The 144,179-nt window shown below is 41.0% G+C and overlaps 3 protein-coding genes and 1 pseudogene across 11 annotated transcripts; 1 reads left to right on the forward strand and 3 right to left on the reverse strand.

Moving 5' to 3' along the window:
* Positions 1–228: 228 nt before the first annotated feature.
* DNASE2B (deoxyribonuclease 2 beta) lies at positions 229–15,255 on the reverse strand. Of its 3 annotated transcripts, XM_046016844.1 has the most exons (6): positions 15,135–15,255; positions 11,695–11,872; positions 8,324–8,405; positions 5,181–5,342; positions 3,636–3,833; positions 229–685 (listed from the first exon to the last, which is right to left on the reverse strand). In XM_046016844.1, exons 1-6 carry the CDS (start codon positions 15,245–15,247, stop codon positions 345–347), a joined length of 1,074 nt encoding a protein of 357 aa, XP_045872800.1. In that variant the 5' UTR covers positions 15,248–15,255; the 3' UTR covers positions 229–344. The 3 variants fall into 3 exon arrangements, with proteins under 3 accessions (XP_045872800.1, XP_045872818.1, XP_045872809.1); XM_046016862.1 differs by lacking the exon at positions 3,636–3,833 and having other exon boundaries at positions 229–673; XM_046016853.1 differs by lacking the exon at positions 3,636–3,833.
* A 726-nt stretch (positions 15,256–15,981) lies between these two features.
* Positions 15,982–48,770, forward strand: LOC123954983 (uricase). Its single transcript, XM_046026493.1, has 8 exons — positions 15,982–16,077; positions 26,081–26,299; positions 31,383–31,499; positions 31,599–31,677; positions 41,374–41,560; positions 43,595–43,718; positions 45,944–46,027; positions 48,089–48,770. Exons 1-8 carry the CDS (start codon positions 16,048–16,050, stop codon positions 48,161–48,163), a joined length of 915 nt encoding a protein of 304 aa, XP_045882449.1. The 5' UTR covers positions 15,982–16,047; the 3' UTR covers positions 48,164–48,770.
* Positions 48,771–48,889: 119 nt separating this feature from the next.
* SAMD13 (sterile alpha motif domain containing 13) lies at positions 48,890–105,453 on the reverse strand. 7 transcript variants are annotated; one of them, XM_046026507.1, is made up of 5 exons: positions 105,370–105,453; positions 100,320–100,404; positions 81,889–82,000; positions 70,694–70,756; positions 63,446–64,578 (listed from the first exon to the last, which is right to left on the reverse strand). In XM_046026507.1, exons 1-5 carry the CDS (start codon positions 105,377–105,379, stop codon positions 64,435–64,437), a joined length of 414 nt encoding a protein of 137 aa, XP_045882463.1. In that variant the 5' UTR covers positions 105,380–105,453; the 3' UTR covers positions 63,446–64,434. The 7 variants fall into 7 exon arrangements, with proteins under 7 accessions (XP_045882509.1, XP_045882501.1, XP_045882463.1 ...); XM_046026562.1 differs by having other exon boundaries at positions 100,316–100,404; positions 105,370–105,426; XM_046026528.1 differs by lacking the exon at positions 105,370–105,453 and adding an exon at positions 101,829–101,912.
* Positions 105,454–130,468: 25,015 nt separating this feature from the next.
* Positions 130,469–144,179, reverse strand: part of LOC123954424 — a 14,274-nt pseudogene continuing 563 nt past the window's right edge.

Below are 144,179 nucleotides of genomic sequence, written 5' to 3' on the forward strand. Positions count from 1 at the left end.
TCCTTCAACAAAGAATGAGAAGAGTCAGGAAATCTTTGTGAAGGAGATGCAATTAATCTAGGAGATAGTCTGTCAATCTATGAACAACAGAGAATATTTTTTCTTCCACTCCATCCATTCTCACTTTAGCAATGTATAAAAATGTATGTTTATGACATATAAATAGAAAGTAGATAAATTGCCACTAAGTGGAAGATAAAATGGTAAACATGGTAGAAAAGCATTTTATTTGATGATATGTGGAGTACAGCTACATTCACAAGGTTTTGATATATAATGAATCTTATGGAAGAAGACTCATTGTCAGCAGTGAAAATGATAGTACTTATGTCCTTTCACCAAGTTTAGTTACAGTGCTCATAATACAAAACCAGTCCTTGAAATGCATGGTAAATAAGCTGATTCTGGGTACAAATGAATCCTCCACTTCTGAAGGCTTGGTATGGGCTCCGATTTAGGTCTCCAATACAGGTCCAGCGATTTTTGGTCCTCTTTTGGGAAACACACCATTTGGCATGATCCTGGTAAGAACTGAAGTAAGACTGTCCAGATATCTTAATTGCTTTGACATTGTAGACGTGGTAAGGAAGGGAGCAGTTTGAAGGAAGCTCTTGTCTCTTCCGCTGCCAGGTTTCTGTTAGCAAGTGTGTCTTCAGATGTTGAGCCATCCAGGCTGCAAAGATGTCTAGAGTTTATAGGGAGAAAGATAGCAAGGCTAGTATTTGTACTTAGATAAGTCCCTGAAAATATCCTCAGCACTGGAACTCATCATTCACCCCTGATATGTGAATGTCATAAGCACAATAATAACAACATAATTGAGATAGTGGACAGGAGAACATTTTGTAAGTGCTAAAGTGATATGTAAATTAAAGTTATTATCCTTATTACTGAGATCACGTTGGTGTTTAAAAATGTCCTCTGTTCCACACAAATAAGAGAACAATATATGTTTTTGTACTGAAAAGATCTTCAGAAAGAATAAAGCTAGAGAAGTAACCAGGGGCCAGATTCAAGGGATCTTTGCAAATCATGCCAAAATGTTTGGGTTTTCCTGAAATCACTGGGGCTATTTATTTATTTAGAGTGAGCAAAGTGGAGGGGCAGGGGGAGAGAGAATCTTAAGCAGACTCTATTCTGAGCCCAGTGCAGGGCTCAATCCCATGACCCTGAGATCATGACCTGAGCTGAAATCAAGAGTCAGACACTTAACCAACTGAGCCACCCAGGCACCGCTCAATGGGGAAGTTTTTAAAGAAGTGTTAATGGAGAATTAGTAGAAACTGGTTTCTGATCATAAATATCAACCAAGAGGCAATCAGAGGATGAACTGTGAAAGGTGCATTAGATTGGAGATAGGGAAAACATCAGGTTGTCACAACAACTGTGACAATAAACACAGGTGGGACCGTAGCAGTGGCAGAAAGTTTGGAGAGGAAAAGATAAATGTGAGTGTTACTAAGGACCTGGAGCTGATTGAATTTGATGACTTGAGAGAGGGGTGAGGAAAAAGGAGGGATCTAGAGTCCCCAGTTGACTATGCAGAATACAAGAAAAAGAGTGGATTCGTGGGGGATAATGATGAGTTTGGCATGTTGAATTTGATGTGGTTGTGCCACCTCCAAGTAGAAATGTCCCACCCACTTTTGAATACATCTGTCAGTCCAGAGATCTGGGGTGCAGATCTAGTCTTAGGAATCACCTGAAGGCTTGCTGGAAGCGTCTAGAGTGAGTATGTAGAATGAGATAGGATAAGTAGAGAACCACGTGGCAACTCAGCCACCTAAGTAGTAGGCAGAGGAGGAGGACCTGGCAGAAGAGACTTAAGAGAAGTGGGAAGAAGACCAAGAGACTGTATACTCCCCAAAATCAGGGAGGGGGAGTGTTTCAGGAAGGAAAGTGTTTTAACAGTGCCAGATTCTGCAGAGACTATTTCTGTCCTGTTAATTTTTGGATCTCTATCTGGTGCCTAACACAGAGCTTGGCAAGTGGCAGGCATTCAGTGAATTTTATCTAATATAAAAGGAAGGAAGGAAGGAAGCAAAGAGGGAAGACAGTGAGGTCAACTAAGAGAGTCATTGGTGACTGGGGAGAGACTGGCATGTCTACCGACAGAGGCTCAAGACTGCAGTGAAGGAGCATTGATCAAGAGAAGGCTCTGAAGAGTCCTTTAAAAAGAAATCTGGAAGGAAAGAAGAAACAGATATAGGGGCTCTAGAACTGAGGGAAGGTTTTTGGGGATGTTTGTGTGCTAAGGGGACAGAGCTTATAGAGTGGGCCTGTTGAAGTAGAAGAGGGAGAACAGATCAAGTGGATGAATCAAGGTATTCTGAGGCTGGGATGGGTTCCAAGGCACAAGGGGTGCACTTTGTCTGTTGGGGTAGAAGAAAACTCATGAAAAGGAATGGAAACAGATAAGATTGTTGAGAGTAGGTGTGTTCTTTTTGTTGTTGTTGTTGTTGTTGTTGTTGTTGTTAGCTATTTTAAAAAATTGATGTATAGCTGGCACAAAGTGTTACATTAGTTTCAGGTATAAAACACAGTGATTTGACAACTCTGTTCTTCATTTCATGCGGACCACAGTGGAGCTACCATCTGTTTCCATACTATGCTATTGTATCATCGACTACATTCCCCAGGCTGCTCCTTTCATCCCTGTGACTTATTCATTCCATAACTGGAAGCCTGTACCTTCCAGTCACCTACACCCTTTTGCCCATCCCTCCACCCACTCCCCTCTGGGAATCATCAGTTTGTCCTATGTACTTATGGGTCCATTTCTGCTTTTATTTGGGGGGGGGAGGGGTTTGTTCATTTGTTTTGTTTTTAAATTCCACATATAAGTGAAATCATTATCTTCCTCTGTCTGACTTATTTCACTTAGCATAATACCCTCTAGGTCCACCCATTTTGTCACAGATGGTAAGATCTCATTCTTTTTAATGCCCGAGTAATATTCCATTGTGTATATATACCACATCTTCTTTATTCATTCATCTATTGATGAACACTTGGGTTTCTTCTATATCTTAGCTACTGTAAATAATGCTGCATTGAACAAAGGGCTGCACATATCTTTCTGAATTAGTGTTTTTGTTTTTGTTTTCTTTGAGTAAATACCCAGTAGTGGAATTATAGAATCATGTGATATTTCTATTTTTAATTTTTTGAGGAACCTCCATACTATTTTTGGTGGGGTTTGTCCTTGAAGGGGTTTCTCCTTGGTGATCTCTGTTCTCTCTGGAAGGAGAAATCAAGGCTGGAAATGAGGCGGCAGAGTCATGTAAAGGACTTGAGGGTAAAGATGGTTTTAAATAGCTACTTAGAGAATAGAAAAAGAAGGAGAGAGCTGTGTCTTGTGCCCAACAGAGGCTGCAGCCTGAGAGTTTTCACTGGCCCCTGGTTGGATGGTTGTGAGATATTGTGAGATATTTTGGCAGCTGGATCAGCAATTTTGCTATTCAAGCAGAGTAGGCAGATGTTTGAACTGATCCCATCTCCCCTTTCCCTTTACTTCCTTTTCCCTCCCTTCTCTTCTACTTCCCTACCCCTGAATAATCAGAGTATTTCCTCTATATAATCCAGAGTGAGTCCAATAGCAACGTTACATATGATTGGATCATGATCTTTCATACCATCAAGGAAAGAATCAGACTTTGCAAAATGGAGGAATTTTTGGCCCCTGGCTGACTGAAGTGCGGTGAGGTGCCGGCCAGGGATCTCTGACGAGCTGGAACCAGAGCAAAGCTGGGGCATGTGAACGAGCTCCTGGTGAAAGGTGGCGGGGATGGAACAGCTATAAATGTTTGGGTTATAGATCAAGAGCTGAGAATCTGAATCAAGAAACAGAAAGAAAAGCTGAGAATTAGGACACAGATGGAAATGCTTGTTGATATTATAGATCTTGTTTTGAGTTAAAAAAAAAACAAAGCAAAACAAAAAACAAAAACAAGAATATTCCCTTCTTGAAAACAATAGCTTTCAAATTACTCTGGGTTAAAGTAGTTGACACCTGTTGAGTACTTTCTACTTTCCAGGCATTGTCCTATGGGTTTTACATGTTTTTAATTCAATCCTAACAATAACCATATTATTAAGTAAGTTCTTTTATCATTATTTTCATTTTACAGATGAATTAATGGAGAATTTATGTTGCATGCACAGGGTTATAAAGCTCATAACTGATGGAGTTGATATTCAAATCCAGGCAGTCTGACATTGGCGGCCATCTGGTTCTTTCTCATATATGTACATATGCAAAGGTAGAGAACTACCATGAACCGTTCATCCAGCTTAAAGAATGGTTAGCTCATCAGCATGTATACTTAATCTCTGTGCGATTCATCTCCCTAATCATTACTGGAACTCAAGTAGTTAAACTGGGGCTTTGAGTGAGAGCCTCAGTAATCCTTGCCATAAGGTGGGAATTTTATGAAAAATATGTTCTAAACCTCCTATACTTAGAGGTAAATCACTCTTTACTACAATTTAGCAGCCTCCTCTGTAAAAATGAGATTGGTAAAACAGCGTTCCTCCTTCTCCTCCTCCCCCAGCATAGTTTTCCAAATCCACATCCATAGTTTTCACTTCCAAATCCAAGTATTTTTGGCCACTTGAGCTTGGGATCTCAAAGGAAGACCCCATGGCTTGGAGCTGTCAGGTTGGTGGCCTGCAGGTAACATGAAATCTGCACAGTTATTTTTTTAAATAAGATTGAGATCATGCTCTCTTTCTGACTCTCTCCCATCCCGATATTTCTAGTTCCTCTTGAAAAATATGGAGATCTGGTATCATTAGGTCTGCTTTCCTACAGAGCCACATGGCAGAGATGAGGCTTTTGAGGGGAGACTCAACACTCCAGTTTATCTCTGATCCCACTGCCCATGAAGTGTTGCTCATCTGTTTCACCCATTTTTGTTACCAGCATGGCCACTGCAGATATTTGAAAATACTACCCCTGATCAATTTCAAAGACATCACTGGCAGATCAGAAAACAAAGGTCTAGTAAGTGAAACAGCCCAAGGTCTCACCATGGCAATGTCAATATTAGAATCTAGTAGAATCCAGGTGTCAGAGTGTTAATGAATAGAGAAATAGATGAAGTAATGCATTTATTAATACATTTCCAAATCCTTTCTTTAACATTGCTATCTCTTTTTTAAACATACTCTAGTGTTACCTATTGCTTCATACTGGTTGTACTTAAAAGTTACGCAGATGCCAGTTTGCCCGTGTCTTCTTCCTGTGGGTGGATAATCATAGCCTTCTTCAGGAGTTGGAGGAAACCGGGGAATAGAATGAATCAGCCAGATTCCCTGGACTCTGTTCCACAGCAGTAAGCCTACCAAAAATACAGTTAATACAGATACATTAGAAAAGCAAAATCTCCATTGAACAATAGGGTTCAAAGCTGCAACATTTAAGCCCATTTATATTTCAGGCCAAAGTTTTATTCCATTACTAAGCACAAAGATTTATGCTTGTTTTTCAAAGATTTCAAAACCAATTTGGGCACACATCACCTAGCCCCATTACTGATAAGAAGCCACCAGGGCAGCCAGGGCAGCCACCCTATGAAGAGCTAAGAGGAATTTCATGTTCTAACCATAAGGAGAATTTGTTTTGGCAGAATGCAAATTTGCTTAATTGGAATGTGACCTTGTTAAACTATACAGTCACCTGGCAAGCTTCAGATAATGAGGCTCTGTACTGCTAAGCAGCTATTTTCAAAAGCTGGCTAAAAAAGAGTTGGAGGAGAAAAATACCAAACAGAGAAATGTACCTATAGTAATTTGTTCTAAGAAACCGATGCACCTTTAACTGTAGAAGACTAGTCAATTCCACAAGCCCAGAAACAAGAGGCAAAGAGAATTAAAAGAGAAGCCATGCCAAAACATCCCAGGTAATTGTGTTTAGTGAAGATTTGTAGAGCAAAATAACATGAAAACCGGAAAGGAAGGAAACAGAAAGATTTTCATCATCTTGTGACATGGCAAAATGAATCCTATCCAACAGGCATCTGTGACAATTTCTGTGTTTATAAATAAACTGGGATAGTTTGGGTATGCTGACTAGACTTTCCAGTTTGCATATGACCATGCAAATATAAAGCTATTCATGTTTGTCTTATTGTTAGAATGGAAATCAAGTGCCTATCTGTTATTTCTTTTGCAAAGAACACACTTTAAGAAAGAACACTATTGGTCTCTCAGTGGATATAGAATCATTCCCTGTGTCCCGGTGGAAAATGTAAGTCCAAAGTCCTTTTGCCTAACAGACCTGGATGACCTTCAGAAGCTTCCTTCTGCCCAGATGAGTGAGCTGTTTGCCTGAAATCCTAAGCCCCCGGTACCAATGCCACAGGATGTCATGCATCTGTTGGCAAAGAGAACAACCTCTCTGGACATGGGGTTCCATTCCTTTTCCAGTCTTTCTCCCAAATCCTTTTAGCAACTAACAGGGTGGAGTGAGAATGGTGGTTGAGGGTTGTTGGAGGAGAGGTTGGAGAATGTGGTGTATTATAAAAATTGCTGCATTCCTTGCTAATAGGACCATCAGGAAGGCATCTTGGCTAAATCAAAAGCTTTCAACGCTCATGACATTTGACAGCCATTACAAATTATATTCTTAATCAGAGGTTGCAAAGTAGCAGCCCAGTGGCCAAATCTAGCCTGCAGATACATATGATTATGTTCACAGAGTATTTTTAAGACTTTGAGCTCATTGCCAACATTTAAACACTGGGGGAAATTTCCACAAATACTAATTTTCAACATCTCCTGAAAAATTGCATCCCCCAAAGGCAAGCTGAGTACTATCTGTCCTTTTGACAAAGTATGCGCCCTCTATTTCTTCAGGGACCTGCTAGTTCAGCCCACCTGGCTTGCTGACATCCATTTGCCTGCCCCTGAAAGCATGAGTTTGGGACCTTCTGAAAAATACTTGTTGCCATGGGAAATTATTCATGATGCATTAAGTTGAAAAGCGGTTGAAAATAGTCATTACAATAGTTTTATAAAAATGTTTTAAAATACATACCATAGAAAAGGTAAGTAGAGAGGATTAATGTGATTATCTAATGGTCTTAGGATTACAGATTTTTTTGGCTGGCATTTTGAATTTTTATGTATATATATGGTTTATAAATAGAAAAACTATATATATAGTTTATAAATAGAAAAATAACTTTTCCTATGATAAAAACTTTAATATATATAACAAAATTACCTAATATGAAAAATTTATTTAAAAATACTTTTCAAAAATGTTTATTTCAAAAGGAACCATTCACTAAGAAGAATGAATTTTATTCTATATCTATTATACCCTAATGAACCTGACTGAGACATGTGTACACACACACACACACACACACACACACAAACACACACACTGGCTGATATTCCCAGTATTCAGTACTTGGATTTCTGCTACAAAGTGTGTATTTTTATTTTAATTTAATTTATTTATTTATTTATTTATTTGATGGCTAACATTTTTTAATAATAAAGTATTTTTAAAATCTAGATACATACATCGTTTTTTAGACATTAATACTACTGCTCACATAATAGACTACAACATAGTGTAAACATAACTTTTGTATACACTGGGAAATCAAAAAATTCATTTCACTCACTTTATTGTGATATTTGCTTTATTGCATTGGTCTGGATTTTATTATTTTTTAAAGATTTTATTTATTTATTTGAGAGACAGAGATCACAAGTAGACAGACAGGCAGAGAGAGAGAGGAAGGGAAGCAGCCTTCCCTCTGAGCAGAGAGCCCGATGCGGGGCTCGATCCCAGGACCCTGGGATCATGGCCTGAGCCGAAGACAGAGGCTTTAACCCACTGAGCCACCCAGGTGCCCCCAAAGTGTGTATTTTTAAATGTTAAGAAATAAAATGGGGACACCTGGGTGGCTCAGTGGGTTAAAGCCTCTGTCTTCGGTTAGGGCCATGATCCCAGGGTCCTGAGATCGAGCCCCACATCGGGCTCTCTGCTCAGAGGGAAGTCTGCTTCCCTTCCTCTCTCTCTCGGCCTGTCTCTCTGTCTACTTGTGATCTCTGTCTCTCAAATAAGTAAATAAAATCTTAAAAAAAAAAAAGAAATAGAATGGAATTTGTGAAAAGGAGATTTCCAAGTCATATGATATGATTATAACCTGTAATAAAGAAATAATGCATTTTGATAACTCAAAATAAACCATTAAGGAGAAAAGCTATCTTTCTGGTGTGCAACATAAGAATATTCAAGATAGAATGTTGAAGAGAATGTTGATTGCCAATAGGAAAGAGAAACTAACAGCTTTTGTCATACCTTTAGTGTGTCCATACTTTCGGCTGTAATTCACAGAGGTAGGGACCCCATCATTGTAGAGTAGATAGGCTGTGTTGTTATTCTGCAGAAACACATTAGGGTTATAAAGGTGTCACTCTTACGCTCATAAATGCTTACAACATTTCTACCAGCCACCCAGACTGCGATACAGAGCCTTCATTAATACACATGAAAAGTCATCCATTCTCCTAATAGGCAGCTTCCCCATCAATATGAATTTTGTGCCAGGCAAGACAGGGAACAGGAAGCCCATTCTCAACCACGCACGGCTTTGTCTTATGTTACAGGAACCCTACGCTTCCTGCTGTGTATCTGAGGGCAGTATTCCTATTTCTCTTGGTTGTTTTGGACCCGTGTTTCTCATTTGGCAACCAGTTTATAATAAAGAAGTACTTAGATATTTGTTCAGGAAATGAAGTCGGAACAATCAGCCAAGGTTTACACCTGGGTTTTTTTCCACTGATATTAGAGGCACAATGCGGAACTGGCTGTCAGGGTCTGGTTTCCTCTGCCTGCATTGTACTTCACCTCTTGGTTAGCGTTTTGTGTTTAATCAGGATTCCTCATTCTCTGCTCCCACTACTTCCCTGGAGGGGAGGATTTTCCTTCAATCCATTTCTCAGTGTCACTTCACCTTCTCACCTGATAGTTTCCTGCTTAGAAAAAGTGGTGAAATTGAATGTGTGGGGATATTGGATTTCCTCTGGTAAGGCAAAATATGAGTAAAATTTCTAAACAGTGGGCCAAATCTCTGAGTAAAAATGAAGCTATTATTTTTGGTGGTCTCTCTTATGTCATGTTTTAGAAATGTACTTATATTAGTTCTGTGTGGTTCCATTTCACTGGTGTCATGACGTAGTGATTCTTACTGAAGCCAGTAATGTTGATATTTTTAAAAATCTTGGGGACATAATTAAAAGCAATAAAGGACAACCCGGTTCCTCAATTTAAAAAAAAGCCTCCTCCTTTTCTCTCAGAAAATAAGTCAATAACTGAGTTGCTTACAATTGCTTCATTATTCGATGTAATCTAAAACCTTTTTTAAATGCACCGTATAGCCTGTGAAGCATTCCTGGCTACTATATTTAGGAATATCCAGGACAAGAAGCTGTCTTTTTACACTCATTTTCCACAACTGACCTACTGAGCTACTGTTGGCCTTCATATCCTCAGCCGGAGGACCCTGACAGTGATTCAATGAGCTGGTGTTGAATGTGGTCATGAGGCCATTGTGTGCCTTTGGCATACAATGTGAAGGGGCTCTGGGAAGATTCTGTGAGGAACTTTATCCTTATAATTGATGAAGTGTGTTATGCTAACCAGGAGGGTAACGGCTAGCTAAGGTTAAACAGGTTATAGCCCTAGTGAAGAAAGGCTCTCTGACAAAGGGGAAGACCATGGACCGGGGAGTAGGTAGGCCTACGCATGTGCCTCTGGACACAGGCTGGGTATTATTTTGACTACTGAATGTTGGACAAGACTAGTACAATCTCTGCCCCTAGTTAGCAGGGACTACAGACAGCAAGTACAAGCAACTCCAGTATAATTTGATAAATGTTATTATAAAGGTGAATGGAAGGTTCTTATTGACAAAGGCAAAAGAAGGGCAACAATGCCCAGTGCAACCAAGATATTGGCCCAGGTCATCTTGGCAATTGAGATTAAAAACCAGTCGGTCTCATCTCGAATTCTGCTGTTAGAACTCCCGGTTGGCAGGTGGGGGGGCTCTGTCTCACCATCACCTCTGGCACAGAATTCCAGCTTCCAAAGAACACCCCATCTCCCTTGAATGTCACCCACTATTGTTGCTCCTCTTCTTTTGGCTCTGTGTGAATCAGACATGGAAATCAGCCCCTTTACTGTCACTTTCTTTCCAGAATCCATCCCTTGAGGCCTGCGTGTGAGCAGGTTTTACTGGGGGTGCGAAACATTGAATGGTTTTACATCACCACACGGTCTTGCTCCCGGTCTCCCTCTGTGTTTCTTACGCTTTCTAATTCCTAGCTCTCATCTACTCTATTTTATTTGGCAGAGCAGTTTAGCTCTTTTGCCCTCCTGGCTCTGAGGCTAGTGTTGGGCCTCCAAAGCTCATTATTATACTCAGCCAAAGTAAGAACCATCTGTCCCAACTAAGGTGAATGACAGAGGCTCTACCATGTTGCTCTTTCATTTCTCTTCCCAGTGGGGAAGGGAAGAGGGGAAGTGCTGCTTCCTCACTGATGGGTTATGGTCCCGGCCTCCATCCCCAACCTTGGAAAGCAGAAGAAGCTGCAGGCAGTTTGACTTTACATAACAACCTGTAATTTAAAACAGGGTTGCTGCTGGGATGAAATAATTTTAAAAAGCACCTAGAACAGTGCTTGGTGAGCCTTACAAATAAATACATTCTTACCTTGTAACTTGGCTCTGAAGGCTGGTCTTAATGGCAGGTGAATTAAGTGACTATCAGCACACATTGGGACAGCTCTCTGCATGTTTTGAGTGAATACTCACATATACCTGTGTCGTAGTGCTAGGGTCTAACACAGTATTGTGGGGATTAAATTTATTGACCTATGCAAAGGCCCAGCATGCTGTAAGTGCTGAGTCATTTCACACACTGACTTCTCTATAAGTGAGTGTTGCGAATGCATACATGCATGCAACCAAATACTATTGTTTGATTTTACTTGTCACCCCTGGTTGGAATGCAGTGTCGTGTCGCCGAACAGCAGATGGTGCCTGGAACATTGGGAGACTGCCCACAGGGAGCCAGCAGCCTGCTTACCTCTGTTTCTTTGGTTAGCTCATTGCCTGATCAAGTCCAGATAGCAGGTTTAATCTGCATTTGGGCAAGCTAGTTCTGGGCCTTGTGTTAGAAACCTAGCTCTCTACCTACTATTTGGAAAATGATAAATTAAAAGGAAGACCAACTGGAAACCTTCATGAGGGCCACTGCCACTCATCCCCACCATAGCATAAGCAATCCGTTCCTCAAGGCGTATTGACTGCGGGTCTATATTGCATTATAACAGGTGGGGGCTCATTTCTATTTCTGTCAAAGGGATAAGATAGCAAGTCCCGAATGAATTGGCAGAGTTTGGCAGCCCGAAGCCTTCCATATGTAATCAGTTCACACCTTACCCAGTGATACTACTGGATATAGTGCTGAATGTGCCAATAATTTGGCATCACCATTGAGTCTGATGACATAATCCTTAAGGTCTTAGACTGATTCAGATTCTGTGCCAGCTGACTTTAAGTTGCTAAGACTGGGGGTTTTGGTAGGTTAGCGTTAAATCCCTTGGAAGGTTGAGATTCTGTGTTATGCATTTTTGTATGAATCAGATGAACGATTAACAACAGCTTACCTTGGAGGCATAGTCTTCGTATAATTGTTGTAATGTCCTTCCCAATACACTCTTGGTGGAATTCATGAGCTGCTTACTCCTCTTCCAGCTTCTGGTGGTGGAGTCTAGGTATAGGTATTCTAACCCAGTCTGTCTGCTTTCCTTGTCTTGCCTTTTAGGTAACTTATAAAAGGTAAACCTAACAAAGGAAATAATCACGAATTACTAACATCTATTGACTGCTCCCCTGGTGTGAAGCAATGAAACATAACATTTTACTTGTGTTTCCTAAGTCCAAGGAAAAGGATTTGCTCCAGCTTTCCACCTCTATTTTCACCCTTGGCTTTGGTCCTTCCCAGAGAAGGATTGTGAATCTGACTGGACATGTCCCGAGACAGTAGCCGGCCTGGCAGGAAGGGTCCCTGTAGGTGAAGCCCATGTACACATTGTACACATTGACTGCATACAATGTGTACAAAAGAAGACAGCGACTGTCTTCTGTTTCCACAGTCCATATGGCTGCACTGGGGAGAGACCAAAGCCCAGGGCTAGACAGCAAAGGCCTTGGGTGTGTTTTTCTCTTCTGCCCCAAGTGCTTGGCATGCTCACGTGTTTGTAGCTGGCTGGCTGGGTCTGAGATTTGGGTCTGGCCTGCAGAGTAGATGGCGTTTCCCTTGACCCTCTGGCTTCAGCCACATTCTTCAGCTGTTTATCCCTTCAGATTTGCTTGTTTATCAGACTGCCCTGCATTGAGGGATCGGGGCCAAGACCAGCCAATCAAGTAAGCAGTTTGCCTTCTTTACTATTATCTCCTGTTTGTATATCTTCTTAAGGTATCTCACAGGGAGGGGAGGTGGCCGGATCATGGAGCCCAGGGCTTTTCAATGGGCCTGTGCTCACATTTCAGGCCAGATCATCCTTTGTTGTGGGGGGGTGTCCTGGGCATCGCAGCCTCCCTGGCCTCTACCTACTAGATGACATAGTACTCCGCAGCTGTGCCAATCAAAAATGTTTGCAGACAATGTTGAAAGTCCCCTGAGGGCAAAGCCGCCCGGGTCTAGCCAAATACTCTCTAACGCAAAAATCCCACAATGCACTGTCAAATACTCACAAGAAAGCAAACATCCTAATGCATTCACTATTGCTGCACGCCAGTACCTCATGCTGCCCATAAAAGCGTCACATTCTACACTTGCTTCTATTCACACGCGCTTTTTCCTCGCCCCATGCATGCGTTCTTATTCTCAGGGCAGGATCCTCGCATGTGACCAGGAACGTAAGATCGTTCTTTGGTACTGGCCTGATGTTGCTCTGCCCATTGACTCTCACCATGAGTTGTAACAGTTCGAGGCTGCCTCCCTGTCTGCTCAGGCTCAGAATTCTCTCTGACGGTTATTGCTAAGTAACATGTCCATTCAGCTGTGGCAAAAATACATTTTATGTGTCATTCATGCTGTAGTGGCCCGCCACTGAAGAGCTGGAGATCTATGTCACGACACACCAGATGAGAACTTGTGCATTTAAACATTTTTCTTGGGTAACCATTTCCAGTTATATTCTGAAGACTCCTGGATCTCTTTGTAGCCCAGACCTCTACGCTGAGGTCCAGAGAAGCCTAAATGCATACATGTCCCAGAGACATCCAGCTCCATATTTTTGAAACCAAGTTTATAATATTTTGTCCAACTCTGCTCTTCTCCACAGCTGGGGAACACATCTGTATGGTCAGAGATGCCAACGGTCTGAAAGTCTTTCCTAACTCAGCTCTCTATCCTACGACCCTCAACCCATTTGTGGACAAGTTTTCTCAGAATGTACCTTCCTCTCTCATTTGACTGCCATTTCTCTAACATGGGTCCGCACATCATCTCAACCATAATATTAGTCCTGTAGGTGTTCATGACTCTAGACTGGTCTCCATGAAGCTGGCCTTCCCAGTATTGCCAGTGGACTTTCTCGAATATGAACCTGACCACTTCACATCCCTGTTCGAAGGTCTTTAGTAGCTCCCTTTGAGGGTCAAGAGCAGATTCTGCAGCCCAGAACACAAAGCCCTTCTTGAGCTGGCCGTTGCCTCTTGCTGAGCTCCCTCCTGCCATCTCTCCATGCTCTGAAGGACCAGCAACACTGAACTGCTCCACACTCTCTCCATGGCTTTCTACCTTTTTGCCCCTACTCCCTCGTGGGCCTGAAATGCCCTTGTAGCTCCCTGCTTTTTCTGACCAGCTCATCATTGTTCTTAAAACTTAGCTCAAAACAGGGATGCCTGGGTGGCTCAGTCAGTTAAGTGTCTGCCTTCTGCTTAGATCATGATCCCAGGGTCCTGGGATTAAGTCCCATGTGGGCTCCTTGCTCCAAGGGGAATATGCCTTTCTCTCTCTCTCTCTCTCTCTCATGAATAAATAAAGTCTTAAACAACAACAACTTAGCTCAAAACACGGATGCCTGGGTGGCTCAGTCAGTTAAGTGTCTGCCTTCTGCTTAGATCATGATCCCAGGGTCCTGGGATTAAGTCCCATGTGGGCTCCTTGCTCCAACGGGAATATGCCTTTCTCTCTCTCTCTCTCATGAATAAATAAAGTCTTAAACAACAACAACTTAGCTCAAAACTACTTCCTCAGAGAAGATTTTTGGGCTGACTGTTCCCTAATGGCCCCATCTGTGCCCTCACGGCATAACTGAGCTCCTGGAGGGCAAGAACCATGTTTCATTCACATCTGTATTTTCAATACTCAGCACAGGGCCCGGCATAAGCTCAGTAACTGCTTGCTGAGAGACTGAGTGAGTGTATCTGTGTTCTTTAGCTGAAGTTTACACAAAGCCTTGACGCCAACCATAATGTCAAAACCAAAGACCTTAATGAAAGAGTGAAAAGGTGATCTAAGCTTTAGAAGAATCCACAGCTATAATGTGGTGCTGTGCTTAGTCTCTCTGACACCATGAAGGAGGCCAGTGACCCAGCACCCACTCCAACAACTGCCGTGTGCTGCCTAATCAACACTGTCAACCCAACCGTGCTGCACTCCATCAAGCCCTCTTTCTCCTTCTCAGAAGGACAAGAGCAAGTTCTCCGACAGAAAGTAGTCTGCCTTCTTGCCTTTCTCCCTCTCTAAAAGGATGTTGGAAAGTTCTGTTAGGAAAGGCACAATGCAATGAGAGGAAATTGCCAACTGAGAGAGGTTGTCAGCTCTCTCCCACCTCTGTGGCCTCCAGCCTTGTCCCTCTGGGGCCAGCGATGCAGGCTCACAAGGGGCTGCTGAGCTCTTCCTCAGGAGGAAGCCCCCGCACTCAGGAGCCTGCTCCTTTTTGGATATGTGGGTCATTTACACACTTTAATTTCCTCTTTTTAAAAGGGAGAGGCAGGGTGGAAGATTCCTTTAGGACTTTACAGTGAGCCGCTTTGCCTCAGACGCTCTGGCTTTCTACCTGCATGCCCGAATCCTCCCGTTTCATTTACCTACCAATCCACAGCTTCGCCCTCCTCATTCCTGCACGATATTGTTGTTGTTTCCAGAACCCCAAACAGGCCAAAGAAGAGCAAAGCAAGGGCTGTTCTCAGAAGTCTTGCTGTCATTTTTTTTTTTTTTTAAATCTGCCACCTTTACCTCCTGCCACCATGGGAAACTTGCCCCCGAGACTGAGGGCTCTGAGTCTCAGGTCTGTCCCAGGCTGTGCGGGTGCTGATGTTGGATTGCATTTACCTCTGCCGTTAGCTGTTTGGGCATTTCCAGAACAGAGCGAACCTCACGTCATTGTGTGGTTCTGTCACAACGTGCCAGCATGACTCCGGACACTTTTGTGCTCAATTGTTGCCGGGTTTGCAAAGTCATCAGAAGTTCTGGAGAGAACGAAGGGATAGATAGTTAACTCTTTGGAGTGAACACCATGTAGTAGGAAGTTCAGTAGGCAGGGAAACTCCATCTTGATCAGTAGATGTGGAATTAAATATATGTCATGTTTTTCTTTCCCTCGTGATGCTCTAGAAGTGAAAACAAATACTTGTCGTTCACACATTAAGCAGAAATGACTAAACCTTCTGTCTTAGTCATAGTTGGGATCTATCACTTCTAACGTGCTCTGTCTTAAAGAAACATTTCCTAAAGTCTACTTCAAAGGGTTGCCTCAAAGTCAGAGCAAATTTAATTGTATTTTACCCAAGATGTTTGCATAGTGTCTCCACCTCTGGTTTTAGCCAATCAACACGGTGCTTTCGTTTCAAGAGGTCTTGGTGTCCAATTGGTTTTAATGCAATCAAGTAAATATATTGACCGCTCACCCTTCAGGTCAAATACAAAATATTAGAAAACATCTGTTTTGCCCAAACTCTTCTTTTTCACTCTTGAAACTGAATTTGAAGTTGAAGGCCAAGAGAAAATGGCCCATTACCATGATGACTATAAAAAGGTGAGACTATTCTCTTTGTGGAGGAGGGAAGGGAGCAGATAGGGATAGGAAAAGAATTTCTCTAATTGGCTCAGTTATTAAAGATGCTGTCATAAAAAGTAGTGATTTACCCTATTCCTGGAAATCATTAAGGCTCTGATCTCTCCCTCTGATTATGGGTCCAGATCAGTCACTTAGAGACCCAGATCAAACTGGAATCTTGCAAATATTCTATGGTTGGGTTGGAGTTTTTCAGGACTCAGGGTTCATGGGAAAGTGAGGGGTTGGAGCTCTATTTCTCTAAAGAAGTTTTGTGAGGGATGTCTGGACCACCTGCCCACATTTTCCTGTGCTTGCAGAAGGGGCAGAATTCCGGGCCTCACTGCAGATCTGCTAACTCAGAATTCTTCCACTTGGGTGTAGGAATCTGCATTTTTTTTTTTTTTTTTTTTTTACACAAGGGTTGAGGCAATGCTAGTACATCCTAAACTTTGAGGTTTGCTGCCCTGAGCCAGGGCTGTGCTATATCTGACAGGTTTGCAACCTATCAAATTGGTAAATAAAAAAATTTTTTCTGATCATTTCTCTGTGGGTATCATTTTGTTCTATGTATGTTTTTATTGCATTCAGAAAAAGAGTATTTCAACAACCTCAAACTTTTAATCAATTTTTAAAAACGTTCATAGCATGAAATTTATTTTTCTAAGTTAAAATAAAATAAAATTGGGGCGCCTGGGTGGCTCAGTGGATTAAGCCGCTGCCTTCGGCTCGGGTCATGATCTCAGGGTCCTGGGATCGAGCCCCACATCGGGCTCTCTGCTCCGCGCGGAGCCTGCTTCCTCCTCTCTCTCTGCCTGCCTCTCTGCCTACTTGTGATCTCTCTGTCAAATAAATAAATAAAATCTTAAAAAAAAAAATTAATTTTACCTTGTGATAGCTCTTGGTAGTATAATGGTAATAGCTGAGTACCCCAGGCTTAGGATTCATTGATGCATTTAGAGAGTATAAACAACTTGTTTTCAGTTATGAAGGTTAATGAACATTTGTTGAATAGTATGTAAGACAATTCCTATTTTCTCCTCATTCCATACTTAGCATGGGGCCTGGCCAAAAGTAAATGATCCACAAACATTAGCTAAGATCATTTTTATTACAGCCTGAACCCTTCCTGTGTTTGGGCTTGGGCACATCTGTATTAGGATGCTATTTGCTAAATCCATTTTTGTTTCAAGCTCTGGAAAAATGCTATTAGGCCACTTTCTTTCAGAGACAACTTTCAGTTAAGCTTTCTTTTTTTTTTTTTTTTTTTTTCAGTTAAGCTTTCTTACCTCCAGTTGTTGCTGACCTGATCATGCTGATTGTGCAGTCGGTGACCTTTCTTACGCATTCACTTGTTATCGAACCCTGTACTGGACATTGAGGGGCTTCAGGGATTTCAACACTATCCTAAAGACTAGATTCTAGTGAGTCCTGAATTTTGCTAAAAACAGCAAATTAATGTGAAAAGAAACTGAATTTGGCAGATGGAGAAAATGCAAACTGGATAGAATGGTTTTCACATTACCCACTTTTGAAGACCAAGTGGTAGAAGATGACAAAAATACCACAGATCCTTCACTGTACAATTACTTCTCAAAACAGTAGAAAATCCCTTCATTATAACTTAGCCAAGTCTAGTGAATGAGGTAGAGTACTTCACTTGGTCATGGGCTTCTTAGTTCATAGTTGAAAGTTTGCATTCATTTATCCAGTAATTCTGGAAAATCTCAGTCCTGCCTGATCTCCTTGAAATTGTGCCTTGTCCACATTCTCTCTGTCATATCATCCTAGTGCATTTTATGTCTCTTGCATATACTCTGTCTCCTATGTGTCTGCATTAATCCTAATTCTTTATTTGGATCTATCTTCCCGTTCTCCAATTCTCTCTTAGGCAATATTATTCTGTTACTTAATTTATCTCTTCCAAATAACTAATTTTATTTCTTCAGTTGTGTTTATTCTGTTTCTTAATGCATTTAGTATTGTGTTTCTAGAGGTTCAATTTATTTTTCCCTTCAGATTTGCTTGGTCTTTTTTATGGCCTCTTGTTTTTTGCTCAAGAGAAGAGACACTCTGTATCAAGAAGGAGATATACTCAGTTCTTTTATTTCTGTAAAAATATTAAATATGTTACTTTATATTTTATGTTTGATAATTCCAATATCCATTGTCTCTTCAGGTCACACTTCACTGTATGTTGTTTCTGCAGTTCTCTCTCATGATACCTCATTACCCTGTCTGCTTTTTTATTTTTGGCTGTGAGTCCATATTCTTTGAAGCCTTATCTGTGAAAATTTCTTGAGGTTGAGATAAAGTTGGGTTTCTCCAAACCCTGGTCTATAGGGCCTTCACTGAAATTTGGTCATCCTTTGAGGATTTCTGGAAGTCAGACTGCTGGCTTTACTTTTTCATTTTCAATAGCTTTTTGAGGTGTGATTTACATGCCAGAAAATTTATCTGTTTAAGTTTAATTTAATGGTCAAACCTTTATAGGACTGTTGATGGGCTGAGTAAAATCTAAAATATGACAGACTGAAGGAAAAAGTTGATATCCTTATTGTGGGAGGAAGGGGAGGGACTGGAATTATTCTGATGAAAACTGATGAGAAAAGCAACATGATACAGGTATTTGTGAAACAAATAATTGTTCATGAAAAATGTTAAAGGAAAACCTAAATAGAATTAATGGAAGAAGACTGGCAATTTTATTTTGTTAATTACTATTTATTATTCATAGCTTTGTGGATGCCAATCTCTTCTGGAAGCTATCCTTGATCTCCCTCAATCTGGCTTAGATATCCCAGAGTTCACTGTATTTTTTTCACTGGGAGTCATTATCACAATGTGTTCTAATTACTTGGTTATGTTTCTGAGTCTTTCTCTCAAGAGCAGGGGTCAGCAAACTGTTGTTGACCAAATATGACCCACTGCCTGTTTGTGTAAATAAAGTTTTATTGGAACACAGCAACATCCATTCATTTATGCATTATGTATAACTATTTATGCTGTAATGGCAGAGTTGAGTAGTTGCAACAGAGACTAGATGGTCTGGAAAGCCTAAAATACGAACTTTTTGATTTTTTACTGAAAGGGTTTGTTCTGTAGAGGGTACAAACTTCTGGTATATAATCTATCAGGGCAGAACAATGTTTCCTGTTTGTTATTATATCTTTTGTACTTACCATGGTGCTTATTACCTAGAAGGAGCTAAATAAATACAGACGAAGGAATGGATTGAATGAAAACGGTTTCAGATGTTTCTATTCTGGGGTTATGTGGAATTTATAATGAATTAAATCTAGACAGATAAATAAAAAGGAGTATGCAGGCAAAATCCAATTTTAAAGAACTTATAATGTAATACTGTTACGCTGAAAAAATTAATAAAAAGGGAAAAAAAAAAAAAGGCAAATGGGTGGGCGCCTGGGTGGCTCAGTGGGTTAAGCCGCTGCCTTCAGCTCAGGTCATGATCTCAGATCCTGGGATTGAGTCCCGCATCGGGCTCTCTGCTTGGCGGAGAGCCTGCTTCCCTTCCTCTCTCTCTGCCTGCCTCTCTTGTGATTTCTCTCTGTCAAATAAATAAATAAAATCATTAAAAAAAAAAAAGGCAAATGGGTATAGTGAAAACAATCAGGCAGACCTGGGTTCCCTGCCTGACCCTGCCTCTCCAAAGTCTTCTGGTTTGGGTTCCCCCACCCACCCAAAATTTAATTTGTAAGTAATCACCGTACCCAACATGGGGCTCAAACTCACAAACACTAGATCAAGAGTCACATATTCCACTGACCGAGCCAGCCAGGTGCCCCTGCAACAGCCATGTGGTTTTGACCAAACCATTTCACCTCAACACTGCCAGCTTCCTTTTCTCAAGGTGAGGCTCATGATCTGTGCTTTCACAGAGTGCTCTCAGGATTCAGGGAGAGGCTGGGTACGTAGCCTCTGGCACGTGACTAACGCTTATTAGATGCTGGTTCCTACCCTCCTTGTTTCCTGTTTCTTCTGTGCCACAGTTATGTTTTCGTCTTTGCTGATGGGCTAAAAACAGTCCTTTGGTGATATGGGTTTAATGACCACAAATAAGCCAACATCACTCCTGTTTGCGGTCACCCTTGCCCAGATGAAAGTCAGTCATTGACTCAAATGTAGTACCTGTTACTGAAGACTGGAAGCTGAATTTTCATCCTGCCCCCAAGGGCCATCAGCTTTTCAGTGTTCCCTTACTTCACAACTTAAGCATCCTAACCGTACACACAGAATCAATCAGAGTGGAGAATTGCCCTGCAATTTATTTTATTTATTTTTTTAAAGATTTTATTTATTTATTTGACAGAGAGAGAGATCACAAGTAGGCAGAGAGACAAGCAGAGAGGGGGAAGCAGGCTCCCAGCTGAGCAGAGAGCCCGATGTGGGGCTCGATCCAAGGACCCTGAGATCATGACCTGAGCCGAAGGCAGAGGCTTAACCCACTGTGCCACCCAGGCGCCCCCTTGCCCTGCAATTTAAAACCATGACTTAAGTTCTAGAGAAAGGATGGGCTGGACCAGGGTATCTCTGGGCATCGGTGAGTTCTGCCTGGTGCAGTGTAAGCAGAATAAAGCTCTTCAGTCTCAGCAGGGCTCTTTCCACAGTCCCAGTCTGCGTGGTAGCCCCGGGACTTTGGACAGCTCACTTACATGCCATTTCTTTTAAAACAGGGATACTTTCTCTTAAATGGCAGGGACTTTGGGAGGATTAGATAAGATAATGTAGAGTCCAATGAATGGAATTTTTAAAATGGCATAGAAACTTAAGTTTCTGCAGTAGCACAGACTTTTCCCTCCCTCTGTATCCTTTCTCTGCCTAAAGAATGGGTTGGCCATCCAGAGTCTCATCCCTAAAGACTCTGCCTGTAGCGGGAAAGAGCATGTCATTGTGGGGGGGGGGGGTCCCCCTGCCTTCTGTCACCTAGTAATTGTGTGACCTTGGCAGGATACCTAACCCTGCATCTCTCTTGGTCAAATGTGGATTAAAAATACAACATCGCAGGGTCCTTGTAAAGGATCACAGGGAATAATACACGCCAAGTTCCTGACCCAGACGAAACCCTCACTAAATGGTTGCTACTGTTATTTTTATTCTCAAGACTTACATATTTGGAAAGAGGTATCTTTCAATGTATGTGTTTCCGCAACATTTTCTTCCCACCGTGTTCTTGGAGGTCTCCATCAATTCTTTGTTGAGGCGGTTCCTGCCCCCAATCTAGAAGCTCCGGAGGGCCTTGTTCCAGTTCCCAGCCTTAAGGCTACTGGCACCATGGAGAGGCTGGCAAGAACATTAGCATTTCCCCTGACATTTAGTGACTGAGTTTTCTCTTCCTTTGTAATAGGCAGAAGTATGAAAATCACTGAGCACCTGTACATAGAGTCTTCATTAGCTAACAGGTCACCTTCCTTCTACCACGATTAGGCATATGACTTGTTAGACTGTTTCTGAAGCATCTGCCTGACAAATCCCTTTAGAGTCACGCTTTGAACATAACTCAGGGCATATCCCTCCTTGATAGCAAAAATAATCCACTCTACAGCCTAGAGCAACATGACATTTTCTACTAGATATCAATATTTTCCCATCTGACATTTAGTAGATCCTAGGCAGCCAAAAAAATACCAGCTGCTTCTAAGGTTATGATTCACCATTATTGTTCTTATCCTTATGTATTGTTAAGATCTGCCAAAGTGATATTAAGATTGTTCGGATGAGTACTCCTTTTTCTCATATTAGTTCAGCATCTTTTTCTGAAAACTTTTTGTTCATGAATACCCAGGGAAATAGTCAGGCAAAGGAAAAACCTGGGCACAGAACTGGAAGAACTTCTCCAGAACATTCCAAACACAGGAAGAGAGGCCTGTCTCCAACCAAACACAGTTCTTCCATCATGGCAAACTGCAATGGAGTTGATTTTTACACCTGTGTTCAGTCCTAAATAGCTAGCTTTTTTGTATTTCTCTCTGTTATGGAGGGGAGAGATGAGACCTGCAGAAGCTCTTCTAAGACTGAAGAGTAAATGTGAGTCATCTTTAAATTTACAAAAGTTTTTTTTTTAAATCTTTCTTAATATTTTCCACCTCAAATGTATCTACTGGGCCTTCCAGGGGTTAACAGACTCCAGGCTAGAAACCCCTAGACAGCCTACATCATTTTCAGTGTGGCCTGCAAATAGGACAATGCTCACTACCTCATTACAGAAGTGAAAAATAAGACTAATTTACAATCTCAGAGAGTTCTCTCCAATATTACTTGCAGGTAAGTCATGATTTCTATCCCCTTATCTTTCAAGACATGTCTAAGAAAAGGGGATTCTTCTTGTGTAGAGCCAGGTAAAAATTCATTCGGTCTGATGTTTCATCCAAAATATTTCTCTAGGAAATTGAGTTACCTCTTGTAACTTTGTTTCTGGAGGGCACACAAGCTTGAGGACAGACATCCAAAGTATGAAGGCAGAAGTAGGCCTTGTCATAGGAGCAGTCTTTCTGGATTGGTGTGCAATCTGGATATTTATCTCTAACGGTAATTGGAACCCTTTGACATAAAACTTGACATGTAGTTATTATTTATCAGTGATAATTATGACTAACATTTATTGAACCCTTACTATTTGTCAGGCCCTTTTCTGAGTGCTTTGTGTTTTTTCTCACATACTCCTCACAGCAATCCTGGGAGTTGGGCACTACTATTATTCCATTTTATAGATGGAGAAATTCGCCTCCACCTGCAGAGATAATAGGTGGCAGAACAAAGGTTCACCCCTGTGCTGCCTGATTCCAGAGCAGAGAGCCCATCCTCTCAGCCACCCGCCCACCCTCTACATGAGAGCGACCTTCCTATCTTACTGTACGGTTATCTTGGACAGGGATCTCTGCACCATACTGTGTTTTCTACACGATAGGGTTCTGGCACCTACTTCTGATTTCTCTGACTACAGACTGGGGAAGTCTTACTGAGAAGAACAGCCTCATTTCTGGTCTGGAACCGTTATCTGTTTGTCAGGTCCTGCTGAGAGACTCTCAGGCATCCCACACTGCTGCTGTTTATTCTGCACCGTCCTCAGACGGTTATGTTCTTTTTCTTTTGACTTATTACCCAATAATGTGATTACTCAGGCTTTGCTCTGGTGCCAAGCCCTGGTCGGGAGCTTGCTGAGGAAGGCTGACTGACAGCTCCGGCCCGCGTCACGTGGGAGCTCCATGATGGCCGCGCTGTGTGGCGTGCTCGGTCTTATCAGCAATGTGAGCTCTTGGCGCTGCGTTCGTGACCCTCTCTTCACCCAGTTCTGCCCTTCCCGGGCCTTTGTTCTCCGGTCAGCTGTGCCTGTGATCTCCAGGTTGTGGTGATCCGAGAGCAGATGGCGCCTTCCTCACTTTCCCAGGAAGAGGAACTTCCTGCCCCAGGTTTGGGCTGAAGAGGCAATTCTGTATTGAAATCTGTGGGGTGTCATCATTAACTATTCCGTGTCACCACACAAGAAGTGGAGGTGATGGTGCACAATTCATTCAGTCATGCCGCATTTGTTAAGCACCTATTTATGTTCTAGGCGCTGTCCTGAGCACTGGAGTTGCCATGACAACTGAGAAAGACTGGCTCCTGCTTTCATAGTTTCCCATTTTTTAACAAACCAGACACATGATGAGGCAATTGCCATATCATTTGATAAAGACTGTGATAAGGCAGTAACTCTTTCCAGAGCATACGGAAGAGAAACCTACTCTAGCCCTGAAGGACTGGGCAGATAACTGGGGGAAGAAGCTTCTGAGACCTGAAGGGTGACTAGAAGACGTTCGTCAGGTGAAGGGGTTGGTATTTGGACGGAAGGAAGGGAAAGGGTGTCCCAGGAAGAAGGCATAGCAAATTCAAAGGCCTGTAGGCAGGGTGACTATGCAGAGGCTGGGCAAGCACAATGAGCTCAGGAAAGCTGAAGCAGAGTTTGAAATAGGCTGTCACAAGACATGAAGTTGGAGAGGTGAGCCGGGTTGGGGACCCGAAGGGTGGCTATCATTGACTCTGTGTATCATGTAGGAACCACTTGCTTTTCGCAGACTGAGCTACTGTAGCTTGGGTATCGAGTGGCAGGGCATAGGACTGAGTCCCATTTGTTGAGTCCCGCTGTGTCCTGGGGCTGATGGACGATCCTGGAGACCTTTGGTTCTGACCCCTCGTCCATGCCATCCAGGACCCCCAATCCAGCCAACTGCTTCCCTGCCCGGGTGGAATCTCTCTATGGCTCCAAAGACATGTCGGAGTCTTCCTCCGACTGCTACCAGCAGTGCTCTCTACTCTAAAACCTGGTGCCTTTACTCAAAATCCCTCCTGCCATCTCCACCGCTGCTGTGCCCACAGCCAGGCCCGATGTGGCCGCTGTTGTTGGGGGTGGACCCCATGGCTCCCCAGACACTAGGAACTGAGCTGGGACTTTCACACTCCCAGCAACTCCGACCAGTAGATGGGTTATCTCCGTTTGTGCAGCTGGGGAAACTGAGGGCTCAGAGCCAACAAATTATTTGTTGCAAGCCACAAAGCTATAAATAGCAAGACAGAATTTGGGTGTGGTCTGACTCCAAAGTCCTTGCAACCACAAGCCGTGACTCCTTCCCTGTCCCTATTATCGTTTTTCTTCAGATCCTTTAAGTCTGCTCTTTGAGTTGTCTTATTGATCCTGTTCTCGAAGATGAGTCCCTTGAAAATTGGGTCAGAGGCTTCTGATGGACCTCTCCAAGAGTCGCCCCTTCAATCAGCAGCATGTCCTAGCAGGCTCCATCCCCGAGATTTAGGACTACCTCCCATCCCCCTCACTTTGATAAGGAACTTATAACAATCATTTCTGATGTCGGTTAGTACTTTACAATTCCTCCCAGGGGACCTGGTGATGCTTTACGTAAACAGAATCTGGGGCAGCCCTCAGCATATTGCCTATGTGCCTTTAGCTGGTGAGGCTCCTTCTTTAGGACACCCCACCCCAGACTCTCAGTGCATGTTGTTTCTGATTTACTTTTATTTTTGTCACTTTCTTTCACTACCATTTTAATGTTCAATTTTGACACTAAATAAAATAGGTTTTTCTGCCCCTGTGCTCCCTCCTGCCTCTCCTCTCAAACACCAGTAAAGCCCAGCAACAAATCTTCTGAATCCTAGCTGCGGAGACGGATGCATTTGCTAGTGAGAGCTCCGGCTCCAGATAAGGCTACTAATGAATCAATCACCGGGCTTTTATTAAGTGTCTCTTTGCTAAAAGCATAGCTGTTCCCACAGCCAGATGGCCCTGGCTCTGCCCTCCTGGAGGCAATCTGGACCCTGTCACTAATTACTCTTCTTCCCGGCAGCAAGTAGAAGAAGCAATTTTCAAATTGTTTTTATTGATCACAGGGCATTTTCTCCAGAATATGACTCAGTATTAAAAAAGAGGATATAGTTATCTTCAGTTAACATAGTCAAAAAAATTTTATGAAAGAATGACAGTCTACATAGTGGTTTGGAGGACAAAGTCTGGAGTCAACAGATCTGGGCAGGAATCCTCCGCTCTATCCTTCACTAGCTATGTGGAGTAGAGCAAGTCCCTTAAACTCGTTGAACCTCAGTTTCTCCCTCTGTATCATGGGAATAATATGAGTTTATAGAGCTAATACAAGGATTATGTTAGGAGGAATTAAATAAATGAAGTAAAGATTTCAGTCCAGGAGATAATGTTTTTATCATTAGTTATTATTATCAAGAAAACCATCCACCTGTCTGTCTTCAGGCTAGCTGGATATATTTTCATCTGTTTCTCGAATTTTCTTCTCCCCATTAAAGTTCCCATTTTTCTTCAAAGGTCGGGTAATAGTCTTACTTTCATGAATACACTTAACTCTCACCTTTTGTAATTATGTGATTAAATCAAGGCTTGAAGAGCTTGGAGATGACTTTTTGCTTTCATTTAGGTTTCTTCAATAAGAGGACTGTGTTTTTGTTGCAGAATGATGAGGTGGAGTTTGTCCGAACTGGCTATGGGAAGGATATGGTAAGAGTTCTCCGTATTCAGCGAGATGGAAAATACCACAGCATCAAGGAAGTGGCAACTTCAGTGCAACTTACTCTGAGCTCCAAAAAAGATTACGTGCATGGAGATAATTCAGACATCATCCCCACGGACACCATCAAGAACACAGTTCATGTTTTGGCAAAGTTTAAAGGGGTAGGTGTCATTCTTCGTAGATGCTACCTATCTTGATTGGAATTCACCGTACTATAACTTAAGGGTATCACTTGCCTAACTGCAGATTTCCCTTATTTTTAACCCTATTTTTACATTTAAGCCACTAATTTTTCCTTTCTTTTTTAAAGATTTTATTTATTTATTTATTAGACACACAGAGAGAGATCACGGGTAGGTAGAGAGGCAGGCAGAGAGAGGGGGAAGCAGTCCCCCTGCTGAGCAGAGGGCCTGATGCGGGGCTCCATCCCAGGACCCTGAGATCATGACCTGAGCCAAAGGCAGAGGCTTAACCCACTGAGCCACCCAGGTGCCCCTCTTTTTTTTTTTTTTTTATTTCTATTCTAAAATTCTCAGCCTTACAGAAAACCATTTTTTTTTTCTCCTCTTAATCTCACATCTTCTCTTTTTTGGTTCTCAACTTACTACAGCTTTTAGGAAAAGAATCTTATCTGACAAATTTACATGTTCTTTCTTAATTAGGATTATCAGCAAATCAAGGCCCAGGAGGATTTCGGAACAGAATTTTACACATTTTGTCATACATTTCTTTGATTCCTCTTGCCTATTTTTTTTCTTTTAGAATGGTATACATTTATAGCAGAAAGTACCATTTATCTTTCTGGTGTTACTATAGGAGAAAATCTTGAGTATATGATGTATTTTGAAATATATTTGCCCAACTTTTAATGCCTTCCTCATTTTCCCAACTCCATGACCACTTAGTATCTGCATATCACGGTAAGCATACTCTTCCAAAGGGTCTTGGAGCTAGTGGAATCTGCTATTTTGGCCCTTCACCTTCCACTTTCTTTAAGTGTGAGTGAAGCTGTGTTGGACTACCAGCAGATTTCTGGGGAACTCAAGATAATTTTTCTATTTGCTAAGCAGTCTAAAAGACAAGAAATGTAGACTGGAAAACTGCTTTTTCTCATACTTTTGCATGAAATCCACACTCAGCATGCATGAAATGAGCAGACTAATTGAAATATAATTTCCACAAGGCCTTCCTCCCTGCTGAACCTTTCTCTTGCTACTCAGAGTGCCCCAAAAAGCATAAACATGGCTATGGACAAAGGCATTGCTCTTCTGAAAAAATAAATTGAAAATAGGCTTTCGTCCTGAGCTATAGAGGAGGGTCAGGTAATACAGATTCTTATATTTCCCGTACTGGGTAAGAGATGCAGAAAAGTGAAGGAATGGACCTGGATATTAAAAACAATTAAAATTTATTCTTTATAGGTAGAATGACCATATATATAATCTCTTATCCAAACCAAGATACTTTTTTTCTTTTGATTTTTTTTCAGTTGAGGTATAATTGGCATACTTTATATTTGTTTCAAGTGTACCAAATAATCATTTGATATTTGTATATATGATGAAATAAATGTTTATTTCTTGAGATGAAAACTTTTTTTTTGTCCTTGCAACAATGTATTTCCATTTATTATAATATGTCTCACTTCTCTCTATATTTTGAAATCCAAACGTACAACATATTATCATATATATGTTATTTATTTATTTATTTATTTATTTTTTATATTTATTTTTATTTGTTTATTTACAGCATAACAGTGTTCATTGTTTTGGCATCACACCCAGTGCTCCATGCAGTACGTGCCCTCCCTATTACCCACCACCTGGTTCCTCAACCTCCCACTCCCCCCCACCCCCCTGCCGCCCCTTCATAACCCTCTGGTTGTTTTTCAGAGTCCATAGTCTCTCATGGTTCATCTCCCCTTCCAGTTTCCCTCAACTCCCTCTCCTCTCCATCTCCCCATGTCCTCCATGTTATTTGTTATGCTCCACAAATAAGTGAGACCATATGATACTTGACTCTCTCTGCTTGACTTATTTCGCTCAGCATAATTTCTTCCAGTCCCGTCCATGTTGCTACAAAAGTTGGGTATTCGTCCTTTCTGATGGAGGCATAATACTCCATTGTGTATATGGACCACATCTTCCTTATCCATTCATCCATTGAAGGGCATCTTGGTTCTTTCCACAGTTTGGCGACCGTAGCCATTGCTGCAATAAACATTGGGGTACACATGGCCCTTCTTTTCACTACATCTGTATCTTTGGGGTAAATACCCAGCAGTGCAATTGCAGGGTCATAGGGAAGCTCTATTTTTAATTTCTTCAGGAATCTCCACACTGTTCTCCAAAGTGGCTGCACTAACTTGCATTCCCACCAACAGTGTAAGAGGGTTCCCCTTTCTCCACATCCTCTCCAACACACGTTGTTTCCTGTCTTGCTAATTTTGGCCATTCTAACTGGTGTCAGGTGGTATCTCAATGTTGTTTTAATTTGAATCTCCCTGATGGCTAGTGATGATGAACATTTTTTCATGTGTCTGATAGCCATTTGTATGTCTTCATTGGAGAAGTGTCTGTTCATATCTTCTGCCCATTTTTTGATATGATTATCTGTTTTGTGTGTGTTGAGTTTGAGAAGTTCTTTATAGATCCTGGATATCAACCTTTTGTCTGTACTGTCATTTGCAAATATCTTCTCCCATTCCGTGGGTTGCCTCTTTGTTTTGTTGACTGTTTCCTTTGCTGTGCAGAAGCTTTTGATCTTGATGAAGTCCCAAAAGTTCATTTTTGCTTTTGTTTCCTTGGCCTTTGGAGACATATCTTGAAAGAAGTTGCTGTGGCTGATATCGAAGAGGTTACTGCCTATGTTCTCCTCTAGGATTCTGATAGATTCCTGTCTCACGTTGAGGTCTTTTATCCATTTCGAGTTTATCTTTGTGTACGGTGTAAGAGAATGGTCGAGTTTCATTCTTCTACATATCGCTGTCCAGTTTTCCCAGCACCATTTATTGAAGAGACTGTCTTTTTTCCATTGAATATTTTTTCCTGTTTTGTCGAAGATTATTTGACCATAGAGTTGAGGGTCCATATCTGGGCTCTCCACTCTGTTCCACTGGTCTATGTGTCTGTTTTTATGCCAGTACCACGCTGTCTTGGTGATCACAGCTTTGTAGTAAAGCTTGAAATCGGGTAACGTGATGCTGCCAGTTTTGTTTTTGTTTTTCAACATTTCCTTAGCAATTCGGGGTCTCTTCTGGCTCCATACAAATTTTAGGATTATTTGCTCCAGCTCTTTGAAAAATATCGGTGGAATTTTGATCGGAATGGCATTAAAAGTATAGATTGCTCTAGGCAGTATAGACATTTTAACAATGTTTATTCTTCCAATCCAAGAGCATGGAACAGTCTTCCATCTTTTTGTGTCTTCTTCAATTTCTTTCATGAGTGTTCTGTAGTTCCTCAAGTACAGGTCCTTTACTTCTTTGGTTAGGTTTATGCCCAGGTATCTTATGGTTCTTGGTGCTATAGTAAATGGAATCGATTCTCTAATTTCCCTTTCTGTATTTTCATTGTTGGTGTATAAGAAAGCCACTGATTTCTGTACATTGACTTTGTATCCTGCCACGTTACTGAATTGCTGTATGAGTTCTAGAAGTTTGGGGGTGGAGTCTTTGGGGTTTTCCATATAAAGAATCATGTCAAGATGAAAACTTTTAAGATTTATTCTCTAAGCTACTTTCAGCTAGGCAATACAGTATTATTACCTGTATTTGCTGTGTGATACATTACATCCCCATGACTTATTTATAACTGGAAGACTGTACCTTTTGACTTTCTTCACCCATTTTGCTCTTCCCCACTCCCCTGGCAAATATTAATCTGTTACCTATATCTATAAGCTTGATTTGTTTCTGTTTGCTTTTGTTTTGTTTTGTTTAGATTTCACATATAAATGAGAACATACAGTATTTGCTTGTTTCCTGACTTATTTCAATTAGCATAATGCCATCAGTTTTATCTATGATCTATGTTTTCACAAATGCAAAGATTTCATTCTTTTTTAATAGCTGAATAATATTCCATTATATATATATAAAATATATATACACCATATATAAATAGATACCATATAATTATGGTATAAATAATAAATATAAATAAATATATGTGCGTGTGTGTGTATATATATACATATTTACATATACCACATTTTTTTTTATCCATTTATCCATTGTTGGATGTGTAAATTGTTTCTATATTTTGGCTATTGTAAATAATGCTGCAATGAACATATATCTTTTTGAGTTAGTATTTTTGTTTTCTAAACTAGGACACTTCTGAGAATGAAATAAGATGCTAAATAATTATTCTGGGACAAGAGGCATTAAACAGAACTATCCTGGGGAAACCTATACAAATAGTCCACCTTAGGCAGAGCCATAAATCATCTGTACACTGTGCTAAGACCATAACACATTGTCTAGAGACTATCCTGAAGAATTTGTGTGAAAATAGGCAGCCCTTTATAGGGCAGAGAGCTAGGGATGGTCCATAAGAGACTTGTTTGCAAAGCAAGGAAGCAGAAATGGCCCTACATTAACGTTTTTCCTTGGGAAACTTGGGAGCCCATTGGCCAAAGTCATAGAGGCACGAGAGCGTTTTGGAGTATATTGTGGTACTGTAGTTGGCGTGACTGATGATTCATCTCACTGTAAGGAGAATCTAAATGTTAAGTTTCATTTTGCTCATCCATTGATTGAAACATTTCTTTCTGCAAAGCAGGTTTCTTTTAAAAACAGGATAGTCTCGGGGCGCCTGGGTGGCTCAGTGGGTTAAGCCGCTGCCTTAGGCTCAGGTCATGATCTCGGGGTCCTGGGATCGAGTCCCGCGTCGGGCTCTCTGCTCGGCGGGGAGCCTGCTTCCCTCTCTCTCTCTCTGCCTGCCTCTGTATCTACTTGTGCTCTCTCTCTGTCAAATAAATAAATAAAATCTTAAAACAAAACAAAACAAAAAAACAACAGGATAGTCTCACCAGTTAATGGTGATCTATTAAATACACTTAGGAGACCTTGTGAAAAATTGGGATAAGGACCAATTCACTTCTCCAGATTCTTTCAAAATCTCTATTTCTCTGATTCTAAAAAACATTTGAACAGGAAAGAGAACTCCATGGGTATTTAAGAATTATTTTTAAATGGGGCAGTGTTTCTGATCACTAGCATTTTGTTTCCTTTTACAGATCAAAAGCATAGAAACTTTTGCAATGAACATCTGTGAGCATTTCCTTTCTTCTTTTCACCATGTCATCCGAGCTCAAGTCTATGTGGAAGAAGTCCCTTGGAAGCGTATTGAAAAGGTTACCTCAGTTATTTGTGCACTCAGCTTAATTAAAGAAATTGGCTTTATGATATATGCTGAAATTTTACCAGAAACATTTTTTTTTTCTAATTTTCAGAATGGAGTTAAGCATGTCCATGCATTTATTCACACTCCCACTGGAACGCACTTCTGCGAGATTGAACAGATGAGGGGTGGTGAGAAAATATTTTTGATGTTTTGATTCTGCAGTAACAATTTCAGTATTTTTTTCTTCTAAACAATTCTGTTTATTAGCATCGAGGAAAACTGTAGAGAATTTTGAAGGCATTTAAATCTGAGATGGGAATGAGCATCGTGACTCTGGAATACATTGAAAAACTATCTACTTTTTATCTTAGTATAAAAATGAAATAATACACTTTGCAGCAAACCTAGGGATTGAATAAGGTAGATCATTTTTATCATCTGATTCTGAGATGAGGGAAAAAAAAAAAAGGTCCCGACTGACAAAACCCCAAATCTCTGAATTTTCTGACTAGTAGTTTTTGTACCATATCATGCTATAATTATAATAATCTTAATAGGAAATAGCTAGTAAATTGTAATCGAGTTTCCCTGGTATTTTATTTTCATAATAATAAAACCACTGATGTTATTATGACTACTATTAGAATGAACCTCATTTAAATAGCAATGATAATTATATAATTCTTTCTATTTACTAAGAAATTTAAAACTTAACTGTGGAACATAATTACAATATGGACTTTATTGGTACTGATGATTGAACTTAGCAAATATCGAAATTCCCAAATCTTGTCTTCTTGGTTGAGATAGAGTTCAATAACTGGCTATGAGTTAGATTAGAGGACCTCTAAGAACCATGGAGCCAGATGTGGTAGATAGGTCTCTATCCCAATAAAAAAATTAATTTTCATGATCATCATAAATTGAGAGTGTGGACTCTGAACTTCTTCCCTTTCTTCTCTCCCATTTCTCTTTTCTCCTTTCCTTCTCTTCCTTCCTTTTTCTGTACCTCCTTCTCTTTTTCCTCTAACTCTCTTCAGTAAGAATTGGAGGTAGCACTCATAAATGTCAGAAATATTATAAAGTTAATAAAATATAAATCCCTTCTGAATTCTATTGGATAATGCCTTCCCTTAGAAAGTTCTAGTGTATTAGCTGTTGTTTAATAATTTCCGCTATCTGTATTAAACTCCAGGCACAGCCAGGGCCTTCTCAGTGTTTAGTTAACAATTATGTAATTATTGTCCTATAAAGAAGACTGTATAACTAGTTGTTAAATTAAGTTGAAATGATAATGATTTTTTAATACCCCAAATGCATAGCCATGTGATATATTGACTTGCTGATTGAGTTATTAGTTGAAATGTAACCTACCTTTCTCCTTCCTTCCTTCTTTCCTTTCATATGTGACTTTGGGAGAGAAAGAGAAAGAAATGTTTCCCGGTTCTCCAAGCCAGTGTTTTCCTACCTAAACTACAATGAATAGCCTCATAAAATTATAAACTCTAAACTGGCATTGTCCAACAGAAATATGATGCAAGCCACACGTGTAATTTTAAAATTTTCTAGTATTCACAAAAAGAAATTAATTTTAATAATAAGAAATCAATTTTAGGGGCACCTGGGTGGCTCAGTGGGTTAAGCCTCTGCCTTCAGCTCAGGTCATGATCTCAGGGCCCTGGGATCGAGTCCCACATTGGGCTCTCTGCTCAGCGGGGAGCCTGCTTCCTCCTCTCTCTCTGCCTGTCTCTCTGCTTACTCGTAATCTCTCTCTGTCAAATAAATAAATAAATAAATCTTTAAGAAAAAAAAGAAATCAATTTTAATAATACATTTTATTTAATCCAATATATGTCCCTTAAATATGTAAAAATATCAACTAGTAACAAATTATTTCACCTTCTTTTTAAAAAGTTAAGTCTTTGAAATCCTGTGTGTATTTTTATATTTACAGGACGTCTCAGTTCACACTTCCTATATTCCAAGTGATTTTGAGGACTTTTATGTATACCAAGGCTATAAATTCAGAGGTGAATAAGACATTCCATGGCCCTAGTGAGTCTGCAGTAGATGAATGGTAGGAGATAGACTTATAAAAAGGTTTATTGCATTATTAGGGGTTAAAAACCACAATGAAGGAATCAAAGTTATGCAAGGGAGGCAAAATGGTGCAAAAACCTGACTCTTCCCAGTGTAGTCTGGAAAGCTTGATAGGATAGGAAGAAATATTCCAATTGACTTTTGAAAAATGATTCAGGATCTGCTGGGCATAGAAGGGGAAAGAAAATTACAGGTGGAAGAAACAGAATGTACATGGGCAGGACCTACGAAAGAGTGGAAGAGGGAAACTAAAATATTTTGAACATCTGCCTTATGCTGAGCACCATCCTGGACAAGTAATTTTAGTTTTAAAAGGCAAAGCATTTGAGGAATCATAGGAAGTTTAAAGGGGCTAGTTCTTAGAATGTAAGGAGCTGAGATGGAAATGAAGAGATTCGTTTAGGTTGGATTTGGAAGCCCCTCGTGTACCAAGTTAGCCAGATTGGTCTAACTTGGCGTTAGTTTTGCATGGTGATAAAACCATCTATGTTAGCCCCAGACTACAGTATATTTGAATTCATCGTCCACTACTTAATAGCTTTGTGACTCTGAGAAAGTTCCTTATACCACCTCAGTGGTTTTCACTTGTGAGATGATGATAACAGTGTTCACCTCAATGGCCCGGGAAATTAAAGGAGATAAATATTAATAAAGCATTTTAGCGCAGTACCTGGCACGTAGGAAGCACTCTTTAAATGGAAGTTACTATTATTATTTAGGATGGCAATAGAGACCCAAAAAATGTGTGTGTGTGTGTGTGTGTGTGTGTGTGTGTGTGTGTCCCCCATTCGGTAATTCTGACCACGGTTACTGTGCATTGGCTGGAGAAACAGGTGGTAGTGAGAAAGTTGGGACCTTGCTGCAGAGATGGAGAAATGATGGACTCGGATGGCGGGCAGTAAGAAGTAGAGATGGAGAGGGCATTATGTGAGGCATTTCTGAAGAGTGCCGAGTGGGTGTGAGGGGTTGGATGGGGTTAGCAGGTACGGAGAAGGAGGAGTTAATGTTGCCCTAAAGTCAGGGGCTTGCAGGAACTGACTGAGGAGAACACATATGATTAAGAGGTGTTCAGGGGGAAGCTGGTGACTTGGGGAACAAGGGATAGAGATAGATTTGGAGACCATCAACAGACTGATGGTGGGTGAAGCTGTGGGCAAGAAGGAGCCATTTCAGGAAAACATGTGAAATGAGAGTAGGAAAGTGAGAGGACGAGGGGAAATTCCCCAGTTCATGAGCTGGGCAGTCTGAAAAGTCAGACAGCAGGAAGGTCAGAGAGAGAGAGAGAAGGAAGATTGGAGAGAGTGGTGTCATGGAAGCAAAAGAAAAATACATTTCAAGGAATCAGAGACTGTATTAGGATTACAGGAACATAACACACATGTTCATACATAGTAGCTCCATACAAGAAGCTTGCTGCTTTTTGTAAAAGTCCTGTTCAGCGCACATGTGTGCGTGCATGTGGTGGGGTGATGCTCTGCTCCGGGAAGTTATTTAGGAACCCAGGTTGATGCAACCTTACTTTTTCTATTCTTACTTTTTGGAGTCACCTTGAGAGTAGATCCCCTTACCAGACAACCAGGTGAAGAAAAGAGCTTGGAGGAGCAAAAGGAGGCAAAACCCCTCAAGCATAACACCGTGCCTGAGACTAGCACACGGCACTTCTGCGGGAGAGAACCCAATCACACAGCCACACCCAGCTGCACTGGTGGCTGGGAAATGTGGTCTCGCCAGGTACCCTGGAGGAGAAGGAAATGGATTTAGGTAACAGCAAGCAGCGTTTGCCATGGGAAAGTTCAGACATTTGGATTGAAAGAAGGCTGAAGAATAATTGTGCAGTTTGGCAAATGGGTCACTGGTGACTTCCACAAGAATGTTCCAGCAGGGCCTGGAGGTGTTAGTGGAATGGCCAAGGATAGGGCTCTGCTGATCATAAGAAAAAAAAACAAAAAAACAAGCTGTTCTTTACACCCTTGTTCTTTAGAGGAATTACCAGGAGCTATCATCAGCCTGAATTCTAGTTACCTGGTTGCTGCAGAATGGAAAAACTAGTCACCATAATAAGGCCAAAGCTTTTTCTTTCTGCGGAAAGCCACAAAGCTTCACGGTACCGCAGTCACGGTGGTGTTCCCAGAAACCGCAGCTTGACTCATGTAGAGTGCAGCGTCCCTCTGAATATCATACAGGGCTGGCAGGGATCAGGGTGGGGGGAGAGGGATCTGTTGCCTCACATGCATGCAGTATGTGTGTGGACACGTATATGAGCACGGCTGTTTTCCAGTGTTGTGTACCTAAAAATGACATTTGTACTCTGTCCCTCTTTGGAGAGTAAGGATCTATGACTTCAGGTAGCAAAGGTTAATTCTTAATTTGCTTGTGATCCAAGAGCTAAAACTGCACATATGGTGAGGTAAGTCAATGAACAAAAATTGTCCTAAGAAATGCCCTTGTGTAGGCCTAACTGAAGAAAATAATCAGTATGTACCCCACCCCGCTCACCGCCATTCACGTGGCAAAGACTGTTGTTCCAAACATGTAAGGAAGACTTTTGGTGAGGGGTTAGCTAGTTGGTGAGAACTGTGCCCCCTCAAACACACGCACTCAATCACATATCCAGCCATGCAACTCCCCACGGGGACTCCTCCCGGCAGGATATGTAACTAATGGACTGGATTCTTTCTTGCCAATTGAACACACATTTATAGAAAGCCGACTGAATCTCAAGCACCATTTTAGGCCCTCAGAATTGCTGTAAAACCCCCATTACACTCTTTTCCTTTCGGATCCTTGAAAGCTACATCGCTAAGTATATTTTTACCTATCACAGAGTCTATTAGTTCCAAGGGAGAGTCTGGAAGAGAGAGGGAAATTTGTTCACCCAAAGGGAGGACCACCGTTATGTTTGTGACTTGCCGAACTCTGAAAGAAGAACTAGGCTTTGCAAGTTGTTGGTTTAGGCATTCTAAGGAACCTGGATCTTCCAAACTCTTCCTCTCATGTGTTTCCCTGAAGGACAAGCATAGCCAAGTCTTGAAGTCGCTGAGATGGTTGAGTCACTAATTTGGACTAAATTGGCCTCCAGACCTCTCCAGTATTTGAATTATAACTCACAATTCTTAAAAAGTCAAATTCCTCCCAATCTGACACTAAGTTAAAAATTCAGCTAAATCATAGCTAAGTAGAGGAATGGCAGATGGGGGAGACAAGTCCACTAAGAGATATTGTCTTCCGGTAGTTAAAAAAAAAAATCTATTGACATGGAGATCAGTGGGGCCTTGGAGGTGGTCTTAAGGAAGGAGGGTGATAAAAGTGAAGTCCTGGAGGGAAGTTATTTCAGAGGCTGGGCAGGCAGAAGAAGTGAGAGGGAGGAAGTGGGAGACCCAGGACGGAGACTGCCCATTGCCAAAAGAGCTATGTATGTCTTTTTTGATGTCAAGACAGAAACACTCTTCAGTTTCTCCAAAAGAGATTTTGGTACACTCAAGTCTTTTAAAATCATCTTGATCACAGCCTCCTCGTACACAAGTCCAGTTAACTTCCTTCCACCTGGCTGGCACCATCTTTCCCCATACAGAGTTGCACAGAGGTACCTTGCATTTTCCCTACATGAGTGAAATGGGCTCTCAAAGACAAATGATATTTAATCTTCACTTTTTCTAGCACTTTACAAGTTTGAGGTTTTTCTACTAGAATGATTTAATATAGTTTTAAAATATCCTCCTTTTAGCTATTTGTGTCCTTTTTGGAGGTGTTAAACATGGAAGCAATTATCCTCTTCACAGCAGGATTTTTTTTCTTGGCTCAATAAAGCTTTGTGCTTTGTGACACCTGATGCGTAGGTAAGGAATTGGGCTTATTTTCTATTAATTTGCAGTGAGTTTCTTTCCCTTAGAGAGCTAAAGGGTAGGATGTATGCTTCTCTGAGAGATAAACCACAATCTGTTAAGTGTGTAGGAGGACACTAAAAGCTAGCAAAGATTATGTTCTAGCAAAGGAAAATGTGAAAAATCTTCTTTTGCATTACTCTATAACCATGGCAAATAAAAAGAAAAAGAAAAAAAGCTGATTAAGTGGTTTCATGACAAGTAACCTAGAAAAGGACAGTCCTTTTGGTTGAATTAATTCTGTTAGTCTAAATTGGAATTGTTTTTAGCTTGTGTGAGGCACATTTTAGTTGATGGGTCCATGAATTTGAAAGGCTCAGGTTCGTACCAGTGTTCAGAAAGCTGGGGCACTGCCAACAGAGGAGATAAAATAAGCTCTTTCATTTCATCCAGAGTGTCTAATGTGTGCCAAGGAAGAAAAAGTTTTCACATTAAAAGAGAATAGGGTTTTTTGTTGTTGTTGTTGTTCTTCACAGAATGATGAGCACACCGGAGTAGATGACTCGTGTTCTGCCAAAACTGTGGCAATGGTTAATTGTCTTTGGGAACATAAAACATTTTATTCTATGTGAAACTGAGGCCAGAACACATTAGAAAACTCAACTTCTTTCTTCATTTTCAGATTATAGCAAGAAAATAGATCATTTAAAAATTGCCTAGCAGAACTGACACTCCCCAGAGATCAATAAATCTCATTCTAGGGCTGGAGGTGGTAGAGATGGCATGTCTGAAGTACTTTTCAGAAGCCAATGAGCCTTTGAGAGACATGGGAAACATTCACAGGTAGTTAAAGTTGATAAGAAAAAGTCAATTATCGCAACATCATGATAACTTTTAGAAAGCATTTTCTATGGGGCAGCTATTCTACTAAGTCCTTTGCAGACACTATCTGAGACATCTATCAATTACAGGAAATAGGTATGATGATCATCTCTATTTCAAGATGAGAAACTCAAGGTAGAGAGAGATTAAGTAATTTTCTGAGGGGAATAGTGCTCATAAATAGGGAAGGAGAGGCACAGAGAGCACTTAGATTTGAATTCAGGAAATCCTGAGTCCCAAGGCTGTGGCCTCAACCACTATGCAACACTGCATCTGGGAATCCTTTTCGGATTAAGACCATTGGAGGAGCTAAAGTCTTATTGGCTTATGTTGGTGATAAAGACCATCTGTATAGGAAGAGATGAAATAGGTAAAATTTGCCTTTGGTTCTCATTAGCTTTCTCTTTATCCCCCCTCAAGAATTCCCACTGCTTGTTCTAATCTCATTCCTTATTGCAAACCTACATTTCATTTCTGTAGGATTTTTTTTTTCCCAGAAGGGATAACTGTTGGAAGTAGGTTATATTAGGTTATAAAGGCTTACGAATTCACTCCTTTATGGGGTCTTTGTATTTTAGTATGAAATTTTTAAGGAATAAAAAGTTTTCCAGACACATAGGGGCCATTTCTAAAGGTGATGTTTTAGTTTCCTATTCAGATAAATGGTGATGGTATTTTTCAGGTTGGGGACCCTGAGGCTCTCAAAGAACACTGTGGAAGGGAAGGTGACAGCCTTTTTGTCTCCTAGAAAGGTCTCTTATTGTAAAGAAATGGGGAGAGAGAGACTGACGTTGTGGGGATGGGGAAGGATCCAAAAAGGAGGAAATAATGAAGTGTTGAGTTCAAATTCCACCCCTGGCAGTTTCTAGCCATGTGACTATGGGTAAATGACTGAAAGTCTCCTGTATAAAAGTGCTTAATAGAATTGTTAGGATGAAGTAAGAGAGACTGAAAAAGGCAGCAACTAACCTTATGCCGATAGTTCAGATGATCTCAGCTATTGGTGATGTCCTCCCTGTCCCCTACCATGCTGTCTCTTACAGTTGGGTGATCAGAAAGGGAAATGGTGAAGATTGATGGAGGAGAACTGTCTAGAAAAAAAGAGTCTAAACTGTGAAATACTTATTCTTTGATGTGCATCAATCTTGTTGCCTGCATTCACTCATTCATTCAATAGATACTTATTGCTTCTGCAATCCTCTTGGATTTTAAACTTAGACTCACATGGATTAGCTCTACACAGCATTTAGAAATACGAATTTTGCAGAATCATGTCTTCATACATCTAAAATCTGTTACATCAGCCAACTTAGGGCATGAAGACATTGCTAGTGGCCTCCTCTTGATCCTTCTTCAGATGTAGTTTCCAAAGAGAACTTCAGAATGTTAAACAAATATCATTTCAGTTTTGCCTCATTATCCTGAAACACTCCAACCAGAAGGCCTTATTTAATCAACTGATCTACCACTAGCCACTAGCCATTGTTATCTTTGGTAGATGTACACATGTGGCTGGAAAAATATCAAAATGTAGTCATTATTTATCTACTTCTAAACTCTGCAGCTCCTGAGCTGACCACAGCAATTTAAACCATATAGAAGATATAAACTCTTGGGTTATTAAGAGCTGCCCTATATTTTAATTGAGGATCGAATTATATTCTTGTCCTTCAACTAAAACCATGTACAATATAGTGATGCCTGATGCCTGTGGCCCTTGAGTTATACACTAAACAAACCAAGAAAGATATTAATCAGGCCTAACTTCATGACTGAAAAGAGATGACCTTAGTCATCCTGTCATGGCACAGTGTTACTTGGGGTTTGTACCCAAGTGCGCCCTGAACATCCAGCCTCTCCAGCCTGCACAAATAAGTCTATTTTTATCTAAGTGATGTTAATTCCTGAATTTTCCTGCCCTTGTAGTTCTCTCATCACAAAACTGTTGAATCTCTCCAGTCAAACTCTCCTACCTCCTGACAGTGGGGAGGTCTGCCTCACAGGTGTTTAGGGAGAAGTTTGCACCCATTGGGAACCACTATTGCTTCACAGGACCTGCTCAGCATTGGTTGTGCTTGTTTGGGAAGCAGCATTCTTTGGGAAGAATTTTGAAGTGTGTCTTCCAGTGCCGTGTTCTGTTCAGGCTTCACCAAACTGCAGAGCTACACTGTGTTCCACATAGAAAAAGAGAGAATCTTCCCTTCACTTACTCTGTTGTCCACCTGTCCCAGGTCCTGAGTTAGAACTGCCTGGCCCACAAGTAAATATCTTCTTCAGATTATAGCTATTACTCCTTCACTTTCCGCCTTCACCTCCTGTTGTCGGGAACTGCAGGAGAGCTATATCATCCCCTCCATTTTTGCCAACTCTGCCCTCTCTCGCCCAGGTCCCCATGAACCAACTTTGTCCCTTCTCCTTCGGCCCAACGCAAAAGTTATGGGTACTTACTTAGGCAGCTCTGTGCCCCATGGGTCCTGCCTCATCATCCCAGTTTCTATTTAGGTCGAGCCAGGTCCACACAGTGCCACCCATTCAGGAAGTTGTCTGGTTTCAGTGCGCTCATGACCATAAGAGAACTGAGGGTCTGATGATAATTGGAGCCATCAGCCAGTGTAGATGATCAACATGAGGACTAACTCTCCCCCATCCCATAAAGGCAGTCAAGGTAGCAAACCGCAGAACTGCTCTGGAGGATCTTACAAATCGGCATGATTATCTGTTGAGTAAAGGAGAGCTCAAAAAATGGAAAGTATTTGGCCTAGAAGTCACCTGTACATGGACCTGAGAAGAAGGTATTCATTTCTGTGGGTTTCAACACAACAAGGTTTAGTCCCTCACCTTCAGTTCTCCTAGGGCTGGAGAAAGGCAGGGAGTCATGGAATCCAGACAGAGAGAAAGGCACACCATCCTCATCCCTGGGACTTCAGAGGACACAGAGAGACAGAAAACATGGGCAGTGAGGCAGTTCTTTGTTCAAACTGTGCACCATGTTTTAATGACCAGGATCCTTAGAGCCAGATATCAGTAAGAAGACACTCTTTTGTTTATGACCTCATCCCCTTATGTTTTTACTTAAAACAGGACCTCCAGTCATTCATTCTGGAATCAAAGACCTCAAGGTCTTGAAAACAACCCAGTCTGGATTTGAAGGATTCATCAAGGACCAGTTCACCACCCTCCCTGAGGTGAAGGACCGGTGTTTTGCCACCCAAGTGTACTGTAAATGGCGCTATCACCAATATAGAGACACGGATTTTGATGCTACCTGGTATGAGCATATGCTACGGTCTGGCACTGGCTCTTCCCTCTTCCCAGGGGCTCTAAGGTCATAGACTCTTCATCTGAAAGGGAAACTTAGAGATCATCCAATCCAACCTTCCCACTGTTTAGAGTCCCTTCTGTTGGATAACAGAAAGACCATGCTCTTGATTTGAATTAGTAAATCTGCATTGAAATCCTAGGTGCTATTAGCTAAAATGACCTTGAATGGAACACCTAATATCCCTGATCCTCTGTTTTTCAGTTGATTACATCAGTAGTTCTCAAACATTATTGTGTATCAGAATCACCTGAAGGGCTTGTTAGAATGCAGATTACTGGACCCACCTCCAGAGGTTCTGATTCTGTAGGTCTGGGATAGGGCCTGTGACCTTGCATTTCTAGGAAGCGCCCAGCTGATGCTGATGCTGCTGACCCAGGAACCACACTTCAAGAATAACTGTATCAAGCTAGGATAATGATATTTGGTTTTACTCGCTCATAGTAGATGCAGGGAGGGCTACATGAGGATGACAAACTCACCCCAGTTTGCCAAGGACTTTTCTGATTTTGTTACTGAAAAGTCCCATGTCCCAGGAAACCCCTTGGTCACAGGCAAACTGGGACAGTTGGTCACTGTAGGCTAACTCAAAATGAGATAATATTCACAGAAGCAATTTATAAGTGATAAATGCCTTAACAATGTAAAGGTGTGATTATTATTATAATATCCTTGACAAGCAGTAATTAGGCCTCTGGACTCTGAATTTGCTTTGACCAGGCATTCCTCTGCTGAATTTCTAATTGTTAGAAATGTGACTTTCTGATAGGCTGGGATCTGCCCCCTGGTAACTTCCTCCCACTGGCATAGTTTTGCTCTACTCCTTTTATTTTTATTTTTTTTAAAGATTTTATTTATTTATTTGGCAGAGAGGGATCACAAGTTGGCAGAGAGGCAGGCAGAGAGAGAGAGAGAGAAGCAGGCTCCCCGCCGAGCAGAGAGCCCGATGCGGGACTCGATCCCAGGACCCTGAGATCATGACCTGAGCCGAAGGCAGCGGTTTAACCCACTGAGCCACCCAGGCACCCTCTACTCCTTTTATTATGTGATGGATTTGAAAAGGCTTACAGAGAACCTCACCTCAATCTTCTTTTTCTTTTTTATTTTAAGTGTTCTCCATTGGCAGCAGGCTGATTTATGTTGGAAAGAGCACAAAATTGAACGTGGCAGAATCAGGGTCTTAGTTGGGTCTCCCACTAAGGAAAGAGACTTAGTGTGGATCATTTAATTTTAAGATTGCTCATGTTTAAATTGGGAATAATAATAATACCTGTCTCAGGAATATTGAGAGCATTCAATGAATTAATTATGTAAAATCCTTAACACCAAGCCTGGCACAGAATAAAACCCCGAAAAAACAATAATGCAAAGAACTGGCCAAGCTAAGCAGTAAGAGTGTAGCGTACTTGGAAGTCCTTTTCATAGGTTCTTCAAATGGGAGGAAGATTTACTCTGTAATGCCCAGTGGACCCTAGTTCCAGATGATGAAGATTGCCTAGTGACAATACCTTTGTCGAGTGGTGTGTGTGTGTGTGTGTGTGTGTGTGTGTGCATGCGCCCGTGTGTGTAGGAAAATTGGAAGTGAGATGTTGTTTTTTTTTTTTTTTTTTTTTTTTTTTTTTTTTTTTAAAGATTTTATTTATTTATTTGACAGAGAGAGAGAGATCACAAGTAGGCAGAGAGGCAGACAGAGAGAGAGGAGGAAGCAGGCTCCCTGCGGAGCAGAGAGCCCGATGCGGGGCTCGATCCCAGGACCCTGAGACCACGACCTGAGCCGAAGGCAGCGGCTTAATCCACTGAGCCACCCAGGCGCCCCGGAAGTGAGATGTTTTCAGGAGTAAGGCATTACAGGATATTAATCTTTTCTAAAATCAGCAATAAAATTGTTTTCTGGGGGAACAGAAGGTCTATCATTTCCCAACTTTATAGTGCGTTCCTAAAAGACCACCTTATGAGTCCTCAGGTCTCTCTTCTGTGTTTTAGGGATACTGTTCGGGACATTGTCCTGGAGAAATTTGCTGGACCCTATGACAAAGGCGAGTATTCCCCCTCTGTCCAGAAGACCCTCTATGACATCCAGGTGCACTCTTTGAGCCGGGTTCCTGAGGTATGTTTTTTCACTTGCCATCCTGAAGACTAAGAGAATGTGCTGTGTCTCCTGTCAGCTCTGACAGAGAGTTGAGAGTTAAAATAAGACAGTGGAAGACACATGAAAAATGACATCTGTTGTTGTTCAAAAGCTTGTTATAGCAAGTGAGAAGAGAGCAAAAAATGGAAAAATCTGTCCAACCTGAAAACATGGGCCACTGTTACAGTTCTTTAGGTTTGTTGAAAATTCTGTGGGTCTTTCCAACCTGCCTCAACTTAAGCCTCATATCAGGACACTCAATGCCCTGAAGGAGGAATAATTAGGCCAAGGGTCTGTGTTTCCAGGTAGACAGGGAATGAAGGATAGATGCAGACAGATTCCATCCATCCATCTGATGTTATTAGATGGTTATTATATCTCTGTCAACACGTGAAGAATACAAAGATAAATTAGACAGGGTGCCTACCCTCAAAGAGGTCATCACTGAGTAAAAGAAAAAAAATAAGTAAACTAATGACGCAGTAGAGGATAGAGCATAATGGAAGTACAGGGAAAGGAGTCTAACTCAGGTATGAGACATAGGGCCAGCCAGGCTTTCTGAGGGTGAGGGGCTTGGGTTAAGTCTTAAAGGACAAATCAGGATTATCTGGGTTCACACTCAAGGGTGAGGGAGCATGGTAGGTATAGAGACCAGGTGGCATCATAGAGCCCTCATTTACTGTGGAGGATCTGCTAGATGTGAAGCTGCATGAAAGTCTTTCCATGTGCCTAGGGGTGAGGCAGGAACCAGATCAGGAGGATCTCTGCGGGCGTGTTTATAGTCTGTACGTTAACTTCAAAGCTCTTAGCAGCCACGGGGGGTTTAACCAAGGTGTGGCACTACTGGATTTGCCCTCTGGAAAGATCACTCTTAAAACAAGGGTGACAAATTAAAAGGATAATGGGTTACAGACAAGGAGACCTGTTGGAGGCTGTTGGGAAGCAGAAATCTGGCAAGAAGGGCCTGAATTTAGTTCCATGATGGGATGGAGAGCACGAGTACCACCCTTCAGCCTGGGCATGAGGGATGCCTGCCATGGTCCAGCACTTTCCAGGCCTTTCTCTGGTTATGCCTCTTTCCACTGGAAGAAGAGTCAGTGGGACCAAGGCAACAAACTCTTCAGAGACCCACACATCCCTTTCTAGATCATTCTCTGGATACTTGCACCCCAGAATTAACTGCCCAAATAATCTGAGACTACTTTTAGAAACTGTGCGAACCTCCTTCTGAGACCCATTCTCTGGAGGCTGATTATGCCATCCGTGCTTACAGCATTAGGCCCGAGAGTAGGTGACGGGGCAGATGTTTGCAGGAGGTACGAATGAGACTTAACACGTCAGCAAGGGTGTCCACCCACGTGAGTCCAACAGAGAAGGTGGGATGGGCCTGGGGTCTGGCTCTTCCCACACGACCACATCCTGGGATGGCATTGCAAGCAGCCAGAGATTTCTAAATTACATCCTGGCCTTCCAGGTTGTTATGAAGGTATATTTGTCAAGTTGGGAGTATAGAAGATATTTCACTTAAAAGTTTCCTGCTTGATTCATAACTTTATTTTTTAATTGTATTTCTTTTTAACATCTGGTATGTGGGCCTCCAATTGTATTCTTACCCCAGGGCCTGGAAATGTTTGGGACAGGCCTTGAGAGGAGGAAATGGACTGAGAAAGAGTTTAAGAGGTTGGGGCGCCTTGGTGGCTCAGTGGTTTAAGCCGCTGCCTTCGGCTCAGGTCATGACCTCAGGGTCCTGGGATCGAGTCCCGCATCGGGCTCTCTGCTCAGCAGGGAGCCTGCTTCCCTCTCACTCTCTCTGCCTGCCTCTCTGCCTACTTGTGATCTCTCTCTGTCAAATAAAATTAAAAAAAAAAAAAAAAATCTAAAAAAAAAGAGTTTAAGAGGTTGACTGGCCAGCACCAGGAGGCCAGTTGGATACCGTAGATCGCACAGGTTTCTGACCCAAGGACCTCTGACTTTTCTGAGAACAGATTTTGTACTTGGGAGGGGAAAAGGGTGGGTCCGCCATCTAATAATAGGACTCTCAGGAGACAGCTGTGTCAAGCCGTAGGGGACCACCAGAGGGTGTCTCAGGGACAGAGTTGGAACTTGAGTAATGGGGCGCAAGGCAGGTGGGTTGCAGGGGACAAGTGATAGAGGGAGAGCGCTTTACTGTTGCCCAATGTGATCCATATTACTTCGGCTTCCAGATAGAAGACATGGAAATTAGCCTGCCCAACATGCACTACTTTAACATAGACATGTCCAAAATGGGACTGATCAACAAGGAAGAGGTAAGAGAACTTTAAAAATATTTAAAGTACCTCCACCCTCCTGCCCCCACACTCTTACTTGTCTTTATAAATTTGGGATGATAACATCACCAAGCAAAACTCTTCACAGCTGTTGCTTTTGGAGTATTTATAGTTGCCACTGATTAAAGTCCTCTTAGACTCCAGGCCTTTCTGTACCTGAGGCTGGAGTACCCTAGAAGTGGATGAGTGATTGTGGAGGAGGGCTGGAGGCTGCAGGGAGTAAAAGCAAAGCAAAGCACAGAGTGTGCCAGAGGAGACAGCTCTGAGATCTGCTTCTCCGAAAAGTGCCACCCAAGGTCACAGCTTCATTATTTTTCCATGATGAGGTGACGAGGAGGAGAAGAAAAAGATTCTATTTTCATTTGCCTTCAACGTCTTTAACTTTGGATTCAGTTGTCAACTTCAGTAGCATATAAACAGAAAATGTCCACAGAAAAATGAGTGTTTGTGTTTCCAATGGCAATTCTAGAAAGTGAGATGAGGAAGTGCACTTTTTGAAAGGAAACCTTGTTTTGGGAAAACCACTTATGTGGAGTTGTTTGAAGCCACGACAGAAGGTTAAACCACGTGGGAATGTCTGACTCGACAGCCTGACGTGGTGGGGTCTTGGAAATTAGAACTGCCCTTCCCCTCTCGAACCACTTGCAGAATGGTAGGATCTCTCTGTTTGATGCATCCTCTCACGGACTTCTAGAATTTGAAAAACATCATCTTGGTGGCTTGTTTTACTGTGTAGGTGAGGAGGGAGGGGCCATCTATTAACGTGGCTCCGAGGCCATAGAATTCTGGGCCTGCTCACCTAGGAGTCTTCTTCTTAGCCACATTCCTCTGAACAGTCCCCTTGTGTCTGTTCTGCAGATGATATTACTGGGTTCCGTGGGGGCTCTGCACCACCACGTCTGTAGGTGGGGTTTGGGGAACAGCCCTGGGAAGAGAAGTCATGCTTAGATGCCTGGCATAGCTGCTCGAGAACTCTGTGTGGCAGAGGAGAGCAACCTTGACCCCCAGGTACAGTTCACCTAGCTGAGCAGGGAGGCAGCGTTGTTGACTGCGATGGAAGGAAAGCATGGTGATTACCAGAACCCCACTAATTAGAATAAAAAGACTTTTAAAACAATTACCTTCTAAAAAGCACAAGAGGGACCTGAAAGTAATCCTGGCCATGTCCACCAAAGCTAAAACAAAGGACCCCAAACAGAAAGGGTCAAGTGTCATGAATGGGACAGTGCTCAGCCCAGGAATCTAGAAGAGAAGGGAGGTCTCCTCAGGGCCCCCAGACACCACTGGCCTGCACCGATCCCAGCTCAAAGACCTGTTGCCAACTTGCCGGTTGTGTCTCTCTATCCAAGAAGTCAGACTGGCAGCTTCCTCAGCTCCCACCTGAAGAACGGGCAGGGACCCCAAGGCAGGAAGCCCAGCTCCTTCAGGCCAGGGCTCTGCGTGAAGGAACCTGAGAGGCTGGACAAGTTGTCCTGGGTCCGTGTTTGCAGTTTGGAGCTGGCCAGAGCTGCTCTCGGGCCCCCACCCAGCACGTGGCTACAAAGCGAAGGCAACACACGAAAAGCAGGGAGTTAGGACACACCGACAACGGCAGAGGAGTGACAAATGACAGGGTGGGAAGACAGAACTCTAAACTCACAGCTTTCTGGAGCCATTTAGTATTGGGCTAACAGCCCCAAGGACCTCAAATGTTCCTGAGGGCATGACAGTATTTTAGCATTGGACAATGACTAATGCTCAAAGTGAATCATCAAGCAAAGGCCAAATTATGTTCAGAACATTCTATTGAAAAAACAGGGATATATAATGCCTTTGAGAAACATTCATAGCCCAATGATTAACATTTTTCAAAAGCTTTTCTAGAAAAGTTTTCTACAAAATTTTCTAGAAAATAAGACATTGCTATACTTGAAATAACTGTATGACTGTAGGGCATATACATTTTCCTGTTTATCGAGTTGTGGTTTTTATTGTTGATTCACAGAAAAAAGGAGAGGTCTATTGTAATGCCTCTGAAGTTACCATGTGGTTTTTCTACAGGTCTTGCTACCCGTAGACAATCCATATGGCAGAATTACCGGGACGGTCAAGAGGAAGCTGGCTTCGAAGCTGTGACATTGTAGCCACCTCTCAACTGAGGAATCCTTCAGCCTCTTGTGATGCTGGAAATCATAGCATGTAGCCATGCCAATTTTCAAACTGGAGTGTTGATTTATAGTGTTAATTTTCCTCCTGTAGGAAAGAATTCTTCTACAACTAGCTCAGCAAGGTGTTTTGTGATTAATAATTACAATACACTTGGTGGATACAGTTTACTTCACAAATGTTAAGCCATATGAGAATAATCATAAATCAATATTTCCTCTTGGTTTTCTTGTGCCTTCCTATCTTAGAGAAGTTTTAGAATCGATGTACTAAGAAAACAATAATGAATTAATGGATGTGTCTTATCAATTACTCTGTGCACAAATTTAAGAGTAAGCATTGTTTTCAACCTACTGATGCTAACACTTTGCTCTGGGCAATGCAGAAAATGTAATGATGAAATCATATTTGGAAACTATCACCATCATGGCTTCAATGAGACTGAAGTATTTGAATTTCTAAGAATGTTCCAGTGTATATATCACTGGGAGTTTATTTCTACTCTTAAAGTACTTTTGTAATCCTAATGGATTGGTTTTAGGACTTTTACAACTCTTTGAGAATATTTAGTAGACACTGAAAAAAAGTACAACTTGTTTTTTTTTGAATAATGTATCACTTTGGGAAAAAGAGCACATTTAATAAACGCTAAGTCACACACCAAACAATGAATATCCACAGAGAAAGAAGACGAGAGACTCTCTATAAAAATATCAGCGATGGTGTTGCCTGGGTGGCTCAGTTGGTTGAGAGGCCAGCTCTTGGTTTCAGCTCCGGTCATGGTTTGGGGTCTGAGATTGAGTCCTGCATCAGCTTCCGTGCTTGATGGGAGTGTGCTTCCGTATTCTCTCTCCCTCTGCCCCTCCCCCTTGTTCCCTTGTTCTCTCTCTCACTCACTCACTCTCTCTCACTATCAAATAAATAAATACGTCTTTAAAAAAATATCAGCGATGATGATTTCTAGATGGTGGGATTAGGAGTGATTTTTCTTTTTTCTTTTTTTTACCACGTACTTTTCTGGATCTCCCAGATATAATAATCAGAGAAATAAATGTAATTAATGATTTAAAGGTATATACAGATTTGTCTGGTGATTATATCAGTTGACTAATACTACTATTGTATATAGATATGTACCATAAAGCTTCATAAACTGTGATTTTAGAAGCCCCTGATGAAAACCTGTCCACATGAACATTCTAGATAACCTTCCTCCATTTAAAAAAATCTCCATTTATCAAGTTTTTAAAATCTCCATTTTCTATAATGGTTACATATGAGTACTTAGCATTGTTTGAGAACTCTGCTTCAGTCCCCGTTTCTAGTATTGTGACTTAAGCTAGCACAGCATAGTGTTTCATTTAAAAAAAAAACTCACTTCACTCCTGGATCCACCTCTTACTAGTTCTACGACAAGCATCCTCATCCGTAAATTAGAGGTGAGAATAGAATCTCAGAGGTTTTTTTGAGGATAAAACAGGTTAATGTCTATAAAGTGCTGTGATTTGTATTTATGCCCAATACACAGAAATTTCTATATGTGTTTATTAAATGATGTTAATGTTAAATATTTGCCTTCTTTTCATGTGCTGTTAGACCCAAGTAGGAATGGTGATTGGACTTTGTGAGGGAGATGATGGGAAGTCTGAGAGCAGTGAGCCGAAGACGCTGGAGGCCATGCACAGGCTCCTGCCTGCTGGGAAAGAACATGAGATAAGAAGGAAGAAATAATTTGATAAGGAAGGTTTCGTGCCACATTGAATACTCATGTTACAAAATGTGCTTACAGCCTGTCACTTGCATGGCCAAATAGCTGGTACATTTCATTCCTCTGCTGATTTGATGACCCAGTTCGAAGAGCAATTTAGAGTTTAACATGATTTTTTTCTAAAACAAACAGCAAACAAAAAACGCAATCAGGCCCTTCTTACTAGATATTATATTGGTCATGTAAGTTTTAGAAACACTGTAGTTGCTTCAGAGAAGAAATCCATATTAGAGCAGAATCCTTAGAAACTGGGGCCCATTGTGTACTCACATGCATTTTGTTTCTCCTGAGCTCTTAAAACATTTATCGTAATGGACCACACATGAACTATTGGATGTTATGTCCCAGGTGCGGGGCTGGAAAGCCTGACTTCTGTGAAATTTTCAAGGACCAGATTCCTATTTTGGGAAGAATGTTTTCTTGTGGTTAAAATTGTAAACTACGTGCTGAAAACCAGGCTGGGGGTTTCACCTGGTTTTATAAGTTCTGTGAACTGTAAACACCTGTGAGTTCATTTGTATCAAAACATTTGGTAATTTCGTTATAGAGGGCTACAGGGACTTTGTTCCAATTTTTCTGGGCCCCTGACTTGCTATATAGCACGCTCCCTGCCTTTTCCCCGTTCCTCCCCCAACCCTGTGTGAAGTACGTCCGGGGCATAAGGCAGGTGACCCCAGCCCATTTTCTGGGAAGCAGTTTGCAAGGCCCTCAAGGGAGCAGTTGTCATTCGGGGGCTTGCGGTTTTGGAGGCAAAATTCTAAGACTTGGCTGAAATCCTCTAAATTTCATCTAACTTTTCACAGAAACCGGCTCAGAAAATGTGTTCCATTCTTTCTCCTTTTTAGAGTCAGACTTAAGTTCATACTATTCTTCACCTTTCAGTAACCTGCTTTTTCTCCTTTTGTTCTCCATATAATAGAAACCACTCTTTGGAAATAGTGTTTTTCTTGTTTGTTATTGAAACAGACTTTACCTTTTTCAACCACACGCGAGATTTAACTACAGAAATCAGAACGTCTCTCTAACCTCCCAGCTCTCTTGTCCAGAAAGAACTTTTTTTTTTTTTTTTTCCTCTCTCTCTTCAGACTTGGGACAGACTGGGCTTTGCCTTTTGTAGTCTCCTTTGCAAAGCCTTTTAACTTCTGCTTCCTCGCCTGCATTTCAAGAGGAAACCAAGGCTTCTTTCTAAAGACATGGATTTCAAGCCTTCTGACTTACTGGGTTCTTCCTGCTTCCAAATATTAGAGACTTACTCTCTTTGTGTTTTTCATAGTCTTTGTTCTCATTTCTCTCAGAGCTCAACTGCTTTTTGTTCTTCCAATGGCCCAGACTCTCTCAGGAATTCTGTTAAGTTTTTGGATTCTATGGCTATCCTAGTGAGAAAGAATGGCTAGGGACCTTCCTCCCAGCAAAAACGCTCATTCCAGCCTCTACAGGTTTACAACATCCATCACGGAAGTAGTTTACTCTCAATCCTTAAAGTGTGAAGAATTCCATTGGAAATCTGTCGCATAAGGAATGTGTTCAACCAAACCTGGAAGAAAGGCACACTGATTTCTTTATATAAGAAAGGGAAATAAGTGTTTTCAAACACTAATGAGGTACTATACCTTGGCTAATTGAATTTAAATTAAAAAAATAATTAAAAAAAAAAACCCAGACAACTTCATTTGGGTTTTGTGGGTATACCCTGGAGAAACTGTAGGTTCAGTTCTATACCACTGTAATAAAACAAATTTTGCCAAATAAGTAAGTAAATAAATAAAGTGAAGGACCCCAGGTATATTTGCTTCTTGAGGCTGCTCTAAAAAAGTAACACAAGCTTGTTGGTAGATAACAACAGAAATGTATTCCTTCATTGTTCTGGAGGCCAGAAGTCCAAAGTCATGGTGTTGATAGGATTGTGCCTGCTTTAAAGGTGTAGAGGGGATTCTGTCCTTGGTCTTACAGCTTCTGGTACTTTCTTCAGTTTCTTGGCTTGTGGCTGTACCACTCCGGCCTCCCATGGTCACATTGCCTCTTCTGCCATCTCCTCTTGGATTTAGGGCCCAACCAAATAACTAACCCAAGGTGGTTTCTTTATCTCAAGATCCTTAACGGTATCTACAAAGACCTTTTCCCCACATAAGGTCACAATTACAGGTTCCAAAAAATAAGGCAGGAACATAGGATTTGGCAGGGAGGGGTACAACTCAACCCAGAACAGTGAGTCAGGGGACAGCAAGCTTCTTGAGGGCAGCTCTTCTAGTGCCTATTGGATCTTCAGCTGCACATAGGCTACTGTTTCCTTCATATCTGGGGGACAGTCACATCCCCCGTTCAGCCTGATCAGCTGTCACATGGATGTCTGTAAAAGGGCGAAGAGCATGGACTTTGGATCTACATTATGCAAAGTTTCAGATTGGGCTTCTACAGTTTCTAGCTGTGCGACCTTGGGCACGTAACGCTAAACTTTAGTTCTATAGTTTTGAAATGAGTATAATAATAATAACTACCTTACAGAGTAACTGAGGATTAGCTGAGATAACGCATGCAGGGGTTAAAATATTTTTGGTTGTGAGTGTCTTCAACTGGAAGGACATATTGTTTACTTAAACAGTTCAGAGATAGGTTGTCTCAGGATTGATCCGGCCACTCAGGGATAGCTTCATGGTCTCCGGCTCATTCCATCCTCTGCTCTGCTATCCTGATAGTGTGTTAATGTTTCCCCTGGGCTCACAAAATGGCTAGTAAAGCTGCTGTTACAGATGGTGTGCGTCACCCAAATCTCCCTTGGGACCAAAGTACTCAGATGTCAGAAGTATTGGTCTCTGCAGGCTTATCATTGGGTCCTTCTGCAGGAATTGCCCTTGGCTAAAAGAAGCTGCCTCACCCCAATTTATACCCAGTCTTTGGGAGCAGCTCACATCCACTGCTGGTCAGTGTAAGAGATATAAAGTCTCGACCTTTTTGCCTCATTTGGGACAACTCTGCAGGGACACTCCAGTCCCAGAGCTCCTAACTGCCTGAGGTCGTTGTTGAAACTGTGTCATAACCCAACTTCTCCCTCTGCCTAGTCCTGCTTCCTTCGCTGCTCACAGGCATTGTTCCAGAGAATGATCCTTAATAAACCTGCGTGAAAATCTTGGGGTCTCACTGTACCTCTCTTAGGGAAGCCAACCTGTGGATCTAGGAGTGTGTCTAGGAAGGAGGCTCTAAAATGGGGTTGTGGGAGCTGAACTGCCCACTGTCCAGCTGGCGATGAGCTCCTGGAATGTTGTAATTCCGTGATTGTTAAAACTATCACCTGAGGTGAATTGGGATGGGATACTGGAGGAAAGGAACACTCTGGTAGTGGCAATATCTTGGATGCTTGAGGGATTGGGGGTAATAATTATTATAAGGATGATGGAATTTTTTAAAGTATTGCTAGGAACCATTAATACATTAAGAAAGACAAGGGGGGTGCCTGGGTAGCTCAGTGGGTTAAAGCCTCTGCTTTCAGCTCAGGTCATGGTCCCAGGGTCCTGGGATCCAGCCCCGCATCAGGCTCTCTGCTCGGCAGGGAGCCTGCTCCCGCCCCCTCTCTCTCTGCCTGCCTCTCTGCCTATTTGTGATCTCTGTCTGTCAAATAAATAAATAAAGTCTTAAAAAAAAGACAATGAAAAGATGAGGATTAATAACAAACATAACGCAAAACATGAAAGCAAGAGGACCTCCTTGGTAACATATAAAAAAAACCTACAGCCAGATGATAGAAAAAAAAAAATTAGGATCCGGTCTAGGACTTAATTATAAGAAGAACAGAGGTCCAAGGAAGATTGATTTTTCAGTTCTGAGAGGCCAACACACCAAGGTCAGGCTCCTGATTGATGCACCTGAAACCCTGAATTCCCAGATTTCCCTGAATTCTCTGGGCCTGCAGAAGTAGATTACTCTTTCCTGTTAAAATCTAACACTGCCGCCCTTGCTTGAAGGCAGTGCAAAGCCTCTGCATGTCTCTTTTTACCTTCCCTTCAGGCTACCAGACCTATAAATAGGGTCAAGTTACATCATACCCCAGCCAGAGACATGCCTTGGACTGCTAAGGGAGGAAGGCGCCTACAGGCCCAAAGAGTGGCAAAGATACACACAATATGTATGAGAGTGGAAGGATTATACATGGGACTGGATCCTGAGGGTTTTGGACAAAACCTATGAGATTTTAATTCATTTTTTAAAGATTTTATTTATTTGAGAGAGGGAGAGCCCCAGTTGGGGGAAGGGAAGAGGGAGCGGGAGAAGCAGACTCCCCGCTGAGTGGGGATTGATTCCAGGACCCTGGGATCATGACCTGAGCCAAAGGCAGATGTTTAACTGACTGAGCCACCCAGGTGCCCCCCTCCTATTAGATTTTTAAATCAAGAAGGAAGAATAGAAGCACTTTCCATTCACATAGGATGGCCCACTGTATACATTTATGGTCTTGCCCTAGGACTACATTAATCTCCTACTTTTTGTATCTGGGATCTAGACCATCTGGACACTCCGCAGAACATCACATTCGTTTGTTATACCCATGATATCACGTTAATGGAACTGGAAAAGCAAGAAGTGGTGCTTGTACTTTAGCGAACGGTGGAGCCCGCCATGTTAGTGAAGTTTTTAGGTCTAGGACAGGGGTTGGAAAAATCTATCTTATCATCTGTTTTTGTAAATAAATTTTATTGGAACACAGCCATTTGCTTATGTATTGTTTATGTGCAGAGTAGTTGTAATAGAGACTATTTGGCCCACAAAGCATACAATATTTAATCTCTGGCCTAAATAGGAAAAGTTTCATGACCTCTGATCTAGGGTGTTCCAGGATATCTCTTCAAAAGGGCACATTATTGCACCTCAAACTTTCTACCACTAAGAAGAACGCACAGTGCCTGGTAGTCTTTCTATGTTTTGGAGGCATCACATTTCACTGGGATATTCTAAGGGGAATATTGGTCCAATCCATTTACTGGGTGACAAAGTCTTTCAGTTTTGTGTGTGGCCCAAAGCAGGTCCAGGCTGGGTGCAAACATTCCTGATGCTTCAGCCATATGAATCAGTAGGCATGATGCTATTTAGAAATGCACCTGACTGAGGAAGATGTTGTATGGGGTTTATAGAAAGCTCCAGTATGAAAGTTACAACATTGACACTGACTCCTAGAGTTCTGGCTCATGCTGTCTATAGCCAAGAATTATTCACTATTTGATAAATAGCTTCTGGTGTGTTATTGAATCTTGGTAAAGACAAATGTCTCTTATGGGACATAGAGGGAATTTGTGGCCAGAGCTATTCATCATGAGCTGGTTTCTACCAAACACACTAGGTATTACAGTTTGGTGAGACCAGCAGCAATCCACTGTAAGATGGAAATGATAGATCTGGAATCAGGCACAAGTAGGGCTAGAGGACACAAGAAAGTTATGAAGCTCCAGACCTTCATGTCATCCACCAGTGTTTCTCCAACACCTCTCACACTTATGGTCATAAAAAGAGGGTGGCTGTTATGACAGCATTGAAGGTAAATACTCTCAGTGAATAAAACTTTCGGAAATGCACCAAAGCGTCATCTAAGAAAGACAAGTGTGGAAAGAAAAGGGGTCCTAGGTAAGAATATATATAAATTCATGGGCAAATAGCTTGGTTGGTCAGGCTCCTGGGAAGAAAAAGATTGGCAGTTTGGGAAGAAGGGAGAGATCTGTGAATGGATCTATTATGTATTAGTCAGCTTTTTATTCCCTGTGTCTTGTGATATTTTGACATGTTGTGGTCCTTACAGACCTAGTGAGATATTGACCCTGCCAGAGGTAGGTAATTCCTAAAGATAGGAAAGTTACTTAGGAGCATTCCTCTCCTGTCTGATCCAACCACCTCCCTTATCTAATCCACACACCAAGCAAATATTTCTTCTGTCTTAAGTCAACCCAGGGCTAGAAGCCAGACAACTGGAGAAGAGACAGCCCCTATGCCCCAAAGCCTGACAGAATTATTCAAACCAGCCAATCCTAAGCCCTTTCCTGGTTTGCCTTTCCCGTGGAAACCTCAATAAAGGTTCTGTTCTAGGCCTTCTCTTTGCCCCTGCTTTTGCTTTCTGACCAAAAGCAGATGCTTCCCCTATGGTCCTGCATGGTATGGTATGTCTCCTTTTCTCAGGAAATGTAAGCAATAAATTCTTCCTTCAATGCTTTGACTTACCATTTTGTCACTGAGGGATCTTTATAAATTAAGACCTGGGCAAAAATCACTGTGGGAATGAACATTAAATGTGAGGATCTTTGTATTGCATAATGTCTATCAAAGAGTACCAATCATGGAAGAGGCACTGACCAATAAAGTAGACAGAATGACTTGACCAGTTCATGTCAGTCAGCCTTTGTCACTGGCAGTCCCAATGCTGACATAATGAGCTCATGAATAGAGTAGCCATGACAGCAGAGAATGAGGCCATACATGGGCCCCAAAGCATGAGATTCTACTTTCTATTACTGATCACAACTGTTGCTCACAAACAACCAACTTTCCAGCAGTAGAGACCAAAATCAAGTGAGAACTTGTTATGGCACTGATCCTTGAGAACACTAATCAGCTACTTGGCAATGAGTTGTATACATTGGACCCCTTTCACTCCGAAAGGGACAATGCCTTATCTTAACTAGAATTGATACATATTTTGAGTATGGCTTTGCTTTTCCTGCCTACAGGGACTCACTTGGCAGCACTATCCAGGGGCTTACACAATCCTGCACAAGATTATTCAGATCGAGGGACCATGAGACCTACTTTAATATAAAGGAGATAGGACAGTCTGTAACTGACCTTATGATCCTCTAGTCCTATCAAGTACTGTACCATCTGGAAGCTGCTGACTTGGAATGGTCTTTTGAAGTTACAGCTGAGGTGCTAGCTTGGAGATGATACTATGTGATGATGGGGCACCATCCCCCAGGATGTGGTATATACACTAAATACTTTACTCTTATGTGGTGCTATGTCCTTAGAAGGTAGAACACGTGGATCTGTTAACCAAAGGGTAAAAATACGAGTGGCCCCACTCACCATCATTCCCAGTGACCCAGATGGGAAATGTGTGCTTTCTCATCCCCTCGGCTCTAGGCTGTGATTGTGTAGAGGTCCTATTCCTAGACAGAGGATACTTCCACCGAGGACACAGTGAGAACAATTTTAACTTAAAGCTATAGGTTTGTACAACACGCAAACTTGACAATTCTCAAGAGAAACAGCTCTTCCCAGTCCACTACATAGCCAAGAGAGAATCAATCAGACTGAAAACTTAGAACATTTATGAAGGGGGAAAGAAACTGTAGGACAGGACAGTATTGTGAGTTTTCACTAAATGGTGGAGAGAGCAATGACACGTCTAACTCAAATTGTTTGATTCCTAGAAAACCATAGAAATTGCTGAAATAAACTTCTACCTGGACTTGCTTATTTTACATAGGCAATTGAACCAACGGAAGTTAAGAGACTTGTACAGGGTCTTACAGGTAAGTCAAGTAGAGGATCTGGGATTAGAACCCAGGTCTGCTGACACCTAGTCCAGTGTTCTCTTCCCCCTCCAATGTGGATTCACAGCTTCAGTGTTTTCCTTTTTAACTCCGTGTGGGTTAAGCCAATGTTACTCTGCATTCTACATGCACACCATACAGAAGGCTGAGGAATAACCTATAGACATTAGGGTGGCTGGGAGAAGTCACTTTGGCATTAAAAATTCATTACAAAGTCTGCCCAAATAGATAAACAGACTGATGTCAACCTAATTGGCTCAAATTAATGAATGCAGATCTACTTAGATTTTTAAATTAAAAAAAATTTTTTTTTGATGTTTGTTATTGACCACACATGTCTTCATTAAAATCACAGAGGTCTCCCTTTCATTAGTCTCATAAAACCATTTTGAATGTCACTGAATGTTCATTTTGGATTAGGGATGAGATATATTTAGAATTCACCAAATGCCTCAAACTAACTTCTCTAGACCTTTGGGGACCAATAAAAACTTAGATGCATTTTGCTCAGCACATTTCCCTTAACTCAGCATAACATTTTTTCATGGAGCTTAAATAATGCAATTTTTTTTATGTGCCCTCATCAAGATAAAGTATCTAGAACCACCCTAAATCCAAGAACCTGAGAAAGTAATTGTTTTTATCTTTTAGAAATTTTAGAATGCATCAAATAAACAGTAATTGGTTTGAGCATATGTTTGTTAATTCTGCGACTGGTTTGGCCTTGAAAAATGGAGTGAGACCATAGTAATAAAATCATACTTTAATGCCTTTTTCCTGTTATACTAATGACTGTACTATGTACTCTCATTAAATTCTCCATCAATCTTGAGACTGGTATTATGGAAGGCTTACTATCTTCCCCACAGTATCCACCCTCCTATCTGTTTATCTGAATACGCAGCTGTCTGAAACAAACACTACAGCTCCCAATCTCCCCTGCAGCTAGGTATGGCCAAATGACTATGCTCTTGTCCAGGAAACACAAGTAGAAGTGCCGTATGCAACTTCTGACAAGAGGTATCCTTCTTTCCTTCTTGGCTAGAATACAGTTGTGATAAAGGACATTTAAGCAGCCATCTTGGAGCACACAGGAAGCTCTGTGTTGAAGATGGTGGAGGAAAACACTGGGGCCCAATGACTGTGGAGTGGCTATCCCAACCCTGATCTGCTTACCTTCAGACCTCATCCACACAGTAGGGAAATCCTACTTGCCTAAGTCTTTGTTACCTACATTTTCAACTGAAACTAATCTTAAATGATACACTTGAGCTGTCCTATCCTGAGATGTGCTGTAAGTGTCAAATATACAGTGACTTTTGAAGACATAACTTAGAAAGATTGTAAAGTATATCAGTAATTTTGGTATTGATCAGGTATGGAAAGGGTAATATTTTGGGTTTAGCAGATTATTTAATTTTCGTGTTTTTTTTTACTTTTAAAAATGTGACTACTAGAAAATTTTAAATGACACATTTAAAGTCATATTTATTATATACTATATATTTATTTTATACATATATGTATATATGACATTATATATTTATTGGACAGTGCCAGGCAAGTGTTGCTCTATGCTGTCCCTATCTCCGCACTAGAGAATAGGTGAGGACCCTGAGGCCAAGAAAGTTATACACCTACCCGGGTTCCCATGTCTGGTAAATGATGAGGCTGTGGATCTACGTGGAGATTTATGTGGAGCAGCCCGAGTGCTCCCACCCACTATAGCAGAGTGTATCTCAACTGGGGTCATTGGGTTCTGGTGTAGGAGGGAGAACACTGTCCCAAACACTACTTCTTATTTGTTTATATGTATGTGTGCATGTATTTATTTATATTTTAATTCCATTGTAGTTAACATCCTGGGCCAAAAACTAATTCTTAAAGGCAGGAACTGCTAGTTGCTTGAAGGTTTTACTGAGTTTCTCTCAAAATATGTTTATCATCTGACGAGTTTTACAGTTTTATTTTCAAATTGTATATTTCTCCGCATGTAAAAATAGAGTGTAGTCCATTGAAAAAGGAAATGGAACACAATTTACTGAAAGAATCTGTTATCTTTAATTTAGAAAGAAGACATTTAACTTGCAAATGTTGCCATAGATGTCTCTGCCCCACGGATGACAGAACTGGAGAAACTTGTGGAAGATATCTCCTTGGTTGCTCTACCTGACTCTTCTGGAAGCTTAAGGCCTCAAAGTTCTGTGATCTCAAAGGCTTAGATGAGAGCGCATTCTATCTTGCTCCCTTATTTTGTTATTTGTAGATCTTGCTTCCCCAGGCCATGGCCTGCCCTACAGGTAACAAGTACCTGCAGTGTTACTGACACCTCTTTCCTAACCTCTGTTATGGTAAATGTGGTAGCTCTGCCCAGACACTTATTCTGTGGAAGTGGAGCACATGTTCTATTTGGAGATTGGCTGACATCCCCAGCATTCCTGATGTCTCCCTAAAGATAATAGTAGACAGGAACACTCTGCCTACCTGAGGTACAGAAACATCAGCCTAGCTTCCTACTTGTGGGTAGCCAAAGACGCCTCTTGCTTTTACTCACAGGGTCCTACATTATTCTGCCCCAGTGCTAGGCTGGACATAACTTCTTTCTTGAGGTTCACAAAGATATAACACAGCTACAGTCACCAAATAACCTAAGATGTGATCGTTTTAATCTCTTTCTCTCTGTGTAGAACTGCCAAGACTGGCCAGAAATGGTACCCAGACTATTTAATTGCCTATGGAGCTGCAGCATGAAACTAACGAGCTGCTCATTAGTGTACCCGTTGCTTTCTCTTTCCTTCCTGTGGCTTCTGCTCCTGGTTGAGAAGCAGAATTATCAAGTTTTCTCCAAAGAAGCATATCTGTCCTACAGCAGTCAGCTCTCTGAACATTTAATTTCATCTTCCAAATCATTACAGAAAACACTTAATGGCTCTGTGCCCAGACCTGACCCCGGCAGATCCCATTTGCAATGACCGTCAAAAGGCAGATGGATCACCACCAGTAAGTACTCTTTGCATTTGGCTTCCAAATAGAGGAGTGGTTGGGTAACTGAGGGTCATTAGACTTTTCCAAATTAAATTCCTTCTAAGATCTATTTCTCTAATGCAACGGAAGGACAGTATGTCCCCCTGACTGTGGATGCTAAGCTTAGAGGGACGGAAACCACACTCACGTAGGGTATTTATTGAGAACAAGGAGACGGCCACCAACTTCTCTCTGAATATGAAGATCATTCATATTCGTCATGTCCATTAAGTATCAAAAATGAGCTCAAATCTGCTGCACATTCTGATGCACTATGCCACCTTATTTTCTTTTCAACTAAATCTGCTGATAAGTGCTAGTTCCTGAATTAACTTACGCTAAGGAGGCTCTATGTATGGTCCTTGCCCTCCATCAGCAGCCTAAATTTCACATACCTTATAGTGACAATGTAAAAGAGTGCATTGCTGGCTGCAAGGTATTAGGGAATTAAAAAGATTATAATAAATCGGAACTTTCAGCCTCACCTAGAAGAATGCAAATGTAGTCGTAAGAACACGCACATACTGCACTGGCCGAAGAAAATATGTCAGCTTAGATTCCACTAAAAGAGACCAGTTTGTGACCTCGCCTTCAAATCAATTCATTACACATCCTTTGTAGAGTCTGAATCCAAGGCTCAAACATGGGGTGGGGAAGAGAGGTGGAGTGGCAATTTTTTTTTTTTTTAAATCCCTCACGATTTTGATATCCTGTCTGCTCCTCCAGTTGAGAATAATCAAATTCAACATTAAACAATTCTCACATGAAATATATTGGCATCAAGGTGTGCTCATTCCCACTTATGCTTATGAGGTGCTTCCTCATGTCTGTGGGTATTTGCTACTAGCTGCAGGCCCAGATCACAGGAATAGAAACCTGGTGTGATTGGAAAGGACTCAGACATTTCTGGTTTTAGGGCTGTTTGGAGACAAGAGGCTGCCTACCTGCTGAATTTCAAGTACTTCTAGCCTCTTGTTTTGATAACACTTCCTTTCCCCTGAATTGGGGGTGGGGAGGGGCAGAAAGCACCCTCAGTTATTGCCCAGGCATTATTCTGGAGGTATGAAAGGCACAGTATCTTTAGTTTGCTAATTTTGCCTGAAAGCTGTCAACAAAGGGCTAAGAAGAAATGATTTGATTCTTTTCAGTTTGCTTTTCAATTAAGATATTTTCATTTCCTTTCCTTTTCCCTGTCCCTGACAAGCATGTATGGAGTAGCCTGGGCCTAAAGCTTAGTTGAGTCAGGTTGGGGTTAGCGAACAAGGCTTCTGGTAGTTGTGAGAGGTGACGGGATAAAAGCATCCAGGGGCTGAAGGGAGTATAAGCCCAAGTTCAAAACTAGAGAAAAATACAACTAAAAACATACTTTCAGCAATATTTGCTCCAAGTATTCAATGGCCAGCTGATAGTGGTGACAGGACATTGTCCTCTAATATCTCTTCTCCCTTATGTGTAGAATAATGGGACTTTTGTTAGTTGGACCCATGGGCTCTAAGGAAAAGAATATTTCAAGCCTCTTTTACAGCTTCAGTGTGGCAATGTGATTGAATTCTGGACAAGATATAAGGGGAAGTATGTGCAATTTCTTGGAAGAGTCTTTAGAGGGAGGAGGTATGTTCCTTTCCTCTTTCTTTTTCCTGCTGGAAAGATTAGAAGTCAAGTGGTGATGGCGAGAGCTAAAGCAGCCATCTTGGGCCATGAAAGGATTCTGAGAATAAGTAGCATGCATGATGGAGCAAAAGGGTAGGAGAAATCCCTAACATCAGGGAGGGCCATGCCATCTCTGGTCCCCCTGGATGTTTTACATGAAGACACCTTTCTGTCTTGTTTACATTACTTGGCAGGGTGGGGGTGAAGGCAGGGAGGCGGTTTTAGATTATAGCCATGTTTTTCCAGACTTATATATAAAGTATCAGGTGCATGAGCAGAAGTGATGTGGAGACATTCTCATGCTATCCCTTAGAGGCAGAGAAGGGTCACACATCATCACTATTTCACCTGTGGGAAAGTCTTTCAGAGGGGTGAATTCAGTTCTTCATCCCATCTTCCTTCTGTTGTATCCCATGTTCCTTCTCTCTGGCCCGCATCACCAGCAGGTACACTTCTCACTTTTTATCAGTACTCCTCCCCACAGTACATAACTATATTCTGCCTTTTAGTTTTGTATGATCTGTAGACTGTGAGAACATGGGGATGGAAAATGTCTCTTTTGTAACCCCTTCTCCCACTTATCATGCAAAATAAAGCATTACTTAAATTTCAGACACTCCATACACTACATAATTGAATTAATTTGGAATGCATTTTTCAACTCCACTCATTACACCATTTCCTGTTTTGTTTTGTTTTGTTTTTTCACTCTCATCTTCAGATTTTCTGTTCTTTAGAGAAATTATCTTCACAGGAGACTGGATTATAACACTCTCTAAAATAGTGGCTCTTCACTTGAGGAAGGGGAAGACAGAAGAACTTCGGGGAGTCCATCAACTCTGCAAAGTTTTATATGTGGGAATATGAGCTTTTGCCTGGAGGAAAAGTACATAGCTTTCACCAAAATTTCCAGAAATTCATGACCCTCCACTAGCGTACAAAAAAAAGAAGAAGAAGGAGAAGGAGGAGGGGGAGGAGGGGGAGGAGGGGGAGAAAGAAAAAGAAGGAGAAGAAGAAGAATTATTATTCTTTGGCTAAAATGATACCTAAAATTGGTTTTTGGATGGGGCAAGAGAAGGAACAAGGCCTACTTGGACAATGCAGTTTATAAAGAAGATAAGCCCATAAATAGATCAAAATGTTTTATATATCTAAAGTTGTTGTTGTTGTTGTTTTGTTTTTTTTTAGGCTTAACTTTCTTTCCATGGTGTTGAAGAATAACCTTAATCCTTAAACCCAGCTGAAGAGGCGACCAAGCAGAAAAGATCAAACAGACACTGGCAATAAACTGAAGCAATGCTTTATTGCAATCACAAAGCACCAATTCAACAAGGCATTGACACACAGAGATTTGAAACAAATGTCTCTTTGAACAGAGATGTAGCAAGCTCACTTTTTTCAAGTTCTTAAAAACAAGTACTCAAACCAAGAATCAAACAAAGCATCAGAGCAATTAAAAAAATATTACACCATCATGAAGGAATATATATAAAAATATTCTGTACTAATAACAAGGCTTTTTGATCTATAACTCTCAGCAAATTCCTTCAGAAACAAATCAGTATAAATACAAACCATAAAGTGAAAAAATTCTTTCTTCTTCGGAAACAGAGCCAATTTGAAAGTAAATCTATGCAGAAAATATCATTATCCCCTGTGAAAAAAGCTGAATATGGATGGTGATCCCCAAGACACAACAGAGTTTCTCTTTTCAGAGGTTCTGCTCCTGCAGGGGCCATGATGCACATTCCTCTCAAACATCCCAGTACATCCCAGTGAAACCTTAATAAGGTCAAGTGAAGGACCCTCTATAAAAGAGGGTGTCGGCAATTCCATCCAAATAACACAAACTCTAAGGAGCAGAGGGATTCAATGGAGACAGCATCTCTCTCTCTTTTCTCCCCTTCCCTAAGTTTTCTGGTCTTTCATCTCTATACATCTGTAACCAGAAGATCATTCCATTCAACACTTTTTCAAGGATTTTGGGAAAGCAATCTGAATTTGGTGGGGAGGGATGTCCAACCATGTCAAAGATAACTCTCTTTGACAAGCTCCACCAGGAAAACCATGCTGTCCACAAGTCATCCTTGCTCCTCCTGGCTGAGTTCAGGTCAGCCGATGGATTGCCTAGTCTATCCCATAGGATAACGTTTCATTTGACTGAAATTCTTTACATATACACATGTATGTATTCTGTTTACAAAGTTTCATCACATGAAACTAAATTATATCATTATGTATTTTTTGAGGTCTAAGACCCCAATTTGACTGTACTATGAAGAGTTGTTCTTTAGATGCTTTGTCTGCAGAGGTTTTACATGATACTCGTAGATTTTCAGAGCAGGCCCCAGTTTTAACTGAAGTCCCGTCAACACATCATTTCTTGTCATCAATAGCAAGGATTTTCCATCAATTTCCTAAAATGGAAGAAGACGGTAAAACCAACACTGAGTCCAAAAGCTCAAGGATAATGAAGAACAAAAAAAGTTCAAAGGAAAAAGACATACTGATTGTCCTCAAGCTAAAAACATTACTTTTTCACTTGGGTCAAATGGAAAAAATGGGCTCCTCTATTTTTATGTTCCATCTTTCACTTTTATTTTGGATTAAATAAATCCACAGCTGATCTTGTTTTCAAGATCACATCCCTAAAGTCACATCTTTAAAAAAATGATGGCAGGCTTGGCACATATATCTGTAAGGGTCAGAGATATTGTTTCTGAAAGAAATAATGACCCTTTCCATTTATAAAATGTATTGAAGTTTGTGCAAAATTTCTGTGTACTTAACTCCTAAAACAACTCTATAAATTAGGATAGGCAGGTATTTTCAGATTTACAGGCAAACCTGTAAAATCAGATTTTACAGGCAAACCAAGGACCAAGGCAAGAAGTTAACATGCCTAAGATCAAGAAGTTAGGCAAGGAAAACAGAGGATTGGAAATCATCTGTCTAAAACCAAAGCTGATGTTCTTTCCGTAATGCCTTAGTATTTCTCTTGACACTTGGAATTAATATGTGTAGTGTAGGTGAACCAATGTGGTCATAGATGACTAGGTTTTCCAGAATCTTGCCAATTACAACATGGGCAGTGGAAAAATGATTCACTCTCTGTGAACTTCTTTCCTGTCCTTTAAAAGAAGAACCATCCTGTCTCAACCCGAAAATCAACCTATCATACTTCCTCTCAGTGGATCCACAAGATTCAGGTAGTGAAGGTAGTGATGGGCAGGGCTCTGCCCCTGCTCTCTCAGAGTCCACTTCCCACCCTTCAGGTAACCAACCAGAGTTCCCTGGAGACCACAAAGATTTTGGGGTAAAATATAAACAGGCTTTTCATGAAAGGGGTATGGATCCCAAATACAGAAAGTAGTTTGGAACATCTAGAAAGGGATCACTGAGATGCTTGCTGAATACCACCTTATTTTTATTATTTTTTATTGTGGGACAAGTGAGCTGGCTCTTAGGGGGCCTGGGCTCAAGAGATGGACCAGCTGCACGTGTTCAGTAAGCATCGACTTGTCTGTATGGACATATGTCTGTACCCATCTCCCCACTGATGGACAGATAAGGGGACAGGGGTGTAATTGCAGCTACACAAAACTGTGACTCCCTCCTACACTGACCCCAAGAAGGCCATTCTTCCAAACTCCCTTGTGTTTTGCCAGGCTATAAAGAAAATGTGCTTTGTATGTCTCCGTGTGTGGAGAAACACCACTGGGCTCACGGGCTGAAGAAACACCCACTTTGGGATGCCTGGGTGACTCAGTCAGTTGAGTGTCTGCCTTTGGCTTGGGTCATGATTCCAGGGTTCTGGGATTGAGTTCCGGGGGGGCTCCCTGCTCAGCCAGGAGCCTGCTTCTCCCTCTGCCTCCTGTTCCCCTTGCTTGTGCCCTCTTTCTCTTTCTGTTACATAAATAAGTGAAAATCTTGGAAGGAAGGAAGGGAGGAAGAAAGAAAGAGAGAAAGAGAGAAAGAAAGAAATACCCACTTTGTGACTTTAGGTAAATCCCTTCCTCCTCTGTCTCCTCGGTTGGTAATGTGGGGATTTTGGGGTTTCTGACAGGATTCCATGAGATATGACTTACACAAATGCTTTCTGAGCTATGAGTTATATAATCACTTATTGTTCCTCAACAGGCCCATGGTCCTCATGTCATTTGTCAACCACCTACCATGAACCAGAGCAGAAGGGCAAGGAATTACTTCTGCTTTTTGGTGTTTTTGAACTCTGGAAACCTTTATTTTGCTGACAAATAGAAAAAAAAAGTCTCACATTAATTTGTGAGAGACAACTATTCAAAAACATGGTGCATAAAAAAGCAGTTAGTTGACAGGGCAGACTGGAAAATTATTTAAGGACAGAGGATTTGACTTTCCAAATCTACAATATTTTCTTCTCCTTACACAGCTAGTAAGCCCAAAGACTGCCCATCAGTAAAAGCTGTAAGGAAGAGAATTGGCAGAGGAGCTTATGACATGCGGAAACCACTCTAGCAGTTCTGAAGGCACTATGAGGTCACAGGAATCTGAATCACAGGTCCCTTCAAAGCTCCCATCTATCTTAGATTGACTGAGATGAAGATGTACTCACTTGTAGTGCTTTAAAAACAGCAAAGCCCTTCCTGCTCTCCTTCTTTCCTTTGTTGTTGTTTGCTCATACTTAACTTCCTACATATTTTAAATGGGCATCAGGAAGAGACGACACTGCTTTCATTTATACACAACAAGAAAACTTCCTTGACTAACCAAATTTTTTTTTTTTAATCTTTGCTGGCAAAAAAGTCCTTCTACAACTCAGCATTTCTGTCAAAAGCCAAGTTGTCTGTGAAAAATGCTGAAATTTGGATTTTATTTAAGACAAAATGGAAAATCAAGTTTCATCTCCAATTTGATTTTCCCTTTATTCAGTAGCCATACTGCAGTTCACCTCACACTAGGGCTGGTAAAAGAAAGCTCCATCTGGAAATCCTCATTTTAAAAACTGGAAATGAATATAACTCATACATACAACAAAACATTCCTCTTTGGTCATGACTTTAGCAGCTCAGATGAATGGCAGTAGCATAAAACATGATGGAAATGTGAGCTTCCAGGTCAAACAAACTGCAGTCTGAACCCTGTCTCCCCACAACTTATTGTGTGAGCCTGCACAAAGGACCTGAATTTCCCACGCCTCAGTTTCCTCACTTGCAAAATGAAAATAAACCCCTGAAGGATTCTACAGATTAGAAATGATTCATTCACGTAAGGCACCTAGTACAGTGCCTGACAGACAGGAGGTTCTCAATGACTAGTAAGCAGCAAGAACAGGATGTGTTCCAATTCCAAATCCATCTACTGCTTCCTCTCTGGAAATGTGCTCCCTGCCTGAATGCCACCCTTTGCCAGAGGGATGTAGGCGTATTCCTGTTCAAGTTCAGAGAATTCGGTGAGATTAAAAAAGCTCAAGACTACATCAAAAATTTGTCTCATAAAAGCTGCAAACACAGAAAAGTTCCTTGATTAAGGAAGCGAATCATTTGTTACATAACTTCTATAAAAGATTGAGATGCAAATGAAATCCAAATTTTGCCAGTCAGCATGGTGTACTAGAATGAGCATGAGACTGGGAAATGGAAGACAGAGTTTCTGACGTAGACTCCATCAGTAATTTTCCACAAGTAACCACTCCTCTGTACCCCAGTCTGTTTATTAGCATATATGAAGGGGTTGGAAGGTGACCAGATCCAGTTAAATAAATATTTTAAAATCCCATGATTTAGCATGTACACTATGATTAAAGTCAAAACAAAAAGATAGTTCACATCTTGGGATCCTGTTTACCTCCCTGTGTTAAGGATAATCATTTGTCAGTTTCAGTTTCTATCTTCATGTAAGAGTAACCAAGTACCTGTTGGACAAGAATATTTATGCAAAAAATCTTTGCCTACTTAATAAGTTCCAGCAAGTACTCATGCATGGAAGTAAGGTTTAGAGATGATACGTGTAAATTTCCAATGAGAACAAGACCCAAGATGTAAAAATAAATGAGTGGGATCCTTAGATATTATAGCTCAGTAGAGAAGCATGTGTTTTAGAGAAAGACATTATTTTATTGCTTATGAGGTGGGGTCTGGGCAACTTATTAATCTCTCTCAGCCTCATTTCCTTATCTATATGATGGAGGAAAAGTAGCTACTGTATTTCACTACTGAAAGGATTATTGAGATAACACAGGTGAAGTAGAATGCCTGATATCTACCAAGTACTCCATAAATGCTAGCTATTTTAAAAAGTATATATTAAAAAAAATCTTAACCCTTTTACTTTTCACTCTTTCTCTCTACAAATGCTAATACACCTTGATAGCTCTTTCAATTGAGATTGTGATATGGCCAATTGGAATGATGAGGTACAAAGAGGTTCGGAAGAGAAAAACAGTGGCTGTCAAAAAAGAGGAAATGGTTAATAGCAAGGAAGGACAATGAAAAAGTCAAAGAGAAGTCAGTGGGTTTTCTGATGGGAGGGCCCTGCAACTAACCCAGAAGGCGGTACTTGTGGGGTGGTCTCTGCTGTCCCAAATATAGTGCAGAGGAAAAGAAGGCTCAATTAGAAACTGAAGATGGGATGAAAGCCAACTCTGCTGCTTCTTAGTTTCTTGTGTATCATCTGGCCCATTATTTCTTTCCTCTGTGAAACAAGAGGTTTGGCCTAAGCTGACTTCTGTCCATTCTAGTTCAAAACACGCTTAGATTCCAATTCTGTCTTTGATAAGCATCAGACTCAACATCCTTACAGGAAAGTCTCCCTGTGAAAGAACAAAGCACATACTCCTTACCCATGACGTGGAGGAATTTGATGAAATAGGTTGTCCTTTTCCACTTCAGTCTTCCCTCTCACATTTTCTAGAACTTTCTTTGTAACAACTCTCTTGCCATTCACTGTCTGGCTACAAGTGGTGACCAGTCTGAAGTTTCCCATTCCACTGCTTACAAAGGGTACAAATGTCCCAGAGGAAGGGGGACTTGGTCTGGAACCCAGGGATACAAACGTGGAAAATCCTGTGTCCAATATGGGGATGACATCGAAGAAGGAGGACTGAAATCTCTTGGCCTTACCCACATGACCAGTGGAAAAACAATCTCCTGAGAAGAAGTCTTCATCTTCAAAGACATTTTGAAAGCCACAGTGTGACCTCTCAAACCGTGGTTTCTCTTTCAAGCAGTTTTTATCTCTGCAGTCACCTATATTTTCCATTTTGATGTGGTTCTCTTTGGACTTGTCATAGTTGTTGCGTTTCTTGGCATCAGACAAGATGTCATAGGCTTCTGCTACTCGCTTGAATTTCTCCTCAGCTGCCTCCCTGTTTTCTGGGTTCTTGTCTGGATGTACCTGAAGAGCTAACTGGTGGTAAGCCTTCTTAATATCAGCGGGGGATGCGTTTTGAGGCACACCTAGTACTCTGTAGTAATTCATCATGTTTCTTTAAAGGACCTTTCCTTACCAAGACACAGAGTTTGTTTTCAGAACAACTTCCATATAATTTTGGAAAATAAGATGGTGAACCACTCCAGTCTATAACAAGACCCTTTGAATCCCCTCACATAGTTGTTGGAACAAACTCTCTTCTGGGGAGGAAATTCCTCTTTGGTGTCCTCTACAATTCCCACCCTCCCCCACTCCCCTCCCCCACCACACAGCTCAATGTGAGGGGAGTGACTATGAGCTCAACATTATTAGCCAATGACTCTCAGCTGATGCTGTGCCTGCCTTGCATTCCTATTGGCAGAAAATATGAGGTGGATAATATACACATTAGGAAGATTTCACCTAGTTTAAAAAACCAACACTGAGCAGCTTGTTTATAGAAAAAAATACATCTGTGTGGCTCAAAAAGAAGTCTTTACCTCATTTGTTAAAGCAACAGTCAGAAGCAAAATGGGTCTGGCCCTTAAATTCGACACAAAATCCATTTTGGCTCATTGTGAGGGCAAATGCCTTCAGTGACTTAATGCATATCTCCCTGTTATTTAATATTTGCTACTGGCACAAAGTGTGTGATAAAGGGGCTCTATTACCAAAAAAAACCTTGTACACATTTCTGATGAAGAAAAAGAATGAAACTCACTTCATCAAATGAGGAAACTGGGTTACAGAGATGTCTGCCTAGATTTAAAAAAAAAAAAAACAACAAAAAACACCAGAATAGATACAAGGAACAGAATTAGAAGTGAAGGCTTCCCATGTATGGTCAGATAAGGCTTTTTCACTTCAGCTATCTTTATAAAGTTAGCCTTTTTTGAAACCTATCTCCGGACTTAAGAATAAAACTAAGTAGCAGCATCACAACAGCAGATGCTTTAAAAAATAACTTTGAGGCTCAAGTGTAGGAAGGGCGGCTGGTTGCTCTTTTTTCCAGGACACATAACTACACATCTCTCAGATTTCCTTGCAATTTGGTGTGGCCGTGTGACCATGTCCTGGCCAATGACATATAAAGAGATGATGTGTACCTCTTTCTGTGAACACCCGGCCCATAAAACTACTTACATGTGCTCCTCCTTCCTCTTTATCTTTATGCCAACTGAATGTCAATGTCTGGATGATCTTGATCTGAATGCAGATGACAGAGCCTCCATCACCCTGGGTTCTTGAATTATAAAGAAGGAGAACACTCCCACGACCACCACTGAATTATAAATTATAATTTATAATTATAAATTATATTGGGTTCTTGAATTATAAAGAAGGAGAACACTCCCACGACCACCATGGACTATTTACATGAATAAGAAACAAACTTCTACTATATAATTAAGCCATTATACATCTTTTCATCTACTTGTGACAACAGTTAGTCCACTCTAATACACCATGTCCACACTTCACCTTCACTTCTAGAAACTTCAATAATGTCATCAACCAGCAAAGTCCTACCTCTGCGACACTTGAAGTCCAAAATCCTATCTGTCTCTCACTCCTCACTCTCATTACACCGATTTTCACAGTTCAATTCCACTTTCTCCAGGGTGGTCATGAGTCTCCTTCAGACTCCTCATTTTTATCAAGTCTGTACCCCTTGGTAGGCCCTGTGAACTATTTTTTTTTTTAAGATTTTATTTATTTATTTGACAGAGAGAGAGACAGTGAGAGAGGGCCACAAGGAGGGGGAGTAGGAGAGGGAGAAGCAGGTTTCCCACCGAGTAGGGGCCGGAGGTGGGGCTTGATCCCAGGACGCTGGGATCATGACCTAAACCAAAGGCAGATACTTAACCGACTGAGCCACCCAGGTGCCCCTGAACCATTCTTTTATATGCCCTCTCAAATTGCCCTCTTTGGCCATTAGTCAACCATGGTGCCCATGCCACAAACACCCCATATCAAGGAGAAGAATAGCAATCCAACTTCTCTGACTCCTATGCCTGGTGCAGCTGGGGAAAATAAACAAGATTTGAAGATGAAATACTACATAGAAGCTGTGTGCCAGTCTCAGCTGGGTCAGGAAAATTACTCGGCAGTTCTTTTATGTATCCTTGGTCAGCTCCCTCTCCCATTCCCCTTGATGGCCACTCTTAAACTCACTGCTCTCCTCCAATTCCTTATTAAACCTCTGCCCATCCTGTCCACTCCAAGCACAGGAGCTTGCTTCTTGTCTAGCAAAGGAAGTAAGAGTCTGTTGGGAACTCCCTTAATGTCCTTGGGACAAGGGCAATCTTAGCTAGATCTGTACACATCCTCATCTATGCCCCCAGAGCACAGGAAGGATAGAGGAAAAATAAGAAGGATAGAGAAAGACATCCCTGTCTTGCTCAGAATAAATCCCTTCATTTTTTTAAAAACAAAAAAATGAAAGAGTTGAATATTTTATTGACCAAACTGAATGAATGGAATCATGTATATTATGGCCAACATTACATTTTATTATGGTAAAATATGTATAACATGAAGCAAGCCATTTTAGTTAACCATTTTTTTTTAAATATTTTACTTATTTATTTCACAGGCAGAGATCACAAGCAGGCAGAGAGGAAGGGAAAGCAGGCTCCCTGCTGAGCAGAGAACCCGATGTGGGGCTTGATCCCAGGACCCTGGGATCATGACCTGAGCCGAAGGCAGAGGCTTTAACCCACTGAAGTGCCCTTAGTTAACCATTTTTAAGTGTATAAGTTAGTGGCATTAATTGTAGTCACAACATTGTGAAATCATTGTTACCATCTATTTAAATTCTTCCATCACCCCAAACAGAAACTCTATTAAGCAGTAATTCCCTCTCGCCCAGCCCTTGGAAGTTCTAATATTTGTGTCTCTATGAAGTTGCCTATTTTAGCTATTTCATATAAATGGAATCATACAATATTTAAGTGGTTTACTTCCCTTAGTGTAGTGTTTTCAAGATCCATCCACATAGCATGTGTCAGAACTTCATTCCTTTTTATGGCTGAGTAATATTCTGTTGTATGGATATACCATATTTTGTTTATCCATTCACCTGTTCATAACTTGGGTTGTTTCCACCTTTTGGTAATTGTGAATAATGCTGCAATGAACATTTGTGTACTATTGTACCCAAATTGTGTACTATTGTAGTATCTATTTGAGTCCCTCTTTTCAATTCTTTGTGGAGAACTGTAGAGCTATATGGTAATTCTATGCTTAACTTTTGAAGACCCACCAAACTTTCCTACAGTGGCTGTACCATTTTATATTCCCAACCAGCAATGCATGAGGGTTCCAATTTCTCCATCTCATCCTTTTCCTCATCTTTGATCTCATCCTTTTCCTTATCCTAAGGGAGTTTGCTTTATTTAACTGTCCTAAATCTCATTCAATTTTAACCTAATTCTTTTGGCTACTTTCCTGCATATAAATAAGTTTGAGTGTCTCCTCTCTTAGAAAAGAACCCTCATGCCAATTGTGTCAGACTGATGAATCACAGACTTGCACCCCTGAAACAAATAACGTATGTTAAAAAACAAAAAAATAAACAAACAAAAAAACCAAGAACCCTCATGCCTACATAACACTCCAGCTACTGGTTCTCCCTTCACTTGGCCTGTGTCCCACGCACTGCTCAAAGGAGGAAAGCATCCTCTACTTCCCAGGCACCCACCCTCCCTCTTCCCCAACTCCACTGAAACTCCACCATCATTCACAGACCCCACCACCCGGGCTTCACATTTTTGAGGTATCTGAACTTGTTGATCATTGCATTTTTCTGAAACTTACTCCTTCATTCGTTTCTGTACAAGTTCTCATTCCTGGTTCTTTCCCTGCCTCCCCCACTGTTCTTTCTCAGTTGCTCTTGCTAGTTGCTTTTCTTCTCCAAACAATTAAAACTTAGTTATTCCCCCTGGGTGCTGACCTGGGCCTTTTCCTCTTCCGCTTTTAAATGCCTCTCATTCTCATCTCTCCCTTGACTACTAATGACCTCGTATCTCTGCCTCTAGGTCTCACTCTTCCCCCAAACTGTCTGCTAGATACACACACCTGGATGTACCACAGGCCTTCAAATTTAATGTGCCCCAAACTGTGCTCACTATGTCCCTTTTACAACTTATCTCCCACAAACATCCTAGTTAATGGCACTACTTTACAACCACCCAACCTGGAAACTTGGCAGTCGTCCAAGCCCCTCCCTTTCCCACCTGTGGGTAGTGAACTCAGTCTTGGGTTATGGCAGAGAACAGAAATGGGACAAATCTTCAACCTCCATTGCCAGTGATCCACTAAATTCTTCTGCCCATCTTCCCCAGATTTTCTAACCCATCTCTTCCTTTGCCCAGTAGAATTATTGCAGCAGCATTTCCACCTTCCATCTTCTTGCCCTCCAATCCATTCTCCACATTGCCAATAAACTGATCTTTGATCTTTCAAAACCACAAATCTCATCCTGGCACTCACTTCCCACTTAATATCCTTCCATGGTTTCCCAGTGCCTTTCAGGTGAAGTCTCTCTTCTGCCAGGCAAACCAGACTATCTGTATTCCGGACCTGTGTTTATCTTGCAGTCTTATGCCTTGACATTCCCTGCTCCACACCTCTTACTCTAAGGCACTTGGAATTCTCATGATAAATCATGCTTTTCTCATGTCCTCATGCCTTTGTATTTGATCTTCCCCTGCCAGGAATTCTGTGTTTCCTTCAAATGGTCCCCATACCTACAATGGTTTCAGGTGGTTTTGTTAAAACAAAACAATACTTGCAGTAATGGACATTATTTACTTCAAGAGTTTTATATTCATTTTAATAAGTGTTAGAAAAAGCTACAACAACTATTGGAACACTTGAATGATGAAAAAGCCAAAGAAGCACTACGTTTGTACCTGGTTAAGTGATTATGTGTTACAACTGGTCTCATTTCAAATAAATGACTTAAACAACCATAGGAGATTTTTGGTTCAGAGAAATCTACTCTATTTCAATCAAAAACTCAAAAGGTCCTTTCCTTATCAGTTTTGCTTTCATATACTCTCGGCTGGTTTCTTATTGTTAGCATCATCCGTTTGCTTTTTGAGTACTTCCTAAATATATATAGACTGGAAGGACACATCAGCAGAGTTTGAGTTGCCACTTCCCCTATTGATTATGTTATAAAATATTTTAAGCATTTCAGAAGCCTTCAACTGTTAAGAAATATCAGGTGTCAAGGCACCTTAAATATTTTCAGTAGTTGGTATTATAAAGTGCTGATAAATAACAGTTACTTCCAATTTGTGAGGTTTTAACTGGTCTCACTCAGAGCTGGGTTTACCATGAAGCTAATGAAGCTTAACTTTTGCCTCAGTAATTTTGTATTCATAGTTTCGAATTTCTTTCCCCAAGGATGGCTCTTAAAATTGTAAAAGCTTTAGGCCTCCCAAAACTCAGATTTGTCCTGGGTCTAAGGAGAAATATCCACCACAGGAGCACCTGGGTGGCTCAGTCGGTTAAGCATCTGCCTTTGGCTCAGGTCATGATCTTGGGGTCCTGGGGCTGAGAGCCCCACATGGGGCTCCCTGCTCAGCAGGAGGTCTGCTTCTCTCTCTCCTGCTGCCCCTCTCCCAGCTCATGTTCACTCTCTCTCTCTCTTGCTTCTTCTTTATTTATTTATAGATAAATAAATAAAATCTTAAAAAAAAAATATCTAGAAAATCACTACGTTGAAATCCATCTGGCCATGACTTACGCCACTAGGCTCAGAGTTGCTCTGATGGCCTCCCCACTTTCCTACTTCTTTTGGAAGTAGTGTTGTTTGGCAATTTGTAGCAATGAGAATTTTTACTCACATTTGTTAAGTCAGTGGCTTCAGAAAGTTAGCAAATAGTCATCTGAAAAAAATGCCAATCTTTGCATTTCAAATGAATGACTTAAACAACCAGTTGGGCATATCAGAGTAAAATACTGCTTTTATCCAAGTGGTTTGGGGTAAGTGAGGAGATAGTAGAGTAAAATTAATTTGTCACCATGAACTGCATACTATATTGTCATGATACTCTGAGAAAAAAATTATCAGTGATACATATTGTTCTAGAAACAGAATCACTGAGGCACCTGGGTGGCTCAGTGGGTTAAGCCTCTGCTTTCAGCTCAGGTCATGATCCCAGGGTCCTGGGATCAAGCCCCACGTTGGGTTCTCTGCTCAGCGGGGAGCCTGCTTCCCCCACGCTCTCTGCCTGCCTCTCTGCCTACTTGTGATCTCTCTCTCTCTGTCAAATAAATGAATAAAACCTTAAAAAAAAAAAAGAAAGAAAGAAATAGAATCACTGATGTTGCTCACTTGTAAGTTTGAGGAATCCAAACAATATGAATTATATGACACCAACTGAATGGCTGATCACTGTCTTCCATCTTCTTCATGTATAGTCTGAGTACACGAGTCAGACAGATGAAGACATGGAAGTGAAGTAACTACATTATGAGGGGCAGAGCTGTCTGGGACCTGCATTACGGTCCAATTGGAGTGGTGATGGTGCTGTATGGAACTGCCAGCATTCCTTAACTGGCAACTAACAGCACTGTCAATGGAAATGGTTTTCCACCTGAGAATGGTGCTCACTTAGCCTTCAGAGGCTGACACCGTAAACCTTGTCTTAAATGTTCTGTGAGGAAGGTAGAGACGCTTTGTAAAGAAGTTAGTAAAAAGGTTCTCTAAAAACCTAATTCTCGGGCGCCTGGGTGGCTCAGTGGGTTAAAGCCTCTGCCTTTCGCTCAGGTCATGATCCCAGGGTCCTGGGATCGAGCCCCGCATCGGGCTCTCTGCTTGGCAGGGAGCCTGCTTCCTCCTCTCTCTTTGCCTACTTGTGATCTCTGTCAAATAAATAAAATAAAAATCAAAAAATAAAAAAAAACAACAAAAAAAACCACGTAATTCTCTTAGGAAAGCAAAATTCCTGAACTACCTTTGACTCTTGAAAACCAGGCAACCCATATCCATGGGGAAGTGCCAATTTTTTATCATCTAGTCACCAAAATCCAACTGTGTATATATAACATCTTAAATAGTTTTGGGCTCTGTGTTGTGCATTGAAAGCATACTTCATGAAGGCCAGTTCTAAGCTAACACTTGGCTATTAATGCAACAGCTTGACCAATATTCTGCCTACTTAAATCAACGTTCATGTTATAGAAATCTGAGTCCTGAAAAGGCAAACTCTTCAGGATCCTCTAGCGACCAAGGTCAATCAGGAGAAAAGAAACTAGGAGTTACCACAGCATGAGACATCTGCCTGCCAGGGGATCTTGGGAAAATAGCCACCACCCCACGGTGTCCATGGGAAAGAGTACTGAAAGAGTTGTCATTATTGCCTCCCCTAGAAAGGACTCCCACTGCCTCCTGCTCTTACTGGCCAGTGAACCCTCTGGAGCACTATATTAATGAGGTCAATGAGTGAAAGAAGAGGGATATCACTGGTCTTAAAGGGGACTGGCCAGAACAGTAAAACAACTTGAAACACACATACTGCTGACATTGGGTCATGGGGGGCTGAGCAGGGGCTTAGAACTTCCCTTTTGACAGTTCTTTTGGCTTATGGTTGTGGCTTGCACTGCAGGCTCAAAAGAGGTTTACTTGAAGAAAACTTGATAGAGATCATTGCACCAGAAGGAAAATTAATGGAAATCATTGTCATGTGGCAGTGTCCCTGCTCAAAGAAAGGAGGTCATGCAAAGATCACCAGCTTCACCAGATGCTTCATACCATAGAAACATGGGGTGCCATTTTTACCCTTTGGATAAACCTCGCTCAGTGGCCTGATATCTTCCAGGGAGGTATGCTACTAGAAAGCCACATCTGTGTTTGGTTGCTATAGCAATAGAACATCCAGTATCATACTGTGAAACCACACCATAAAGTCAGATATTCTCCTGAAATTCAGACCACACCATAAAGTCAGATATTCTCCTGAAACTCATATCCAGCCGAGGGTGGACATGTCCAGCATCAACATCACTATTTAAGTCAGCTCTAAGTTCTGATCACAGTTCTGGAGGCTGAAAGTCTAAGCTCACAGTGGTCATGGTCAGGTTCTTGGTGAGGCCCTCTTCCTGTGATGGGTGGCTATCCTCTTGCTGCATCCTCACATGGCAGAGAAAGACAGAGACAGCTCTCTGGTCTCTTCTCCTCAGGGAACTACTCCCATCATGAGGGCTCTGCACTCATGACCTCATCTAAATCTGACTATCTCCCAAAGCCCACCATATAATATCATCATGTTGGGAGTTAGGGTTTCCACAAATTAATTTGGGAAATTGGGGGAGGGGGCAAAAACATTCAGTGTACCACAGTCAGCCATGAAACTAAGCTCCCCATATCATTGGCAACTGTACTATCTTTTCTGGACCTGCCCTTTTCCAAGGTGGTGTAAGAGTACTTTCCAGCCAGGTCCTGTTTCTGTCCAATGGCAGGGCAAAGCTTTTCTTGAGGAGATTTCAGCATGTGGTCCTTCTTATAGCTTCTCAGTTGTCATGACCTAGAAGATGTGCCTGGAAGGGTCACGTGTTTGGGCTGGGGGTGGTAGTCTTCCCATCTAGGGTGAGCTTGAGGTTCACTAACAGGAACATCCTTGAAGGTGAAATACAAAGCTTTCTGAGGCATGATGACAGAAGAGGCAGGGTAACCTGGTAAAGGATCCTGATTCTCAGTCTTCATGGAAATCACAGCAGCTACTTGTCTTATCAGGCTGAGCCTAACTAGTGGTTCCCTCCTTCCCCTCCCTCTACCTCCTTTAAAGAGAAGAGGAAAGAGGATGAGAATTATACTGCAGGAGGAAGATTTGGATCACTTCCAGGGAATAATTCAAGGGAGACTCTTTCCTCTACCCAATTGCCCTTCCATGAGAATGAAGAAGCTTGAGCTTCTAGATCATGCTTGCAAGACTCCAGTGCCCTGGGAATTCACTTCTCAGATTCCTGAGTTGGGCTCAGCACAGTAGCAAGATGATGCCCTTTCCCCACTTGAAGGACTTCTGAATGAAGACCTTTGGTAGAGTTTGTTCCCTTTTGCTTCCCAGTATTACTGATGCCAGAGTGATGTCATTCCTGGGAGAAAGTGTCCACTTCTGGGCCAAACTCAGAGCTGGCCAGCTCCATTCTGAGGTCCTGCACAGAATCAGGAAGGCCCAAAGCACACACCCCACCCAATCTGGGACAATTGCCTCAGAAGAGTCTGAATAAAAGCCCAATCTTAAAAATGCTTTTGGACAGCTGGGAATTGGGCCAAGAAACCTTTTAGCTAAGTCCTTTTTTGTTGTTGTTGTTAACCTTTTACAATATTATTTAAATTTAATTTCAGAAGAGAGCTATTCAACTATAATGACACAAATGGATATTACTCCACTAAAAACTACAAAAAATATGTTCCAGCTGATAGGCCTTCACTTTTCAACCTGAGCTATTTTCCCCCCATGATTTTATCATAAAAATTTTCAGGGGCGGGGCACCTGGGTGGCTCAGTGGGTTAAGGCCTCTGCCTTCGGCTCAGGCCATGATCCCAGGGTCCTGGGATCGAGCCCCGCATTGGGCTCTCTGCTCAGCGGGGAGCCTGCTTCCCTTCCTCTCTCTCTGCCTGCCTCTCTGCCCACTTGTGATCTCTGTCTGTCAAATAAATAAATAAAAGCTTTAAAAAAATTTTTTTTCAGGGGCACCTGGGTGGCTCAGTGAGTTAAGCCTCTGCCTTCGGCTCGGGTCATGATCTCAGGGTCTGGGATCAAGCCCTGCATCGGGCTCTCTGCTCAGCAGAAAGCCTGCTTCCCTCTCCTTCTCTGCCTGCCTCTCTGCCTACCTGTGATCTCTCTCTCTGTCAAGTAAATAAATAAAATATTAAAAAAAAATTTTCAAACATGAAGTTGTAAGAACATACAGTGAACCCCTATATGACCACCACCTAGACTCTACAGTTAACATTTTCTGTACTTGTTTTATCGTATGTTTATCCCTCTACTCATTCTTCTGTCCAACTGTCAACCCATATTTTGATGCATTTCAAAGTAAGTTGTATAAATTAGTGTATTCCCCTAAACACTTTAGTTTGCCTACGACTAATTGCTTAATGCTTTTTATAGTTCCTTTTCTTTTGAGGTAAAATGTAAAGGCTATGTAGCCCATAGCTCTGTAACATCTGTATGTGTCTGTGCATCTGCAGCGCCTCTGCTGAAGCAGATGCCTATAGCCCAGACCCTCACTGGGACCCAGAATGTTCCTTCATGCCGCTTTCCAGCCATTCTCCACTCCCACCTATCCAGAGGCAACTACTGTTTTAATTCTTGCTACCAATGATGTGTTTTCCTGTTCTCAACTTTCATCTAGATGAAATTGCTATGGGCTGAATGTTTATGTCTCCCAAAAATTCATATGTTGAAATGTAATCTCCAGGGGGTATTAGAGATAATTGATTATGGTGTTAGAAGGTAGGACCCTTGGGAGGTGATTATACGGATTAGTGCCCTTCCAAAAGGAGCCCCAGAGAGCTCGCTCATCCCTTCCTCCATGTGAGGACACAGCAAAAAGACAGCTATTAGGATGCAGGCCCTCACCAGACACCCAGTCTACAGTTTCCTTAGTCTTGGAATACCCAGCCTCTGGAACTGTAAGGAATAAATGTTTATTGCTTATAAGCCACCCAGTTTATAGTGGTTTCATTATAGCAGCCTGAACGGGCTAAGATAGGAAGGAACTGTTCAACAGGAACTCCTGTATTAGGGTTCTCTTACTCAGTATGATACTTTGAGACTCATCCAAACTGCTTTACATATTACTAGTTTGTTCCTTCGGATTACGGGTGGTATTCCATTGTGTGACTCTACCACATTCTCCCAGTGATGAACACTTAGGCTTCCAGTTTTGGACTATTATGAATAAAGCCACTAAGAATAATTTTGGATAAATCTTCTATGGACATATGTTTTCATTTCCCTTGGGTAAATACTCAGGATTTAAACTGCTCGATCATGGGGTAGATGTATGAGTATTTTACATCCCCACCAACAATAAAGGAGAATGCGTTTGTTCTACCTCCTCCTGAACGTTTAAATTTATAAATCTTTCTAATTTTAGCTATTCTGGTGAGTGTGAAGTGATTTAAGCTGCTATTTCAGCAAATTTTCCAAATTACCAACAGCAACAACTATATATGTGTATGTGTGTGTGTATATATATATATATAGAGAGAGAGAGAGAGAGAGAATGAGAGAGAGAGAGATCAGGTTTGAAAAAATAATGAAGGAGATTTAGAGATTGAGATAGATATAAAGTTTCACCAGCCAACCCCAGCTTAAGAGAATAAGAGAGAGCTAAATGGATATGGAAGAAGCAGCCAGACACATTCTTCAATTTATAATTCTATCAATTATATTACAAAACTGGAGAAGTAAATGTAATGCTTAGAAAACTACAGGCTTCACTGATAGGGAGATAGGATCTCTGTTTCCCTACAGAGCTGGTCTGGTGTGGACCACAACATGTCCCCTCAATTTGCTTCCTTACGGTCAAAACCCCTTTGGGCACTATGTTGAGAGAGCTGGCCCAGCCTAAAAAATCGGAGTCAGGAATCACCCAGATAATGGAGAGGGACCCCCTACTCCCTCCTTCCAATATGAACCCTGGATCGGAGGGAAGGGAACTAGCACTTTGGGGACATCAACACTGTACCAGGACCTACCCTAGGCACTGTGCAGACAAAGTCCCTTAATCCTCACACCACCACCCTAGAAAGTTGGGCATTGATGTGAAGCAAGACTCAGAGAGAGATAGGAACTTGCCCAGGGTCACACAGAGTTAGAAGGAACAGGATTTGACTCTAAATCTGTACTCTTTTCACTCTACCTTGTTAAGCACCTGGAACACAAATTGGAGGGGGGTTCCTAGCTCGGCTGGTGCTGGACCAGTAACGGACAGTGCTGTATGTCTCTAGTCAGATCTGCCCCTCATTTCCCTTTCCTCTCACTTTCTGCTTTGCAGTGGGTCTGTGGTGAAGGTCGAGCCATCCCATCTTTCAGCAGATGCAGACATAAATGAGTGTTAGCCCTCCTTCCTGCAGCTGAGACTGTGTCACAGGGATTGGGTTCCCCTCAGGAAGGAATCGTTCGCTCGTCACTTTCCTTCTCCCCTTTCCCACCCTCCTCAGCAGTCCAGCACGATGGGTGTTTATTCAGAGGACATGCAGAGCCTCAGAGATCCCTCACTGCTCTCTGGTCCTCTTCCTCCTCGCTGCCTCTGCCCGCCACAAGGAAGAGGTAACTGTGTTCACTGTGGGTTTTTCTGGACCGACTTACCTGCTCCTGAAAAGCACTAGCTTGCTCCTCAAATCCTGCTGTTCGGAAATAGTTGACGACATCCATCACGGCCCAGTCTGCAGGATCCGGCGGCCTCCCATTCTCCATGGAACTGCAAAACACAAACCCAGAAACTTGGAGTAGTGGAGCATGCAAGAGTGTGTGGCCCGGCTTACTACTTTGTTTCCTGGGGGCAGGCCCTGGCCAGCTTGCTAGATCCGTGGCCCTCTCTTCCCTCAAAGGCCCAGATCCCACTTTTCCTCTCAGGACCACAATTATTCTTGTGTTTCTTGGGCTCAGGACATTGTCGCTCTTATTGGCTCAATCATTGTTTTCCTCATAAACCTTTAGGCCCTTCATACGAAGTGCTTCCTCATGAATTGGTTTTTAATCCAGAGATATTAGGAGTGGTTCCATGATTTCTGGCAACTCACAGGATTTTACTGGTACTCCTGAATTAAGAACACCAGGCCCTGTACAATACGGCCCCCATGCACCTGTCTTTTCCCATCTCCTACCACCTTCCCCATCCCCATCCCCACATATCCTCTCTGCAGCTGTGAAATCAAAGAGCTAAAGCCATTCCCCAGTATGCTGTGCCCTTTCACGGTGCTGGGCCTTTGCATGTGCTATTCCAGACATTTACAATGCTCCCTCATTTGTGTCTACTTGATACAATCCACCTTTCCTACCTAGTTCATCCTAGTTCCCATGCCACCTCCTCTGTGAGGCATTTTCTGGCCCCACCAGGGAACTGTTTTAGTTACAACCTTCTCTATATTCGAGAACTCCTTTCAAACTCTCATTGCTGCACTTTCCACACTGGATCATACTCTCTTCTTATTGGGCAGTCTCTTCCATCAGAGTGGGAGATGTGGGCTGGGAATACACAACTGGGCCTGAACCATCTTATTATTTCTAGTGTCAAGCATATACTTAGGAACTCAACCAGTAGTTATGTGACTATATGTTGACCAAGCATCTGAGAGGTTCTATGGGTAATTTGTCTCACTGGATTTAGAAAGGAGGGATAGGAAAATTAGAATAGAGAAAGAATGGCAAGGATCCACCATTCCTGTGACTTTGCCTCATTTCTCTTTCAGGAGTATTTGTCTGGATTTATCTATACCTCATCCAAAGTGATTCTTCCACAGTGTACATCTAATCACATTGATCCCCTGCTTAAAATCCACCAAAACCTTCTATTGCCTTAAAGATGAATTCCAAATAGCTTCACTTGGCTTGGGAAATCCTTCAGAACAAAGCTCCTGCCAGCTCTCCTGCTAGGAATACACTAAAGAGAGAACAGACATGGTCTGCTCTCTTGTGGACCTACAGTCCTGTGGGGAGAGATGATAATCAGTAATCATACAACTAAATGCACAGCTGCACATTGTGGTAAGTGCTATAAAGGATAGGTATATAGTACTATGGCAGTTTAAGGAGCTAGCAGATGCATTCCCATGCAAGTTTCTCTTGGGGTAATGTCTAGAAAGAAGGCAGAAGTTAACAGAATGAAATCAGGTGAAGATTATTCCAGAATCCTCGGCTGGAATATATACATACAGTCAAGGGAGCCATGCAGGTGTTGGAGGCCACATTGAGGATTCTGGATTTTTGTCTATGAGCAATAAAACTTGCTAAATGGCCTTATGTAAAGGGGGTGACCTGATCAGATTTGCATTTTGAAAAAGAGAATTAGAGATGAGCCAGAGGGGAAGGAGGGGTGCCAGTGAGAGGTGGTCTGCTGCAGTCATCCATGCAAGAGATCATGGTGATCCAGACTAGAGTGGTGGCTATGGACAAGGAGAGGAAGTGCGTGGATTTAAAAGATTTTTATCCAAGAAAATCAGCATGACTTAGTGGTGGACTAGACATAGAGAATGAAGGAGGTGGAAGTGTAATGGAACTGGATGGATGGTGGTAACTTCACTTAGATGGCGCTGCCAGGTTTAGTTGAATACACTGAATTTTGGGTACCATCTACATCCAAGCAGAGATTTAATGTGGGACTGAGTCTGGTGCTCAAAACAGATGAGTGGGCTGGAGGTACACATTTAGGAGGTAGAATTTTTAGATAGCAACTGAAGTCTTGGGAGAGGGTGAGAAGAAAATTGGCCTAGAACTAAGCATAGTTAGGAGGTTCAACACGCTAGTGAAAGTGGAAAGGATTCATGTTACTTTTGAAGGAAATGAAATTGCCCAGACTTTGAGGATTCCTAAAAATCTTCAAACACCTAAAAAAGTCAAGGGACAAGTTGTACCTCTGCCTCATCCCCAGCATAATGTTTTGCTCATAGTAGGAACTTAAAATATTTGATTAAAAAACCAAACCTCTGTCTTAACTCAAGACAAGAGAGCCTTCAATCAATGGCACACTTCAACAATGACTTATCAACACAATATTTTAATTGAAAAGCAAAGCTTACTAGTTAATAGTGTTTTCCTTTTGAGCTTAGAGATTGTCATTCTGTAAACACACATGTCCACATGTACATATGCACTCATATATATGCATGCTCACTACACACACACACACACACACACACACACACACACACACCCCTACCTAACATATTTAACAGGTAATATACACGGGGAAAAAACCACTTTCACCCTAACATTGCCACACATTAACTATGTATTTTAAAGTCAAAGCTAAATGGGTTTTTTTTTTTAAGCTAAATGGATTTTTGAAAAATTACCCACATGCTGGGACTTTTCCATCATCCTATTAACACAGGCCATCAACAGCTGACACGGGGCAGTTCTTTTAAGGTACCATTTTCTTTTCCTCTCTTGCTTAAGGTAGGTTTGAAGAATGTTTAGAAAGGAGTTCATTGTTCTAACAAATCTTTTAAGTTTCCTAATCAGCTCACTTCTGGCAGTGAGCAGAGTCCCATCGGATACACTTTTAAGTGTCCCAGAAAACATCTGAATCCACTGTCCCTATGGCTGACTCCAATTAACTGCTTTTTCTCATAAAGAATTGTTATCTAATTGTAATAACAAAGCATGGTACCTTGTACTTTTAGGATGGGAGGCTTTCCTGATTCTTATTCCGCTGGGACATGACATCATCACTTCCATAATTGTGAAATATTCTTGAGTATTAGCAATGCGGTAGAGAAGAAAGACTCTATGGTACTGCTGATAGTATGGCACGGAGAAGAGGAGCGATGGAAAACTAGGCACGTTCTCATATTGAGTAAGGAGACCCATGCAGAAGAAACGAGGGGCATGAAACCATTTAGTGACTGATCCATCCTAAGTTTAGGCCTGACAGCCCTCCTCTCTTCAGCTCTTCTGCACCTAGCTCAGGTCTCAGGTGCATTGCTGATGCACAGCTAAGCTCCGTTACACCTGTGGACTAAGAACCAGAGTCTGTAGAGTCTACAGTATGCTCTTCATACATTTCCTATGATCAGCCTCCTAACTCCTTGTTAACTGGCTACTGTAACCTGTTTTTAGGAAACCAGGGCTCAGAAAGGTTAAGAAACACACCCCAAACCACATAGTAGATAAAGCCAGGATTGGATTCTATACCTGCTTGCTTCCAAATCTATGATTTTCCAATCAACTCCTCGATACAACAAATATTTAAGCCTACTGACTTTCCAGTCCAGGGCTGGATGCCGGGTTACATGGATAGGAATGCATAGTCCCTGCCCTCAGAGATCTAGCGATCTGGGGAGGGAAGCAGACATGTGAACAGCTAACTCTAAGTGATACTAGAGCTGAGGGCTGAACAAGTGCTACTGAGGACACACCTGCTGGAGGGCCCAAAAGGTTCTGCCTAATTAGGACACCTTAGGATCTTCAAGGGCAATTCTGAAAGGCATCTATTGCTCCAAATACATCCTAAGTTAGGCCTTAGGAGGGATGGCTTGCAGAGGTAGGTACATGTGGGCACATGTTGTCACTTCAAGATTATTTATTTTAAAGTATGATGAATAATTTCGCTGGGCATCTAGTGATTTTGGTAAACAGTTTTAAGGAGAAAACTGGTGATGATCAAGGGCAATCTGAAAGTGGGAGCTGGGGGGTGGGGCACATGGAGTGCTGAGGCTATATGAAATTATGAGTGTATTTCACAGGATGGATTTAAGTGCCACCCTTCCTCACTGAGAAAGCCATACATCTCCTAAAGGACTGCTATTTGTGAGCAAACCGAGACACTCTGTTTCCTTTTAAATGGACCATTCTCTCCAGATCTTTTCTTATAACTTGTGCACGTCAAATTCCAGAAGGAATTTAAATGGTGCTGTCTAAAACACCTCCCAGATGGTGGTTCCCATTGCGGCTGTTAATTTTGCACTGATGAAATGAGATGGCAGATATAAAAGTTCCATTATCGTTTGATATTTATTATTTCACTATCATCATGGCAAAAAAATATTTCTTAAAATATAATGTATAAAGATGATAAATTCATGAATATTTTTCCAGGCATGGGATCTTTAAAAAATATGTATGTATTTTAACTTATTACAGAAAATTAGCAAGAAATGCAGGGCAGAATTTATCTATGATCCCATCACCTAATCAAACCAATGTTTCCATTTAACCCAATCACCATTTAGTTGCTGTGCATATGGGTTAAGTGCATCATATATTGGTAAAAATTATATCATGCATGGATAATTCACACTGGGAAACAATTATCCCTTAATTAAACAATCACCTCACTTTTAAAGAGAGCTAGAGACACAATTATTGGGACAAAAATGCAGTAAATAACAAATTTGGCAGGTACATGCAGATGGAAACGTTATTGTGAGTGTTTTTCATGTTGACATATTATAATTTTAAACATTGGCAGCCGAGGTTTCCATTTCCCCTTTACACATTAGTGAAGGCAGGTGGAACATAGTTGAAACCCTTTCTCGGAATCTAGCATGTGTATAGTTTTTAGTACTCGCGATATTCTAGATTCTGAAGGTTGATCAGACCAAAAGGAAACTGTGGATAAATACAATCTATATGAGACTTCAAAACTCCATTATACTCATTAATTGCATTTCTGCTTTAAAGTTCAGAGCAAAAGTTATTTTAGACGCTAGGTAATATATTACAGTGATATATTTATCACATTACTCCTTTTATAAAGGTAACTCTCAATGTTACTTATGTTTCCACTCAGAAATGCATTCCAATTCTGTACTGCCTTGATCTTTATAACTTATTTCAAAATTAAACTACTCTTTGCCCATATCTTAGACCAGCCTATGGCTAAAAGCAATATAATTCTGATTGTAATAAATTAAAATTTTTTTTTTTTTTTTTTTTGCCTGTGACATATGTAACAATGAAGCCACTAAATGGGCTTTAATTTTATCTCTACTTCTTTCTTCCTCTCCCTTCAACCAAACTAGCAGGGAATCTGGCTAAAAGGCAGGATTAAAAAGAGAAAGGATGATTCAAAGGTTCTTGACGGGACATTTTTCATTTTTTAATACTCCGATAAATAAAAGTTGTCTGCATTTAGCTGCAGAATACTCAAGCAATGGAAACACTGAAAAAGCAAATAATTCTTCAAGCCTCCTGTATATTTCAAATTCTTTAGCCTGGCATTCAGAAATTTGATTCAAACATAATTTCCCAGGCTTATTTCCCATTCTAAGTTTGTACTGAAATCCAACTGGGCAACATCCTGGATTTTCCCATATCCACAGCTTGGTTACGCTTCAAAGCTCTGTGGTTCAGCTTCCAAAGATTAGAACCTTAGTCATTTTAAAAGGTACTGGTTAAAAGTCCTGTTCCTAATATGCCCAATCTTTTATTCCAATCATTAATTAATTTGAATCTGCCAAGCACTTGATGAGCCTTGGGAAAATCTCGAGTCAGCTAAATGATGAAAAAGGTTATGGTTATGTGTGTCACCTGCCTTATTCCAGAGGGTGGTCAGGAGCAGGAGGAATTGAGAGACAGAGGAAGGAAGAGAAGTAAGAGTCACCATGGCAAGGGGAGTCAGGCTGTGTTAGGTATGTAGAGAGACCCTGGAGCCCCGAATCAGAAGAAACAACAGGAGCAGGTTGCAGGGACAGACAGGACATCTTCCTGTACTTCTTTCCTCTGTAACAGAAATTACTTCAGGCTGAGGGCTCCCTTCTGGAAGCACATGGCACTCTGTCTTTGACATATCTCTGCTGGGAACGCCTCCCCAGCACTCCACCCCATCTTTCTGAAAACAAGGGATTTCTATAACTGCCCCCCTTCCCTACCTGTTCTCAACTTTGTAGGACAAAAAAAGACCTCTGAACAAGTGTAAATAAGGACACTCCTCTCAGGAGCATGCAATGAATTAATTTTTTATTCATCATCAGATATAAGTCACACCAAAATTCAGGCTAAGCACAGACACGCATGTGTTTCATACCCCAGGCAGTACTAAAGACAATCGTCAAGGACCACCTGAAGAGTTTTCCCTCTCTGTTCTGAGCCACAGCACGGAGCTCACTCTGCCAAAGGACTTAGGTATGGCTTTATTGTTTAGACAAACTCGGTTTTCCTTCTGTAGGGATGACTGTAGCATACCAGACACTATGTAGAAAACAGCAAACCCTCAGGGCTGATCATGTATAAAACATATATAATGCACGTTTGTGAATTTTGCTGGATTTGATGAAACTCCTGTTGTTTTCATGCTTTAAATGACATGTCTGGCTGACTCTATGGTTTTATGCATTTTACCCTTTTGAAATGTACACTTCTTTAAGGTAGTCATTTGCAATGGACATAATGGTACAAATCAAAACACTAAACAGACTCAATTCTTAACTCAAGTTATCATTTAAGGGAATAATGAAATATTTATCATAAGGCCATATGACAAAAGTGAATTATGCCCTCCTCCCCATCAATTCCTATGGTGAAGCCCTACCCCTTGAGGTGATTGCATTTAGACTTAGGGCTTTTAGGAGATAGGACAATTAAGCTTAAATGAGGTCCTAAGTGTGGGATCCTAATCCAATAGGATTGGTGGCCTTGTAAAAGCCAGCATACACACACCCCAGGAAGTCCACATAAAGATCTAACGAGAATGTGACCGTCTACAAGCTAGAAACACAGCTCTTATCAAGGAGCTGAATCTGCTGGTACCTTGATCTTCCCCATTTCCCAAACTGTGAGTAATAAATTTCTGTTCTTTAAACTACCCAATCTATGGTTTTTTGTTATGGCTGCCTGAGCCATACAGTATATATCAGAGTGAACAGATCACTATATAATATTAAGGAATGAATTCTAGCCTCACTAAGAAAAATAAAACTGTACCAGTTACAAGAATCACCATTAACTCCTATATAACATCTGTCTTCAAGAAACCATATAGTACCCTGACTTATCCCACCAAACATATCTGCAGAAGAGTTATAACATTGGATCTTGGTAAGAAAGATTATTTTTCAAGTTTGAATTATGGGCTCAGGACTCAGGCTACCTCCCCTCCCCTGCTATTCTTTTCTTCTTCCCTCCCTCCTTCCCTCCTGCCTGCCTTCCTTCCCTAACAAACCATTAAGAGGCATTTGGTATTTAGCCCCTTAAAATGTTTTGGGGTTCTATTTCCCTTGCATTTAGTATAGAGGTATCTCACCATCATGATCACCTCCCTGTTCCAGATTGCTGTTCCCTGGAAAGAACAGCATGGTGGGAACCATCATTCATTGCATTCAGGTAGAGAGTCAAGCAGTGTGGTTGTGGGTCTGGGAAAGGTGGACAGAACAGATGAGAGGGGCTTGATGGGGAGAGAGTACCCAGGAACTACCTAGCAGCTGGATACAATTCCTCATTGCTTTCAAAGAACATATATCTAAGGACTGCTAGTTATTTATGCAGTACCACAAAAGGACAGGATTAGGAGTAAATGAGCAAAAGCTGAAACCCAGTGATCAGACACATAATTATTCCTACCAATTTCCTCTTTTTCCTTTGCTGTGTAGCCAGGCAAGTGTTCCAGGCAAATAACCAAGTATCCTATTCCATGAAGTTCTTTATTTAACCATAGATGTGACTGCTTCCCTTAGAGATGGAGACCTGACTGGTGGATTGTTGTACCCATACACATTGTTAGATTTTTTTTTAACGAGGTAAAGTAAGAATAGCCATTGTTATTACTCTTATATGAAAAGTCTCTTTGATAATTCTACAATAAGTTCAGAGTTTTTAAATTCTAGCAATGCTAATAATAATTTCTAACTCTACCCTAACATTTTACTTCTACCATTCACCTGCTAACCCTCTAATTCACATGGGCAAAAATTAATGCTTAATAGTTACTACAGGTAACAGACTCATTAGTATTACACTATTAAATCAAGTTAAAACTTTATAGTACCCATTAAAAAGAAAAGTATCACATTCCTAATTATAAAAGGAATTTTAGTTCCAAAATTTAAAAAAAAAAAAAAAAGCCCTTCTTCAAAATGAAACCATACACTGACTGCAAAGGCAGAGGATATGGTGAAATATAGATGCAAGAAAAGATATGACATTAATAAGAAGTAGCTTCTTTTGAAAGTCCGTGGGTGCCTGGATGGTTCAGTGGGTTAAGCCTCTGCCTTCGGCTCAGGTCATGATCCCAGGGTTCTGGGATGGAGCCCTGGTTCTCCTTCTCCCTCTTCCCCTCCCCACACTAGGACCCTCCTTCTCTCTCTGTGTCAAATAAATAAATAAAATCTTAAAAGGAAGCCCTTCCTAAACCTTGCTACTGTGAGTTTTCTATTGCAGTAGAGCTTCCCCACTGAGGGGTGAGGGGCATGGTGGTGAAAGAGAAATAAACTGCTTCCTGTTGAAAAGCTGCTAACTTATTATAAGCATATATTGTGTGGGAGCATTGGTTCCTCCTCTATCCTAGAAGACAATGAAAGAAGGGGAAAAAAGGCCCACTGTTGAAAAAGGGAGCAAGACTAAGTGAATGGCAAAAAATATATATATATACAACATATGTAAGTATTAAATTAAATTATATATTACATATATTTTTGACATTGAACATTTATGATTTGTACAGATAGGCACATACATGTAAAATACCTATAATTTTAGAATTTAGTAAAAATTCTAACATTGATGTAACATGTCCAAACGTAGAACAATGATAAGAGTGATATGTCCCAAGGTTTATGATTAATCCAAAAATCTGTGCATCTACAATCCACAAAAAGAGAATACTATAATCCCATTTGTTCAATAAAAGCTTATTTTATGTGTCCTTTGAATATATATGTGTCTGTTTGTGTACATTCTTGTATTGCATGACTATGTGTACACATATGGATATAGAAAGTACTTGTATACAAACTGTAGAGGGATATAGTTCAAACTATTAAAATGGCTCCCTCTTAGTTATTTAGTTAGTTATTTCAAAACTTAATAAACACCCATGAACTCGCCAGGCAAAATAAAAGTTAGGATCTGGACAATAACTACATCTGTTTCCCTTCACCTAAGGTAATCATCATCCTCAGTTTCATGTTCATGTAATCTTTCTCCTGGTGAAGGTGTGCAAGAGCTTCACTTGGCAATAACCTATGCAGTATGGTAGCCATTAGTCCCATGTAGCTATTGGGCATTTACTATTTGACTGAGGAACTGAATTATTAATTGTATTTACTTTTTATTAGTTTAAATTTATTTTTTAATTTTTTTAAGATTTTATTTATTTATTTGTCAGAGAGAGAGAGGGAGAACACAAGGAGGCAGAGCAGCAGGCAGAGGCAGAGAGAGAAGCAGGCTCCCCACTGAGCAAGGAGTCCGATGTGGGACTTGATCCCAGGACCCTGGGATCATGACCTGAGCCGAAGGCAGCGGCTTAACCAACTGAGCCACCTAGGCATCCCTATCAGTTTAAATTTAAATGTAAAAACTTTAATAGGTATAAAATACGTTTCTGTTAAACACAGCTCCATTGTTTTGGTGTGACAGCCTTTCACTTTAACTGCTGCATCCCCTAGGCTAATGTGCTGAGAGTTCTCCTATCAGATGCATGTGTCCTCTCCAGTATTATACATAAACACATAGCCAGTCTGGTTGGTATCAACTGATTCGGTTCAAATGATGTTTTCTTACATACTCATGTAACACTGTAATGTGTCTGATGCAGACAGCTCAAGTTATGAGAATCTCTTTGTATGTCACAAGTGGTAATTAAGTTGACATTCTTAACTATTTTAATTTTAATAAATATTTTTTAGTTGAAATAAGTATGGATAAATTTTTAAAGTTTAAAAAGGTAGCATACTACTGATGAAAAATTGAGAGGAGATGCAGAAACTAGCACTAGAACCAGAACAGTAAAGAAAAAGGGAGGTTGGAGAAAAAAGGAGGCTGTCTGAAAGTATACTGGAAATTTCACAATGAATAGCAATTGCAATTTGCTGGAGCAGAGCAAAAGGAAAAAAAGCTGTTTGTTTGTTGTGCAAAAAAAAATGATAAAGATAATAAAATGGACAGTATTAAGACATTTTCAGTAGCTATATAGTAAATTTGGCAAGTTTCTTCTCAACGATCAAAAAAGAATTAATGCTATTAGCCACATGAATTCAAAATTAAATGTCCAACAAAATGTTTTGAAGTGATTTCAAACAGAATCTGAGCTTATAAATTTGTATAGCTATAAATGGCTTGGATTCTTGCACTAAAAAGAAAACAATTTTTCCATAGACATCTGGTTATATTCAGTTTTCTTAGGATATTATGAGAAAAGACTAAAATGGCACCCAAAAATTGCCTGAAGACAAAATTTTTTAACAATATCAACTGGTTCAAAATTTGAAAAACACCATTACTTTTCTTTAGCTTTTGATGAATAGTGCAACATAAAAGACACTGCCCAATTAATACTGGAAGTATGCTTCGTCTTGAAAAACTTCCAAATTTATAAAGAAATATTGTCAATTTATGACCTGAAAAATTGAACTCAGACATAAATATTTTTAAATCTTTTATATCTGCCATATTCTATTAATTTCTATTAAATTCTATTCTAATAATGGTACTTCAGCCACGTTAACAAAAAAAAAATCTGGGTTTAATGTAATCTAAAACAACTGACTAATGTTTTCCTTAATGCTTTATTCTACTGTATGATATTCATGTTCAGTTTTCTAAAGCAGACTCTTGAAATGTCATGGATATCATTGTTAAATAATTCATTATATATTTGGAAATGCCATTGCAATGTCATATAATGGAATTGTGGGAGAAAAATAGAATACAAGGAATATAATGATGTGTGTTCTTTGCCAATGCTTGTTGGATAAGTCCTAGAAGTTTACAAAGATCTACTATTATTCTAATTCAAGATTTTATTAAAGCAAATGAGTGCTTGCCAAATTTTCAATGAAGATCAAAAAATGGCACAGTATATTATATTTTCTCATTGATATCACACTACATGTGAATGAACTAAATTTATACCTCCCCAGGGGGGGAAAAAAAAAAAGCTGATTTGTGACCCAGCCAGACAGGCACAAAATTTGAAATTGAATTTTTTGTATAAATTTGAAATTTTTTGTATAAATTTGAAATTTTTCAGAGTATACAATAGACCAATGATAGTATGCAATAATAATTTTACATTTTTCTAACATAAAACAATTTTAAGAAAAATTTGAAAACTGATATACTGACATTGATAAACTTAGTTGTTTATAAATTTATATAACACCACTTTGAATTCAATGTTAATTACATAGAGTTGGTATAAGTTTTAGTAAATTTATTTAACTTGGAAAGACATTTTGAAATTGATATGCATTTGTTTCAAAGTCAAATAAAATCTTCTAAAAAAAGAAGAACCAGTTGTGTCAATGTATATGCATATAATACAAAAATAATTTTTTGGTACTTGATTCATTTATTGGAACTTTTAACTATGCTTGGAGTTATCTGGATATGTGATTCTATTTTTTCAACTGTAAATCTTATGAAATCTAATACAGATCAAATATTTCCAATGAAAATTTTATTTCCAAATTGAGGTATAGGGGATAAAATACAAAATGGATTTAGAAATTTTAGTATAAAACATGTAAAATACCACTTTAATAATATGGTTTCAACCTCCTGGAGCTTTAGTTTTCTCATCTGTAAGATGAGAATAATAACATATGTCTCAAAATGTTGTTGTGAGGATTGACAAGTCTCACACAAAAGTACTAAACATATGAAGGGACTTCATAAACAGTATCCTTGCAAAACTAAAGCTCTGATCAGAAGTATGTGGCCAGTGAATAAGGGTTATTATCCTAGACTTCTTTGGAAATGACCCTTTGTGACAGTACTTTCCCAAGTAAAGCAACAATATTTTCCGTGTCTGGAAATAAAATGAAAGCAAAACAAGCCCCAGTTTTGGCAGATCTCAGAAACAGCTGTAAGGGTCTACATCTTGTGCCTTTTGGGATTCTATTATAATCTAACTCTACACTATCCATTAGGTTAACCACTAACCATTTGTGGTTGTAATAATTAACTGGAACTTCTGTTCCTGGTCAAGATGGAGTAAAAAGGCCCAGATTTATCCTTCTGCCTAAGTAATGAAAAAAGAAAAAAATATATAAAAGAATGACATTCAAGACACTGGACATAGGTAATAAAGGACAGTAATTCCTGAGGGATGGAAAACGAGCAAGGTAAGTTCTATTCACTACTCCCTGAAGAAAGAGTTCACAGAGGAGAGTCTAAAGACTAGGGAGGAGAAAGCTCTCAGCAGGAAAACTCTGGAGATGCATAGAGGCTTTCTCAAGTACACAGCAGAGCAATGATTATCACGTACATGTGAGGAAACTAACTGAGTCTGGGGAAAGAACCACCCCAAATAATTAGAGAGCACAATCCTCAGGGGTCATGCAGGGATGGGAAAAGTGCATGTCTCCATCTGCCAGAGAGGAAAACCTCATAATTCATGAGCACTGGCTGGAGTACAAAGATGGGTCTTGCCTCAGTAAGTGGGGAAAAATACCCTTAGACTAAACGAAGCTCTGGTCCTACCTAACAAAACTTAAAAGACATAATAGGATAAAAAATTGTTTCCCAGTAGCCTATCTGCACCCAGGACAGAGATCAGGGAGATTTATAATTCCTATAAAAATACCCAGCACCCAACAACATAAAAATTCACAATATCTGACACTCAAAAGTTATCAGGTATGAAAAGGAGTAGAAAAATACAACCCATTCTCACTGAGAAATCAGTCAACTGAAATGGACTGAGAAATGACAGAATTAGTAGACAGGGACACTGAAACAGTTACAATGACTGTACTTCATATGTTCAGAAGCAAAAGGAAAGACTAAATATGTTAAACAGCAATATCAATGTATAAAAAATAAGACCCAATTTGAACTTCTAGAGATGAAACCTACATTGTCTGAAGGGGAAAACACAGTGAGTGGGATTAACAATAGATGATACATTTCAGGAGGAAAGATTAGTGACCTTGAAGGCAAAACAATAGAAACCATCCAAAATGAAACAGAGAAAAATGAATGAAAAAAAAAACCTAGGGCTTAAAAAAAGGCCTTTAAAAAACCTAGGCCTTTAAAAAAAAAAACCTTAGTGAATTGTGGCACTATATCAAGTGATCAAATATACTATAATTGGAATCACCAAAGGAGGAATGAGGGAAACCAAAAAATAATGCCTGGAAAACTTCTAAACTTGATGAAAATAGCCGATAGAGCCGAAAAACAAAACAAAACAAAATTCCAAGCACAAGAAAAATGAAGAAAACTATACCACATCTCATAATCAAATTGCTTTAAAATCAATGATAAAGAAAAACATCTTAAAAGCAGACAAAAAAGAGACACATATAGAAAATTAAAGATAGGAAAAAGACTAAATGCTTTCCCTTAGGAAACAAAACTAGTTTGTCTAATCTCACCACTTCTATGCAACTTGTTAGTGAAGATCCTATTCTGTGCAATAAAGCCAGTAAAAGAAACAAAATACATTCACATTGCGAAGGAAAACGCCAGATTCTCTTCACTTACAAGATATAATTATCTATTTTTTTTAAAGATTTTATTTATTTATTTGACAGAGAGAGATCACAGGTAGATAGAGAGGCAGGCAGAGAGAGAGAAAGGGAAGCAGGCTCCCTGCTGAGCAGAGAGCCCGATGCGGGACTCGATCCCAGGACCTGAGATCATGACCTGAGCCGAAGGCAGCAGCTTAACCCACTGAGCCACCCAGGCGCCCCTAATTATCTATTTTTTAAAAGATTTATTTATTTATTTGACAGAGAGAGAATGGGAGAGAGTACAAGCAGGGGGATCACCAGAAGGAGAGGAAGAAGTAGGTTCCCAACTGAGCAGGAAGCTTGATGCAGGGCTTGATCCCAGGATCCTCAGATCATGACCAGAGCTGAAGGCAGACACTTAACCAACTAAGCCACCCAGGTACCCCCATAATTATCTATGTTAAATATCTAATGGAATCTACCAAAAAGCTACTAGAATGAGTTTATCAAGATTGTGGAGTATAAGGTCAATATGCAAAAATCAATAGTATTTCTATACACTATCAACAAACAATTGGATATTAAAATTTAAGAAGCAATACCATTTATAATAGCATGAAATTATAAAGTTATGTAGGGATATATCTGACAAAAGATGTGCATGACATACAGATGGGAAACTATAAAACATCGCTGAGAGAAATTACAGAAGACATAAGCAAATGGAGAAAAATACTATGTTAATGGGTTGGAGACCCAATACTGTTAAGAGATCAATTCTCCCTAAGTTGATCTATATAATACAATGCAATGCCATCAAAGCACCACAGGTGTTTTTTGTTTTTTTGTGTGTTTTGTTTTTTGGGGTTTTTTGGTAGAAATTGACAAATTGATTCTAAAAATCATTTGGAAATGCAAAGAAGCTAGGAGAAACAAAGCAAGTCTGAAAAAGAACAAAGTTAAATAGATAACACTACTTGATTTCAAGATTTGCTATACAGCTATAGCTATCAACTATGTTATATTGACATAAATATATACAAAATTATGAATGGGATAAAAATTCCAGAAATAGATCCACACATATATAGTCAATTATTTTTCAACAAAGTTGCAGAAACATTTCAACAAATAGTGTATGAACAATTGGATATTCATAGACAAAAAATCCTACCACCACCACTACAAACAGAAACTAATTTAATCTTTATCTTATAACATACACAAAAATTCACTCAAAACTCACAGTCCCAAATCTAAGAAAATGTAAGTCTTCGCAAATTCAGATTAGGCAATTATTCTTAGACAGGACATAAAAGGACTATTTATGGGGCGCCTGGGTGGCTCAGTCAGTTAAGCATGTGACTCTTGATTTTGGCTCAGGTCATGATCTCAGGGTCATGAGATCAAGCCCCATGTTGGGTCATCAGGGACATGGAGCCTGCTTAAGATTCTCTCTCCCTCTCTCTCTGCCCCTCCCCTCCCCTCCTCTCACATGTCTGTGCATAGTCTTAAATAAATACATGCATACATAAATAAATCTTTTTTTTTCTTTTTTTTTTTTAATTTATTTGACAGACAGAGATCACAAGTAGGCAGAGAGGCAGGCAGAGAGAGAGAGAGGAGGAAGCAGGCTTCCTGCTGAGCAGAGAGCCCAATGTGGACCAGGACCCCGAGATCATGACCTGAGCCGAAGGCAGACGCTTAATGACTGAGCCACCCAGGCGCCCCCATACATAAATAAATCTTAAAAAATAAAAATATAGGGGCGCCTGGGTGGCTCAGTGGGTTAAGCCGCTGCCTTCGGCTCAGGTCATGATCTCGGGGTCCTGGGATGGAGTCCTGCATCGGGCTCTCTGCTCAGCAGGGAGCCTGCTTCCCTCTCTCTCTCTCTCTCTGCCTGCCTCTGTATCTACTTGTGATCTCTCTCTATCAAATAAATAAATAAATTCTTTAAAAAAAAATAGGGGTGTCTGGGTGGCTCAGTTGTTAATCATCTGCCTTTGGCTCAGGTCATGATCCCAGTGCCCTGGGATTGAACCCCGCATCAGGCTCCCTGCTCAGCAGGAAGCTTGCCTCTCCATCTCCCATTCCTCCTACTTGTAGTCCCTCGGTTGCTGTCTCTCTCTCTCTCTCTCTCTGTGTGTGTCAAATAAATAAATAAAATCTTTAAAATAAAATAAAATAAAATAATAAACATTATTCATAAAATTAAAAAAACTGATAAACTGGAGTTCATTGGAATTAAAAATTCCTACGCTTTGAAAGACACTGTAGAGAGAATGAAAAGACAAGTCACATACTACTGGAAAATATTATCAAATCGTGTATATAAAGGACTTGTATCCAGAATATACAAAAATTATCTACAAAATAGACATAAATAACTAGCCCAATAAAAAGATGAGCAAAAGATTTGGACCATATTTTACTTAAGAAAGATGTATGGATGTCAAATAAGCACATGAAAAGATGCTCAACATCTTTAGTCATTAGGGAAATGAAAATGCAAACTATAATATCAAATAGGAAAAAGACTGATCATATTGAGTTGATGAGGATATGGAAAAATTGGAATGTTTATACACTGCTGGTGGGAATTTAAAATAACAACCAGTTGAGAAAACAATTTCTAAGTTTCTTAAAAAGTTAAATATATATCTGCCCAATAGCCCAGTCATTCCATTCCTATATATCCAAAAGAAATGAAAGCATATGTCCACACACAGACCTGTACACAAAGAGTCGAAGCAGCTTTATTTGTAATACCTAAAAAATGGAAACAATCCAAATGTCTATCAGCAAACGGATGGATAAACAGTGAACAAACTGGTGTATATCCATGCAATGAAATATTACTCAGTAATAAAAAGTAATGAACTACTGATAGACACTATAACATGGGTGAATCCCAAATTAATTATGCTGGGTAAAAGAAACCACACCCCCACACTCCCCTCAAAAAGGTACATTCTGAATAATACCATTTATATAAAATTCTAGAAAAAGTAAACTAATCTACAATGACAGACAGTATATCAGTGGTTGCCTGGGGATATGGTGGCAGGGAAGAACAGGAGGGAGAGATTATAAAGGGTTATGAGGAAATTTGGGTGGTTATCTTGATTGTGGTAATTGTTCCACAGGCATACATAAGTATCAAAACTTATAAATTTTATACTTTAAATACATGCAGTTTATTACATGTCAATTACATATCAATAAAGCTGTTAACTTTTTTAAAATTGCTTAAAAGTTCAATTATCAGTTACATTAGTCACACTGTAAATTTTTAAACAACCACATGTGACCAGTGGCTACCATTTTGGACAGCGCAAGTAAAGAACATTTCCATCACTGTTCAAAGTACTAGACTTACTGGAGAGCACAGATGTAACTCATAAAGGAAAAAAAAAAAAGGCGCATCTCTTTCTTTTGTTTCTCCGGTATTTACCAACCCTAAACTTCAAGAATGGGATAAACATGCCAGCAGGGCACTGATACATTACCCAAGAATCTTTAAAAGCAGATTTTATTAAGTTTATTTTAATGAAACTTTGGTGTGAAGCAAAATATACCCTCTATTCACAATCACATAGCACACTATTCCCTCATTTAGATATCATAACTTCTATGCATTATTTATTTAATTAGTTTTTTCCAAAGCTCAAGTTGAAGGTAATTTTAAACTAAATGACGTGGAAAAAATGGAACAATAACACTCTCTTGGAACTTACTTTCTCCTGGTAGTCCAAGTGGTTGTAGCTTCAAAATAACATCTAACTAGGGATATACATATTTTTTATATACTCACAGATATTCTACAAGTTACCCTGAAATATGTAGCATTTTCAGAATATGCTACATAATGCAACTAAATTTTCTTTTCTAAAAGAATCAAGCATATAACTCACCACAAAGTTTCAAATGTGAGAACAGACATGAAAATACACTATGTTATGGACTGAAATATTTCACATTCAAGGATCAGTTCATAAAATTAGTAGGACACAGTTGTTCAACTTTGTATTCTAACTAAAGCTTTTTTCTTTCCTTTACTACAGGTCTCAGTTTTGATAGAGGTGATTTTATTTAAAAAGACTCTAATTCTCTATTCTGCCCCCACCCTTGTAGCTAATGGACTTGGAAGGCAGAGTCTGTTTGCTCAGTGTTTTGTTTCAATATACAGAATGTGGAGCTGAGATCCTCCACGGTCCCTGTTCCAAAGCCTGACACCCTAACCCTTTATGCACAGTTTGATGCCTGAGACATCTCTGTCTTAGAAATGGAATAAAGAAAAAGGCAACCGGGGTTGTGGGGGAGGGGGAGGGAGTCTGGTGGCCAGTGCAGACCACGCAAAATCACCCCCAAACAGTATATTGTAGTAGATAAGCAAGAAGTATAAAAATAGAAACCAAGTCCCTCTGTTGTTTGCAGAAGCAGAACTCACAAGCCAGTTTCACTTACTTTTTTACACCGACAGAGCCATTTTCCTTGTTTTCCATGTCAACAGATAGCATGGGAAGGCTGCAGGGTTCCTTTACTTCAGCAACTAATCAATAAGGGAGAAAAGCTTGTGTTTAATTCTTAGAAAGTGGGAGAAGAATATATATTCTGAATCGGAAACATAGTGGTCCCTTTTACAGCTTCACACCAGTTCACGTATGTTTGTTTAAACCTCCAGTCCCTCAGCGATAGGAGAGATGTGATTAAACCTAAAGAACTGGAGGAGACGGATTGGGGTGCTTTCATCTGTACTGGCACTCCCTGCCTTGACAATAAGCATTTACAAATGAAATTGAATCCTCCTTCAAAACAAGTGCTGTGTGAACTGGCAAAGCTTCCCCTGGGTGCCAAGCTCTCACTTAAGACACTGCAACTCATAAATGAGTCAAAGTCAAGGAAAACAATCACCCTTTTCCTGCCCCTTCAGACCACGGGCTAGGATTTCTTTTTTTCTCTTTTTTAAAAAATTGTATTTTTTTTTTGTTTGTTCACTCACAAACCTTCTATTTTTTCATTGCAATGCAAAAGAGCACTTAAAGCTTTTGTCAGCAAGTATTCCCCTACCTCACATATGCTCAACGAAAGCCTCAAAACCTGTCTGTGAGATGGCCACGCTGTGGTAAAGCTGGAAGCTCACAAAAATGTCAGATATCCCTTAGCACAGAAGGTTGGTGCTGGGGTGTGTGTGTGTGTGTGTGTGTGTGTGTGTGTAAGAGAGGGGAGGCAGCTCATTAGATTTATGTAAAAATCACCAAAACATCCAAGGAGATATATAGTAGCATCCATCACTTTGTCTTTTTGTTTAGTAGGATGAGGACTGTGAAAAAATAAAAAACCCTCCACAATTAATATGCAATTAGCAAGATGAAAAAGCTATGAACAAAACTGCTTTAAAAAACTAGTTCTGAAACGTGCTTGTTCTACAGCTGAAGCCATAAATTAAATACATTTCCTCTCAAATTACTTTATACTTCGGCACTCCTTCTCTAGGGATTACTCTGACATGACAAGTGCATCATTTAGTATATTCACAAGATTTTATCACTGTTCGAGAAGTAGATGATTAACAAATAATACTCTTAAGTGTGGGATAATCTTCACTTCTGATATACACACATACATACACACACGTGCACGTGCACACACACACACACACAAACTTCCAGTTGCTAAACCACTTAGATCATTCATAGAGAAATCCAACATTTAATATACATATAGATATTAACATACATTCACACACCGTTACAGAGTAGACAGAAGATAGTGCTGCTGCTCCATGCCAAAAGAATGATTTCACTTCAGTTGGAAACTGTTACACATTCACCATTTTCTAAGCATCTCAGAAAAACAAAACAAAACAAAACAAAACACTAACAATGATACTCTGTAACACCATACTACATTGTCTTATTCTTATTATTATTACTATTCTTTTCTTTTTTGTGGAAGAGTAAAAAGAAAACCTACCTAGAAGCAACTAAAACATGTCATTTTTTATAGGCTTATCAAGAGCAGCCAAAGAAACCCCAATGTTTTCTTTCACAAAGTAGGCTGGCAAAGGAATTCAATAAGGAGGTACAATTTGACACAGTGAAATAAAACCAGGCTGGCTCTCAGCCAACATGACGTTAGGAATCACACACAAGCTGCACCAACTGCCTTCTGGTTCATGGCTGACTTTTTAAAGCTACAGTGTGCCTGTTCACTTTTGCTAACTACCTTCAGCACAATTAGTGGAAGTGAATGAATCAGGAGTCCAAGAACTGCAGAATTCTCCCTGCACCTGTCTTGTAAAGAAAAACCTGCAGTATCGATAGCCTCTAATTTACTACCCCCTCTTCATGGTTGCTGCGTGATAGATCCTTGCTATTGTTCTGAGCAGGAATGTCATGTTTTGAAAACTATTTTTCTCCCCCATGGGAGAAAAAAACAAGAGAAAATAAGAGAAAGAACCTAGCACTACTGGTTATAATCACTAAATACTCAGGAGCTGCAGATCTGTGTGACACTTTCTTCCTAACAGAGACTCATGGACAAAGTTCCCAGGGTTGGCTTTTAAGCAGTCTCTTTAAGAATAAGGAAAGCACTGCCCAGCAGAAAATCCTTTTCTTCGTTATGCAGGAAGGAACATATTTCAGAGAATGCAAAGTGGATGACCAGATCTTTTGAGAACACTTACATTCTTTTATTTTGGCATTCAACCTACCAGATGAAGTCAGCCAAAATGAAAAATGAAACAATCTCATTCTACAAAAACAATTAGTTCTGGGAGGTTTAATCTTAACTGTTTATTCCAGTTGCATACAAAGCATAATTTAACAAATCTAACACTATCCATGAGCACTGGGTCCTATATTAGTTATATGGGAAAAAGAAGATACTATGCCAACCTCCAAATTCATAGTATCTCTGCCCATTCAGGAAATGGGAAGGTGGCATAGGGAGACTAGGCATGAACTTTTTTTTTTTTTTTAAGATTTTATTTATTTATTTGACAGACAGAGATCACAAGTCAGCAGAGAGGCAGGCAGAGAGAGAGGGGGAAGCAGGTTCCCTGCTGAGCAGAGAGCCCGATACCCGATACGGGGGGCTTGATCCCAGGACCCGAGACCATGACCTGAGCTGAAGGCAGAGGCCTAACACACTGAACTACCCAGGTGCCCCTAGGCATGATCTATTAATATCCTGGTCAATCTCACAGTTCCCTTGCTTGGCTGGGAACCACGGCTGAATGGAAACATTCCCATTCCACAAATGTGCCATAGATACACAGAAAGCATGCATAGCTGTCATGAAAAGAAACAACAATCTTTTGACTTTTAAGTCAAGATGTCAACTAAACTACTTAAGATAGGGCAGAAAGAATACAGGTTCCCAAGAAGGATTGTAGAAAAAAAAAATCATCTGTTGCTATATGACTGCGTAGAATTCAGTAAGAATTGAGGAGAAAGTAACAGGTCTCCCTTTTCTTTAATAATTTTTTAAGGGCCCTAGAAGAAGATCAGAAATTATAATCTAAATTTGCAACCTGACTTTCAAAGTCAAATTTCTTTTCCCTTCATTTATTCCAAGAAGGATATTAGAAATGTTCAACTTCATGAAAGATCATCACTGAGAAAGATTTCAAAGGCTCTCTCTGCCCATCGTCACCATTCCTCCTTTGAAAAAGCAAATGTTAATTTAGGGACAAATTCTAAAAACAACAATAATTATAACAATAATTTAGGGACAAATTCTAAGTGTTCATTTATTTTTGAGGACCATTTTTTTGAGTCTGGTCAAACAGGGGAGTCTTATCACCACTGATCAAAATGATGAACTCTTCTGGAGATAGCCCTTTCACCAACAGATTTCATAATGCTTTGGGACTTGATCTGAAATTCCTGAAATGTGTTCCAACTAAATTCAGATGGGCTGGGGTGTGGGTCCTGGGGGGAAGGATGGATGGGAAACGTGTCTCAACAGCACTGTCACGCCAATGGCCCAGGACAAAAATCAGGTCAGCTCTGAATCTTGAAAGGAGAGTCAAAGAAAATCTAGTTACACGTAACTTTTCCTTAAACACCCCTACAGGAGGAAGGTTTCTGTGAAGTTTCTTCAAGATTTTCTTCCTACACATAGAGGACATCTCCTTCTCTCTCCCCTGCTGTGATCAAGTTTGCCTGTTAGATAAGGGTAAAGGTTTCAGAAGGTGATGTAAGAAATCAATCTCATTTTATGGGGAAAAAAAGAGACAAGAAAGCATTCTAAATTCTAATAAGGGCAGGTTTCACTCATCAGCTAGTTTCTAACTTTGGAATAAATCGACATTTGTGGGTATAAGTATATATACTGGTACTCACCCACTTCCTCCTTACTCTCTCCAACAAACTGATTTAACTCTCTTCTCCACTAATAAAAATGTGTATATATATTGTATATGGTACGTGGATACAGCCTGTAGGATAAACAAAGTGTGTGTACGTAATGTATGTTTATGTGATGTGTATGCGGTGTGTAATGCGTATGGTATGTGTTTGTGGCGTGTGTAGCGTGCACGGTGTGTTTTTACGGGCGTGGGTGTGTAGTGTGGTAAGTGCAGGGTGAGAGAGAAACAAGATCTTCTGATCCATTATTCTGATGTTACGGGATGCGCTAGAATAACTTGGGAGATCCTCGTGTTGGGACCCTGAAGCAGAACTTTCGGGCACACTTGAGAATGGGCTGAGGAGGGGAGATGAGTCAGCAAGGGCGGGAAGCTGGTGCCTCTGACAGAGCTTCTTTTATTGCTCAGGACTCATTCCCCCATCCCACCCCCACCCCGGGAACCGGCGGCGTCCCAAAGGACCCACTCGCCCTGCCTCCCGTTAGGGAACCGGCCCGCAGGAGTGTCCAGCCCACATCGCAGAGTGCAGACCTGCGTCCACGTGGCTGCCCAAGAAGCCTCGAGAAGTCGCCGGAGGGCAGGGCTGTGCTCACCGCGTCCCTAAGGGCGTCTCAGGGGAGAGGGAAGAGTGGCCTGGAGAGCGAGCGGTGGGACAAGACTGAAGGCAGGAGAGGGGACGCCTGGAAGCCTCTTGGATGAGCGGCGCCGTCTGACAGACAAACGACTCGCTGGTGGCACCGGCGAGAAGAGGGAAAGTTTCTAAGACTTTCAAGAAGAGACCGTCTTTGAGTTTGGGGGCTCCCCGGGGAGCCCGTCTGTGGAAAGGGAGTGTGGGGCTGTGGCGCTCGCTGGGCGCCCAGCCGCGCCGTGCCACCACCCAGTCCCATCCTGCGAACTCTGCCCCGCAGCCCCGGCGAGCCGCAGCTCTCGGCCGAGCCCGGCACGCTTCTGCCCCCAGTTCCACTCCGGGGTGACAGATTCCACGCTCGTGGGTGCAACAAGCTGAGGGAGCACCGGACACACAGCAGTAACGAGGGAGGGCAGGGCGGTTTTTATTGTACTTTTCTTCGTTTCCTTTAATCCTGGAGAGGGTAGAGAGTGGCCGCGTTCCCAGTGCCCTCGCAGCACGAGCGTAACACTTACCTCCCCGCATGGCCAGCGCCGGGAGGCTTTCCCCCGCGCAGAGCTCGGCGGCCGCCACGCGCCCAACCCCGGTGCAGCCGGCCGGGCGCGCGCGCGGCACGCCGGGACTTGTAGTCCTCCGCCGGCGGGCGGGGCGGGGGTCCTAGGGCTGGGGCCACCAGGAAGCGGAGAGGTCGCGAAGGGAGGGGGCAGGGCGGGGGCCGTTTGAAAGTCGGGGACGACATTTGCAACAACTAAAGACCTCCAGGGAGCTGGGGGAAGGAAACATTCCTAGAGAGAGTTTTAAATTGGGGGTGTTCAGGCCAATACCACGGTCGCCCGGTCTTACTCGCTCACGACCTGTTGAACTTCTTAAGCTGGGTTTGGCGGTAATGACAAGTAGACATTTCCCGAGGCAAATTCATATGATTTGGGGCCTTACTCTTCCTTCCCTCCGAGCACAAACGTGGCGTGCTCTACTTGGAACACCTTTGCTTTCGTTCACAGAGTAACTCAGCTGAACCCCGGGGCATGGGAAGGTAGGGTGGATATATCGCACTGAACATTTGTAGAGCTCTCCACAGTTCACAGAGCACTTTTCATTTGGTTCCTTTTGTTGAAACGATAAAACAACACTGAGTTAGGCAGAGAAAAACTTAAGATGCAGGGAGTTTTCTGTATCCGCTTTATTCATTTCCTTTTCGAACCCTGCTCTCAGCAGCTGGGAGAGGAGGAGGGCTTTGGGCAGATGTGGTGGGCGCAGTAAAAGAAGAGCCTGCTCTGAAGGACTCTCTTGAAATAGCTGAGGGGTGAATCCTTAGTAAGGAATAAGTAAAATCAAGGAACCTATGGGTTGGAAGAATGGATCCGGAAGCACAGAGACAGAATGGAAGATTGTGATCAGGCTAGAGGCAATATGGAAAAGTGGTAGATGGATAATGGAGGGAGGAAGAGGAAAGAAATGGCGGGGGTGGGGGGGGTGGGGGTGGGGTGGGGGGTGTGTGAATGGGGACAGGGTGTAAAGACTGACTAGAAGGTTGTGATGAGACTAGAGAAAATATGAAAATGTTGTATCAGAAAAAAAAAAAAAGCAAAAAACAACAGGGATTTTAGAAGCCAGATAGAGCTAGCTTTATGAACTTACTAAGTTATTTGACTTCCCCATACCTCTTTTCCTCATCTTTAAAATTTCAATAACAATAACTCCTACTTTATTATGTGGTCATACAGATTAAAAGAGATGGGAAGCATTTAGTATAGTGGCTGGCGTATAATGAGCACTTGATCGCCACTATACTAAATATAAATAACATGTTAATTATAAATACTAATAAATACTATCATTACCTCCTTTTGCGGAAATATCAAAAGATAAATGGGAGTAGAAGTTCCAGTTGGGAGGCTGTGACAGTATTCTAAGTCACAGGTAATACGAGCTTAAACTACAGTAATAAAAAGGGAGCAGATATGAGACACTTCCAAGGCAAAATGAACAGGGAGCAGGGCAATCAACTGAATGTGGGCTTGAGGACTAGGGTCCAAAGATAAATGTCACTTCTAGATTGACTAAGTAGATGATAGGCACAATGAATGGAATAATAGGTTTTAGAGGAAGATGACTAGTTTGATTTTGGACATGTATAACTGAGGCTTTCTGTGTATGAATGACAGAATGTCAGTTGGAAGTGTGGACTTGGGTATTCTGTGTAGAAACAAAACTGTGTAGAAAACAAAAACTTTGTGAGTTGAAGACCTCGTGGAGTGGGAAAAGGAAGGGCAGGGGCATCTGGGTGGCTCTGTTGTTTAGGCATCCTGCTTTGATTTCAGCTCAAGTCATGAACTCAGGGTTGTGAGATGAGCCTTGCTTGGGACTATGCTCAGCAGGGAGTCTGCTTGAGAGTCTCTCTCCTTTTCTCTCTGTCCCTCTCCCTGCTCTCTCTTTCTCTCAAATAAATAAATCTTTTTTTTTCTTTTTTCTTTTTAAAGGAAGGGCATTGGAGATGGGCAAAGGGAGGGGAAGAGTCAATGACACCTGGCAGGAACTGCAGAAGTGAAATTGGGAAAGCTGCAGGAGTGCCATGACTCGGAAGTCAAGGAAGGAAGGAGAAGTGAAGAGGGGTTTATTAACAGGTCAAATGCTATAGAGAGGTAGCCAATGACAATAGAACAGCAGGCTACTGGATTTACAGAGCCAGTCTGTTGGGATGGATCTATCTCTGGGAGTTGTTTTGGAAATTTACCAGAGTGATTTTGCTTGTCCCTGGGACCGGGGAGGGAGAACTACTGGAATGTAGTTGGTGGAGCCAAAGATGCTAGATATCTTGCAGTGCCCAGGCTAGTACTGCACAGCAAGAATTTCCTGCATTTGGTGTGACTTGATTATTCTACTGTCCATTCATGTAGATGAAAAACTATTTACATTTACTGGAGCCTAGAGTCTCTTTTATATATAAACATAAAGTGTTTTTCACATAGTTTTAAGATATATTGACTTTTCCTGGAATGCAGTACGTTGAATGGCAATACAGTGTTTGGAATTTGAATCACCAATACAGGTCATTTTTTGGCTGTCCATTTCACGGGGATTCCACAAATGAATGCAGGCATCTGATTGCTTCATTGTGTCTTTTAGTTTAGGGATGCCTGAGCAGTTCCATAATGAATCACACATTTACTTTTTCCTTTATATTACAGTTAAGGCATCACTTTGAATTTAAAAAAAAATTATATATGTAGATAGTTTATGACTTTCCTTTCACAGTGTTAAGGAGCAGATTGCCCTGATTTATTATGAAAAGAGGCATTACGTTTGACAAGGCTGGGAATCATGTATTTGGTCAGTCGACAAATATCTTTTGAGTGCCCATTATGTACTGGGCACCTTTCTAGATACTTGAGCTACATAAATAAATGAAACAGAAGTTTACTGCTCTTATGGAGCTTATACTCTAATGTGAGTGTGGGAAGAGGCAGACAATAAATAATAAACATAAATTAAGTAAGTAAATTCTATGGTATATTAGAAAGTGTTTTGAAAAAATAAAGTAGGATAAAGGAGATTGGGAAGACAGGAGACTGTCGGTTGAAAGGTTAAATATAATGATCAGGATCAATTTTATTGAGAAGATGACATTCAAGAAACAATTCAGAGTTGGTAAAAGGATGACTGTGTGGACTTCTGAGAAAAGAACATTCCAGGGAGAGAGAACAGTTAGGCATAGGCCACAAGGTGAGCGTGTGGCTGGAGTTTTCAAGAAACAGCCACGATGTCAGTGTGGCTGGACTAGAGAAAGCCAGGGTGAGAAAGAGGAGGACTGAGGGTGACCACTGGGTTAGGACAGGTGATATAAGGCTTGGAGAGTATAACAAGGACTTGGGCTTACACGCTGAATGAAATGGGCAGCTACCAGAGAGTTTAGAGCAGAGGAGTGACGTGGTCAGGCATATTTTGGAAGGATCATCCTGGTTGCTGTATCTAGAAGGGATCATAGAGAGCAATGGAGAAAGCTGAATGGGCAAGGAGCGATTGCGGTAACCCAGGCAAGAAATAATAGTGGCTTGAACCAGAGCGGTAGCAATGAAAACCGATGTGGGAGAGGAATCACAAATTCCAGAGGACTCAGTGGAAGAGTTTCAGGGGATGGGGAAGCCGGGAACATGGAGACGGATGAGGGAATGTTTCGAGCCTTGTGGGAAGGACACTTTGGGAAAAGTCTCCTAACATTTCTTTTACTTATTTTTTTATTTCTTGAAGTTTTCCTTTATGTATTTTATATTATTTGATATATGAAGATTCATACTAGCAATACTAACTTCATTGCTTATGAAGCAGTTGTATATTCTTTGCTGTCATAAAGTGTCTCTCTTTGTCCCATTTAATCATTTTTTTAAAAAATGGTTTATTCTATCCTACTTGAAATTATTTTAATGAGATATGTTTAACTTTATCTGTTGTGTCTGTATACATTTGGAATGCTGGTTCCTTTGTTTTCTCTTTTGCTTTAAGATCTGTTTTCTTCATTCTCGTTTTGCTTTGTTTTTGTTTATCTTCCTCTGTGTAGTAGTTATCTTTTGCTGTGGACCAAACTACCCCCAACCCTAGCAGCTTAAAACAGCACACACATTAACCTTGTACGTTCTGTGGGTCAGGAATCCTGGCATGGCTTAGCTGAGTCCTCCGCTTTAGGGTTTGTCCTGTTCGATTTTCACAGGTGTTGTGCTGGGCACTGTACTCAGCTAAAGGCTCCCATCGGGGAGGATCTGCTTTCAAGCTTCCCCACATGGTTGTTGACAGGATTTAGTTCCTCTTGGGCAGCTAGAGAGCCTCCATTTCCTGTCACGGTGGGCCTCAGCATAGGGCCGCTCACAACATGGCAGCTGGCTTAATCAAAACAAGTATGAGAGAAGAGGCAGAGAAAGGGTGTCAGCAAGATGGAACTCACAGTCTTTAAAAGCACAACTTCGGAACGGAAATCCATCACTTTGCCACATTCTCTTTGTTAGAGACAAGTCATTATGTCTAGCCTACACATAAAGGCATGCTACCAGGAGTTGGGGATCATTGGGAGCCACTTGAGAAGGCCACCTACCACTCTCTAGCAATTTGGAAGTTGTAAAGTATATTAAATTATATGTTTACATTTATACTTCTTAGTTTACCTTAGAAATGAAATGATAGTGAAAGATGATGAAATTAATCTACTTAGATTATTTTCTTCTCCCCACCCTCCCCCTTTCTGTTAGTTTGGAGAGCAAACATGATTCTTGTCTCTCTCTCTCTATTATCATCAAAATATTATTCTTTATATTATATAATTTTTCTTCTAAGTGTTATAGCAATTATATTTCATTTTATGGCATAGAATCCTAGTTACTTAAATATAATTTCATGTACAAAGAGATTCAAAGCTCATCACCAAACCTTTTCTACCTCCTGACTTTCTCATTCATGAATTCATTATTGTTACTCATCTGTTCATTGTCCTGATTTTTTTTTTTTTTTGCTGACAGATTCTTCAGAAGTTCATAAATGTTATGCTTCTTGAGTTCTTATGTATTTGAGAATTTCTTTTTCTTACCATTACATATGAAAGGTTAGACCAGGCATAGAAATTTTTTTCCTTTCATATTCATTAACCACCATTAACCATGGAAACATGTTCCATTTTCTCCTAGCATCTAATATTATCTGATTTCATTTTTGAGGATGACATTTTTCCTTTGGCCTGGATGACCATAGTTTGTTTGTTTGTTTGTTTTAATAGTCCTTGAAGTTCCAGAAAAAAAAAGCTTTTGTTAAATTTTCTTGGAATGTGCTAAGCCCTTTCAAAATGTAATTTTAAGATCTTTTTTATTTCAGAAAATTCTTCTATTATGTAAATTTTTTTGGTTCCATGTATTCATTCACAGCTTCAAAGATAGCAGTCATTCCTGTCAGTTTTCTGTTTGTTTTCTGCCTCTTTCATCTTTCCCCTCATCACTTTCATTCTGTGTCATTTTCCACTAAATTCTGTGTGATTTTTTTTCAATAGCTTGCCCTCCATGTCCAATTTTCTTCAGTTTAAATTCTACTCCTTGATGCTCTCAGTGTGATTTTCAGGGATTTAATTTTTTCTACTTATTTCCTCTGCTTTTCCAGAGTTCTTTTATTTTTACTGTTGCATGGGTCCTGTGCTATTTTTTCCCCCGGACCTTTCTTGAAGGAAGTCGAGGAGATTTATCAGTTGATTTCATCAAGAATAAAGTGAGCATCTTGCCTTGCTTTGTTGACCTGTGTACTGTTCGAATCATCCATCTAAAATGTAAACGATGGCTCATAGTCTTTGGTCAGTCATTCAGTGATGGATAAGCTGGGACAGGAGGAAAATCTTCTGTGAATAAAGAAGACAGACATGGAGAAAGAAAGTAGGGGAGGCGGAGAAGGAGGGAGAGAGAGAAATTTACTTTTTTTTTTTCCCACTTACTTATTACTAACATTTTTAAACAAAGTATTCAAGTGACTCATAATAATATAAGAAGCAATTTTAAAAACTACTCAATATCCAAATGAAAATAAATTATCAATACCAGAGGAGAAATAAAAATGAAGATATGTAGCTGCAGCATCCTACGAAGTTGATAATTAAATTATGGCTGAGTTTTTAAGCTTCTTAGCAACCAAAGCAAGAAAACATACATAATTAAAAAAAAAAAGAAAAGAAAAAACACATATTTAATATACGGTTTTCATTGACTCTAAATGAAAACCTATGAGTTATTCAGGGGGAAAATTTTTGTCATGTTTGGTTCTGAAAAGAAATCAAAGGGAGCAGGGTTCTTAATGAATTTGATTAGTAAATACAATAGTGGCATTCATTAAGCTATTTCTTACAGCATTGCTTAATGAAAGGTGAAAATCTAGCATCTACATGTAGTCCAGAGAAGGCAAATTCCTGTGGTTCATATATAGTGGGATCCAAGCCTATTTGGAAGATAAAATCTTCTCTTTGGAGGAGTAAATAATATCTTTGGGTTGAAATGTGTCCTCCACACAAAAAAAATGTTGAAGTCCTAATCCCCAGTACCTTAGAATGCAACCTTATTTGGAAATAGAGACATTGCAGATATAATTATTTAGATGAGGTTGTACTGGAGTAGGAGGTATTCTTGCAAGAAGAAGTGAGACAGAGAGAAAGGTGCTGTGTGAGGACAGAATCATAGAGGGAAGATGAAGGGAAAGACGAGTTATGCGGCCTCAAGCTAAGGGACACCTGGGGCTGCCAGAAGCTGGAAGAGGCAAGGAAGGACCCTTCCGTAGATGTGTCAGAGGGAGGCTGGTTCTACCAAAACTTTGATGCAGACCCTGGCTTCCAGACTATGAGAGCATACATTTCTGTTGTTTTAAGGCACCCAATTTGCGGGACTTCATTACAGCAGTCTTAAGACACTAATACGGATAGACTGCATTTCATTCAACAGTGTTTTATAACAATTAGTTCTCCCAACCAAGATTTGATATTGGCTACTTTGATATTGGATATTGACATTTGGTGTTGGATAGTAGAAAGTTTGTTAAGGGACTACAGGAGGTCTTGTGTGCTGATATTGAAGATGAATCCATATGCTTTAAATGAAAAACCTGTAAATATTGTTAAGGTAAACATTCCTTGTGAACATTGTTATACATAAAATTCACACCTAGAATGCTGGCCATCATACCTACATGTATGAAGGGTCAAGCATACACTTAAAAACAAATTCAGGGTTTTTTTTTTTTTTTTTAAACAGTGTGGGATTTGTTTTATCACATGAAATAAATAAACGTTGCTGAAATGATTTAGTCCAGAAAGTTTACAAAACACGTAATACCTACTCCTTACTGTAAGAATTGGACAATTGGACTGACACAGGATCACAATCCATAAATCAGTTAGAAAATGCAGGATAATTTTAGTATAATTCATAAGCCAGGATTTATAACAATGAGTAGATAGTAGATCAAATTGTTGTTGAAACTACCCCTAATTATTGAAAACTCATCACTGGGATACAGGATACTTACCCTCATGTTCTCCATAGTGGGAAGGATTGTCTTCCCCAAAATTGTCTTCCTTCCTTTCTTATTTCTTCCTGCCCAGAGATTTTTATTCCCAGGCAGATGGTACTAAGAAGCAAAAATTTGTACAGTCTCATCCCCTTATCCAAAGGTCAGATTTTTGGACATTCTCCAAAACACAGCAGCAGTCTAGAGATATGGAAAGAAGGGGGTAGATCTTGAGATTTAGAAATAATCATAAACTCCTGAATTAAAATCATGAAGTTTGCAGTAGAGATAAGGCCAGTTGGAGGCCGACTTAGTGACATGAGAAAGACACACTTATCAGCAGAGGTAGGGTGATTGGTTTAGCTACAGTAATGAATGTTATATATTGATATTTGTGTCCATAGTGACAGCTGGACACAGAATTAGACATCTAGGAACAGGGAAGAATCCAGTGTTAAGTTTTGTATATTCTAAGGTATAAACAATTTGAAGTAATAAAAATATTAAAATAAAAATAGATGGAGCACTTCTCTTACTCTGAAGCACTTAAGTGATATAATATATAAATCATTTGTTAGATATATGGATAAATTTAAAAGTAAAATGAATGTTTAACATGGTAAATTATAAAGGAAATAAAAATGTGAGGAAGGAGATAGAGAATATAAAAATACCCATCTCATTTGAAAAATAATAAAATAGAACTTCTAGAAAGGAAAGATGAAAAGACTGAAATTAAAAACCCAGTGGAAGAATTGAGAGTGGAGGAAACCATAGCTGACAGAGAATTAGGGAGTGGGAAGCACGGATTGGGAAACTTACACAAAATGCAGCGCAGAGAGAAAATTGCTAGGAAATACGACAGAGACGTTCAGTCATGGAAGATAGAATGAGAGGGCTCAGTATGCCTCTAATCAGAATTTCAAGAGGAGATAATACAAGAAAGAAAAAAAACAATATTTGAGGACCCAATTAATGAGTCATTTCAGAACTGATGAAAGATAGTAACCTCAGATTCTAAAACCCGGAGGACCCTCAATGAGATAAATTTAAACAGACACAGACACATATTCACTTAAACACATTGTTGCAAAACTTCAGAATGTCAAAGACAGAAGATATTAAAAGTATCCCAAAGCTGAAAAATACAATTTACTAATAAGGCAATAACAATGAGACAGGTGAATTCTGAATACCAAAAATGGAAAACAAAAGATTGTGGGAAAATATTTTAAATGTGCTGACAGATAGTAACTCAAATAATTACTTACCCCTTAAAACTGCTCATCAGAATGAGTTAGATTATGCTATAGTAACAAATTAAGGCTGAAACCTCTGTGGCTTTACAAAAGTTTATCTCTTGCATTATGCATCAAGGATAGGTCAGAGTGTGTGTGCCCTGCTCTACACAGTCACCGAGGGACTCAGGCTGACAGTGGCTCTGCTCTTTCTAGCTACATCACCCAGGGTTACATGAGTGATGAGATCATTTCACAAGGGAAAGAGGAACATGGAGGAACACAGATTCTAACTACCTTTTTCTTGAAGGGAAACATTTTTTGTAATTACAGTCCTTTGACCAGAATGAGTCACAAAGTCCCACACCATCTGCAAAAGAGAGTGAGAAATGAAGAGAATTATGTGGATATTTAGTAAATACTAACTTTCTTTACCAAAACTCTTTTTCAAAATGGGGATAAAATAGAGGTAGTTTGGATAAACACACACTGAGAAAATTTAACATCAATACCTCTTAATTAAAGAACTTCAAATAGTGTCTTCGAGAAGGAGGAAAATGAGGCATGCCTGGCTGGCTCAGTCAGTGGAACATGGCACTCCTCATCGTGGGGTTGTAAATTTGAGCCCCACGTTGGGTGTAGAGATCACTTAAAACTAAAAACAAACAGATAAACAAACAAAAAAAAACTTTAAAAAATTTTTTCTAAAAAGAAGGAAAATTATCCAGAAGGAAAGTTTGAGTAACAAAAACTGATGTTGAGTAAAGGAAAAGGCACAATGGTTGGATAAAACTGAATACAAAAAATACAAATAATAAATAATAAAAGTACAACAAAATTTATTACAAAATAATAGATTAAAATAGATTAAATAGATTAAAATAGATTAAAAAATAATAGATTTTAAGGTAGAGTGATGATAGGAGTTAAAACATTCTCACATCCTTATATATTTGGGAAGGTTATAAAGATAGTAAGTATAGACTCTGTTAGGTTAAGCATGCATATTCTGATTTCAAAGGAACTACTTAATGAACACAAATAAAGCTGATAATTACAAAACTAGAGGAGGGAAATTTTTGGAATTAAAAAATTGAATAAATTAAAATAAGGCAAGAAGGAAAAAAACAGAAAAGTCAGAACAAATAGAAAGTTTAAAAATAGATGATAGAGACAAATTAAAATGTATCAATAAAAGCAAGTGGACTAAACTTCCAGTTGAAAACAGGTTGTGAGATTGAATTAAAAAATCAAAATCTAGGGGCGCCTGGGTGGCTCAGTGGGTTAAAGCCTCTGCCTTCGGCTCAGTTCATGATCCTAGAGTCCTGGGATCGAGCCCCACATGGGGTTCTCTGCTCCACGGGGAGCCTGCTTCCTCCTCTCTCTCTCTCTCTCTGCCTGCCTCTCTGCCTACTTATGATCTCTGTCTGTCAAATAAATAAATAAAAATCTTAAAAAAAGAAAATCAAAATCTAGGGATGCCTGGGTGGCTCAGTCGGTTAAGCTGCTGCCTTCAGCTCAGGTCATGATTCCAGGGTTTTGGGATCGAGTCCCGCATGGGGCTCTTTTCTCGGCAGGGATCCTGCTTCTTTCTCCACCTCTGCCTGCCACTCTGCCTGCTTATGTGCATGCACTCTCTCTGACAAATAAAATCTTTAAAAAAAACCCTATGTCTGAGCTGGTTATCAGAGACATGCCTAAAATATAAGTAAAGAGGAGCTGTAATTAAAGAGATATTTTAGGCAAATATTTAAAAAAAGAGTTGGAGTATATCTGATCATATAAAATAGATGTTAGGGCAAAAAACTTGATAGACAAAAGAGATCCTTCAGGAATGATAACAAACTTAATTCACTGAGAAGATAAAATGACTCAATTTTTACATACCTAATAACATAGCTTCAATAGCATAAAAGGAAATGTGACATAATTACAAAGAGAAATTGTCAAATTCTTCACTATAGGGAATCATTTAAATGTATCTTTCTCAGTAATTGATAGATAAAATATTCCTAAAAGCATGAAAGATATGATTAGACAATACAGAAATTGAGTTTATCCTTAGAACAGAGAATAGTTTAACCTTTGAAAAATCAGTTAATGTAATTCACCAAATTATAGGTTAATGAAGAATAAACACATGCTCATCTCAATAGTTGCAGACAAATCGTTGTTTAAAATTTAATATTCATGTTAAGACAAACAAGCAAACAAACAAGCAAACAGAAACTCTTAGTCAACTAGGAATAGACATTCCATCCCTTGAGTTGAGAAAAATATTTGCCAAAGACTCACAACAATTTTACTCATTGGTGAAAGGTTAGAAGCATTCCTTTAGAAATCAGTAAGATGGGAAGAATGTCTGCAAATGCTATGTCTAGCCAACACATACTGGAAGTCCTAGCTGCACGGTTAGAAAAGAACAGGGGGCACCTGGGTGGCTCAGTGGGTTAAGACTCTACCTTCAGCTCAGGTCGTGGTCACAGGGTCCTGGGATTGAGCCCTGCATTGGGCTCTCTGCTCAGCAGGGAGCCTGCTTCCCCCCACCCCCAATCTGCCTACTTGTGATCTCTCTCTCTGTCAAATAAATAAATAAAACCTTAAAAAAAAAAGAAAAGAAAAGGAATAACAAGTTTTTTTTTAATTACCATCACTTCATAGATGATGTAATTAGCCACATATAAAAATTTTTTAAAACTATGGAAAATTATAAAAATTAATACATTAATAATTAGAATTAAAATAAAGTTGAAAATTAAAATTAATATAATTTGGTAGATATGAGATTAATATCAATTACTAACAAAAAGAGTAAGAAAATGTACTTTGAAAAATATGTCATTTTCAAGTACAGCAAAACTACAATGTACCTGGGAATAACTCTCACCAAATATGTTGCAAGACTTTTATGAAAACATCATATAACTTTATTGTAAGACATTAGAGAATGTTTAAGTAAATAGAAAAATATCATGTTCATGAATAGAGGTGTTCATTATTGTGAAGATTTCACCTCTACCACAAATAATGCAGAGTCACAGTGAAGTTGTAATAAAGATCTCAACAGGGTGTTTTGAAGAAATTGAGCTGGGTCTAAAATATATGGAAACATAAAGGATAAGGAATATCTAAGTTACTATCAAAAAGGAACACAGGTAGTAGAGGTTTGTCTTATCGAATATAGAGATGTGTTACAGAGATAATGCATGAAGCAACTGTGGTACTGGCAGAAGAAGAAAATAATGACTAATAGAATATAAGAGAAAGCCCCCAAATGGACATGGTATATGAGGAACTTGATCTATGATGCAAACGGTCTTGGACAATTGGTTAGCCAGCTGACAGAAGACATAATGTAATTAGATCTTTGCCTCACATCATGCCAAAAACATCAATTTCAGGCAGATTAGAAACATAAATATGAAAGGGAAAACTTTAAAATTTTTGGAAGCAAATATAAGAGTCCTTCCTTATGCCAACAGGAGAAGAAAGAATTTTCTAAAGACACAAAAATATAATTTGTAAAGAAAAATATTGAAGAAATCTGATCACAATCAGAGTAAAAGATTTGGTTCATCAGAACGTAACGTAAATGGGGAGAAAATATTTATAGTATTTAACTGACAAAATACTAATATCCAGATGAATAAAGAATCGCTATGAATTTAAGGAAAAAAGCTAGTAACCAAATAGAAAAGCAGGCATTTCACAAAAGAGGAAACCCATGTAACCAATCAACATATTAAAATACTCAATCTCAGTATTAGCAAAATAAAAATCCAAACTCTGAGATATAGTTTTACACCCCCCAGATAGGCAAAGTTTTAGAAGTCTGAGCAGGATGTGTTAATGAGGTGTGGAGCAAACACAGCTCTTACTTTGCTGGAATGAGTATAAACTGGTGTGATTAATTTGGAAAATAATTTGACATTATGAAGCAAAATTGAAAATCTGTATACTCTATTTTTCAGCAATTCTGCAACTAGATTTATAGCTATGGTACACAGAATAATTCATACACTCCCAAGACCACGTCCTAATCCCCAGAACCTGTGGATGTGTTTGGTTACATGGCAAAGGAGCATGAAGGTTGCAGATGGAATTAAGATTGCTAACCGTCGATGAGAAAATGAGGCGAGCATCCTAGATTATGTAGGTGGCATGACCTTGTAACCTGTGGTGTATTCCGTTGTCTCCTCCACTAATAGTCTGTAATAATAATAACTGTGACTTAGGGAGCTGTTCTAGGCAATTGACATGCCTCAGTCCAACTCCAAAAGGTACCAACCTTTAGCTGCATTTTAAGGTTGAAGAAACTGAAGTTTCAAGAGTGGGGTAGTAAGCATGGTCATGCCATCATAACGGCAGCATCATCTTACTCACATCTGGTTCCATTAATGTCTAATTTGACTCCATCTCTCTAGTACCTGTCATTAGTGCTGACAATTTCCTGATTAAATGGTTGGGGATGGATGGATGGATGGCCTGGCTTGCCATAAATCCAGGTTTCAAAGAAAGAAGAACAAAGCCAAAGTTGAAATCAGGCTGAGAATACTTGCGCTTGGGGTCAGCCTCTGCCTCTATCTAGCTGCTAAAATAGGCATGCTCTTGAATGATAAGTGTATCCAGGGGTGATTAGTATGGCAAGTAGGCTTCTGGGTGGAGAAAGAACTTAGACTACAAGCTGTTGATCAAGGAGGAGGCCAGAAAGTCTCTACTCAGAGGCGGGGTGACTGCTGATGCAAATTTTCTTTGTGGAAAAACTATGTTGTCATATGCAATCTTTATCTTAGTTCCTGGGATAGGGAGATAGTGCTTTGCTATCTCTGTGTGCAGCTGTGACCAGAGACTGATGTGGACTCGGTCTCAGGGCAAGTGCATATACACTGCCTACCTTTTTGGTTTGTGTCCAGAGTGGCTATTTTCTGAAAATAGAAGCTGATACTGCCTCTGACTCAATCCCTCTCACCTCGTGTTCTTTCTGGTACGTTTGCCCTAAAGTATCAACTCAGCTCAGATTCCTTTGCTACATGCCAGATTTGCAAAAATCTGTGAAATTTGTAATTACTGAGAGATTAGAACTTTGTTTTATTAACCCCTGGAAGTTGATGTACTATAGATCAGAGGCAATATATTTTATATATATGGTCCTGGGGGTCTTCTTTACTTTGAGTCCTTTGAATGAGGTAACAGAATTCATGAAAGCCACCCTCTTGGGGTTCATCCCACTGCGGTTGATGGTTGGCGGGAGAGTTTTTGCTTCTGGATTATCCTTTTTAATTCCGGTGACTTGCTGACTCCTTTTAATCCTTCCGCAAGAGCTCTCTCCGCCTCCTCTCCTCTAATGTCTTCCCTTTAAAGTGACTGTTTCAAGGAGGGCTTCCTGGCCGCCCATGTAACCGGAAGTGGTAATGTTGCAAGTTCTGAGCACCTGCAGAAGCTCCCTCTGTCTTCTAGTCAGCGGGTTCCAGTCTCCAATTGGCACCTCTACAGAGATACTGCTTCCCTCTCCCACACCCACCTTCCCCATCCCCAGACTGTGAGACTTAAATAGTAATGGTCACTTTTCGGCTCTTTTTGTATTTTCATCGACCAACGTTAAGCTCCGAGCATATCATTTCCTATGACGCAAACTCCTAGTTGTATATAACTAAGTCTGTCTATTTCTCCCTGCCTTACCAGCTCAATCAATATAGTATTGATTGGATAACAGCAGAATCTATTCTATTTTCTGCCTCTAATTCTCTCTTCTCTCTCCAAGAAAATCAAGGCTTTGGGGGCAGGCAAGTATCTGGTCCACTCAGTGACTAACTTTTTTCCCTTTTCTTTTTACATTTAGTATTTTTATTATGAAGGTAATGCATGCCCATTATCAGTAACCAGTCTAAGACTGTAAGAATTCCCCAGTCTTATCCCTTGCTAACAGTGTATTAAGTGTTCTTCCAGTCGTTCCTAGGCATTTACAAAAAAAAAAAAAAAAAAAAAAAAAAGAAAGAAAGAAAGAAAAAAAAAGTGAAATGAAATGAAATAAAATAAAATTCACACACAAAACACACTTTATATACACAAATAGAATGCTACCAAAGATTTGATTCTGCAAATTGACTTTTTTTCATTTATTCATCGTTTACATTTGTCTATTACTCTTTTAATGTTTACAGAACTTCTATTAGTTAGAACACTCTGACTGCAAGTTACAGAAACCCAACTCAAACTATCTCAAGCAAAAAAAGAGCATTTACTGGTACTCCAGAGCGAGGGGAAGAAAGGCAGGGCTGGCCTCAGAAAGGTTTGTCTCCGGAGACCCAACAGCATCTTCAGGATTCCTTCTTTTTCCATTTCTCAGCACTGATGCTCTGTTTTGCCTTCATTCTTTCCCAGAAGAAAACAAACTTTTTATTCCATGCAGTAGGGGCAGGGAGAGTTGCCCCTACTGACACCTTCAGGCTCACGTCCTCCCAGATCTGCCAGCCTAATTGTTGGATAACTCTGAGCTCATTTTTTGGCCTCTCCTAACTGCTGCTCTATCATGTAAGCAAATGTGCCTGGACTCACTTTCCTGAGCCTCACCTTGTAGCCCAGCCAGTCTTAGGCCAGGTGTGGAAACTGGAAATCCAGGAAGCAAACTTTTTTTTTTTTTTTCTCTCCCCTGCAGGTCCCAGGAGGAGCAGAAGGCCCCTCCTGGGAGAGAAACACGACCACATCCTTGAAGGCCACCCAAGGACCCCATCATGAGTTCTTCTCTTCTTACCCGTGCCTGGTCTCAGATGGCCAATGTTGGCCCTCCCTCTTATTGGATGCACCTTCAAAGGTAGAGAAAGAGCTGCCCAAACTATGAATCTGTGATTGAGTGTCTCTTGAAGTAATGAACAGCTCGGGAACTCCCCCACCCAGTTTTCACGACCGAGACTGCTCTTCCTCCCAGGAATTCCCAGATTTATGCCTTATTATTTCAAAATTATGTTTCAGAAGCCCTAATGCATTGGTGCCCATGGGTGGAGCTTCCTTACAATAAAGATTCCTGGGCTCTGCCCTGTGAGATCGAATTAGTGGATCTGGGGTAAGACCTAGGAATCTATACTTTTTAAAGCAACACAGCTGATTTTGTGATCAACCAGACTTAGGAAGGACAAACATAAATCCTCCTACATAATTCTCTTAACTGTACCTTTCCAAAGGGCAGAAGCTGGGGAGGTGTTGACTCCTTTCCTGGGGCATAATGACTGGTCCTGGCCAGGTGTGCTTCACAGGGATGTGCAGGTCCTCTCTGCTTTTACCCAAGTCAGTTAGTTTTATTCCCAAGAGATGTCTAAGACGGAATGTTTTTCATAAGTAGGAGAAGATCTAGGTTTTGTTGATCCTGAAGTGTATCTATTTATTTTTCTTTAAGAAAAAAAAGGATGTATACGAAATCGAGTCTAGAGTGCTAGAAGAGGCTTCAAAATTAAGCTTCATCACCTTCATGGGAATTCTGTCTCCGAATGGCTTTCTCTTTCTGGAGCAAATCAAAAGAACTCTCTTGTCTACACCTTCTGTATAAGATGAACTGAATTTGTGGAAAAGAAAAACAAAAGACCATAAAAATTGATAGTTCCGGCCTGGACAAGTCTGACGCTGAGTTTTTAACCATAACACGGTGGCCTAAGTTTTGTTTTTTGGTGAGTTTACTTGTTATCCTCTGTATTCCCTGAAATTGAAGAGACAGCAACATGGTTCCTTTATAACCCACATCCCCGTTACCTTTCTGACCACATCCCTGCTACTTTTCCTCCTTACTGGTATCTCTTCAACCACACTGGTCTTCCCTGAGCACACCTGGCACACTTTAGCCCTCCAGCCTATGATCTTGGGGCTCCTCTAACTAGAATGTTGTCACCTTGTTACAGAGAAAGACACATGGTCTCGGGAGAGTTAAGTGGTTTGACCAAGTGATTAAAATCCATGAAAACATTCATGTTTTTCTACTGGTCTCACTCTTGACTCTCCTTTTTCTTTCATACTTCTGTCGGTCAAGAAACCCTATTGGTTCTATCTGCAAAATATGTTATGAGTTCAACCATTTCTTCCATCTCTGCTGTTCCCCTTTGGGTGGGACCACCACCATCTCTTGTCAGCATTACCGCCACAGCCTCCCATCTTGTCTCTTGCTTCTCCTCTCACCCCTTATAGGCTATCTCAACTTGGCAATGAAGTGATCCTTTCAAATATAAATTAGATCATGTCACTTCTTTTCTCAAAACTCTGTCATGGCTCCCTATTTCCTATGGAGTCAAAGCCAATGCCCTTACAAAGACTTCTAAAGCTCTATAGCTATGCTGTCCAAACAGGTGACCACCGGTGGCATGTGGTTAGAGATCACTCGAGGTAGCATCAGTCTGAATTGAAAAGTAAAACACACAGTAGATTTTGAGGAATTCGTTTGAGAAAAAAGAATGTGAAGATTAATGTTGGCCTAGGGCAGGGACTGGTGGTAGGTGGTGGGCAGGGTATTGAGGGAATAGGTGTAGGAGTCAGTAGGTACAAACCTGTAGTTATATTATAAGTAAGTCATGAGAATGTAATATATAACATGGTATCTATAGTTCATAATACTGTGTTGTATATTTGAAAGTTGCTAAGAGAGTAGATCTTAAAAGTTCTCATCATAGGAAAAATTGTAATTGTGTGAGGTGATAGAAGTTAACTGAATGTACTGTGCAAAGCATTTTCCAATGTATACATACATCAAATCATTATATTGTACATCCTAAACTAATACAATATTATATGTCAATTATATCTCAATAAAACTGGAAAAACAGGGGTTCTGGGTGGCTCAGTTGGTTAAGCGACTGCCTTCGGCTCAGGTCATGATCCTGGAGTCCCAGAATCAAGTGCTGCATCAGGCTCCCGGCTCAGCAGGGTGTATGCTTCTTCTGCTGACTCTCTCACCTCTCGTCCTCTCATGTTCTCTCTCACTCTCACTCTCTCTCAAATAAATAAATAAAATATTTTTTTAAAAACCTGGAAAAATAAAACATAAAAATGTAAAATATTCAGTCATCTCTATACTGAATATGTATTGAAATTATAATATTTTGGATATATTGGATAAACAAAATATAGTATTAAATTAATTTCACCAGTCTCTTTTTATTCTTGTAGAGTGGCTAGTAGAAAATTTTAAGTTGCATATATGACTCCACATTTCTGCCTTGCATTAGATTTGTATTGGTCAGCATTGGTCTATAGTATCTGGTCCTTCCCTAAAACCTTTCCGGATCTTGTTTCCTGCTCCCTCCTGTTTTTGCTCACTCCAATACAGATATGCTGACTCCTTGCTAGTCTTTGAAGATAGGAGCATACCAGGCATTCTCCTGCTTCGGGGCCTTTGCACCTGCTGTTTCCACTCCTTCATTTCCTTCCAATTATCTGAATTATTTGCTCCTTAACCTCCCCTGGACTTGATTCAACACATTCACGGTCTCAATGAATTTTTCTCTTTCTTCATCCACCTCTATTCCCGTATTCACTGAGCTCCTTTCCTAACTTACTGTTCTCCACAGTGTTTGTCATACTATATATTTTTTCATATTTATTTTTATTATCTAACTTACTCTAGAATCCATGACGGTAGGATGTCTTGTTTAAAACTATGCTCCTGACATCTGGAACTATGCTGGGAACATGGTAGATTCTCAACAAATATTTGTTGAATAAATACTGAATGAATTTTAATCAATCACTTAATTATATGGGTGAAGGGACTGAGAATAAGTAGGGTTTCACAGTGAGTGAGGGGCAGAGTGTATGTACCCTCAGTAAGATCAGTGCTATCAATCAGAAATGCAGGCGCCATCCCCTAGCGTCCTGACCCTTTACTTACATTTGTGTTTCTTCACCAGACTGTCCACATTTTTGTGTCTCTTCTAAGTCTTACACTTAAGGAAAGAAAGATCTACTCAGAAATATATTTCACCTCTGTCGTCACACCTAAGAGATGACCTCTGACATTCCTTTTTGCTTTAAGAATAAGCCTTTAAGATTTTTTTCTAGACAGGAATTGTAGATCTGCCTGGAAACAATTGACACTTCACCAGGAAAGATTTCTTGGAGGAAACCATAACATTTGATTATACAATGGAATATTTAATTTATAGCCTGAAGAATTTAAACTAGTTTATGTATTTGACTAACCAACATATCTTACTAGCATATTCCAGGTATTGTTTAAGGTTTTGGAAACAAACATGATTTTCAGGGAGCCAAGAGCCTCGTGTGTGTGTGTGTATGGTGTCAGGGGTGTGGTTAACAAACACACAGGATATATGAGTTTCCTATGTTGCTGTAACGAATGATCACAAGTTTAGTGATTTAAAATACACATTTGTTGTTTTAGCAGTTCTGGGAATGAGAAATCTAAAATGGTTCTTATTTGACTAAAATTAAGGTGCCACGAAGCTGTGTCCCTTCTGGAAGCTCTAGGGGAGGATTCGTTTTCTTGCCTTTTTTCAACTGTTACTGACTGCCTGTATTCCTTGGTTGTGGCTCCCTGTTTCCCTCTTGAGAACATGTCACTCCAGTATCTGCTTCCACCATCCCTGGTCATCTCTCTTACACTGAATCCTCCTGGGTTCCTCTTACATGGATCTTTGCAATGATATCCACCCACCCACATAATCCATAATCCATAATCTCTCTATCTCAGGGATATAACTTAATCACATCTGCAAAGTCCCCATTGCTATAGAAGGTAAAATTTGTAGGTTCTGGGGATGAGGACGTGAGTATCTTGGGGAACTATTATTAAGGCTACCATACAGGACAATATGACAGGTGCCACAGTGGAGGTAAATGCCAGATGTTATGTAAACACAAATGACAGACCAGACAGGGTGTGGAGCAGGAGTGGCAGTGTTTTATGGAGTAAGTGACTTTGCGCTGAGGCTTACATGATGGGAATGGACAACAGGCATCACGTCTAAAGGAATGTGCAAGGGAAAGGAGGTATAAACAAAGAGGGCTTTTACATGAATTATCTGTGGCTACCTAACAAATTACTTCCAAATTAGCAGCTTAAAATAACAAGTGAGATCTCATACAGTTGCTGAGAGTCATGAACCTGGGCAACTCCTGACTGGATGGTCTTGCCTTATGGTCTCTCGTGAAGTTGTGCTCAGGCATTGGCTGGGACCACAGTCATCTGAAGGGGCAGGAAGAGCAGTACCTGAGCTCACTCATGTGACTATCAGTGAAAATTTTCAGTTCCTTACCAGGTAGGCCTTTCCACAGGGTTACTTACATGGTATAGTTTCCCTGAGCGCAAGTAATCTGAAAGGCAGATGGAGGTGAAGATAGGAGCCTCCGTTACTTATAACCTCATCTTGCAAGTGACACACCACCACCTCTGCCATTCTGTTGGTCACCCAGAGTAACTCTGGGACTGTGTGGGAGAAGACTTCATAAGGGCATGAATACTAGGAGGTGGGGAGGTGGGGGTCATTGGCGACCATCTTGGAGTGTGGCTACTCCAATATTCTTGGAATTAGAAGAGTTTCTGTGGTTGCTGGTCTGTAGGGCAGTCATGAGAGATTGGCAGGAACGAGGTTGGCATAGGAAGGGATAGCCAGAGCGTGGAGGGCTGTATGTTTGGCCAAGGAGTTTGGAGATAATCCTTTTATTAATAGAGAGCTATTGTAGGGTCTTCATTAGCGAAGGGACATGACCAAACTGCTTTTTAGAATGATCGCTGTGGGGATTCCTGGGTGGCTCAGTCGGTAGAGTGTCTCCCTTTGGCTCAGGTCATGATCCAGAGTTCAGGCTCCTTGCTCCATGGGGAGCCTGCTTCTCCCTCTGCCTGCCGCTCCCCCTGTGGTGCTTGCTCTCTCTCTCTCTGACAAATAAATAAATAAAAATCTTAAAAAAGAAGAAGAAGAAGAACGATCACTGTGTGTGTGGTAAGGATATAAGAAGGGAAAGCAGAGGGCAAAGAGATTAGGGAGAAAAAGTTGCTAAGAGGCTATTGCAAGAGGATAGCAGAGAGAGGATGAGGCTTGATAGCCATCATCATCCTTGGCACTCCTTGATAGAAGGCACTGGTGGTCAAGGAGTGCCAAGGATGATGGTTTCTGGGCATTTTCAGGAGGTGGAATAGTTTGGGAGGCAGAGGGTGGGGGAGGGAGGCCTCAGAGTGAGTCCTGGTTTGCAGGAGGGATAGATACCAATCAACAAATCTACAGTGAAAGACATGGTTGACATGAGAGTCATTTTCGAAATGCCATCTTTATAATACCATCTTTAGATGATATTTTTGAACGCCTGCTGCATACCCTACTCTGCTATGAACCTTGCATTCATTTACTTCATTGTGTCCTCACCCTAACCCAGTGAGATCTGCCATGTTATTATTTCCTTTGGTTAGATGAGGCAACTGAAGTAGGTACTGCAAGTATCCTATTTTACAGAGGAGGACACAGTCTTAGTGTAAACAGCAGTGCTCAATTATGTAGCAAGTACGTGACAGACACAAGTCTCAAATCCAGATCTTTTGACTGCAGATCTGTGCCCTTAATTGGAAAGCCATCTACAGTGTGCCTTATAGAACTAGAGATGTTTTCCAGCAGGGTCGGGGTGACATGAAGGGACAATTTATTACCTGACATGTGAGAGACAGCAATAAATAAAGCAGGAACAAGATCAGGAATCCACGTATGCGGTGGTTTGGACAAAGGGTCAAACGCCCTCTTCCTTTCAAATATGTAGAGACTTCCGCATATGGCAGTGCTTGCTAGCTTTTCCCTGGGACCCTCTGCCAGTTTTTTGTTATTTCTGAAAAAATATGTGGAAGTGCTTTCATTCGCTTAAAAAGACCCAAGTTGCTTGTTCTCTTGTTACGGGAAAGTCTAGTGTCCTATGTTGCCAGATGCCAGTTGTCTTTTAAGCCTAAGCATGATACAAAGGTACTTTACCACAGCATATTTTTCATTAGAAAAGAGAAAGTGGAGTGGGTGGATGAAGGATGTCAGACAGATCATGTCTTTTTCTTAGAGAGGGTTCCCATAACAGCAGATAAATTGGTCTGGAAATAGCTAGCAGTCCTTTCTTTATGTAAAACTTAGGTTTAAAAAAAAAAAAAAAGTCCTGTATCTAAGGTTGTACTGTGGAATTTAAGAGGGGATAAAGGGAATGGCAGTCATGCCCTGCTTTGTAAGTGGCTCCTAAACCATTCGTGTCCTAGAGTAGATGGACCTCTGGACCTCAGGCTTCCTGAAGATCAGAGTGTGAAAGCACAGAGTCCCACCGAAGGGTGCGAGAAACTTCACAGCTTCTTTGCAGTTGTCTGGAATTTCCCGGAGAAAGCAAAATACAAGGCTAAATATAGTCTTTCACCTTGAAATGCCATACGGGTAATAAAAACAGGGTTATGATAGGTTGGTTTGCAACACTCCCACTTCACATTTTATGTGCGTTTCCAAGCAACAGAGCTTCGCTGAAACTAGAGAAGTAGACAAGTGAGGGATGAGCCCAGAAGGTTCAGCAATGGAGGTGCCCAGACACCTCTGGACATCGGAGAACTGCATCTCCCATTTCCCTAACTTAACCCCCTCCTGCCTCTCCCCTGCTCTACCCTCAGAATTTGCGGAACCCCCAGCATAAAGTGGCTTTTCACTTTTTTATTCAGTTCTCTCGTCCTTGCCTTTTTACTTGATCATACGTCATACGTTCCCGCCCTGAATTACCTAGGAACCATCCAGTGTTAGAAGGAAAATAGGTTCCATCTCAATTTTCTTCATTATTTGTTAGTGAGGTATATAAAACAGCACATTATTTTGGGGAGTTCTAAGTCATCATTCAACTTATGGGACACAGGTATAGCCCATAGGTCTTGACAAAATTTCTGGTTCCAGTTTTAGGTTTCAGGACATTCGCATTTAAGTCAAATTAATTTAATTAAAGCTCATCAACTGAATTTCTTACTTGACAAATCTTAACACATGCTTTTTCCTTCTATCTCTTGTTTCTCTATTGAAAGAAATGTCTATTAAGTAAAAGAAAATTATGAAACTTTTCCAGTCCAGGTTAACAATTAATATGGTGATTAGATGCCTATCAATATACTTGTTTGTACCAACATCATAAAAATGCACACATTCCCACGCATGGGCTAAGGACAGCAAAACCAGGTAAAGACTGCCTGACAGGGAAGTAATCCACATTTCTAGGAGGCCCACTGTAATAAAGTCAAGTGCTGGATATATGAAGATTTATGACATGTTAGCTTGTTGTTATCACACATTATATGGCTAAGTCAGTCATGGGAAATCAGTTCAGGGCCAGAAGGAAGTAGTCCATGGACACATTTAGCCTTCAGTGTGAAACTCTTTTACCTGCCACAGTCACAGGAATCTTAGAGTGTTAGAAGGTCAGCAGACTGGACGTTAACATTAGGACATTAGCAAATGTTGGCTGAGTAGGACCTTAGTAACAATTGCCTGTTTGCCCAACTTGTCCAAGTTTTCTCTAATTGTCTTTATAAGCCTACTATTATAAATTTTGCCAGTTGAATAAATCATTTGATGACATTACCGAAATGGACATTGTCTGACAGATTTTCAAAGAATGAGATAAAATTCCAAAATTGTATTTCAGGGTGGAATTTGGTGTGTTTGCTGTTCTCCTCCCTCTCAGGGACACATCTAGCTGTCTCTAGGGAGAGGTGACACCAGGAGCCACATAGGACAGGAATACACAGGCTGGTGCTCTGTACTGCTGAGGTCCTGATGGTACCAGACTGACAAGCCCCAGCACCTCACCTCTGACTCCAGAATAACTCTTAGCTTCTCTTCCTGTTTTGTCTTGTTAGTCCTTCCAGTTAAGAAACTCTATTCCAACTGACGGGTTTCCTTCTTCTTTCTCCTTCCATCTGCTCTTTTGTCCCCTCTTCTTTGATCTGGTGCCTGTTTCAAGCACACTGGTCATTGTAACTTACCTCTCCTGCTCAGCCCCGGATCACTTCCTGTGGCAATGCTGAGCCATATCCGGGAGACCTCAGCCAGCTCCTGAGTTTCTTTCAAGACTCTACTTTCTTAGTGTAGTTTGAGGTTCACAGAAAAATTTAGACGAAGGTATACAGATTTTCTATATACCTTCCTGCCCCCCCCCCACATGCTTAGCCTCTCCCATTATCAACATCTGCCACCAGAGTTGTATATTCATTACATGGATGGATCTTCATGGACATGTCAAAATCATTCAAAGTCTATAGTTTACATTAGGGCTTACTTTTTTTTTTTTTTTTGAACATTTGACACATGATATTACATTACTTTCAGGTGTACAAGATAGTGCTTCCACTTCTCTATATGTTATGCTGTGCTCACCGCAAGTGTAGCTACCATCTGTTACCACATGACCCTATTACAATACCATTGTCTATATTCCCAATGCTGTACCTTTTATTCCCACGATTTAGTCATTCCACAACTGGAAGCAAGCTTGTATCTCTCACTCCTCTTCACCATCCTTCCACCCACCCATCCCCTCTGGTGATCATCCCTTAGGGTTCTCTCTTGGCATTGTGTGTTCTATGGGTTTGAACGAATGTATAATGACATGTACCATACAGAGTGTTTTCATTGCCTTAAAAATCCTCTGTGATCCACCTATTCAACCCTTTCCCTACACTAACCCCTGGAAATGACCATGTCCATAGTTTTGCTGTTCTAGGATGTCATATAGTTGGAATCATATAGTATGTAGCTTTTCAGATTGGCTTCTTTCACTTAAGCAGTATGCATTTGAGCTTTCTCTGTGTCCTTTTATGGCTTGATAACTCATTTTCTCTTAGCACTGGATAATACTCCACTGTCTGAATGGACCTCAGTTTATTTATCTGTTCCCTTACTGAAGGACATCTTGACTGCTTCTAAGCTCTTAAAATTCTGAGAACAGCTGTCATAAACATTCTTGTGCAGGTTTTTGTGTGGACGTAAGTTTTCAATTCTTTTGGGCAAATGTCAAGGAGCATGGTTTGCTGGATCATGCAGTAAGAGTATGTTTAGTTTTGTAAGAAACTGCCAGACTGTGTTTCAAAGTGACTATGTGTTTTGCATTCTCTCAACCAATGTCTGAGAGGTCCTGTTGCTCCCCACCCCACCAACATTTAGTGTTGACAGTGTTGTGGACTTTGGCCATTCTAGATAGGTGTGTGTAGTATCTCATCATGCTTTTAATGTGCCTTCTCCTGATGACCCATGATGTGGAGCAACTTTTCATATGCTTTCTTAAAAAGAACTGCACATTTAGTGTATCTTTAAAATATCACAACTGGGTCCCAAGAATCATCTTATCATTTTATTTATGTTCCTGAACAACTTAGAAGTTATTCACCAGCCTGAGGAGCTATTCCTTCTTCAGAGACATGGATCCATCTTCAAATTTTCTGATAACCTTGTTTTCAACTGTTGTGGCTTGCTGAATCAAAGCAGCTGAATGTGATATAAGTTGAGTGTTCCTTCCAGAATTAACTCATCTTTCTGGGCATGAGACATTGAACCCAAGCGATGTCTGGCCTCATCCAAACACTGCAGATGTATTTGTCACCCAAGAAATTTTGGACTTCAGTCAAAGACCTATTCCTCTGACTAATGACGTTTATGGGGGAAGTGAGCATACATAGACCTCATCTTGTAATGAAAACCCAGTGTAACACCCTCGATCACGTTCTGTACGTGACTATGGAAAGTGTGAACAGTAGCCGTTTCCTTTCTATTTCCCCACCATTTGTTAACCCAGAGCCTCTTCTTTTTCTTTCCAAGAAGACGGAGTTTTATACTGATGCGCTTGAAGTCCTTCTGCAGGGCTCTTTTGAGGCACTTCACAATAGCTGTGCAACCCTTCAGAGTAATGTCGACATTTTCTGGAATGTCAGTCTTCTGATTGCTGACCACAGCAGATGTGGCAAAGAGCTCATATGCTTGTCATCGCTAGGTCTTCTTTGGTGAGGTGTCTGTTAAGAGGTTTGGCCCATTTTCACTAGGTTGTTCATTTTCGTATTGTCAGTTTTTAAGCGGTGTTTGTATATTTTGGGTAATAGTGCTTTATCAGATGGGTCTGTTACAAGGTATGCTCCCAGTCTCTGGGTTGTCATCTCATTTTCTTATCATTGCCTTACACAGCAGAAGTTTTGGGGTGCCTGACCGGCTCAGTCAGTGGACCATGTGACTCTTGATCTTGGGGTAGTGACTTTGAGCCCCACACTGGGTATAGAGATTACTTTAAAAAATAAAGATTAAAAAAAGTAATATTAGTCACCCTTCTTGAGAATATTCACAGAACAGAAGTTCTTTTTGTTTTGTTTTGTTTTGTTTTTTTGAGGTGGGGGAGAGAGTGTTGGTGGAGGAGGGGCAGAGGGAGAGGGAGAGGGAAAGGGAGAGAGAGAATCTTAAGCAGGTTCTATGCCCATCATGGAGCCCAACATGGGGCTTGATGTGATGCTCGATCTCACAACCCTGAGATCGTGACCCGAGCAGAAATCAAGTGTCTGATGCTTACCAACTGAGCCACCCAGGTGCCCCCAGAAGTTTTTAATTTTAATGCAATATATTTACCAATTTTTTCTTTCATGGATTGTGGCTTTGGTTTGTATTTAAAAGTCATTTCCATGTCCAAGGTCATCTAGGTTCTCTCCAATGTGGTGTTCCAGGAGTTTTATAGTTTTGTGCTTTATATTTAGGTCTGTGATTCATTTTAATTTTTGTGAAGGTGTAAGGTCTATGTCTAGATTCATTCCCGGGTAGTGAACAAACTGTTATCTGGCAAGATCAACTAAGAATAAGAAAATTAGAAGTTTTTATTTTATTTTCACTGTTTCTTCTCTGATGCTCTTCCTTTCTTTATGTAGATCTGAATTTCTAATCTATATTATTCTCCTCTCTAAAGAAGTTCTTTTAACACTTCTTGTAAGACAGGTCTGTTGGTAAAATATTCCTTCCACTTTTGTTTGAGGAAATTTTTATTTCTCTTTGGGTTTTAAATGCTAATTTAAATTTAAATGCTAATTTTGTACGGTTCAGAATTCTAGAATGTTTGGTCTATGTGGATGAACTAGGATGATTTCTGAGGAAAAGGTGAATATAATTCTTACCTTTGTTTCTCTATAGGTAAGATTTCCCCCCTCCCCTTCGGCTTTTTTCAGGACTTCTTCTTCATTTTTGATTTTCTGTCATTTGAAAATGATATGCCTACATATAGGTGGTTTTTGTTTGTTTGTTGCATGTATCCTGCTTGGGGTTTCTGAATTTCCTGGATATATGGTTTGGTAACTGACATAAACTTGGGTAGTTCTGATTCATTATTGTTTCAATATTTCTTCTGTTCCTTTCTCAATTTCTTCTATTTTTGACGTTCTCATTACACATATATTACATCTTTTGCAGTTGTCCCATAGTTCTTGGATAGTCTGTCCTTTTTTTTTCAATCTTTATTCTTTACTTTTCAGTTTTGGAAATTTCTACTGATATACATCCCCAAGCTCAGAGATTCTTTCCTCAGCTGTGCCCAGTCTACTAAAAAGAGCCCATCGAGGTGCTCATTTCTTTTACAGTGTGTGGTTTTTTTTTAATCTCTAGCTTTTCTTTTTGGTTCTTTCTTAGGGTTTCCTTCTCTCTGCTTACATTGCCTTTCCATTCTTTCCATGCTGTCTACTTATTCCTTAGAACCAGTCCTAGTTGTTTTAAAGCCCCAGTCTGATAATTCTAACATCCCTGCCATGTCTGGTTTGGCGATTTGCTCTGTCTCTTCAAAAAAAATTTTTTTTTGCCTTTTAGTATGCCTTGTAATTTTTTCTTGATAACTGGACATGATGCACCAAGTAAAATGAACTGCTGTAAATGGACCTTCAGTAATGTGGTGTGAGGTGTGGAGAAGGAGGGAGAGTTTTATAGCCCTAGGATTAAGTCTCCATCTCTTAGTGAGCGGAGGTCTCTGGCCGTTGAACTACACAAGTATTTCTCAGGGTTTTTTTTCTCCACATACCCCTCCCCTCTTTAGGTGGGACAGGGTGGGCTATCTGAAGTTAGGTATTTCTCTTCCCCCAGGCCAGTTAATTTCTCATATTACCTCAGCAGGTTTTTTCTGGTTAATTAGTTTCCCCCGTGGGCAGGACTTACTGAGAATGGAGAGCTCTGGTGTGTTTCAAAATGGTTCCCCCCCCTCCCCCCCCACCACCAGAAGCCCCAGGGGATTTTTCTAGGCTATTTACTATGAGAACCTGGTCAGGTTCTTGGAGTTAAAGCTCATAATGTTTGGGGCCATGTGTAAAACTAGGTTCTATAGCTTTTAACTCTCAGACCTCCCCACATTGAGCCTTTTATAATTCATTAATTGCAAGTCAGCTTTTCCCACCCTGGCGCTGGTTCCCATGGTGGTTTCTACTCAAGAGTCCGCTCGGGTAAGCTGTGATTTCCTGTATTTGTCTGTGTTTCCTATATTAGGAGTAGTGGTATGCCTTGTCCTCCTGTCTCTTTAAAATGTTCAAGAAGCGTTGTTTATTTTTCAGTTTGTTCTACTTTTTATTTGTTGTGGGGACAGAATGGTGATTTCCAAGCTCCTTACATACAGAACTGGAGACTGTGCTCCTGGGTTTCTTGCCCTGGCTGGAGAAATTTATGAAATCTCCAGGCTACCTGGGTCCCAGGTCAGATAGCTTGTGGTATGAGAGGCCTTCACCTGACCAGCCAGGCCCAGGACAAGTTCTTACATGCAGGAGAATGTTCCTTGCTCAGAAATTATGTTGGGGTCCTGCCTGAAATTACTTTCTCTGTGAATTTACTACTCCAGGTACCTCACATTGGTGGATTTACATTTTTTGTTTTGAGACTGGCTTATTTCTCTTTAGCATAATGTCTTTAAGGTTTATCCATGTGATACCATGTGGCAGAATTTTCTTCCTTTTTAAGGCTGAACACTCTTTCCTGTGTGCGTATGTCACATTATGCATATCCATTTATCCCTCACTGGACTTTGGGTGGCTTCCGTCTTTGGGCTATCATGAATAATGCTCCATGAAGAGGAGAATACACATATCTGATCGAATCCTCGCTTTTAGTTATATTGGGTGTAGACTCAGAATTAGAATTGCTGGATTGTGTGGTAATTCTATTTTCAGTATTTGTGGGGAATTGCCATGCTATTTTCCTCAGTGGCTACACCGTTTTACATTTCCTCTAGTGGTACACAGGAGTTCCAATTTTCCACGTCCTAACCAACTCTTGTCATTTCCTTTTCTCTTCCTCTGCCTCCTCCTTCTGTAATTAGCTAACCTAATGGGTGGGAAGTGGTATCTCCTTGTCGTTTTGATTTTTATTTCCCTCATGATTCATGAGGTGCATCTCTTCGTGGGCTTGTTGGCCACTCATGTATCTTCTTTGAAGCAAAGTCTGTTCAAGTCTTTGCCAATTTTCTAATCATGTTGTTTGTGTTTGAGTTGGGTCAGATCTGATTTTTTTTTTAAACCGTCTTAAGCAAATTTTAAATACTGGTTACTAAGTAACCATTTGAAAAACATGGGAAACAAGCTCCCAACAGCAGTGGAGGTCAAACAAACCCTATTAGACAGTGGCGCTGGTCCCAGTGCTGCCAGCTCACTGCCGCGGCCCTCGATGGGTATGGATGTCTCCACGGGGGATCATCCAGAAAGCAAAACCTGGTAGGAAGGACCAAAGGAAGGGCATTCCCTGACAAAAGCGGTGGTTTCCAAAATCCGGTTTTGTTTCCTTCTGTTTCCGAAGCCTTACCTGCGCTTGCCACAGCAATGAGAACAAATTACACATTCGGCTTTTTTTAAGAAAGGGCCTCACCTGATGAGGAGGCAGAGAAAACTTACCATCAACCAGACGTGGAGCATTAAAGACCTTTATTTCATTGTCCAGAATATTCCATTGTGAAACATCTGTTGACTCAGTATTTGCAGGAGGAGAAAATAGAATGTCGATCTGGAAATATATATATGTATGTACATATATATATACTTTTTTTCTTGGAAGTATATTAACTAGATAACTCAAGGAGATGGCAGTTGACCTCCATGGTGATGTCTTCTATTACTGCTGGGAAAGGTACTTTGAGTGGGCTCAGTGGAAGCAACCTGCCCTGGAATGTTCAGCAATTGATTCTGCCCCTGCCACTGTCTTGTGACCTTCCGCTCTTTTTCTTCCCCTATAAGATGGGCTTAATAATACCTTACTGGAGGAGCTTTGGGAAGGAGTAAACGTTTTTGTTTTTTTTTTTAAAGTAGAGGTACTTTTAAAATGTAATGTTCTATGTAGCCCTAACCTTTGAATCTGACTTTTTCCACTGGTCCTGGGAACAAGTGTGGGAGGGGTGACACTGGCCATGGTGTTTGGTCTGGGCCTCCTCGAGGGTTAGAAGCAAAGCTCCAAGCCCCCTGGACTTTGCCTTTTGAAGGCCAATGCAGTTTTGTTTTGTTTTGTTTTGTTTTGTTTTGTTTTGTTTTGTTTCTGCTTTTGATCATTATTGTCCTTGATATTTTCCACTTGGCAGCTTGCATGGCTCCTCCTGTCTTCCTTGGAAGCCACTGCCATCCCTCTTCTGACACATCCCTGGCAAAGGCACGGCTATGGTAAGCCAGGGGGGCCCACGCCCTTCGCAACCCATACAGTGACAAGCTCAGTACTTGCTCCCGAAGTTCCCGTCCACACCTGCTCAGGGCGAAGAGGCAGCTCCCTGCAAGTGAGCACCATTCTGTAGGCCAATATCGCTGAAACCCAAGCAAAGGAAAGGCTCTCTAAAGGCAGAAAGCCTCACAGACGTTGAGAATACATTTGAGGACCTCCAGAAATCCGTGGCTCCCAGTGTAGCAAATGATATTCTAGGAAACCCAATGATGGAAAACAGGAGCACAAGTAAGAGACGAAAGAATGGCCTTTCCATACCCCAGGGCCTCTCCTTGCTAGCTGTGTCACTTTGGGCAAATTTACCAGCATCTTGAGTTTTAACATCCTCTTCTATAACACTGGGGTGGTCATACCCATTTTAGCAATATGATGACAAGGCTAAAGGAGACATCAAACTTAAAGCACTTGGTGTTTGGGGGGAAGCATAAGAAAAGTTAATTCCTTAACAAATTGGAGGGGAAAATGTACCAGGGCCAAGGCCATGAAGCATTTGCCAGGTAGCAGCCAGAAGCGCAGCCTCCTTTTCAAGGAGATGGGGTCCGGGAGGGATCTAACGTCTGGGCATCCTTGTGCCATTAAATGAACGTCCTGTTCTTAGTGGGTGGTTTCCCGAGATGTGGGAGGTTGCATTGCCTAAAGTCAGTGTCCTACAAGGCCACCCTCTGGTCTTCTTTCCTGAGAGCCTTGGGAACCCTTGTACAAATACCGCTCCTGGACTCCTGGGGGTCTGCGCGATAGCCAAGTTCTCCCAGAAGGGTAGGAAGATTGGGCTCCTCACTGTGCTTTTCTACACAAATGGCCACAGCTGTCATTATTCAGGGCTGTGCCTGCAGAGAAAATTATATAGCTGGGCAGCTTAGGGCCCTGACAAAGTCATGGTTTTCGAAATCGTTTAACCCTTAATCATCCTTTTGGCAAGGGTCTTCCCCTTTTCCTATTTTCTTCAGCTACTCTTCCAAGCCTTCACCCTTTTCCACAAACCCCCAAACTTACTTCTGCCCCACCTTCTCTGCATATGGACTGGCTTCCCATTTTCTGAGAAAAGCCGTTTTCTAGGCATCCCCTTTCTCATCCTCGAATCTCTGCATCTTCAACGTCGTTCACTCTGGCGCCTTGTCTCTTCAGTCAGTCCACAGGCTCTTCACAGAGCCCCTGAGATGTGGTCTATTAATTTTACTGAGACTCTAGGCGTTATAGACCGTGTCATGATGGAGATGGTGGGCACCATCTCTGCTACCACAGGGTAGCAGAGAAAAATGAAACCAAGTGGGAGGCAGAGAGAGTCCTGTAATATTTCAATCACTCTTTTTTTTTTTTTTAAGATTTTATTTATTTATTTGACAGAGAGAGATCACAAGTAGGCAGAGAGGCAGGCAGAGAGAGTGAGAGGGAAGCAGGCTCCCTTCAGAGCAGAGAACCCGACGTGGGACTCGATCCCAGGACCCTGAGATCATGACCTGAGCCGAAGGCAGCGGTTTAAACGACTGAGCCACCCAGGCGCCCCTCAATCACTCTTTAGAGGCAGTCATGCCTGTTTTTTTTTTTTTTCAGTTTCATGAGTTAACTCTCTTTTCCCCTTAAGCTGGTTGGCTTCTGTCCCTCACAACTAAAGGGGACCGAAAGGAAGTACGCTCTTCTAGACTGTAAATGTCAGCAGGGAAGGACGGCGTCTGTGTCTGCATTGTTCGTTCCCGGCACTTCGGAGAGTGCCTGGCGCATAGTAAGTTCTCAAGAGATATTTCTTGACTAACCCTACCTGTGCCTGGTGTTGATGCTTCCATCTCTTCACTTCAGCTCCATCTTTGTTCCTTTTTCATTTTCTTTCCTGTGTTTTAAGCCTCTCCCTTCCTCAGATAGTATATATTTCTGAGTCCTCTTAATCCTAAAAATAGAACCAAGCACATAACAACAAAATAAAAATCTTCCTTTATTATGGCATTTCTTTCTAGCACCCTGACCTACTTTCCCATCTTATCTGAGCTTTTCAAAAGCATATTCTTAACACACTGCAACGTGGCTTCCATTCCAACGATTTCTGTGCTGTCATACTCATTCCTGACATGCTTGGCTCGAATGCACGTAGCACTCTCTGTCAGGCACTCTTATTACAGTCCATACAGTTGATCGATACCCCTTCTTCCCAGAAGGCAGGATGTCCCTCAGAATCTTCTAGAATCTGCTTTCTAGATCTCAGCTTATGGCTCTTGCTTTTGCCTGAAATCTCTGCTTCAATCCTAACCTTCTGTTAACAGAATTTGGAATTCTTTTCCCACATTGAGACTACAGCAGCACAATACTCTCCTTGGCCTTGGTAATTTGCTGCCGGTGGTAAAGTAGATCAGGTCTCCATTAGCCAGTGTGTCCAGGGCCCACACTGATGTCACATTTTGACCTTCAGAGTTATACCAAGTGGAGGATGGCCACCGTGGCTCTGAGGCTGACGCTCTTAGCTCAGTGATTTTCAGAGGCCTGTTGCCTAAGTCCACATTTTGGGTATTGAACTGATATTTTCTCTGCAACCTCCAGGATTAGGTGAGAGACAGATTTCATTTTATGGAGGATAGTGTACTATTACCTAAGGTCATTTCAGGAATGAGCCTGTGAAAGGAGGTACCTTGCCAACTGTTCCAGGAGCCCTCTGGGAATTAATCCTGGCTTGTTCTGCTGACCTGATGAGTAGTGGAGGATTCTAGGCATCTAAGGAGAAAATTATAACTTCATCCATATAACAAGTGCAAGTGCATAAATAACCTGAATTGTTTAATTTATAGAGGCTTAAGAGATAAACAATCTCTGCTCTTCCTGCTAGCTCTAGAAAACAGCAGAGTCCTCCGGTGGCTACATCCATTTCATGTAGGCACTCAGCAAATATTTGACAAGCACCTACCATCTGCAAGGAGTTCATTATCCACCTAGGGACAAAAATTGTGCAGATAAATGGCTTTAATAAAATGTGGCATTAAATTTCAAATGGGCTTTCTTCTGTTAAAAGGCTACAAGGAGCCTTAAGAGTAAGAGCTAAGTCAACAAATGCAAAGTACCCATTTAATCTAGTAAAACGCCGATTCATCTCATTCGGTGATGGCTAAACCTGGCTCTGAGTTGGCGGAGGGCGGTAGCCTGGGGTGGGCGCTGGGACTGATCTCTCTAACAATGTTCCAGAGTGGATCTGATGTGTTCCTCTCGGTTTGGACACCACTGGTACACTGCACTCTTCCTCAGAACTGGACTTGCCATGAAAGTGTCATTCGACGGCATATTCTTGAAAATGGGTCCTCTCTTGATTATCTAACTATGCTCCCTCTGGTTCTCTCCTGGTTTTTTTCTCCATCTCTTTTACGGGCTACTAATTTTCTTTCAGCTGTGTGCTAGTTTTCTATGGCTGTCATAACCTCAAACTTAGTGGCTTGAAATAACACAAAGTTATTGTTGTGCAGTTTTGTACATCAAAACTGATATACACAGATCTCACTGGGCTAAAATCAAGGTGTCAGCGGGGGCTGTGTTTCCTTCTGGAGGCTCAGAGGGGGGGGAGTCTATTTCCTTGCCTTTCCCAGTTCCCAGAAGCTCATGGCCTTCATCCATCTTCCAACCAGCAACCTGGGGCTGCATCCTTCTTATGCTGCATCACTCCAACTTCTTCTTCTGTCTCCCCCTTCTACTTTTGGACACTTTGTGATTAGACTGGGCCCACTGGGGTAATCCACACAACTCTGAGCAACTTGATTCCATCTGCTGCCCCCTTTGTCATGTATCCTAACCTCTTCAGAGGTGCTGGGGATTGGGACGTGCATGTCTTTGGGTAGCGTCCGGGTGCCAGCTGCTGCCAGCCCCTTACTGTGCTTGTTCTATAGCCCTTTCTCTGCAAACCAGGTCTTCAGAGACCAAACAGGTGCAATGAGTGAGTGAGGCTGGACAGGGGGGTAAAGGGGCACTGGCTGACCAACCAGCCAGTTGTGACTATGCTGTTGTCAGATCTTTCGCTTTTTCAAAAAAAGTCAGAACATTCAATTTTGTTTCTTTGATATATCCCACAGCTTTTAATGATTGGCAGGGAATTTTAATGTTTAAAAGCATTATGGGAGCCACATCTATTGCCGTATTTGGCTTTGAGATGTCCATTTATAACCTCAGCTCCATGTATCGCCCCTGGAAACGATCTCATTATGCCTGAGGATTCAGCTGCCACCTGTACTGTGTGTGCTGACTCCCAAACCTCCGTGTTTACATACACTTCTCTGATGTGCTGAGCACAACCTCACCGACTACATTTCAACAACCATATGCACTCATGCTCAAATCTGCTTCTTGAGCCTGAGACCTGGGAGCCCCTCACTTTCTAGTCCAGTGGTCACCAAGTCCCCTCCTTTGCACCTGCGGCCAAGATTGCCTCTTTACTGGATTATTATAACGCTGGTTTGACTCATCTCTTAGGCTCCATTCTTCCTGATTCCAGTCTACACTCTAAAATGCAACTTAGACCACATCATTTTATGCTTCTACTGAGCCTTCTTCAGTGGATTCCAATAACCCACAGGGTGAAGTCCAAAGTCCATAATCTAGCATTCCATGCCTCTCACGTTGTGACCCAGCATTACCTCTCCAGCCGCATCTGTCACCACTTTTCCATTGCTATCTCGTATTTCCATATTCCAGTACGTTGATTGCAGTTCCCTGTATCTGGGGCGTGGCTTACCACTCACTGGTCTCTCTGATTGGGATGCCCTTCCCCATGAATACACCTGGAGACCTTCTCGTCCTTACCCCTGAAGGTCAGGGCTTACTTAAGCTGTGCAGTGTTCCCCAACTCCTTCCCTTCAGCCTTTCTGCAGCCCTTCTTCCCAGCAATCGTTGTGCTCTGCTAATACATCCTTTATCTGTCTCACGTGCTTTGATTATTTGTTCATGTCCATGTCTCCTATCTTTGTGTCATGAGTACTTAGCAGAGGGCCCTCAATACAATCACGCCTAATAGTATTTCTGAATGAACGAATGAATGAAGGAAGGAACCATGCCACACAGATGGCATCTGTCCTATTTAGGATCAAAATTACCCCAAAGAGTTGTAATTCTTTGATGAGTTTCTCAGTCCTCTCTTCAAATAAGTTTCTATCTTCCGCCAGCTGCAGAAGCTCTTTGAATGATTTAAAATGTAGAATTCAAAATTGGCTGCCAAGAAATGCCACTTCATTTCCTTTCTAAAATAACGTGACTTTCCCCATGACCCAGACAAAAGAGCAACCCTTAGGTAATGTTTCATTAAAAAAAGAATTTTTTTTCAGGGATAAAGAAGTGAACATGAGTGGATTTTAGTTCTGCCCCTTTCCTTGGTGATCCCTAGGTATTTCTTTCCATATGTGAGGACTCTTCCCTGTGTGGACGCTCAGGGGAAGGCAACTGCATGGCCTGCTTTTAGTCTCACGGTGACGCCATCTCAGGAAGTGCTCAGACCCTGTGAACCTTGCAGGCTCCTGCAACTTAGTCATAGATCTGGGCAATGACCATGATTTATAAAGCATTTCTCTCAGACAGAGAGCAGATTAGTCATCTTTCTAAAAATGGAAGGAACAGGCACAAAGGGGCACTTGTCTTCACTGGGAGCCTGGCCAGCAGAGCCCCCAGCAAAGCCTGTAGACGGACCGGAAGACTTGGGGGGTGGGGGGGAGACGATCAGCTCAAGGGCAGTCCCACGGTCACTCCCAATCTGCCTGACTGTACGAGGGCAGCAGACCCAGGGGCAAAAAGAAACCCAGCTCCTAGACCCACATAGTTACCGGACATCACTTTTTTTTTTTTTTTTCCCAAGATTGATTTTATTTATTTATTTGAGAGAGGGAAGGGGTTGGGGGAGGGAGAGGAAGAGAATCTCAAGCAGACTGTGCTCTGAGTGCAGAGTCCACTGTGGAGTTCTGTAGCAGGACCTGAGCTGAAACCAAGAGTCCAATGCTCAACCTGCTGAGCCACTCACGTGCCCCAAACATCACCTTTTTTGATGCCCAAGGTTTACTCTTCTCCTGTGTCTCTGGGTATATTATCCACACACCCTCCTCCCCCCACTTTGAGGGAAAGAGAGAGGGGGAAAGAAATGAACATTCACTCTATACCATTCACTGTGTACCTGTTGTGAACCAGGCAATGTAGAGGCTTTAAATGCTTTTCTTTTTAAACTTGTTTCAATTTTATTTGCCTTCTTACATCTCCATTTTATAAGTGAGGAGACTGAGCATCAGTGAGGCCAAGCAACTTGCTCATTTCTGAACAACCAGTGAACGATGGGGCCAAGATATTATTCAGTAGATGTTATTTCAAAGCCCACACTTGTTCCGTTGATGACACAGCTGATCCAGGAGAATAGCTGTCACATCTGATTTTCGTGCTTGTGTGCCAGAACAGACAGCTTCTGTGAGCCTATCCGATTTTTAATTTTATTGGCTACCATGTCCAGAGTATTCTCAGGCCCACATTCGGGCAACAAATCAACACTCGTTAGGTGAAGGGTAGGTCAACTTGCCAGGTTGACCTGAAGGCGCATGAGAACCAGCCCCCGCCTGCCAGGACTTGGAGGCTTCTTGGGTAGCGGGAGAAGTGAAGGAGGAACACTAGAGCACACGAGAGCCCAGGGTCTGCCGCAAATAAACATGCTGGCAATGCTGGACATTTCTGCCATGACATGCTGATGGTGTTCTCATGGGCTCCATGCTCTCCTGGGTGCTTGTGGGGCCAGAGCCGCCATGCCTTCTCTGTCGCTCACTCGAGAGCATGTACTGGATGGCAGGTAATTGAGGGCTTGCCATTAAAGGGATTCCTTGAATCAAGGAGGGTGTTTGGTATTTTCATCATGAGTAGTGACATGCCAGTGGCAATTTCACGACAGATGGTGGTACACCCATATGTTCAGAGCTTCTGTGCCTGACCATCAACACAGAGGGCAGCCAAATGTCTAATGTGGACAGAACACACTGTGACCTGAGATGGGGGGGCTCGGTGGGGCCGGAGCAGATGGGGTGTCTGACCTGGAAGAGCAGATGACTTAGACTCATGCTGAGCGTCGTGCCGGACATGCGGAGCTTAACAAATGAACCAAATTGAAAAACGCAGGGCACACCCAAGGTCCAGCATGAGGCAGGACCCCCTTTCCCAGTGCAGTGAGGACGCATGAGGGAACCACAGCCCCAACCCCTCCTGCAAACACATGATCAGGGGATCAGGGGGAAGGGAAACTCTCAGGAGAGACTGAATATTTTCTAAAGGAATTGTTTGATGTATTAGTCTGGAGTATGCTTTTAGTCAAACAGTATAGAAACTCTTTCTTCCCTTGGCCAGAGGGCGTGGGATTGGGAGAAGGGCTGGAATGATAAGGACCAAAGCAGTTACATATTCTCTGCTTTAAGTGGTGGGTGCAGACAATTTTGTGTAACTACCACATTGATATTACTTACTGGTTTTTCCATTTTTGATACCATACCACCCCGTGTCACTTTCTCCCTTTGCATCCTGATTTCTGATAGTTAACACTATCTTTAGTTCTTCTGTTGGTACCTTTGTGTAACTTCACATTTCATACTTAAATCTTTCTCTCTTATTTTGCCAACTTTCGGTGATGTCTCCTGGTTCCTATTTGGTAGGGTAAGGACGCTTCCATCAACTGCTCTTTCTACCTTCTCCTTTCTTTCGTTTGGATAATTCATGTTTGCCTTCTATCCGGTAACCTTCTCCAAGGCTTATAGTATTTGTAGGTTGAGTCTAAAAGGTTGAGTATCAGAAGTAGATTTATGCTACTGAGACTATGAAATCCTTTTCAGTGTGGGGTCACATGTCAGTGTTATGACTCCTGCACTTTGCAGAGCGTTTTAGCCCCCAGCTGCTGCTGTCACAAATTCCTGTAGACTAAGTGCCCTCCCGAACACCACAGTTGCTTAGTGACTGACGAAAGCAACACGAATCTACGGTTTTGGGAGTCGGAAGCCTCCACGGGTCTCACTGGGCTAAAATCAAAGTGTCAGTAGGGCTGTCCTGCTGGAGTTTCTGTGGATGAATTTATTCCCTTGCCTTTCCCAGCTATTACAGGTCACCCGCCTAGGCTCATGGCTCCTTCCTCCACATCCAGAGCCAGTTGTTGGATTTCTCCGATCATTCTTCCATCATCGTGGTTTTCTGCGATTGTAGCCTGGAGATGTGTCTGCTACGAAGCACTCATGTGATTAGATGGGGCCTACCTGGACAATCCAGGGTAGTTCTCCATACCAAATTTCATAATCTTCATCACATCTGCAAAATTTCTTTTGCTGCACAAGGGTAAGATAGTCACAGGTTCTAAGGAATAGGGCATGGGCATCTCTAAGGGGTCCGTATTCTGCTCACCATAAATGTTCCTGGTGTTTAAAAAATGACAAGGAA

Source organism: Meles meles, chromosome 1, assembly GCF_922984935.1.
Source record: "Meles meles chromosome 1, mMelMel3.1 paternal haplotype, whole genome shotgun sequence".
Classification (NCBI taxonomy): Eukaryota; Metazoa; Chordata; class Mammalia; order Carnivora; family Mustelidae; genus Meles; species Meles meles.

Excerpts from the sequence above, each read along its gene's own strand:
- DNASE2B (XM_046016844.1), bottom strand. The coding sequence starts at position 15,247 with ATGACAGCAAGACTTCTGAGAACAGCCCTTGCTTTGCTCTTCTTTGGC. Across the intron at positions 3,834-5,180 it reads CAACCAGTATGAAGCAATAG|ATTCTCAGCTCTTGATCTAT; the intron begins GTAACACTAGAG and ends TTCTTGATTCAG. Across the intron at positions 686-3,635 it reads GTCTGATTCTTTCCTTGATG|ACATCTTTGCAGCCTGGATG; the intron begins GTATGAAAGATC and ends TATAAACTCTAG.
- LOC123954983 (XM_046026493.1), top strand. The coding sequence starts at position 16,048 with ATGGCCCATTACCATGATGACTATAAAAAG. Across the intron at positions 31,500-31,598 it reads CTTGGAAGCGTATTGAAAAG|AATGGAGTTAAGCATGTCCA; the intron begins GTTACCTCAGTT and ends TCTAATTTTCAG. Across the intron at positions 43,719-45,943 it reads CTTTGAGCCGGGTTCCTGAG|ATAGAAGACATGGAAATTAG; the intron begins GTATGTTTTTTC and ends TTCGGCTTCCAG.
- SAMD13 (XM_046026507.1), bottom strand. Across the intron at positions 82,001-100,319 it reads GGCTCTGTCGGTGTAAAAAA|TTCCATGGAGAATGGGAGGC; the intron begins GTAAGTGAAACT and ends TGTGTTTTGCAG. Across the intron at positions 70,757-81,888 it reads CTAGTGCTTTTCAGGAGCAG|ATCAAGATCATCCAGACATT; the intron begins GTAAGTCGGTCC and ends ATCTGCATTCAG.